General features: G+C 42.7%; 6 protein-coding genes across 15 annotated transcripts in view; 3 read left to right on the top strand and 3 right to left on the bottom strand.

Annotated features, from left to right (window-relative positions):
• The first annotated feature begins 32,140 nt into the window (after positions 1-32,140).
• Positions 32,141-62,457, top strand: UNC93A (unc-93 homolog A). 3 transcript variants are annotated; one of them, XM_081000704.1, is made up of 9 exons: positions 32,141-32,296; positions 39,696-39,897; positions 40,701-40,882; positions 42,071-42,300; positions 44,820-44,948; positions 46,186-46,397; positions 48,400-48,535; positions 50,532-50,663; positions 61,768-62,457. In XM_081000704.1, exons 2-9 carry the CDS (start codon positions 39,811-39,813, stop codon positions 62,043-62,045), a joined length of 1,386 nt encoding a protein of 461 aa, XP_080856830.1. In that variant the 5' UTR covers positions 32,141-32,296; positions 39,696-39,810; the 3' UTR covers positions 62,046-62,457. The 3 variants fall into 3 exon arrangements, with proteins under 3 accessions (XP_080856830.1, XP_080856829.1, XP_080856831.1); XM_081000703.1 differs by lacking the exon at positions 32,141-32,296 and adding an exon at positions 39,457-39,620; XM_081000705.1 differs by lacking the exons at positions 32,141-32,296; positions 40,701-40,882.
• Positions 62,458-64,008: 1,551 nt separating this feature from the next.
• On the top strand, positions 64,009-69,533 carry TTLL2 (tubulin tyrosine ligase like 2). Its single transcript, XM_081000688.1, has 4 exons — positions 64,009-64,245; positions 65,964-66,108; positions 66,525-66,562; positions 67,872-69,533. The coding sequence occupies exons 1-4, from the start codon at positions 64,158-64,160 to the stop codon at positions 69,527-69,529; spliced, it is 1,929 nt and encodes a 642-aa protein (XP_080856814.1). The 5' UTR covers positions 64,009-64,157; the 3' UTR covers positions 69,530-69,533.
• A 352-nt stretch (positions 69,534-69,885) lies between these two features.
• On the bottom strand, positions 69,886-98,625 carry LOC308474425 (uncharacterized protein). Of its 4 annotated transcripts, none has more exons than XM_081000674.1 (20): positions 98,335-98,625; positions 96,199-96,774; positions 94,099-94,195; positions 93,021-93,266; positions 88,966-89,110; positions 87,611-87,710; positions 85,549-86,977; positions 85,228-85,351; positions 84,449-84,599; positions 83,065-83,280; positions 82,296-82,439; positions 81,690-81,839; positions 80,773-80,878; positions 80,345-80,448; positions 79,705-79,860; positions 79,226-79,327; positions 74,159-74,299; positions 73,294-73,378; positions 72,714-72,837; positions 69,886-71,692 (listed from the first exon to the last, which is right to left on the bottom strand). In XM_081000674.1, exons 2-20 carry the CDS (start codon positions 96,622-96,624, stop codon positions 71,503-71,505), a joined length of 4,236 nt encoding a protein of 1,411 aa, XP_080856800.1. In that variant the 5' UTR covers positions 96,625-96,774; positions 98,335-98,625; the 3' UTR covers positions 69,886-71,502. The 4 variants fall into 4 exon arrangements, with proteins under 4 accessions (XP_080856800.1, XP_080856801.1, XP_080856802.1 ...); XM_081000675.1 differs by having other exon boundaries at positions 98,380-98,625; XM_081000676.1 differs by lacking the exons at positions 96,199-96,774; positions 98,335-98,625 and adding an exon at positions 94,791-94,924.
• An 805-nt stretch (positions 98,626-99,430) lies between these two features.
• LOC308474440 (uncharacterized protein) lies at positions 99,431-120,497 on the bottom strand. 3 transcript variants are annotated; one of them, XR_013984721.1, is made up of 6 exons: positions 120,384-120,497; positions 119,774-119,860; positions 115,250-118,443; positions 107,283-107,370; positions 105,131-105,226; positions 102,530-102,634 (listed from the first exon to the last, which is right to left on the bottom strand). XR_013984721.1 is itself a non-coding variant. In XM_081000708.1 (4 exons), exons 1-4 carry the CDS (start codon positions 102,976-102,978, stop codon positions 99,574-99,576), a joined length of 1,137 nt encoding a protein of 378 aa, XP_080856834.1. In that variant the 5' UTR covers positions 102,979-103,534; the 3' UTR covers positions 99,431-99,573. The 3 variants fall into 3 exon arrangements, 1 of the variants encoding a protein (XP_080856834.1); XM_081000708.1 differs by lacking the exons at positions 105,131-105,226; positions 107,283-107,370; positions 115,250-118,443; positions 119,774-119,860; positions 120,384-120,497 and adding exons at positions 99,431-99,636; positions 101,032-101,820; positions 102,897-103,534 and having other exon boundaries at positions 102,432-102,634; XR_013984722.1 differs by lacking the exons at positions 102,530-102,634; positions 105,131-105,226 and having other exon boundaries at positions 106,590-107,370; positions 119,774-119,862; positions 120,384-120,493.
• LOC308474427 (monocarboxylate transporter 8-like) lies at positions 103,750-114,861 on the top strand. 2 transcript variants are annotated; one of them, XM_081000680.1, is made up of 9 exons: positions 103,750-103,897; positions 104,601-104,863; positions 105,318-105,533; positions 106,365-106,574; positions 108,311-108,465; positions 110,587-110,749; positions 112,020-112,223; positions 112,478-112,680; positions 113,284-114,861. In XM_081000680.1, the coding sequence occupies exons 2-9, from the start codon at positions 104,617-104,619 to the stop codon at positions 114,463-114,465; spliced, it is 2,580 nt and encodes an 859-aa protein (XP_080856806.1). In that variant the 5' UTR covers positions 103,750-103,897; positions 104,601-104,616; the 3' UTR covers positions 114,466-114,861. The 2 variants fall into 2 exon arrangements, with proteins under 2 accessions (XP_080856806.1, XP_080856807.1); XM_081000681.1 differs by having other exon boundaries at positions 103,789-103,897; positions 104,559-104,863.
• A 10,882-nt stretch (positions 120,498-131,379) lies between the features above and the next one.
• The window catches only part of CEP43 (centrosomal protein 43), a gene marked incomplete at its 5' end in the record, with an annotated part of 27,237 nt that continues 16,266 nt past the window's right edge, over positions 131,380-142,350 (bottom strand). For both annotated transcript variants that reach the window (XM_081000717.1, XM_081000718.1), the window contains 6 exons: positions 131,380-132,277; positions 133,890-133,983; positions 134,867-134,900; positions 135,192-135,254; positions 137,013-137,119; positions 138,282-138,499. In XM_081000717.1, coding sequence (XP_080856843.1) covers positions 132,203-132,277; positions 133,890-133,983; positions 134,867-134,900; positions 135,192-135,254; positions 137,013-137,119; positions 138,282-138,499 — 591 coding nt within the window. In that variant the 3' untranslated portion in view covers positions 131,380-132,202. The remainder of the gene's footprint in view (positions 132,278-133,889; positions 133,984-134,866; positions 134,901-135,191; positions 135,255-137,012; positions 137,120-138,281; positions 138,500-142,350) is intronic.

Genomic DNA, 142,350 nt, shown 5'->3' with positions numbered 1-142,350 from the left:
TATAAAATGTATGGTTATGGCAGGGATGGTGACAGTCTGTCTTCTGCCTGGCTTGTTTTGTCAGCAACATCAATTAGAGTCTCTTTCTGTCAACAGTGCAAGTCAATAACTGCTCTGTAGAAGTAAGGGCAGGGATGCTCTTCAAAACATTTTTATTACTTTAGTTCTAAGTGCATTGCAGATGATGATATACTTAAGGCTGGGTATAGTGAAGTAATGCCACAAAGAGAGTCAGAGCTGTTTCACATTAGATGTCATGTATATAGATGCCTCCAAGCACCTGTAGTGGGGTCTGGACCAGACTACCACTGCAGGAACCTGTGACTAGAACACTTCCTTCCTCTTTACTTCAGGCAAGGAGGGAATCACTGGTCCCTGCTCACCTTAAAAATATATATATATATTAAAGATTTCTTAGTTTACAAAAATTACCAACAAGACAACAACAAGAATCCACAGCTTATGAATCAATATGGCTAACCTGATCCAAAAATCCAACTCCTCACACTTTCATTCATTCACTCACACAGACAAATCTCACCACAGCCAACCAAAGACATGGGCCAGGATACCGCAAACCTGTGCCTATACAGCATTGTTCAAAAGGTAAGTGTGGGAAAGCCCAAACAGGAAAGGTGAACAGAGAAGTAGGTACTTTTTGTTTGGAGTATTTTCTTAGTGGGTGTCTAAGATTTCTAGCCTTGTTTACTTCATCAGGCTGGATGAGAGAAAGAGAGAGAGACCATGATGAAGTTCATATTTTCCCAAACAACAGTGGTCCAATAAGTTGCGACATTTTCTGCCCTTTGGCAGAGTTAGAAAGAATCCATCTTGCTCTTAAAATAGTAAGTCAAATCTATGTTTGCAGAAGAGAAGAGGGGGGAATAATTTAGTGATTGGCTTCATTAAGGACAGGAACAAAGCTTGATGCCACCTTCTGTTACTTTTCTGCTTACCTCTAGTTTTCAAGCAATATTAAGTGCCTTCCATATTTGTGCCTCAGTGGCCAGATTCTTGCCCTCAGCTGAACATACTTTTCCTTTTCCTTTATGTCTTCATTTTTCTGCTCGAAATAGTATTACTTCCTTCAATCAAGCACAATTACCTTCCCTCCCATCTGCAATTCTTGTCTTTTGTGGAGACTGTTTTTCCCTTGGGGCTTCTCTTTGGATATTTGGGGAGGCTGCTTTATCAGCAGAGTGCATTGGGTCGGGCTATCTTTCATCTGCAGATACCTGTTACTAAACTGACATCTTATTACAGCGACTCGCAGCCAGTTCTGAAATAATATTTTGTATATATAGAATGACTTGGAGTTCTCCAGGGGAAATGCAGACAGCCTGCTTATAGACAAACCACATCTATTTACAATCCAGTTCCATCCATCAGAAATATGTCTGACCCATTCAGATACCATTATTATGACTCAGAGCCTTGTTGGAAACATAGAAATTAGAAGTGCAGACCACTTGAGACCCTTTCATCATGCTCCTTAAGAAACAACACAGTAGCCATGGGGATAAGCCACCTTAATATACTGTATTTTTTGCTCTATAAGACTCACTTTTTCCCTCCTAAAAAGTAAGGGGAAATGCGTGTGTGTCTTATGGAGCGAATGCAGGCTTCTCAGCTATCCCAGAAGCGATCCCAGCTATCCCTGTGCAGTGATCCCTCTTGTTCTGGCTTCTGAGATTCAGAATATTTTTTTTCTTGTTTTCCTCCTCCAAAAACTAGGTGTGTCTTATGGTCTGGTGCATCTTATAGAGCGAAAAATACGGTAACTTTATTGGCCAATGGCATAGTGGTGGTGAAAAGTCCCTGGCATACACAGGATTTGGTTACAGAATGCCACCATGAAACATTCTACCTGTGGGTTGGAAAGCATCCATAGAAGCTGCCTTATACTGAGTCTAGCTCAGTATTGTCTACATTGATTGACAGTCATTATCTGGAGTTTCCAAGAGAGGGGTTCCCAGCCCTACCTAGAGACCCAAGAGGACCTAGAGGACCTGGGATCTTCTACATGCGAGGCAGATGCTTTTCCTACGACACCATGGTCAGATATAACTTGAAATCCACTTAGGTTAGCATCTCCCCAAGCTGCCACGGTGTGAGATGCTAAAGAAGACGGGCTTTCAGATTACTTTCCTCTGCAGAGTTCCCATATACAAAGGGCATTTTGCCTCTCCTCATGTTATTCCTGAGAGGAAGTGCAGCTCAATCACGTATTACCAGAAAAGGCAAAAAAAAAAAAAAAAAAAATGCTTTCTCTTTTTACACTCCCAGTAAAAAAAAGAAAAAAATAGGGGAGGACACCTTTTACTGTTTCCTGTAATATATGAATAAGATTTCCCGCTTTCCCTAGTAAATCTCAGGATTAGCTTTGTTATACTAGGAAAGGAAATTATACCACGAGTCACCCTGTGGATATAAGATGCTATGCCAAAGCCAGCCTCCCGGCAGCTGAGGGTGAAGGAGGAGTAGGATAAGAGGAAATCTAAAAATGTGTATGGGGGATAGTTCAACCCCTTGGCAGCCAAAATCTCACAGAGGCCTAGTAGAGGTAGCCCATATGGAAACCCCAGAGTCCAAGGCCATGGAAATATACGGTAATATGACTCCTTGGTGCCTCCTGCTTGCCGTTACTCTTTTGACACGTATTCTCTCAGAAGGAGGTAAAAGAGGGGGACCTGAAATATATGAGATACATTTCTTTATTGTGCCCATGTTCCTAATGCAGCATCATATAAATGAGGTCATGAAATTATTATCAGATTCCAGGCACTGTATACAATTCTACACAGATTGAGAGGAAGCAAAAGAGCATGAGTTGAGTTTGAAGCATCTTTTTCAAAGCCGGTCTAGAGCTTACAGCACTTTATGGAAATTGTGCACCGATAAAGGCATACCAGAAAGATGAACTGAGTAAAAATAGACTTTTGAAAATAAATTGGCTGGTAGAATTCACTGGCCCCTTAATTTTAAAGGGAAATGGTTCGTTTGATGGCTACACTGGAGCTGGAAGATCCAAACCAGGCTCAAGGGCATCCACACATAGAACACTTTGCAGTAATCCAGCCTCAGGGTTACTGATACATGGACTAGTGTCATCAAGCGTTCCCTGTCCAGAAACAGATATAGCTGGTGAAGCAGACAAAGTTAGTAAAAGGCACTCCTAGCTACAGAAGACACTTGGGCCTCTAGTGACAACTGTATATCCAGTTGTCACTAGAACAGAATAGTTGTCACTAAAATAGAAATAAAAAGTGAATAATTTTTTTAAAAAGAAATTAAAAGGAGGGAAATGTATATTATATCATTGTATATGCAAACACCTACTGTTCCATATATGCTTGTCTGTTGTTGGTGGTGGTGTTGGTGCTGACCTTTAAAGCCCTAAATGGCCTCGGCCAAGTATACCTGAAGGAGCGCCTCCACCCCCATCGTTCAGCCCAGACACTGAGGCCCAGCTCTGAGGGCCTTCTGTCGGTTCCCTCACTGCCAGAAGTGAAGCTACAGGGAACCAGGCAGAGGGCCTTCTCGGTAGTGGCACCCACCCTGTGGAACGCCCTCCCATCAGATGTCAAGGAAATAAACAACTATCTGACTTTTAGAAGACATCTGAAGGCCACTCTGTTTAGGGAAATTTCTAATGTTTGCTGTTTTATCATGTTTTGTTCCCAATATTCTATTGGGAGCTGCACAGAGTGGCTGGGGAAACCCAGCCAGATGGGCGGGGTATAAATAATAAAATGTTGTTGTTGTTGTTGTACATAAATGTTATTATTATCTAAATACATATGTGGTTCTTTTGTAATCTACTTTATCTTTTATAAACGTGTTCCAGATATTGTTATACTTGCCATATAAAGTCTGGCTAGCTTTAATAAGCCAGAAATGACAAGGATCTTATGAGCAGGTGGTCAGGTACATTGCTGCAAGCATCCCATCTATATCATCAGGCTGTATTAACTGGAACTGATCCCACAACACTGGGCTCAATGTAGTTTTGGCCACCCCCGCTTGCAACAAGTTCCATGATACAATTGTATAATCTGAAACGATAGGAATAAATCAGACATGGAAATCATGGCATGCATCAAATCATGTTTGAAACTGACCGTAAAAGCAATATGAAAAAGGTATTCAAGAGTTAATGGACTGGAGAGGGTTGCTGAAGACAATCCCTGCCTGGGTCACCAGTTAGTCTAGGGCTGTGCCTCAACTTATAAAATAGGGTATGGTTACCAGATTTTTTTCCCAATGAATCCGGGGACACTTTTTTTTTTAACTGAGTAGCAACAGGGAGTCAGTAGTGGGGATGGTGGGGCAAAAGACCCTGGGCCCAAGCATACATGCATATTGTATAAAGGTGCAAAGCCCTTCTTTCGCACCCTGTAAAACATAAATGCACAGAAACATAAATGGCCGGCCAGCTGCAACTCCCGAGCCTCCCTCGATCAGTCAAAACGAAGGGGGAAGGAGGAAGGAGATCGCACATGACACATCATATGAGCACAAGACACATCATATGGGGACTTCTGGTGAGGAAAAACGGCGGGCGCCACAGCAGCGAGCAGCTCCTGAAGCCAGCCAGAGCCAACTGTGCTACCAGGCTGGCTCTGGGCTGCTGAGGCTGCCGCTGCCACTTTCCCGGGGACAGATTTCCAAATCCGGGGACTGTCCCTGGGAACCGGGGACGTCTGGTAACCCTAAGATAGGGGGCAAAGGGAAGAATAAAAAAGTGGGATCAGAGAGTGGGAAATGAAAAGCAAGTGAAAGGAGCTTTAAGTAGCACAAAATGGGAGGAATTGATTCTATTCAATTAACCTTGAAATAAGACCTTTTCTCTCCCAGTTTATGTTATGCTAGATTTTTAAGTGTCAGTGCTGTCTATTCTCCTGCAGGATTGATGAAATATGTTGTTTTTACAGGCAATCTTTTCAAAAGACATTTAAATCGGGGATCTTCCATTTTTCCATTAAAAAAACTTTTTATCTCATATGTTGCAACCATACAAATCAGCTGCTCATCAACTCTGAGTAAACTAGCCAAGTGGTGTTGGTAGAAATCCTCTGTGGCCTATTCACATTCTGTCGCAGTTAGATACGGCCAGACGAGTGATGGGGCCAATGACACAAATTTCTTACCACCTGAATCTTGCTCTTCCAGTTGCACCATATTCACTGTGTGCGATTCCTGTTTCCTATCATTACAGGAGCAGAGTTGGAAGAAGCCAGCAGAGAAAAGTTGACGTACCAGCAATCTGGTCCACCCATCACTTCAGCTGCTACCTCATAGTGATTGATGAATCTGTCCATTTCAGTTTCTCTTGGTTTCTCATTTTTCCAATCTTAAATTCAATTTGTGACATTAGTCTGAGGGGTGTTGTTTTTTAAAAATAATTATAATAATATATGTCTTCATTAAAATTCATCAGCATTTTAGTGTACCTTTTTCCTAAAAGGCATCTGTATATGCAATTTCCGCTCATATAATGCATTTGGTATGTTATTCCATGGAAACTACTGCATAATGTTCAACAACTGGTGTGAGTAACCATCAGGAAGTTATCTCATCTGTAGCCCTGGAAGGCTTGTGCAGGAAACTATCAGATGTGCTTTAAGTAAAACATTTTTGGGGTTTAGACAAAGTTAGGGGAAGATTACTGTGTAGCTCCTTGCAAGGCTCATGTTCAACACGTCTTTGATGCCAGAAGGCCAGTAAGGTAGAAAATCCTTGCTACTGTATAATTTCCTTTCCCTCCCATATCTCATATAGTTTCTTTTCACTAGCTGGAAACATCTTTTCTCTCTATCCCTTCCCCACATATTGTGATTTGAATGCTATGCCTCACAGTCTGTTCATGAATGCTGAATTACATGCGTGTGAATTTCCCTAGGCAGCATTGCCTGGTCTGACAGAAAAGCTTTCCCTTGGCAGCTGCAGAGGTGACTCTGGTTCTCTCCTTGAAAGACGGGGAGAGAAAGCTAAGTTAACGAACAAGGAGGGGAATCTAGGCAGCTCCAAACAAAACAGAATCTGAAGAGGGTATAATGAGATACAAATTGAAAACACGAGCAAGCATTGGCATGCTGTCCATCTACGCACAGCGAAAACATCATTCACCTTGCAAAACGCACACTGTGCAGCAAAATGCGTAGAAACCAGAGTCTGCCGCCTCGTGCATAATATTCCTGAGGAAGATGAGCTAAACAGTAGGTTTTTGTTGCAGTGGTGATGGTGAACATGTTTGACAGGTACAGCATAAGGTGATTATTATATCAGGAGGAAATGATATGAGCAACATCTGTGCAGGGGAGAAAGTGAAGAAATCCAATTCTTCTTTCTGTGTACTCAGAAAAATTGTCATTACCTTGAATAATACTGATAAAAACAAGAGAGGGATAATAGAGAGGGATAATTTCAAGAAGGATAAGGCTGTCAGTGGCTACTTGTCACGGCGGCTGTCTTCTACCTTCAATGTCAGAGACAGAAGAACTCTAAGTACCAGTCGCTGGGAATCACAAGTGTTGCAGACACGTCCTGCTTCCAAGCTTCATCTAGGCACCTGGTTGGCCGCTGGGAGAATAAGATGCTGGACAAGATGGGCTATTGACCTGATCCAATAGGGCTCCTCTTATGTTATTAAAAACCTTGGAATTCAGAAATGAAAAGTTATATCTTTGGTTAGCACAACATTATCCAGAAGAAAAGAAGCCCCTGCTAACTGAATTATGTTGCTATTCCATGCTACTTGTGCTTTGTGAATTTGCAGCCTCCTAAACCACTGAGCCTCATGGGCTTGCTGATCGGAAGGTCAGCGGTTCAAATCCCCGCAACGGGGTGAGCTCTCCTTGCTCTGCCCCAGCTCCTGCCAACCTAGCAGTTTGAAAGCACGCCAGTGCAAGTAGATAAATAGGTACCGCTCTGGCAGGAAGGTAAACAGCGTTTCTGTGTGCTGCTCTGGTTTCGCCAGAAGCGGCTTTGTCATGCTGGCCACATGACCCGGAAAAACTGTCTGCAAACAAACACCAGCTCCCTCGGCCTGTAAAGTGAGATGAGCGCCACAACCCCAGAGTCATACGCGACTGGACTAAATTGTTAGGGATCCTTTACCTTTTTACCTTTCATCCAGGAAAGTAAGAATATAAAGGAAAAGAGGGGGGAGAGAGGAAGAACAAGAAGAATGGCAAGAGAGTTGTGTGTTGGTTGGGCAGCCAGTCAGATAATACAGTAGGTCACAATGGCTATTGCAGTGGGGCAATTTAGTTGTCATCAAAGCACTCCAGGAATGCATATAAAGCATCCTTCATATAAATGTCACATGCTTCCAGAATGGCAATACTAGGAGACTGGTTACATAATATTAGGTACCAGTTTCAATCAAATATAATAGGAAATTGAGCCCAGGACTGTCTCCATTAACAGCTATAATTAATTAACTATAACATTGATAAACAACCTAAACAGCTATAATGAAAAAATGCATGACCAAACATTACAAATTTGGAGTAATAATGCTTTAATGTTTAATCTAATTGAGGAAGTTATTTGTGAATGGTATGCTAAAATCTTAGAGACAAATCAGGTATGGTCAACAGGACCCTCCTCTGTTTAAATAATTTTATATGATACACATTGCTATGTGTTTGTTGAAAGGGTGTGGAACCTGGAGAGCACTGTCAAAGGTTGAAATTTTAATGGCCGAATAACAAAAACAGCAATGTTTGAGCAAACTACATTATACTATTATGAACTCAGATTTAATCAAAAATACATATCAAAACAACTGGGATAGAAAGAGACAATATTTCAGACAGAGTACAGAAAAGGCTCTGGCAACATACAGTATAACACGACAGACACTATTTGCAAACTTGAAAGATAGATAATAACAGAAAATTAGATTCTAAAAGCTAACACCTGCATGACTTAATTGAATGAACAGCTGATCAGTTAATATGCAGTACGGCAAATGCTGACATGCTTCCCATTTTCTGGTTTTGTCATAAAACAAAAATATTTTGGATAACCACAATAAATTAGATGAAACTCAGAACATGATAGCAAGTCAGGCAAATGACCCATATTAACAATATTATATGTCCTTCAGACAGTTCTTTTTTAAAATGTTCTGAATTTTGCGAGAGAAAATAAAATTAATTAAAAGTTGTCCACTGAAAAGCCATGCACCATTTTGTTTTTAGACCACTTACAAAGTTTGAATGTATATTAAACAGCTGGTGCAGCTGGCTCTTCCTACAGAAATTCATTTTGTTAGTTTTGGCTAAGTTCTCCAATCTGTTAAGGTCATTGAATCCCGATTCTGTATTTGCAGCCTTGGCTGCCCCTCCCAGTTTGGTGTCATCTGCAAATTGGATGAGCGGATCCCCTCAATTCCTTCTGTTTACAAAGATGTTGAACAACAACGGACAAAACCCTTCAGTTCCCCGCTTGTCACTTTTTCCCATGATGACGAAGAACAATTACTGAGCACTCTTTAGGTTCAGTCAGTCAATCAACTACAAATCCACCTAACAGTTGCCTCAACCAGCCCATATTTTACCAGCCTCTCCACAAGAATATCACGAGGGACTTTGTAAATGCCTTTTGAAATCAAGATGCACTTACATCCACAGCATTCCCCAGATCCCCCAAAATCTCCTGATATCAATTTAAAATTAAGAAAGATTAATGAAATGGCAGAATATATTAATTAAAATGGGACCCCATAATCATATTGCTGAGGAAACTAAATGAAGAATTGCCAAAAAAAGTAAACACAGTAGGAGATATATTAGCAGCAGACACAATGTTGATTGCTAAACACTGTAATACCCAAGAGCTGTCATCTATTGTTGTAGGAACAAACAATTTGGCATAGAATAGTAATGTGTGAAACTTGTGGGTTGAGAAGCAATAAAGGAAAAAAAATCACTAGAATGTTAGAAATTGATCCAATACTATAATAGTAAACCTCAGTATAAAAATATTGCAAAGGCTATGTGGCATGTAATCCATAACTGTTTTGCTTATGAGTAAAGTATAAACTGGCAGCACAACAACAACAAAAAAACACATTTAATTCTAAATCTTTATTCTTTGTCTTTTTGTGGTTAGTTTCCTTTATTTGTATTTTTGCTACCACAGTAAAGACCTTCTGGCGATATATTGTGTGCTGTGATGAAAAGTAAAAATATAATTTATTTCTGATAAATAAACATATATTTAAAAGAAATAAACAAAAATAATGAAAGCGTGCAAATTAAAAATAATCTAAATTAACAGATTTTATTCTAATCTACAAGGAAGTCTGTTATATTAAACAATGGCATTGAAAGTGATGTAGTACAAATTATCTACATTCTGACATGAGAGAAAATGACTTCCTCTCTACATGGAAATTTATTTGAAATAAAGTTCAAAATATACAGGGAGCAAAAGGGGGAAAGACACACAACAACACACAACCTCCATGTCAGTTGTTTAGGACTGGACACTTGTCTCACTTTGGGCAGTGGAATGAAACTGTTTTGAATTCAAAGATTCTGGGGCAGGCAGGTTGTGAACTGATGGCTGACAGACTTGGCCAGGGAGATTAATTACCTCAGGGGCCAGCCAAACTTCAAATAAAGGAAAGGATTAGCACCTCATAACCTGTAATTGCCACAAAATGCTCCAGCAGGCCATGAGAATAAGTCTCTCAGGAACTCTTAGCCTATCGCTGTCATGCCTTTATGTCTCTCCCCACCACCACCGCCATTTTGAGATCTGTTATCAGTGAATTATTTTGGGTTATCAACAGCCTGTTGTGTGAATCATTAGTACATAGCCAGGTCTGAAACAAAAAAGTCTTTCATCAGAGGGCCTCAGAGTTTTCTCCTTTTATATAAATAATCAGTGGCCTGGGGGGGAAATAAACGGAAATAGGCTCTGAGAGTGAACAGCATGTGTTTATTGAGCATTTCCCGTTATCTGCTTCCAGCTGCTTCCTTTCCCAAACTCAGCCCAGCTTTTATGTTGACCCCCTGCTAGTGGCCACTTGCCTGCTGAAACATCCACTTGCCAAGCCTGGGTCGGGGACTCGCCAGCTTCATCCTGCTCTTTTTAATGGAAGTGACATACCCATGTCTAATAGTCTATTTTATTCCACCAAAAACTGTCCATTTTTACCAAATCATTAGAGACTGTAACATACTTATAGAGGTCACCCATTGTTATTCTTCTTTGCAGTGGTCCAACACTGCATCTCACCGAGCTCCCAAAATTAAGATGGCTTCCTTTCACGCACACTCTGGGAAACCATTTTCTAGCCCTGTCGTCTCTCTTCTGAAAGGACTCTTTCACTTTTGGCTCAGTAGATCTCTTTATGGATCTCCTCCCATACAGCATCCATCCTTCTTTGGGTATCATAGCTCAGTAGTGCGACCTGTGCTTTGCATGCAGATGTCCCCAGGTTCAATCTCTGGCATCTCCATTTAAAATGATCAGTGGGAGAGCCTGGAGAAGACAATGCTGGGCTAGGCAGACTGATGGGCTAACTCAAGGCAAGACTACTTCATACAAATGTGCATATGGTCATATGCAAACATTATATACACGCTTTTACAGAGATGTCTGTGCATGTACAAACACAAACACATACACTCAGGTTCTCCACAACCTTCTGCAGCAGGACTTCCAAGTTTTGTGATGGGGAAGTCCAACCAATTATTGCTCTGGCAAAAGTGTTAGAGGGATTACCCAACATGCTGTCCTATTTTGATGGCCAGTTCCTATGGGAAGAACACAGTATTGCTGCTGGAATAGGGGGTCTAGAGAAAAATAATAATGTGTGAAAATAACTAAGTGATTTCCACCTCCTTGTTTTCTTCTCTCCATCTGCTAAAGGGTGAGCCAAGAAAATATTCTCTTACAAAGTGATTTAACAAAACGGCATGAGAAAAACAGCGGAGTAACGAGTCATTCATTTCTATTTTTGCAGTAATGATAACATGTGCGCAAAAATAGCTTGTGTAAGTATAGCTGATGCTGAATAATTCTATTATATAATAAAAAGAGGGACCCGTAAAAATTATATTATAGTTTGTTATTATTCCCATCACTCCTGCCAGATTTGGACAGCGATGAACTGCTATTTCCCTGTGTCCAGGTTGCAGAGAATGATGTAATATCAATTTCCTTTTCTCTGATTACTTGGCAGCAGAATTATATCTATAAATAAGCACAACTGATTATGATGATTCCCACCTTTATTTATTATTTCTGTATACGTTGCAACCATAGCAGATCATTCTTCTCAAACTTTTTTTAATAAAAAATTATATTCTCCAAAGGAAGTACTTTTGCATAAAGTGTTGATTAAAGTTAGTGGGGAAAGGTTCATAAATGACCCAATTGAATAACCCCAGGCAGAAATCCAGACCACCCTAAGTCACTGTGATCAGGTTTTATACTCATCTAAAAAAATCTGGGAGCAGTCTGGGAAGACGAAGACAATGGCCAAGGAGCAAGAGCTTTCCAATTTCCTTAGTGAGACAAAACTTGCCACTTGAGACTTAATTTTGGCTAACAAAACTCAAATGTCATTGCCCAAATTAAATAGTATCTGAGGCCATTTGCTTCCATTGGATTTTCATATAACTATATAGATTTGGAAGGGACTTTCAAGGCCATCGAGCTAAACCCCCTGCTGAGACAGAATTTTATGAGCTCGAGTTGATGAATATTACTAATGGAATGAAGAGGAATCTATAAAATATACAGCAATTGCAAAGGTAAATATAGTGGACAACTTGAAAATGGAGAGTACAGATTGGTGTAGCTAGGCACTGAAGGAACTTGCCTAGTGATGTCATCATAGCTACATACCACCAAGTATGGGCCATGGTTTCATTAGCAAAACCAGCTTTTCTGTAAGAAAGGAACTGCACTAGATGGGAGCAAGAACTGCTTGTTTATGGAATGCTCCCTGCTGATGCCAACACTATCATTGTTTTGGCACCAAGTAAAGATGTTTTTGTTTTCCTGGGCATTTGGGCAGCACCAGTGATATGTTATTGTACTGATAAATCTGCTGTATACAGAGCTTCATTTCCCAGAATGTTTTAACAGGCAATCCCTCTTCCTATGAAACTCTGAGGATTGTAGCTCTGTGGGATCTCCTAAGACAGGGGTCTGCAACCCGTGGCTCCGGAGCCGCATGTGGCTCTTTTACACCTTTGCCGCGGCTCCAGGGCGGATACTAGCGAGGGGAGGAGGCGCATTGTGCGCCCCGACACTCCCCACTGTGGCAGGGGCTGTACTGGCTGTGACGTCGCATGGGGGCAGTGCGTGCGTTAGTCACGCACCGTCCCGACGTCACCTTCCCGCCCGCCCGCTACATTGTAAGGGGCATGTATGGTGGTCACTACTACATTGTAAGGGGCATGTATGCTGGTCACTACATTGTAAGGGGCATGTACGCTGGTCACTGCATTGAAAGGGGGCATGTACGCTGGTTATATTTATATTTATATTTATATTTATATTTATATTTATATTTATATAAATTTATATATTTATATGTACACTGTTATATTTGTTTTAAATGTCGCAATGGTTTTGAGGCTCCCAGTTTTTTTTCTTCGGAAATGGGTCCAAGTAGCTCTTTTTGTCTTAAAGGTTGCAGACCCCTGTCCTAAGACTTATCTGCACCCCTAACAAACTACAGTTCCCGCAATCCTTTAGGGGAAGTCGTGAAAGTGGTATGATACTACTTTAAATGTGTATCACAGATGGGTCCTGAGGCAGCTGTCTATGTTCTTAGAGGTCCCCATTATGCCTGAGCTGTGGAACTATTGGCTTAATACAAGCCAGAATCCTCATGCCAAAGCAAGGGAATGATGGAACAGGGGACAAGCACTTCGCCTCAAAACTCATTCCTAGGTTCATGATAATGGTTTACAATAATCATGTGATTTGGGCCTTTCTGTGTGTGTGCCTGCCTCACCCTCCTCCAACTTGTACATTTGTAAATAAAATAAATCTGGGGTACTCTTATTTTTCTCTCCCTCATAAAGAGAATGGCCAACCTGAAACTTGTGAAAATGTGAAATCCAACACCGGATGCTAATAAGTTGCCCATGGGGCCTGCTGTCTATGCAATCACTTTGACTTCAGGGAAGTCATTTGATTTCAGTTTGATTATGATGCTGCTGCTGTAACAAAGAATGATAGGGAGGGTGGAAATCTCATTAACAGTGGTATAATACTGCCTAATTTGTGCAAAGCGGTGCCTGAGTGGCTGTAAATTAGATTACCATATTCAATTACTTACTGGAAACATTCCCAGCTGAGAATCACCTAGGTCCTAGCCCCTCACCCCCATGCCAAATGCACTTTTTTTGTTTTTTTACAATCCCTGCCTCAGCATGCATAAAAGGAAAGACAGAATGGTCAATGACATGGTGTTTAATATTTTATTTGGGTGGATTCATACAACCAGATATCTTCAAGGTGATTGTTTTTTCCTACCCATGGTGGATAGCCTCAGCTTGACCTACATCACAGGGTTTTTGTGAAGGCAAAACAACACGACTACATGTAATCATGGAAGCAATGCTCTATAAATTACATACAAATAAATTGAATTTACACATTACAATAAACTAATGTGAGTTTACTTTTTGCTGTTGTTGACCTAAAGGTAGGCAGCACTAGGTTTCCAGAACACGCTTTGGCAGAAGGTCACCTGCTGCCAGGTCTCAAATCTCATCAATTTGCACAGGCCTTTCAATCTGTCTGCATTGTTGGGATACCATATTCATTTGATCTGAGCTGTACTGTGTAAGTTAAATTGTTATTTATCTTGTTATTTATTTTATGTTCTCATTTGTTTTTGAATGTTGCTGTAAGCTAGTTTTCTTTAATCTGAAGGATGGGGTGTTGAATAAGCAAATCAATGAATGAATGAGTGAGTGAAATATGGCAAAAAAAAGTATCCAAAATATCCTTAATATCTGTTTTTTTAAAGAAATTATATTTGTAAATATAAGAAAGGGAAGTGAGGGAGGAAATAAAAACATTGCCAGCTGACCCTCACAATGAAAATATTCCGTCAATCCTGATTTAAATGCATAGATGAATATAAGCAGTCCACCTGTCTAAATAAGTAATTAATCAAGATTGATTATTATAAGATTGATTATTATTATTTTTTGCTTTCAAAGGTAGAAAGCACAGTGAGATCTTCAGACCACTGAGTTGTGGATCATGGGTGTTTGACCTTCCAGCTTTGCAGCAAATGTTTCTTAGCCATCACAAGGTCTCACTTTTGTTGTCCATCTGCTAGTTCCCAAGACACGATGATATAAAGTAAGAGTGTATGAACATCCACAAGCATCAAGGATTTCTTCAAGACAAGGTTAACATAAATGTTCTGTGGGAGGGGGGTTATTATTGGTTTGTTCTTCTTATTTTTTACTATGTATTTTTTACTATGTATTTTTACTATGTATTTACTATGTATATATACTATGGCTTTTACAGTGTAATGTCATGTTGTGTATGGGCTTGAGATCTACAGATGTAGGTCAGTATACAAATATAATAAATTATAATAATAAATAGGGTTGCCATATTTCAAAAAGTAAAATTCCTGACACCCTGAACTTTATATATATATAAATCATTTAATGTGTCAACATGAATAGAAGTTATTAATTTTGCAGTTGTTGTATAAGGGATTATTATTATGACCGGAATGTAATTGAAATTAATAAGATTTTGGAACGCAGAAATAAAGAAATAAAGAAAATCATCAAGCCATCAATTCTAGAACGTGGGGTGCCACTTTATATAATCTGGTATTTGAACAATTTGTGAGATGAGCACCGCAAATCCATAGTCGCCTTTGACTGGGCTTAACCGTCCAGGGGTCCTTTAACTTTTTATCTTATTAGTAATTGTATTATAAATTGGTAATGTTATAATGAGGCTATTATTAGATTGTAATTGAAAACTAATAAAAATTATTATAAAAAAACATGTAGTGAAACATAAAGTCTTCAAATGGTTGTTATCCTTTAAAAGTAAGAATTCCCTTAAAGGTTTTCCAGTGAGCAAAAATTAGCAGTTTAAAGGGTTGTTTATATTGACAGAAGCACAGTTCAAGGACCATGGCTGATGAAATCAAGTCTGAAATGAAATCTCTGTTTGGAGGAAGGTGTAATAGTCAATAAATGATCCCGTGACCTTTAAGTATGCACAGGGCTGCTCAAGACTCTCCAGCAACGGTTCAGTAGTTTTGTTTGAATCACTCTGTTTCCACTAAGATTTCCTTTGTCCTTGAAATGACAATCTTCTAGCTAATCCTTTGGAGGCCACATATTCTTTGAATTCATTAGGCCTACATATTTTTTGCTCCAAAAGCAAAAAACCAAAACCATTACATTCTTTTCATTTCCTTGAGACAGGGTATGTTAAGTCTCCATATATTCAATTAGTAATTCTTTGTCGTTCTAGTAATCATCTTGGACCAAATGACTCTCTCATAAGAGAAAGCCCCGAGGCCCACAAATCTGAGCATAATCTTAAAAAACTAGAACAGAACTACCTATTTGAGTCTTCATAGCAATAGAATTTACCTGTTTCAAATCACCTGCATCCCACTTATGAAAGTAACTCTGCCTTCATAAATTTAGTAAAGTGAAACCTTTCTGTGTCTCTTTCATACATGGAAGAAGCGACCAAAGCATGCCAAAATACTAAGACTTAATTATTGATAGATTAATCAACTGAAATTTGATCGGTGAGGTTGAGTCCTAAAGGCATACATTTCTAAGGTTATTAGTTTTTTATGTTCGTTATGATAAATGGGAAATTAAAATATCAAATATTATATTTTTTTCTATCATTTCAGTTTGTTAAATTGTATGCTATATCACAAATCTTTCAATATTTCAAAACGTATACTGCTGGTGTAGCACAGTATCTAATAGTGCAAACCTTTTCACTGTGCAGCGCAAAAGTGATCCCAAATCCCATTATGCTGGCAGAGCAGCACATCACATGAACGTAAAAGAATCAGGCTGGCAAAACGTCACCTGCACAGTAAAAGAAACTTGGTTGTAGTGGGGGCATGTAGAAAAGGAACAGAGATTAGCTGGAATCCAAAATGCAGGGGTGGAGAACTTCTGGCCCACCAGTCTTCCCCATTTGGTTCACCAGTCCATTTTCCCCAAACCATGCCCACCTGACCCACACCTGATGTCGTATAGGTAATGTCACCTGTGGGGCAGGTAGAGATGCAGCTGGACTGGCTGCTCACACAGCTGATTCCTGCAGAAAGCGAGACTGAGTTCCACACACACCTGCAGGTTTTGGGTGTGTGGTTTTGAGGAACTCTTTAACTTACCTGAAGCCTGCAGGATTGAATACCCTGCACATCTGCTGAAGTGCAGGGACTTTAATCTTGCTTGGTATGAGTGTATAAGAGACATCCTCACAGGAAACTCTCTCATGCACCAGAACCCTGCAGAAAGCAGGATTCAAACGTGGGGTGTTTAATCCTACTTGTTCACTATCTCCTACCACATCCATGGGACAATTTTGGCAGGTGGGCAGGACCACCTGCATGTCAGTCACCTGACATAATTATGAAAATCTGGCCTGCTAGGCCTGAAAGAGCCGAACCATTGCTATTCTCCCTCAAGGGTTCATCCCATCTCTTGCCATTATACCTACAAAAGCTGAGGTGTCACTCCAAACAATTGGCACAGTGAAGCACAAAGAAGTTCCTTGACTTCAGTGGGAGATAAACAAGTTCATTTGCTGGAGCTCTTGTTTTTAATTGTCAACTTTTCATTCTGTATGTTTTAATCTGCTGTTTTATACGGAGCTCACCCTCAACTTCCCTAATGTTGTAGGCTATAATTTGGGGGGGGGGGGTGCAAATTATAATTTCGTTATTCCCTCTACCTTTAGCTTTTCTCTCTAAAGCATGATCTCTGCTCCCAATTCCATGGTTATTACGTTGCCCATATGGTTCACTGGTGCAGTTTGTACCATGTTCTCCTTGTAATCCCTGTTGTTTCTCGTGCCTAATTTTAAAGAAAAAATGTATAAACTATATTACAGTATTTATTTATTTCAGAAGGGTTCTATCAGTGTGTATGTGTGTGTGTGAGAGAGAGAGAGAGAGAGGGAGAGAATAGTTTTGCTATGATTTTAGGAAAGTGAAAAATAAAGAGAATCCACATATATGCTTTGTTCTGCGTCGTTATTCATTTCCCTAGGGAGCAGGAGGGGGGTCACGGGGTCTTGGCACGCAAGGTTTACAGGCTGAGCAGAGTTAGCATTTCTCTTCCTGACCAGACCCCCTTAACCCATGCTATTTCATTTTCAGCAAAGTTATCTAAAGCCGACCTTAGATCCTGGTGTAAACAAACCAGTGTAAGCCCCTGTCTCTTATCACAGTCTACGTGTGAGAGCTGCTTTAGCCAGAGGGACACGTAGACTTCTTTGGAGGGAGAAGTTTCTTCAGTTAATCCTTGCTATCATTTGGAATGTTTTAAACATGCCTGATTTCTAATAGGGGGTGGCCATTAGACACCACAAATGGAAGGCCAGAATCACCTCCACCCAAATGCACCACAGACTATTAATAATAATAATAATAATAATAATAATAATAATAATAATAATATTACAGTTTCAACAAAACAAATTATCAATCCAAATAATCCATTACATTATTTCCCCCCCTTTTTGTTCCCCCCATCCCTCCCTCTCCCCCCCACAAAGACTTCCCTCAGCTCCCCTCTCTGGTTTGTTTACACATTCCTCTTCTCTGCATGTTAAAAATTGTACATATCATTACCTTGTTTATCATATATTTTTGCAAATGACTTAAAAAAACAACAAAATGATTTGGACTCCTTGACAGGTTTTGAATAAACATCCACAATTTTATTAGTAGAACAGAATAAATGCACCACAGACTCTTAATCCCTATCAAACCAGATGTACCCAAAGAAAACTGTAGAGCTGGAAAAGGCTCAGAAAAGAGTGACTAGACTGCTCAAGAAAAGTTTTCCCCCTTTCCCTGGGCAACTTAAACTTGCCAGGAGCTTTCCATATGTGCTGCGTCAGGAAGATTTTGGGCATCACATGGCAGGACAGAGTTTCAAACAAAGATGTGCTCTCCCAAGCCTATTTCAGCAACATCTACACTGTCTTTGTCATGTCCACAGAACGGAAGATGGCAGGATCTCCAAGGACTATGAGGAGCTGGCTTCAGGCACCAGACCTGTTGGCAGACCAACTCTGTTGGCAGACCAATGTTACAAAGATGTCTGCAAATGTGGGAATCCCTTGCAAACAACTGCAGTGACTGGAGACAGACAGTCAGGATATATATCCAGAGCAGTGACCAGAGGAGGGATGATTGCTGGGAGGACTGCAGAAAAAGGAAATGCCATGGTGCATCTGCAGCAGCAAAACTAGACATCTCCATCTGCCCCAGCTGTATTAAAACATGTCTCTCCTGTATCGGTCTCTCCAACCACAGCAGGTGCTGTAACTCTCAAACGGTTTGACTTTAACCCTGAAGGTGAACTCTTTCATTGTCTCCAGAGGCAGACAGATGCCAGTCATCTCTAACACCAGAGTTACTTTGCTTCTGAATACTGGTTGATGGGAACCACAACTGGGGGGAGAGTGTGCTGGTACTCAGGTGCTACTTGTGGGCTTCCCATAGGCATCTGGTTGACCAGTGTGAGAACATAATGCTGAACTAGATGAACCTTTAGTCTGCTTTAGCAGGGCTGTTCTTATGAAATTATTCAACAGTGGTGCAAATAATTATTATTTATTTGCATATTTATTTATTTATTTATTTATTTCATTTATGAATTGCTTCCCCTGAGGCATTCCAAAGAAATCTGCAATACAACTTCGACTGTTCGTTCTCCTTGCTCGTAGTGAGCATGTTTACTTAGTATTGCCTGTGACTGATGTACTTACATGGCAGTGAGTAGGACGGTATGGACATTATACATTGAGACAGCATCAACAATAAAAAATAATGTGGCTACTTCTGGCTGCCCTTCTGAATTCTTCTCACCTTCTTTTATGTCTTTGTTTCTCTACCTCAGCCACTCGCTCTAGCCCACATTAGACAAAGTACGTCAAGCAGACCTGTCTCTTTTCCTGCAATGCAGTGACTCCTTGTGGATGTAGATGCAGAAGCTTTGGTGCACATGTGTGAGCTCCACTGCCCACAAGAGCATCATCTCTTACCTCAATGGAAGGAACAGCCCTCCACACAAAGGGAAACCCATGCATGTGTACCTACTGCATAAAAATGAATGAGAAGTCCTATTCTGTGTGCAGCGGTATATAGATGGAATTGTTGCTCAGGTTAACAGTAGCTTTGCATGATTCCCTGGCAAATCCAGGGTGTCTTTTCCCCCCAGTTACCCATCATGTCTAGTAGCAATTGAGGAGAAAGCAGAGCTATGCCCTTGGGGAGACTCAGATCCATTGTGAGGATGCTGAACTAGATGGATCATTGGCCTGATCCAGCAGGGCTCCTCTTTTCTGTCCACTATTCCCAGCCAGAGACCACTCCAGAAAGGTTGATTATGCTGTGTTTTTCTTGGCGTTCTCCTGGATGCTACTCACCCCTTCCTCCTCCAGGTTTTGTTGGTCTCCTTGCCTGGACAATTGTTCAATATGGTCTACACTGACCCGCAACAGCTCTCTAAGGATACCAGACCGGCTTCTCTTCCATTCCTATCTGAAGACCATGGAGATTGAACCCCAAAATTCAACAGCAGATGCTCTGCTATGGAGCTACAGCCCTTCCTCTAACACATTCTTTTAGGTGTCTCCTCCAATTCACTCCCCACTGCTTCCACATAGCCAGACTGACTTCCATTCCTGGCCTTGAAGAACATCTGAGTGGTGTCATTCTTGGGTGACTAGCTGCAGCTGATTCCAGGGATTATTGTTGAACAATCCACAGAGCTTCCAAGGATCTCGTATGTCCTTAATCTAAACAGCGTCCATCTTTATTCAATCACACACTACATCCTGAGTGTACCTCAGCAATGTATTGCTTATCTAAAAGCACACTCTTGACTACTCTGAAATTGCTTTTGGCTGGCTAAACAAGTTTTGAATCATCTCATTACAATGCCTCCCTTCTCCTGATAATCTGAGTAGCTCTTATTTCGCACTTGGCCCAGCTTGAATGAACTGTTCTTGGACACGTTGCAGGGCTCGGAACAGTGCACAAGAGAAGATTAATTTTTGCTTCTCTTTAGCCATTTTTATTTTAGGAAAACAAAATGAAAAATCCCCAAACAGCAAAACAAAAAGTAAACATAGATGTAGTTACCTCTACAAGTGAAAATGAATTTGAGCCACATTGCATCGGGGCCTTAGTTCTGGATCATATACAGCAATAATTGTGCATAATGAATATTATTGTGAATATGCTCGTGGGCCATGCAAAATAACACACACTCTGTTTAGATTTTTGTTCAGCTTGGTACAATGGTACCTCGGGTTACAGACGCTTCAGGTTACAGACTCTGCTAATCCAGAAATAGTACCTCGGGTTAAGAACTTTGCTTCAGGATGAGAACATAAATTGTGCTGTGGCGGCGGGAGGCCCTATTGGCTAAAGTGGTACCTCAGGTTAAGAACAGTTTCAGGTTAAGAACGAACCTCCAGAATGAATTAAGTTCTTAACCCGAGGTACCACTGTACTTGGTGGTGGCAGAGGCACCAATTTGAGCAGAAGATTGCAGGGAAACAATGACATTCACGTGATGTAGGGAGTAGCCAGGGGATGGGGCTGAATGCAGTGGCAGCACATCTTCAGTGGTTCCTTCTCTGTGGCACTTGGCCTCCTCCTCCTCCTGTTGCCACTACTGGCCCAAGCCTGCTGCCCCCACCCTCCTTTTCACAGCAGCAGGAGGAGGATGAGCCACCAGCCACTGAAGCTGCACTGTGCTCGGTTGTGGACTTGGCCTCCTCTGCTCCTAATTGTTCTCAGCATGGGGGGCGGGAGGCTGGAAGGGACCTGGGCCTCTTAAGGTTGGTACCTATGGATGGTGGACAATAGGCTTTCTAAGTATCAGATGGTGCAAACTAGGGAAATTTGTGTTAATGCCAGTCTTTATTTGCCAAAAGGTTCCTGGCTCCCAAAAGTTATCTTGATGGTTGAGGTGATTAAAATCTACACACAAGACTATACTTTGCCCCACAGCGGCAAATAAGGGGCAGTCACAGCTTCAGATAGGACAATTTTAATATGAGGAAACCATGGCTGTGGTTAGCTTTTAAAAAGCGGGAGATCCTGATCATGGATCCCCTGGATCACAGATCCATGCTTTCTACCCAACTGTTCAGCCACTGCATTTATGAATAAGCAATTTATTCAGAACAAACAGCACATCATAAGTCTTCAAGTCCCTCTCCTCCTCACAAAGAAACTGCCCTCATAAAAATTCCACCTGGCCTATAGTTTGGATAAGTAAAAAATACAAAAAAAGGTGTTTTATATGTATATTCAAGGTTGATAATGATGAATAAGGAAGTGAGAGTGCCTTTGAACATGTGCTGTATACTCCTTTTACAGCCCCAAGTGGCCCAAAATTAGCCAAGGATTAAGAGAAAGGGTTGTCAGGTCAAAGGACATGACTTTCTAACAAGCACTAGCCTTGGTGCCCCTTAGACATTCATAAGGCACACAGCATTCCTTGCGAGACCTTATCTCTTAGGCAGATGCCAGGGTTTTTCTCCCATAGGAGTACAGGAATGCAGGACTAATCTCAGGCAGCTTTAATTGGTTTTAGGAGAATGCAACCTGGCAGAGAGGCAACCAACTCTTTGCGGCTCACTCCTACTCTAGACCAATACTCTTTCAAGAGGAAAAGGAATATACCGTACCTAATAAAGGAGAAAAGGGGGAAGAAGGAAAAGTAACTAAACAGAAGATGTGGGTGTAGTCAGTTGGTGTGAAAAATCAAACATTAAAAATCCTCATCTGCAGAGAGATAAAAATAGGTAGCACATAGGAAGCTGCCTTATACGGACTCAGACCATTGCTCCATCTATCTCAGTGTTTTTTGTCTACTCCACACAGATTGTCACTAGCTCTCTGGGGTTTTAGCTAGAGACACTGGGGATTGAACCTGGGACTGTCTGCATGCAAAGCAGATGCTCTACCACTGAGCTAGAGTTGAGAAAGAGAAATTACCTATTTCAGCTTTCAGGTGTATCTCGACTTGGACACAAATGAAAGAGCAAACCAAGCTCTGCAGCCCCTTCAGCAAAGGCTGAACATGTACCTTCTCCAAAGCAGCCAGGTGCTGCTTAGTGTAAGTGTAGGAAAACCAGCCCATATAATAAAGCATTATGATACTACATGTGATGGTATCATTGCACCACATTTCCAGTGTTTGCATTTTGTGGTTTTTTTCCTGCTTGATAATTGGCTCCAAATATCACTCTGCCTTCCTTGGGCCATCTACTTGCATTGGTTGGGGTGTGAAAAACCAGCCAACGCCATTTGCAAATATTGGCCTACGGCCAACAAACACAGTTGCACAATTAGCATCCGTCTGTTCAGCTGCCAAGGCTGCAAAACTCAGATTTGTCTCCATTCCTTTTAATTTTGCAAACAGTGTGTAGTTTGCTGTCAAAGAATAGGAACCTGGCTGGGCCAAATGCTGTCTTGCAGCCTTATGTTTTGATGACATCTGGCGGTCAGCTTGATAGATTATTTCCCAATGCTCTCAAACCACGTTTGCAGGTGGAATTTTGTTTCTCAAAATAACTGCTCACGTAAGGACTTCAGAAGTGTTTGATCAGCAATAGGGCTTTTATTGACTAAAGCTTTCTAACGAGGAGGTCTAACACAAAAATGCACTTGTTGTCAGGGGGGATTGTTCTCTTAAGTGAACACACCACAAAGAGGCATGAGTCAGTGCTTGCACTTCCCCAGTCACCATGGACAACTGTCATGGAAACAGATATAACTCTGTAATCTTGCCAAATCCATTCAGCTTTGTCACCAAGGGAAGTGTGTGTTTGAAGAGCGCAGGCATATGTGCTTTGGCCTCTGCTGAACAATGTCTGCCAGCATGAGTGTGGCTTGGGGAAAATGTGTGGCTGTAGACAAAAATAAAATTATAGACATTCATAGAAATCCAACCTCATACCCAGAACCTGGGCTACCCATGAGAGTGGACCTCTGCCCTACTTTACAGAAGAGAGATCTCTTTTCGAAGGGATGTGCTGTTTGATGGATTGTCTGATTGAAAGATAAAAGAGTCCAAAGAAGGGGCTTGGAGAAGTTGTCCATCAGTTGCATGCAGATTGAGAAGGCACACAGGTCACTTGGTCATAGGGCAGGATTCAACAAATAAGTCCAGTCAGTGGAAGCCCTGCACAAGTGATCTCACTAAAAAAAAAAGAAAAAGCCCAAAGCCTTGGTAAACTTGCAGGTCTGGAGTTCTCACCACTCAGACAATTGGGATGCAAGCTTTTAACACGGCAGAAGTCCTATGTTCATATTTACAAACCATAAGATTGTGGGGAATAGTCATTTTTTGGATAATGCAATATCGGGGGAAATGTAGTGACATATCCCTTAAGACAGTCTTCATTGTTAGATTACTTAAAAATAATGAGAGGCTTCTGGTGAATATAGAAAACTATCTTGAGCATGATTGCATGGATCTGCAAGACTCTGCAGTCAAGAGGTACTCTGACAGATGTTCTGTGTAGAAGCCACACATGAAGAAGTGGCTTCTGATATTTGCTGAAGCAGAGAAAACCAAACTATACAGTGCAAAATGTGGCTTGCAGTACATCATGGTGCCTATTTTATATCCAAGTAATTCCATTTTTCATTTTCACATATATTTAATATGTTGAATATCATTTAAAAGAGAATCTCCCAAAGTTTCATTATCTGGCAACTGTTTTTCAAAACGACATTTTAAACCTGAATAAAACAACCAGAAGCAGGACATGCAAGATGACTCAGAATTTCTTTATCCCCCCCCCCCCATCTTCCATTAAAGGCCTCTCCAAGGAAATAGATAATAGCTTAATGACCTTTTGTTGCATTGATAGTTTTGCTTTATCATTTGATAAACTGAGAATAGGAATAAAATCAGATGAGCTAAAGACCAGAAAACTAGTCTCGGCTTTGTGCTATGTTGGTTACAAAAACACTTACTTTTCCCACCTAACCAAATGACAAGATATATGTGTGTGTCTGTTTGAACTTTATTCTCTTCTTTTAGTTTATTAGTGTTAAGAAAATCTGACAAGATGTTACCTAAAACATTATTTACATGCAACAGTTTTCGTGACTAACACATCAAAATATGCAGCTTACAAAACATATACCGGTATGTGTTGTCATGCACATTTAAACTCCTTTTTAGGAATGTCATAATTTCGTTCCTGATTATTCTTCTTTGTCTTTGGCAATCACTCGTAGCCGAGTAAGATTGTCTTCCATAAACGCGGTTTTAAAGGTGAGTCCGTAAGTGACCGTGGAGGCCAATTCTGGATCCACACATCCTTCCAGTGGGGACATAGTTTTCTGGGTGGGTGTTGATCATAATTATAAGGCCTATTATTTGTACAATACCATCAGTGGAGGGCACCTTACAGAGTTTTACAAAAAGAGACAGGCCCCTGCTTTCAAGAAGCTTACAATCTGAAAGATACTGTATTTTTCCGTGTATAAGACGGTGCTTTTTGCTAAAAAAAAAAGGCAAAAATTGGGTGTCGTCTTATACACAGATAGTGAATGCAGAGGGGGCACATGTGATTAATGGCAGCAGCAAGCAAGAGATTGGCAGCGGCAATTGGGCGGGTGATTGGTGGCTGCAGCAAGGCCTGCTGGCAATTGGCTGTGACTGCGGCAATTGGGCAGGTGATTGGCGGCTGCGGCTAGGTGTGCGATCAGCAGTGGCGGGCAGGCGGGTGAGCAATTGACAGAAGTGACCTCCCCCACCCTCCAAAAAAGCTAAACAACTCAATTTCTTGATTTGGGGTTTAAAAAATTAGGGGTCATCTTATACATGGGGGTGTCTTATACACGGAAAAATATGGTGACTCAAGCAAGAGAATGGTGGACATGTTACTGGCCGTTCTGTAGTTTGCCTGTGTAAAGATTAAAAATAAGACACAGCTGGTTTTTTGTATCATTTAAAGCACCATTCATTGTTTGTTTTGCAATGTTTGGCAGATAGCTGTTCCTAGACATTAAAATTTTAGTTGCATCTTGTGATCCTGTGTCTCCAAACGGAAAAAATGCCATGCCTCCTCATTAGGCCCACTGGGCACTGCCACTCTGGTGCCATGTTGTTCCATCCAGAGCAGGAAATGCCTCTTAACCTCTAGTTAAAAACCTCACATCCAAAAACCCAAAATATCCTCAACCTACCCCCAAGTCTCCTGTTAAAAAAGCATTGATTTGACGCATATGACTAACCACATTGCTCTTTAACACAGCTCCTGACACAACACTTGGCAAATCCATCCCTTTAGGCTCTTCCTAATGCCTTTCACGAGCCTGTTTGGTCTGTCTGCTTAAATGCTTTGGGACACCAAGTAGATGTCCAAAGGCATTTCCCATGCTTTTTGCGCTATTGTGTGCAATACACTTTCAGTGCATATGATCCCTAGTGACTCTGAAAAGAAAAAAGAGAAAATTATGTTTTAAATGAGTGCTTAATTTGCTGTTGGCTAATGAAATATCGGTTAACGTATCGCTTTTTTGAAGCTGAAAAAAAATATTCAGATAAAGTAGGTTAGAAGAAAAGGGAAATCTCGTAAAAGGGGACAGGACACAATCGTAATAAACTTTTCTAGACTGTCGTTTTACTGCACCATAAATACAAGTTTTTGGGGGGAGGGGGACTGAGCAAGATGCCTTTTATGGGCTCCTGCCCCCCTGCCTAGGGGTGTATGCCTTCCTTTACCTCTGCGCTAGTTTCCTGTGTGTTGCTTCCAGGCTGCAGAGGAACTGGCTGTCTTTCCTAGCCCTGCCAATACCTTCTGTGATTGGTGTCCAGGAAGCGCAATGCCCCTTAAAACCTTTGGCTGTATCATCTGATCAAAGTAAATGTGGGCAGTAAATTATCCACACAGCTACTAACTTAAAAGAATGAGAAAGTGGGACAACTTGCCTCCAGCGAGGAGAGACTATCACATGCATTGAATAGGCTTGCATGAGGATGACATTTCTGAAAGATGGCATTGCACAGATGGGCAAGCATCACAAGTATAACCAACTTGTGGTTTGCTAGATTTCCTTTACTGGGTGGTATCACAGACTGATTAAGTTTTTGAAATCTTGAATTGCTTCTCTAGCTTAGTTCTCCTTACAGTGGTAAGGATAAGTGCTTGTGAAATATTAGACACTGTCTTTAGATGCAAACCTGCACGACCCTAGCAAAATTGCCTGACATTAGCCACATTATATGCTAACCTGTTAACTTTGGGATTGATTAGTGCTGGGAATATTGAATAGATCATAGAATCATTAAGTTGTAGAGTTGGAAGGGACCCTGAGGATCATCTAGTGCAATGCAGGCATATGCAGCTGTGCCATATAGGCCTTGCACCTGCAACCTTTTTATTATTGATGGCTGAGTGTATGCCTATAAAAACAAAGCTATGTGGTGGCTGTTGTAAATAGTACAAAGTGCCAGAAGTTCACTGTGTCTTTTGATTCCAAAGGAAACCCAAAGTCAGAAGTGCTAGAAACCCAGAACCTTCACTGCTTGGAGAACTGGGGTATATGCAGTGTTTCCTCAGTCCCTCCTTGCCATCTTGTTCTCAGCTCTTAAAGCTTCCTTCGAACCCTCATCTTTTCCCTGTAGCCTTTGGTAAAACACATTCATCCTCATGTTTTACCCCAGGCTTCCTCAACCTCGGCCCTCCAGATGTTTTTGGCCTACAACTCCCATCATTCCTAGCTAGCAGGACCAGTGGTCAGGGATGATGGGAATTGTAGCCTCAAAACATCTGGAGGGCCGAGTTTGAGGAAGCCTGCTTTACCCAGACTATACCAAAGTACACATGTAACTGAACTGAAAATTCTGAGAGAGCATTCCAAGCAGAGAGCTGTTGCATTAGGTGGGCTGTAAATCAAGGTGGACGTCTCTTAACTCTGGCATCATGCAATAGTATTCCAGTCTATACTTTCTATTTTATTTACATATATACTCAGGTTATGCTTAGGTGGGGAAAGTATTTGACAGGGTTACACTCCCTCTGAAGGAGCAGGTACACAGCCTGGGGGTACTGCTGCTGTCACCTGAGGCTCAGATGGCCTCAGTGGCATGGAGTGCCCTCCATCAGCTTCAGCTGGTGGCCCAGCTGCACCCCTATATGGACAGGGAATAGCCTAACTTCTGCTAGCAATGCTCTGGTAACCTCTAGGTTACATTATTGCACTATGCTGTGCTTGAGGCTGCCTCTGAAAACAATTCGGAAACTTCAACTGATGCAGAATTCAGCACCTAGGTTGCTCACCAGAGCAAGATGGTTTGAGCATATTCCCCTGACCCTGACGGCACTGACTGCCAAGTAGTTTCTGAGCCCAATTCAAAGTGCTGGTTTTGACCTACAAAGCCTTAAACAGCTCATGACTGCAGGTGCACTTGGAAGGTCTAGTCTCATGGGTCAATGTTTGCTGCAATATAAAGGAAAAATAAGTCTCTTGACATCATTGGGATGTCAGTTGATTGACAGGTGGGCAGGCCGCAAACACTTGTCAAAGTCCTTAGAGGAAGAGCAATATATAAATTTAATAAGTCACCCTCTGAGGTTGGGGGACACCAAATCTGGCCAGAAAAAAAAATGTTATGGTTCCTTGACATAAAACTTAAGATTCCAAAGGTTTCTGTCAAGAAACAAGACCATTGTATAATCATTTTGTTCAAAAGGAAAGTGTTTTAGGCAATGCATGTTCTACCCCAGATAAGTGAGCTGATTATCTAAGAGATCGGTAATTAGTTTCCCAGGCCTCTGGCTGAGACATTAGCTGACCTGTCTTGCCTGTAGTTTGTTTATAGAAGAATCAGACAAATGTCGTTTTCTGCTTTGCCTTCAACTGCTTTTTCTTGTCCACACCCTTTGGTATAAGATAAAAGAAGCTGGGAGTCTCTGCAAACTTTGAAGACTAAACTCTTACCATCTTTCATGTTATCCCAGGCAGCCTCCACTTAAGAAAAATGCTGTATTTGAAACACCGCTCTTTGTAATAACAATCTTAAGATGCAGTGTAAGGAACCTTCATGCAAAATTACTGAAATAGCTATTTAGCGACAGTGGTGGGTGGGGTCGGGTGTAAAAGGCAGCGTCAGTCTTTCTCAATTACCCCAGAATACTTTCCCAAAATTGACCTTTACATATTTGAAGCCTTCAAACATTCCTTCCTCCCTTCTTCCAGCAAATTAAATGCTCAAAAGAATGCCAGTCCACACTGACCTGGTTTTATGGCTTCTAGAGAAATTTTTAAAAAACAACCGTCATCTTAGATGTGACATGTGCTCCATGAATAGCAATGTTAGGAGCTGCTTGCAAGTGGGTGTGAGCCTCTTCTATTATTAGGATTTGTTTGGGATTTTTTTCCTTTACTACTTTGGATTATTTAAGCAATTGACTTATTTTATTTTTATTTTTTTTATAAGATATTTATTAAGATTTTCAGAATATTACAAGACAAAAAAAAAGGAAAAAAGAAAAAAGAAAAATACAAAATAAAAACAGTTAAAAACAATTCCTTCCTTCCGTTACTTAGCCTTCATTTGCTTATTTCCAGGACCTCCTCACACCTCCCTTTTTTGTATTCCAATTCAGTTATTCGTTCAACAAATCCCTCCCCTCTTTATGTATCCTAATCGTTAATCATAAAGTATTTGTAATTTTAGATTTTTACCTATTAATAAACCATTTTTTTTTTCATATTCCCTTATAACATTTCGGCTAAAGACCACTTAGTTTCTATCCGACATCGTTCTAACATTCATTAATTTTGCAATATTTCTGTAAATAGTCTTTAAACTTTTTCCAATCTTCTTCCATCGACTCTTCTCCCTGGTCTCAGATTCTTTCCGCCAATTCCATATAGTCCATCACCTTCATCTGCCATTCTTCCAAGGTGGGTAGGTCTTGTGTCTTCCAATACTTTGCAATGAGAATTCTTGCTGCTGTAGTAGCATACATAAAAAAAGTTCTGTCCTTCTTTGGCACCAATTGGCCGACTATGCCCAGGAGAAAGGCCTCTGATTTCTTCAAGAAGGTATATTTAAATACCTTTTTCAATTCGTTATATATCATCTCCCAGAAAGCCTTGATCCTTGGGCACGTCCACCAAAGGTGAAAGAATGTACCTTCAGTTTCTTTACATTTCCAACATTTATTATCGGGCAAATGGTAGATTTTTGCAAGCTTGACTGGTGTCATGTACCACCTGTATATCATTTTCATAATATTCTCTCTTAAGGCATTACATGCCGTAAATTTCATACCTGTGGTCCACAACTGTTCCCAGTCAGCAAACATAATATTATGTCCAAGATCTTGTGCCCATTTAATCATAGCAGATTTCACCATTTCATCCTGAGTATTCCATTTCAACAGCAAGTTATACAGAAAGAGAGGTTTCAGAAGGAGATAGGTTTAACATTGGTTAAGAAAGTAAAATACTTGGGGGTTAACATGACTGCTAAGAATTTAAACCTATTTAAAGACAATTATGAGAAATGTTGGTCAGAAGTGAAAAAGGATTTAGAGATATGGTCAAATCTGAAGCTTTCCTTGTTAGGACGAATTGCTGTTATAAAGATGAATGTATTGCCAAGAATGTTATTTCTGTTTCAATCATTGCAAATCTTGGACAAGGTGGACTGTTTCAAGAAGTGGCAGAGAGACATTTCTAGATTTGTCTGGCAGGGCAAGAAGCCCAGAATAAAATTTAAAATATTAACCGATGCAAAGGATGGAGGTGGATTTGCCCTGCCAGACCTCAAACTTTATTATGAATCAGCAGCATTCTGCTGGTTGAAAGAATGGCTGCTTCTTGAGAACACAGACATTTTGGACTTAGAAGGTTTTAATAATGTTTTTGGGTGGCATGCATATTTGTGGTATGACAAGGTTAAAGCACATAAAGCATTTAAAAACCATATTGTCAGGAAAGCATTGTTGAATGTCTGGATAAGATATAAGGACTTACTTGAAAACAAAACCCCAAGGTGGTTGTCACCGATGGAAGCAAAGGCTCAGAAAAGGCTCAATATGGAGGCCAAATGGCCGAAATATTGGGAAATTTTGGAACAGGAAGGAGACAAACTGAAATTGCAGAGTTTTGAGAAATTAAAAGACAAAGTGCGAGACTGGCTTCATTATTATCAGATAATGGAGGCATACAATTTGGATAAGAAAATTGGTTTCCAGGTGGAAAAATCAAAATTGGAAACAGAACTGTTAGAACCCAAAACTAAGATTTTGCAATTGACTTATTTTAAAATGAGGAATATATTTAGTTCAGCTTTGCATGGGACCCTGACCAGAAAAAAATGTAACAGTATGTTTTTGATAGAACAAGAAAGCTACAGGAATCTTGTCGCTTGGAAAGTGTGGTTATCATTCTGTTTCAGCTGGTCAGAGGACATATTGTTACATGTCTGGGTCCCAGAGTCGTGGGTGCATGGGCATTAGTTAAATTAATAATTTTTAGTAAAAGTTAGAATGAATCAAAGTTTGGTTAAAACTGTGCCAAATACTGAAACCCATTGATTAAGCTCAGTGCTTTTTTTCTGAGGGGACGCATACCCCTAAACATTTTGTGAATCTTTGTACTTTTGTCCAATTACTCTATTTATTTATTCTGATTTGAACTATAAAATGGTGATTTTCTTGAGTCAAAATGAGAGTAGCCCTAAACATTTTTTTAGAAAAAAGCACCGATTAAGCTTATGCTAACAACTTTGACCAGCTTCCTCATGAGGTAATCACCAGTAGTGGTTGAGTGATTTGCCTAACAAAAGGAAAGCAGATTGGGCCACTGAGGGATTCAGTGTGAGACAGCTAAATGGGTGAAGCCTCCCTGGGCCCTGGTCTTAACTAGCAACACAAAAGGCCAGTAGCTTTGGTGTAGGATTACAGTTTGCCTGTGGTAAACAACAGGGGAAAGTGCTATTTTGCATCAGGCTTGGTAAACAGGGGTTGCCAGAGTGACAGTAGGTGATGATGTAAACAAAAGGGGGACTTGCGTTTGGAAGAAGTTCCGGGAAGAAGAAGCAGGAAATGGACAGAACTCCATCTAGGCTAGCTAAGATAAGCTGGGGAAGAGACACAGAGACCCTGGAATCCAGGGCCACACTCCTAAAGGAAGCAAGGCCTTCTTGAGATGTGAATGCTCTGAACTCTCTCCACAGTAGGCTCATGTGTAAATAAACCATATTTCATAAACACACTTCAGTCTCTGCCGTGCCTCATTTTTCCAAAGGAAACATAAACCCTGGTTGAGTGCCAAGACCACTGGAATCTCGCACCACTCAGCAGAGATTGGGGTGGCCTATAACATTATGTTAATTGGGAGGGGAGCGCATCACTACTGTAAAAAATAATAATAAAACCACTGTTTCAAGGGTTGGCTGATGCTCTCGTCTTCTGTTAACAGAGCCATGGGCCAAGGTTATGCACTCCTATAGCAATGATGTGTGGGTTACAGAGCCCACTAAACTTCTCCTGGTTTTTGTGAGGCAGCCTGCATATCATGGCATCTTCACCCTTGTGTTGGCAAACCCTTAGCAAGCTACTAGGTGGAAAAGGAAGAAAAGGTAAGGTGTATTGGATGCATTACCTTTCTCCCAGAACCAAGCCATTTTGTTCCACGGTCCTTCTTTGATCCTGCAGACGTGGGGGAACTGCCCATGACATATATAGGTCATGAAAGAAGGATGTGACGCACTCAGTGTTCTTGCTCTTCTCCTTGTGGGTGTGCACCAGGAACTGAGAGTCTCACAATGTGTTTCCAGCTAAGGAAAAATGCAAAATGAAGTTATGCAATGCAGTTTGCAAGAGACTGGTGGATGTTCCTGAAGTGGCCTTTTGCTTTGGGGTGACCTAGGAGATGGCAGTGCTGAGCCTCGGAAGAACAGGTGCTGCCAAATCTTGAGAAAGGCAGGTTCTTGAGCCACCATCCTGGGAGGCCCACCATCACGACTGTGACTGCAGTTAGCGAGAAGGCTTTTCAAAGGTAACTCATACTGAATTCACTGGAATGGGGGAGAAGGAAAGAAAACCCGAGGGTTCTTCCTGCTGTTTAGTGTGTGCAAGATATTGCAGGTCCTTCAGGCTCTGCCCTAGATGGAAATCAGGCTCCACTTACATGGGGTCTGCCACAAAACTATGTCTCCCCCTCACTAAAGAGACCCATTGGTTGGTGACAGATCACATGGTGGCAAGCAGAAGATCCTGGGTTCAATATCTTGTGCATCCCAAGCTAGAAGGATCAGGAAGTGGAGCTAGATAAGATTCCTGCTTTAAACCCTGGAGAGCCATTGCCAGCTGGAATGGGCACTTGCTAGAGAGCTTTAGGAAGGCTGCTGCTACTGCAGAACAGAATGCTCAAATGGGACATGGGACAGAATAAAGGGAGTGAGGGTTGGATTTCATATGCTGTATGGCTAAACTGGATGGCTTGAAAAGACAAATTCATGGGGGATAAGGCTATCAATGGCTACTAATTGTGTTGGTTGCACTTTACTTGCACTGTCTGAGTCAGGGTGCCTCTGAGGACCAGGTGCTGGAAACTCAGGAGGGGAGAGTCCTGTTGCCCTCAGGTCCTGCTTGTGGACTTCCTACAAGTATCTGACTAGCCCTTCTGAGAAGAGGGTGCTGGAGTAGATGAGACTTTGCCCCGATCCAACAGGACTCATCTTACATTTGGAGGAAGATGAGAGGGAATTTCCAGATGGCTGGTTTTTCTGGATCCATTCCCCCGCCTCCACAGTCCATTTTAGCTTATCTCAAGAGCCATTCCGGTTGGTTTTGCTTTCTGCCACGATGGACTTATCAAGATAATTGATTTTATTTATTTAAATCACTTATATACAGCTTTATACATATATATATTTAAAATCTTCAAAGCAATTTACAACCTAAAGCATGAAATAAAGCATTGTAGATGAAAGCCAGATACACAAACATGTCAGAGAGAAAACTCGTTAGCTTGTAAGATTCCTTGAAGGGTTTGGCTGCACTTATTTTTTAGACACCTCTTTTAACGGTGCTTTTCAAAGGATATAGGTTGGGGGGGAAACCTGACTCCAAAAAGCAGACACAGATCAAACCTAACTGTGCCCAAATCTCCACCTTGCAAACATTTCCATTTTCTCCTGGGGCAGGAAAAACATAGCACCCTTCTTCCTTTTTTCCAAGGCAAGGGAAATTGGCACAGCAGCCTGTATGCATCATGAGTGTGGCACAACTCTGGACAAAGTGTTCCAAGAATAAGCACACCAGTAAGGAAACAACCATTCATAATTAGCTCTTTGAGGGGGCGAGACAAGAGTAAGTATAAAACCACAGCAACATAGAGATGTAGAGGGTGAAGGAGTGAAGAAGACCGGTTGTGCAACTCACCAATGAGAGCAATCTCTTATCCTGTAGTTGAATGAATGCCAGGGTAAGATTATGAATAGAAGATGACATTGTTTTGACACAAGCTTGTGGTTTCTTCTCCTGATACATGAACTGGGGCCACGTGATTGTCTTGAGTCTTGAGCCACGTGATTGTCTTGAGCCCTTTTCAAAGTAGGCGCTTGCTCTGGGAATGATAGACTTTCATATCAGATGGGTCTCTGCCTTTGATCAAAAAGATTGCCCCTTGGAGCTGTGGCCACTCCAAAGTCACACTGAGTCCACCTAATTGTCTACATGCTTCCGCAGTCTTTCTAGAAGGTAAAAAGAAATGAAGGTTGAAGTGAGCACTGCTGAAAAGAAGATTACTAGATCATAGAATTATAGAACTCTGGAGTTGGAAGGAACCCAAGGGCCATCTAGACCAACCCTCTGCAATGCAGGAATGACATTCTGCATGCAGAAATCAGCTGCGCTAGCAAGACGGCAGCATTGGAAACAACCCTAACAGCTGCTGATGCGACCAGTGCGCACACGTAAAGAATGGAAGCGCAACAACAAAATTGTGAAATCTTTCAAATAAGACTATAAAAAGGAAAGGTGGATCTTCGGGGGAATTGGGACACAGTTACATTCCTATAAAACAAAAATCGAAGTGAAGATGAACTTCCTTGATTTGGGGATCATTAATCTCGATGACTTCTCTCTTTTCCTCTCACTTCTACACTCTCTTGGTATGAGAGCTTTTAATGGGACATTTTTTGAATTCCCTATGTATGTAAGACCTGAGACTGAGACAGAACGCCTGTTTGGTTCTTAGGAGGCAACCTAATCTTAGGTGCCCTGACAGAAAGAATGAAAGGGTGTCAGGACTGATAAGTAGCAGGCCTATGGAACATGTTCACAGCTTGGTACAAACTTAAAAAATAAATAAATGCCAGCCCTATCAGATTTCTGTGGTAAAGACGCTGCACATTCCTAAGAAGGAACTGACTCATGGGGAGTTGGAAAATCCATTCCCTGGACAGAGATATGGAGCAAGCCAGACTGATCTCAAATCAGCTGCCAAACAGGGCTGATGGAGGGCGGGGGAGCTTTCATGTCCTGGGAAGCAGCAAAGACTCTAAGACTCTGACTGATCTACACTGTGGAATTTCACTGCCATGGTTTTGTGAGCATTTTGAGAGGATAAACTGATTCACTCCGCCTGTATCAGCCCAAAGGGTCAGAGATGTCACCCACCTGGGGAATCTCTGGGAATTGTCCATCACAGTTTATGCCTCACTTTAATGGAATGTAATACAATACCAGCTCCCTAAAGTCTGTCCTGCCCCAAGCAGGAGCTCCTTTTCACATTCCAGAGGAAGATTCAGGACCCTTCGTGGCCATTTGGTGAACTGTTTTTCAAGCACTTTTGAGTATTTGGACCACTGGTGAAGGAAGGATTTCTTAAGTTGTCTGGCCTTGCCTGGATCGCTGTTTGACCTGGGAGTGTGCTTTCCTCCTATGTTTTACATTCTCTCACCTGTCTACTCTGTGCACAGTAAGAACTGCTCCCATTTTTACACATGACTAAATTATGCACCAGAGAAAGAGATGCCCAGTGGGTGCTTGTGCTTCCTGCAACCAATGTCCGTACCATGGAGGCCCATTCTGACAACAATTAGAACAAGGATGGGGAATCTGTGGCTCTCCATATGTTGCTGGACTGAAACTCTCCCTGAATATTGGCTGGGGCTGCTGAGAGTTGGAGTCCAATGGCATCTGAAGGACCCCAGGATCCTCATCTGTGAATAAGATAATGAATAAAAAATATCAGTGAGAGATCACCTTGTTGCAAAGAGTCTACAAGGTCATTTGCACCTTCCAAGCATTGAAATTGTTTTTTAAACAACAACTGCTGGGTGTCTCCTCCTTCACTGATTTTTCTTGCAATGTGATGTTGCTCAGACCATTGAGCGTTGTGTTCTCCCCTCCACACATGCACACCTTTTATTGCAAATCAAACAGCTGCAGGGTTGCACTTCTGCTGTCTGTATGTAGAGTTAGGTTGCCTGAGTGATGGGGATTAGTTTGAGCCTTCCCATTCTCCAAATGAACCACATTGTGTAAGGGGTTTCAGCCTTTCTTTAATCTGAGGGTCGCATTCCTCAGTGCGCGATCTGCCAGGAGCCACATACCAGCATTGCGTATAGTGGGTGAAAAGATACCAAGGGAAGATAAAAGACAGTTTATGTATGCAACAACAGCGGCAAGAATTCTTTTAGCCCAAAAATGGAAACAACAAGAACTACCAACCAAAGAAGAGTGGCAGATGAAAATGATGGACTTTGTGGAACTGGTGAAGCTGACAGGAAAAATCCAAAACCAGCATTATCAAGTACAGCGGTACCTCGGGTTACATACGCTTCAGGTTATATACGCTTCAGGTTACATACGCTTCAGGTTACAGACTCTGCTAACCCAGAAATAGTGGTTCAGGTTAAGAACTTTGCTTCAGGATGAGAACAGAAATCGTGCTCAAAGGCGGCGCGGCAGCAGCAGGAGGCCCCATTAGCTAAAGTGGTGCTTCAGGTTAAGAACAGTTTCAGGTTAAGAACGGACCTCCGGAACGAATTAAGTATATAACCCGAGGTACCACTGTATTCCAAAATGACTGGAGCAAATTTATATGATATTTGAAAGATAATGTAAGCAATTAACAACACTAGCAGGGTTGTCTGAAGACTAGTAATGAGAAATTTTCTCCCTCTTTATTTTAACTTAAATTTTATTTATTTTTTCGTAATGAGTGAAATTAGAATTGGAAAATGTATAAAATGCAACGCTATAAAGGCTGATTTTGAAAGCCATAAGGCAGGAGGGAAGAAAGTCAGTGGACTCTAAAGAGCCATGGAGGTAAAGTGGATAAGAATGATATGATTGCATATTATTAAATGGAAAACTAATAAAAATTATATACAAAAAAAGAAAAGAAAGTGGTGTAGTCAGACCTACAGCAGACTCCATTCTTCATCCAGGCAAGGAAGAGATATTGCCATGGTTCAAGTACACATGCCAGACAGACCAAATTATGAGAAAAGGGCCAAAGGACAGCCAGTGAGGGGTGAGGCCAGGCTGCTTGGCAGAGTCCCCACAGCTGGGCCAAGAGTTCTGAAGGACTGCATTTGGCTCCCAGGTCTGAAGGTGCCTATCCCTGACAAAGCAGATTTAGGTAGGACCAGAAGCGGCTTAGTCATGCTGTCCACATGACCCGGAAGCTATACGTTGGCTCCGCAACTCCAGAGTCATCCGCAACTGGACCTAATGGTCAGGGGTCCCTTTACCTTTACCTTTAACTTCAGGAGACAAGAGCCCATCAAGCCCAGCATCCTGTTCTCACAGTGGCCAGTGACATGCCTGTGGGAAGCCTACAAGCAGGACCTGAGCACAAAACCACACTCTCTTCCTGCAGCTTCCAGCAACTGGTACCCAGAAGTACAGAATCAGAGCACAGCTGTCATGGCTAGTGGCCATCAATAGTCTTACCCTCCACAAACCTGCCTAATCCTTTTTTTTTTTTTTAAGCCTTCCAACATGTGGCTGCCACCAGCCCGCATCTCCCGCACACATCTCTCAAGTAACATTTGGGCTGTCGTCGTGTCATTGAGTTCATTGCCTACTCTCTCAAAGCAGCAGCTGATGAATGGGAGAAGGCAGCAAGAACATGTCAAGTCACTTTCACGATGTATTAACAGGATATCCTCTGGTTGGAAAGCTGCTTTTTGCCTGTTTGGACAGTGTAGTTGCAACCAAAGGAAACTCCGGAGTCCTGTCTCATCTTGGAATCTCAAATATTGGAGCAAAGGCTGATTTTCTTTACCATTCCGCCTGCATTGCTGAAAAGCAACACCGTGCTGCCCTCTTGTGGCCATTTCATTGGCTGCCCACTTGGTATTCCCCAAGGAGATTCCACCCTATATAGGAAATTCCTGCCAGTCTGTTGCTGCAAAAGCAACCAAAAGTCCTGCGGCACTTTAAACACTTAGGCAATTTACTGCAACATGGTTGTTTATCCATTGCATAAAGTGGGCAGAACTGCTATTCCTTCCATTTCATAGCATTTTTGGTGCCACTGTTTACAAACATTGTTCCTTTAGAACAGGGGTCCACAACCTTTTTCAGCCATGGGCCGGTCCACTGTTCCTCAGACCATGTGGTGGGCCGGACTATATTTTGAAAGGAAAAAAAAAAGAACGAATTCCTATCCCCACAAATAACCCAGAGATGCATTTTAAATAAAAGCACACATTCTACTCATGTAAAAACACCAGGCAGGCCCCACAAATAACCCAGAGATGCATTTTAAATAAAAGGACACATTCTACTCATGGAAAAACATGCTGATTCCCGGACCGACTGTGGGCTGGACAGGGAAAGCGACATGGGCCTTAGGTTGCCTACCCCTGCTTTAGAAGATTGAAAGATACAGTGGAATAGTTAAATCTACAAACAAGTAGAGCCTACAACAAAATGTTGCAGTGTGGGGTACAGCACTTCCTTGTCTGGTTTCCAGCCCCTCCATTCCATTGTCCCTCCCCACCAATCTTTCATCTGCCCTGCTGGACCCCCAACAGTCAGCATTCCAAAGCCAATGAGCATGCAGTCTCTAGTGCAGACATAGGCAAACTCAGCCCTCCAGATGTTTTGGGACCAGAACTCCCATCATCCCTGACCACTGGTCCTCTTAGCTAGGGATGATGGGAGTTGTAGTCCCAAAACATCTGGAGGGCCGAGTTTGCCTATGCCTGCTCTAGTGGGCTGTGGGGGGGGGTTCCCCCAATTTAGGTTGTTTCTCTCTAAATATTTGTTTTGAACTTCTGCAGGCCTCAAAATTTCCCCCCTAGCCTGCAAATACCGTGTGTGTGTGTGTGTGTGTGTGTGTGTGGTGTGTGTGTGTGGTGTGTCATTTTGGCTAAATAAGCAGCAGCAGCTGAAGTCTAAACACCAAAAATGGAGGGCATAGCACTGGAGGAGGTGGGGCTCTTCCCAATGAATAACTTTCGCACACACATGTGCCATACATTGAAAGCACATAGCTTCCCCCCCAAAAAACAGGGAATAATTTTCATCCAGTTCACGTTTAAAGAAAAACTAATCTAATTTGCACTTTTCGAAACAATATGGGAAATAAAACACAGGCATCCTTCAAAAATCACACTTCTCAAAATTTTGCAGTGTCTTTCTCCAGCCAAGTATTATGTACAAAAATGCACATACTAGGGCATAGTGCGTATAAAACACATATATTAGTGATAACAACAACAAACATGCATTGTACATAAAACGTCTTAGCAAAACTGTGCACTAGAAGAAATTTGTACTAAAATGCCGATGGATTTTCATGGGAGTTTTTATTTTAAAAAAATAATAATAATCTCAAACTGATCTGGAAAAGTGGAGAACTTGAATTTAAGATTGGAAAAGTGAGAAACAGTGAGGAATTGAAATTGGCCTGCCCCTAGTTGCAGGAGAAGGAGATAGATTATGATTTCATGGACTATCCTTATTTTTGCATGCAGTGAATCTGCAGCGGTTGTTGCCCAGAAGGAATGACAGTGCCCTGTTACCCTGTCATATTAAGATTCTGGATTATTAATAGAGACGATGCCTCCCTTGCAAGCAATCAAGCAATCAGGTCTTCCAAGTGACCTTTCAGTCTCTTCCCTTTATGGCTAACCTGTAACTGTATCCCACCCACATACTACTCAAAAGGCATTCATTCCTCTGTGCCAGCTCTTCCCACTGTTACGTTGCGAAAGAGCAATATGAAAAACGCTATTGCTATTGAACACACTTTGCAACTGGGTGTTAAAGGGCACAAATTATGCAAATAATCAAGTCATCTTTAAAACCCTTTTCGTCTAACAAAACAAGTGAATAAGTAACAAGTTCCTAAGGTATTTTCAATGCTGGAGAAGGTAAAGTTCATTGGCTTTAGCCCAGATGGTTGACTTGACATTTTTGCATTACAGGAGAAGCAAAGTTGTTGCTTGGCTGTCATTTCTCCCCCTTCCCTGGACTCCTCATCTGGAATGATTCAGTGAACACCTAAAACCTTGCAATAAACAAATCTTGTGGGACCCGAAAATGGAGAAGCATCTGAAGAATATTATTCTGGTTTCAGTTGGATTCTTGTTTCTATTTACTGCTTATGGAGGGCTCCAGAGCTTGCAGGTAGGTGGACCTTGTCGCAGAGTGTACATTTTAAGGGGGTATCTTTGAAGACGATCTGTGGGGATATAATGCAACAGGGATGCTAGCCCAGTGAAAGGTAGCATGGGTCTTCCATAACAGAAGAGAAATCCCTGGAGATCACACAAACTTCTGGATCAGGTTAAGGGTCTGTCTAGTCTAGCACCATAGAGACCTTTGGAAGTCAACAGCCCTCTTCCACCGTTGCTTCTTAATGGCATGTTGTCTTTGAACATGAAAGTTCAACATCATCATGGTTAATAGCTGTTGGGAGACAATGCCTCTATGATTTTGCCTAGTTCTCTTTTAAGCTAGTGGCCATCACTCTTCTAGCAGTGAATTGCATTATCAAATTATGCATTTCTTTTGTCTCCCCTGAACCTCCAACCAATCGGAGCTAGAAGAGTCTGATATAATGAGAGAAGGAGAAACTTTTCTCCCTTCTATCAACTTCTTTGACACCATGCATCAGTTTATAGACTTCTGTCATGTCCCCGTTGGACATTTGTTCTTAAAAATGGTTTTTAACTTATTTTAATATTTTGTGTTGTTGTTGTTGCATTTATTTCTGACCCTTCTTCCTCCAATGAGCTCAAGGTGTCATGCATGTCTCTCTTGCTCTCCATATTATCCTTAGTCCTTTGCAGTGTTTGTGCTTCCAAATGCTCCACTTAAGTCCTTGTCTTAAGGACTTGCTGACTTCTCTCTCTCCCACCCACCCCGGTCAGTCAAAGTCCCCTTATTTATTGCAAAACTTTTGATTCCATTTCATTTTGTCTCTATAGAGCAGCCTCCACTCTCAAGAAGGCCTGGGCGTTGCCTCTCTGAGTGTTGTCTATGCAGCCCTTATCCTCTCCTCCATGTTTCTCCCACCGATCCTCATTAAGAAGCTTGGGTGCAAGTGGACCATTGTGGGCTCCATGTGCTGCTATATCACATACTCTTTGGGGAACTTCTACGCCAGCTGGTAATGCTGCTAGCCTACTTCTGATGAGATCTGTGGGACTGTGGTCTACTTCCATCAGCAGCCAGACTTTTGTCCATAGAATGACTGTGGCATCACTGCAAGGCTGAAAACCAAGTTGGGCGAGGGGGATTATATGAGCAGAAAATCTTCATATCTTAATTCTTTGTGGTGACTGCAATACAGAGGTGGGGGGCCCTCAGCCCTCCAGATGTTGATGGACTCCAATACTTGTCAGTTCCAGCTGACACGGTTGATCATCAAGGATGGCAGGTGCTGTTGTCCGGCAACATCTGGGTGGCCACAGGTCCCCCAACCTGCTGTAATATGTAAAGCAGCTTCTATAATGTGGGTGGTTTCTGGGTCCCTGCCAGCAATATCTCACAGTGGTGTGGAAATATCCCATAACGCAATGTGAGCAAGCCACAGAGTGAGCCACTGTCCACATTATGGCTGCCACTAGGGAGTGGGCCATTGCCACGCAGCCACTGTTTCCATTTGCAGGAGCTTCCCTGTGACCATCCAATACAAACTGGCCTCCAAAATATGCATCCACACAAGGAAGAGAAACAGCTCTTTCCAGTAGGCTTCTTTATGACTGTTTTGTGGTCAGAATTGATACCACCCCTAATCTGGACTAGAGTCCATTATAATGAGACACACAGAGAGAAGGCTGGAGAATGGTGTTCCTCTTGCTCCAAAGAATCCCAAAGCTGACCCAGCCCTTTTAGCAGAGATGTGCTGAATGGTTCCATTGGGTATATGAGCGCAGCTTTAATGTTGTGGTTTTCAAATCACTCTGTTGAGAGCTGCATGAGCTTATTTCAACCCCCCAACCCCACTTAACTTGAAATGAACCTGATACACAATTATGCCCAGCCTCCTAGACCTGGGGAAAAACTTCCTGGTGAAAAGTCCAATGCATATTGAGGTCTCCATCTATCATGTATTAGACAAACATGAATTCTGAATATTGCTTAAAATATGATAAGCAGGGAGTTAACAGCAAACCTTCAATACAATCTAGCTCCTTATGGCTCTTATATCACATGAATACGTCTCCTTATAGTATAGGGGTAAACATTTGAGCAATTCATCTTGAATTTAATGATGTAACAAGCTGTCTTTGGCCTTCCTTTCAAGAATGCTAGCAGCGTAAAAGAGATATCTAAATAACGTGGTTTTTTGCAGGTACACACTGATCCCCACATCGATGATCTTGGGGCTGGGAGGAGCACCACTCTGGTCAGCCAAGTGCACATATCTCACCATCGCTGGAAACTCATATGCTCGGAAAGCAGGGAAAGTTGGGAAAGATATTGTCAACCAGTACTTTGGAATATTCTTTCTGATATTCCAGTCCTCTGGTGTATGGGGAAATCTTATATCATCCCTTGTATTTGAGCAGACTCCCAACCAAGGTAAATATTACATACACACAAACACACCCTAGGGGCTGTGTCCCTGCTTACACCACTTGTCAGCTCCCCTGCCATTCCCCCCCCATACGAACCCCACCTAGAGCTTGCCCACCCCACCCCATGCCACTGCTGAACTCTCACCCTCCCAGCCCCATTTCTGAAGCTGCTTCTCTCTTCTGTTCTACAGTCCTGCTTTGCACCTGCTCTCCCCTTCGCTCCCATGTCCTTGCATCCTACCTCTTCCATTTGTGCACCCTGCCCTTACGCACAAACCACCCTCCTGGTACCCTCTGGCATCTTCCTCCTCTCGCACATTGCAACTACCTTTTCACTCTGACTTCATGAAAATCCAGGATTCTGGATCCTCCAATGAGGGCTACGCGATGACAGCCTTACATTTTTATGATATTACCACAGGGTACCACGTCCTTGCCTATATCTGCCTTTGGAAGTGCTACTGATAAATAAAAATACTTTTTCATCATTTTTTTTAAAAAAAGTGTGATACTGTATCAGATACAGTAGTATAGATGCAATTTTAAGGATAATGGATCAAGTTACCCAACAACAACAAATTTATTAAATTTGTGAGGTCCATGCCTTTACACAAAATACCATAAAACATTATTAAAAGATAAACAATAAGATTATAAAAGTAAGCTAAAATTCATGCCATGCTGTCCCAGCAAGGAAACTACCCAATAGACCCCACCATTCAGGGAAGAAGATACAACAACAGGTTAGGAGAGCAATGGGAGGGACCTCACCGTTTCATCCAGGAACCATACCCTAGTTTTCATAGCCTTCACCACAAAGACCGCTACCACGTGAGAAATCCGTGGATCAGCGTCCACCAGTAAAAACTTTACTTGGTCCTCAGAGTTGACTATTGATTTGGGAATAGTTTGTAACATCGCATCCCTGAAGGCCGAATAGATGGGACAATGCAACATGTAATGTATGAGATCCTCTTTGGTTCTCATATAACAAGGACATATACGCTGCTCTACTGGGATTTTTGCATATCTGCCTGACAGATAGGTCGTAGGAATGGTTTGAAAACGGGCCATAGTAAAGGCTCTCCGAAGAGTGGGATTGGTGATATTCGCCAAGTAATTGGCGCAGATTTTGACTGCTTTCAGTCGGGGAAACCAGTGGGAGGACCCTGAGATCTGTATTTTTGTGATAATGGAATAACCAAAGCCTAGCGTGATTCTCCCCTCTTCCAGCAGCCCGCATAACCTAGCTACATTACTCTGGAGGGCATTTTGATACCACCACCACCCCTCAGTGTGGCTGCAGGGGAGGGAGGGCAGGAAAATACCTCCTGTTCAACTATCTGAGGATGTAAACTATTAAACCCAGTTAAAGGATTGTTTTCTTATTGGCATGGGTGCCCAGTTTGCAGTTCCTGTGGACAACTTCCTAGAGCATTGGGAAGAGGTCTAGTGGAATGGACTCCTTCGGATGGTGGTGGACTCTCCTTCCTTGGAAGTTTTTAAGCAGAGGTTGGATGGCCATCTGTCATGGATGCTTTAGATGAGATTCCTGCATTGCAGGAGGTTTGGGTCCCTTCCAACTTGATATTCTAGGTCTTCTAATGATTCAGTCTATGGCTTTGTCTTCTATTTGTGTGTGTGTGTGTGTGTGTGTGTGTGTGTGTGTGTGTTCAGCACAGGAGTTAAAGGATTAATTGGGCAGTGGTTGTTAACTCAGGCCAGGTGGAGTAGACCAGTTAAAAGCAAATCCAGGGATAACAATAAAAGCAGGCTGCCTCAAGGGACAGATTAGGGCTAAATGCCACCGGAACTATATAGGGGGGGAAAGCCTGTCCCACAACTGCAGTCTTAAGCTAGTTTAAGGGGATAAAACTCCACTGGCTGACCAAACCAAAAAGTTACTGCTAGGAGATTAGAAAATGCTGGTAACGTCCTTGAAGACTGGCAAGGGATCAAAACATTTGATCATGGCTCAAAGGCACGGTTACTTTGAAACTGCGAAATACCAATACTATATGAAATAGCAAAGCTTAATGAACAGAAGTAGCATTCTCTGAAGCTGTATCCGGCTTTTACACTGTTGTTCATGCCAGTCCAAGTGAGCTCCCTACGGCACTGTCAGAACTTATAGGACCAGAAAGGGCAATTTAGATGGTCCTAATCTTTGAAGTGCAGAGGGCACAACGGTGACCAGTTATGCATTGATGGAGCACATCAAATGCCCTGCTGCTCAAGCAGCTGCTTCCACATGGATTTGTCCACTAAAGGAACCCTGTCAATTGGCTATGGCATTTCTGTGTGTTGCAAAGGATTCCTGGACATGTTCCACTATTGCCTCTCAAGCAGCCTGTCCACCATTATTGATTTCATTGGTGATGAGAACCTTGATCATATTTTGAAGTACCTACCTCAGGGTTTTTTGGAACACAGCTTGAAATCCATTGCGGATGTATGCTTGAATTTATGGTCTTGATTTTGACCACTAACAACCACTGCTCTTTTCTTTTTCCTATGGCCTAGTGGAACACTCAGACGCAGATCTGTGCTGTGGTGCAGAACATTGCACGGGGGTAAATGCTACAAACAGCACTGTGGCTCAAAAAAAACCACACGATACCTTAATCTACACTCTGCTGGGAATCTACACAGGTAGGTGCTTCCAGACACCATTTGTTTGTTTGCTGTTTGCTTGCTATTTCAGTTGATATCACCTAAGAACAGTTATCTCAGGTGTGCCAGGAACAATGTCTTTTTGCCATCAAATGCCTAGGTAAACAGAAGTGAACTACATGTCCCAGGATTCTTTGTGGAAAGCCACAACTGTTAAAGTGTTAGCTGTTAAAGCTTTAACATATAGCATAGAAGGTGTGCACCAGATCATCTCCAACATTTCACTTTGGATGGTCATTGCAGAGGAAGAAAAGGAGTGGTGGGCAAAGTGTATTTCATGGACCTTTGTCTGCCATTATTGATTTTATCATCTAAGAACCCCTTGATGTGCTTTTTTTCCTGGAAAGCCATTTGTAATATATCATATTTGACAGTATTTTATGGTATGCAATATAATTTAACTGTTTTTGATCGCTGTCTTGTAACTCACTTAAAAAATCTTACAGCATTTGATAAACAACATTCAGTGATTTTTAGTATTTGACAGCTTTCAATCTGCAAAATCTAGGACTGGTTATGATAGAGGCCCCCAGGCAAAATTATAACTGTCAGAAAATACTAACAGTTCCAAAGCCTTCAAATTTTAATTTTTCGGGTCAAGATTTCATCTTCCAAATTGTTGATTCAGATTTTGAATATGAATTTTCCCACTCAGAACTTAACAGGAAAGTTCAGCAAATTTGGCGTATTCATGAATATTCATTTCAGCTGTAAATTGTAAATTGTATGGCCTATGAGTGATTCAGGCCTCAGTTAATGAAATAAAGTCTAACATTCCAGTTCCATAGTATAATTTCCCTCTTCACATGTGCTTTGGAAAAGACTGTCACTAATTCTGAAGCCAGAGGCTCAGGAAACAAATTCATCTAGAGGCAATGTTGACAGATGCAATCATGGTGCCCCCATGCTGATCTCTCTTTAACCTCTGACCTAACCTGGAAGGGTAAGAAATCTGTCTTATGCAACAGCACAGTTGGTTTTTCCAGCTGCCATAGCACAAATGACACAGCAGAGCAGTTTGCTGTGCATGGTGGATGCCCTGATATTGAAGACAGAGACTTCAAAACAGTTAATTTTATTTAAACTCTCTTGGCCTCTAGAGCTGAATTTAAAAACACTTATTGACTGAGTATTCTAAACCCATAACTGAGCTCTGAGAATAAATCTGTGAATTGCTTGTCACTTTGGGACTTGGTTCTTATTCCAATGCATCCAGGCAGTGGGGTGCTAGCTGTGTTGCTAGTTGCTGTTTTTCTGGATCGGATCACAGACGACCAAGCAGAGGGTGAGAAAAAGGAGACACCTTCCTTGTGCTTCACTTTCATGGCAACATTTCGGCATCTTAAAGATAAACGCCAGTGTCTCCTGATTCCCCTGACCATGTACAGCGGGTTTGAACAAGGATTCCTTGCTGGCGACTACACCAAGGTAGGAACGTGAGCGAAATGTGGTTGTTACATCACCTACCCTGAGTTCTTCAATGAATACATGGGGAAATGTTCATGGGACACTCAGGACTCTTGAGTCCCAACTCCCACTACAGATGGATGCCCTACTGAGAATACCTGAAACCTGCCCAAGAAGCCTCTGGAGTCAGTGAAGAAAGTGTTTTAGATGCCATTAGCCAGAAAGAGCAGGAATCAAACAAAACACACCAGTAGGTCCACCAAGGGACCAGAGAGACCTGATGAAAATCATGTGCCATCAGAAGTCAAATAAATCCCATGTGGCTCCAATACTTTCTAAAGGTCCTGTTGTCACTCAGGTCCTGTTTGTGGGCTTCTCATAGGCATCTGGTTGGCCAGGGTGAGAACAGGGTGCTGGATTAAATGGGCCTTTGGCTCTTATGATGCTCTTGTTATGTACTTATGTGACCTGCTGAGGGAAAGAGGGAGCGGACAACCACTCGGTGCTGCAGGGATCAGAGGGAGTTGGATCTGAATGGGGAAACATTGATACAAGGAGCAATTGCCATGGGTTAGAAGTCAAGTGTCAGGTCACTTCTCTCACACAAGACACAACACGCTGGCAGTTTAACTAGTTGGGGTTTATTAGCAATAACAGGCTTCCAGCAATCCAAGCTTCCCACAGCTCACTCCTCACTGTCGGAGTCAGTTGACTCGACTGGCTTCCTGCCCTTCCCAAGGCCAGCTATACCCCAGGCCCGCCCTCGCTTCCTGCTGGTCCTCCTTGGTTCTAATTGCTTGCTCCGCCTCCTACTTCTTGGAGACTCAGGTGCAGCCAATTTCTCTTCGGGAGTTGAATGCAACTACCTCATACCGCCTGCATCCTGCTCCTTCATCTCTGTGCTGCTGCAAAAACTCACAGGCAGCATTCCAGAGGGAGAAGGGCTTACCTCACTTTCGTTGTGTGAAAGAATCAAGTTTCTATTTCCCTCTGCCTCTTCGTCCCCCTCTGCAGATTCCTCTCTGCCGGCCATGTCTCTGGCATCAAGCCTAGAGGAGAAAGGTATCTTTCTGCCTGCCATATTGATGGATTTGCTTTATTAATTTATTGTCCATATTGTCCTCCAACCCAGAGTGCCTTGCAAATCACAAAGGTATTTCTTATTTGGGTAGCCCTTGCATTGCCTCCTAAACGGCCCTATAGTCACACAAATCTAGCTGGCTGACAGTTTGCATACCCTGAATGGGCATGCACAGGTACAATATCAAAAAGATACGAGGTTAATGTGAGCTTAGTGGTAACTATAAGTGAGCATACAAGCAGATCTTATGGTGCTTTTTTTGTTTTAATGATGCAAGTCTTAGCCATATTTTTAGTATTGGCATATTGCGTCTGTGGTCTCCATCTAATTAAATGCATCATACTCTGATGTCCAGGAAGCCAAAGAGTTACTCATATGGTTGGCAATCATCTACCTTGTGGACACTTCCAGGCAGCCTGTTTATGATGTTACTGGCAAGTGTTATCCTAGATCCACACTTCCCAGTGCATTTCCCCATCACTTTCCTTACTGCAAAAAATCCCATCTTTGGGGGAAGCAGGCATGTTATGCAAGACCTTCCAAATCAATTATTGTTGCCCAACCTGAACTTACTGGTGGTATGTGATTGAATCCCACCCCAAAAGAGTGACAGCCTGGAAGCGCTGTGTGTCAACTCCTCTCCCTACACATCCCCAGTTCTTCTGCTGCTTTAGCATTTGATAACATGAACGGCACATGAGCAAATTATCCCCCCCCCCCCGTCTCTCAGCTCCATCACTGCACAGCAGGCACACACATTAAATCTGGAGGCCCTACGGCAAGGCACAGAGCTGTGCTTTATTGATCGCATCTTCTCTGTATGAATATTCACCCAGCACTCAGAAAGAGACACGAAGTCCTAAGCCTCAGATGACAGAAACAACGTTGCTGCGTTGAATAATATTGCCATGTGCGCCTGTGTGTCTTTCTCTTTTTCTCTAGTCCTATGTGACCTGTGCCCTTGGGATAAATTTTGTCGGCTATGTGATGATCTGCTTCTCGGCTGCAAATTCACTCTGCTCCCTGCTCTTTGGGAAGATTTCCCAATTTACTGGCAGAAAAATTCTATTTGCAATGGGTATGTAAAGGCTAACGGAGGACCGGGGGGCTCATCTAGTGTGAAAAATTGGGTGTGCTCATACTAAGAGGCAGGGGGTATAATTTAATGAAGAACTGGCTAAAAACATGATCAGTCCAGATGAGGATTCTCCCCTCATTACTGGGAATGAAACAGTCTTGGCCAATTTGAATTTCAAATATGTCTGTTTGCTCAGTCACTTCAGAGAAAGTCTCAGCATTTCTAACACAGCAGAAGGTGGTTCTCAACTCATGAATCACATATACTAATAGCAATCTCAATTCTCTGGGTGCCAGTTCTGAAGCAGTCAAAGCAGCACTAGTCTCACACAAGAGAGTGGTATCAGCAGAGCTGGTTTGCAGGGGGATAAAAAATAATATTGAGGGTGAGGACCCCAAAACAGTCCATTGAGGACTGAGGGTTGTATCCAATGTAATACTAACAAACACATTCTGTCAGGAAAAGATTTATTCTTGTGCAACAAAATGTCCCCCCCCCTCCTCCCCCTGTGCACCCCCTAAATGTGTTCTGGGGGTTCTCCGAACCCTCCAGGGCAGATTTGGAGAGAGCACAGAGTGTGCATGAGGGAAGGAGAAAGAGTTCCATTGCATAAGTGAAAATCCTTGCGCCAACAGAACACAATAATCAATGTCACCCTGAGCATGCTCACTGACGGCTAAGAGGGGGAACAGGGAATGGAAAATGGAGATGGAATAGAGGATCCTAGAAAATAACATGGCTGGTTGGTTGGAAATCCACAAAGCAACATTTTGCTGCAGGTCCCCTTTGTATTTCCTACATTTGAAACTTTACTTTTGTGTGTCCACATGGGGTTCTTGGAGTGGTTGCATACTGATTTATACCACGTAATCCTGAATGAAATGACCCACAAACAAATCCCATCCCAGCGTCTTGGACAGGGGAGAAGAAGGTTCCCTTCCTTTCATCTAATGACTGGCATTCCCTGAACAGGGAGGTGTCATGGCTTCTGCAGTCATGAAGCAATAAGCTACATATTTGCCTGTCCCTTTTGGAGGTGCTGATCTGACAATAATATAATTTATAGGGCCAACTGGCAGCACTTGCTAAGGCACTGATCTGACCAACATCAGGGAGGGAGGGCAGACTATGAAGAAACGTTTGGAGAACTTGGCACTCCTGGCAAATTATGTCTCTTGGGGTTCTCTTTCTCATGTTTCACTGGAGTTTTTTTTAATGAGCTAGCTCTGCACATTCTCCAAACTGAATGTACTTCACATCTAATATGACTTAAGAGAAATGTTCCCAACTACACATCCTGGATAAAATTTCACTCTTGAGAAAATCAGCTGACATTTTGCTGCCTACTTCACCCATATCATTAGGCTGACAGGTGCCCATTATATGCCAGGACTAAATTACTTGCCTTGACAATGGGCTGGCTGGCTTGTTAGGCTAAGCCAAGCCAAGCAAGAATGGGTGGGCATGAGAGACCCCAAAGAAGAGATTGTGGCTCCTGCCTGCAATCCTCCTGCTGCAACACCACGGTGAGCTAAGCTGTGGTTTGGCTTAGCCAACATGTCATCTGAACCAGGACTCAAGGTTTGTTTCCTCCAGGCAACCAGCAGAAGAGATAGCAGGTCCTTCCCTCTGTGACCTTGGGGGCCAATGGAAATGAGAAGACTCTTGATTTGTTTCCTGAACGGCAGGGTACATTGCCCAGCCAATGTGCTCCTAAGCAGCCTCATTGCCCCTCTGTGCACTCTGGTGGATCTCCAAAACATTTATGTAGCTGGAATTTTGACATCCCAGGTGGTTGCTTACTTCATCTTTATACCATAGCCAGCCTTGCTGATACTGCTTCTTTGCTTCCAATGTCACCTGGGCGGCTGCCACTGTTGGAAACTAATGCACAGTGTGGACCTTGGCCTGGTGCAGCTATATAATTATCACTATCTGAAATGGCCTACTTCTGAAACTCTTTATTGTTTTCTCTCAATCTTTCATCATCTTCCAGGTGGAGTTCTCAACCTTGCCTGTATAATAGGACTATTGCTCTGGAAACCTCGCCCAAGCCACCTTGCCCTGTTCTTCGTATTCCCTGCCCTGTGGGGTGTGGCTGATGCTATCTGGCAGACGCAGACCAATGGTAAGCCTTTTCTATCATGGAAGACTGGCAGCACAAGCACAACTCTATGCAAGTCAGTTCCACTGGGATCAATGGGGTTTACTCTGAGGAAAGTGTGCATGGGACTCTGTGGCCTTAGTCTCACTGAAAGCAGATTCTCTAGACTCCAGTAACTATCAGTGCTTCCAGATGGGGGCATAATATTGCAAGCTGACTGTTGCAAATGGGAGTTGGTAATAGCTATTAAAATAAAATTTAAAAACTGATTAGATTTTCCCTAGAAAGGGTAACTTGAATTAAGTGGTGGGGTGGGCACTTTTATGCTGGCTGGCATTCTATGCTGACATCACATGGATGCTGTGAAACATTTCTGTGCATGAGGATCACCCGTCTGGAAGCTCCTGAGATATGTCTGAGTAGAATGCACCTTGGCAGAAAGAGTTGGAAGACTGGGGCTAGATCTACACAGCTATTAAAAAAAAAAAAAACCACCGTTGTAAAGCTCACAGTGGAAAATATCACTGAGTTGTGATTTCAGCTCTACAGCACCATCTGATGTCACAGTGTTATAATACATTTTTAATGTTGTAATTTGATTAATGTAGCTGAGTCCTGGGTCCAAAACAGGTATGCTGTAACATCACGGGGGGGGGGGGGTTAAAACTTAAATAGCATTTTATGTTTTTGGCAAACTTTTCTATAAATCTTTGAATGCTGCAGAATCAAATCTGGCTTATTTTGCTTCAAATGAAACATAGTTTTGGTTTGTTGATGCATTTCCTCCTGACATGTTAAGTGCTTTTTTCTAAAAAAAAATGGAAATGAGTGCTTTTTTCTTAAAAAAAAAAAATGTTTAGGGGTACTCTCATTTTGACTCAAAAAAACCACCATTTTATAGTTCAAATCGGGAAAAATAAATACAGTAAATGGACAAATGATCTTCCATATACAACAGGAAGGAGAACCATCACAGCTTTCCAAGTAGTGATAGTTGGGCATGTAGCGACTCCTGACAGAAGCTCACAGCACTGGCATTAAGCCACAGGTGTTATGCATAACCCAATTCAACACTTGTAATTCAATACCTATGTGTCAGGAAATTAAGCCCCTTCCTTTATTCATCTGAGATTGCATTCATAACCAATGAAGAAATACTCTCTCATTATTACCACTTACCACATTTGGTATTCGTTTGTATACAGAGAGAGAAAGAGAGCACAGCCATGCCACACATTTCAAGCACATGACTTTCCCCAAAGAATCCCAGGAACTGTATGTGATGGGACGATGAGCTGCTTGTGTGTAAAATCCTAGTCCCTCAGAGTTTGGTCAAGTTTGCAAACCTCTGTCTGTAACGGAGCCCCTTAAACATGGCTCCGTCAGTCGCTGGCAGATTCCGACAGTGGTTGCTTTCGGAATCGCTTCCAACATAAAAGCTCCTTAACGGAAACACGTCTTCTGGACTCTCTGCGTGACAGTTTCCGGCGAGGAGTGGGTGTCCCTACAGGAGGTCCTGAAACCTCCCCACTGTTTTCGCTGGAAGTGTCTCTGAGCCATCCCTCCAGCTCCCTTTCCCTCAGCTCAGCTCCTCTCCCCCTACTGGTTCCCTCTTCAGCTGCTGAGTCTCTCCCAACCTGTGTGAGCCCTTTCACTTCCCTTCCTTCCGATGGCAGTTCCCTGACATCCACCTCCCCTCCAGGGCCCCCTTCATCCCCTCTCGCCCCCTCCTCTACGGGCGGTGAGGAGGCAAAACCCCGGAATGAACTTCCTTCATCTTCCGATGTCCCGAACACTTCTCTCCACCTGTTGCGGTTCCTGGTCTCGAAGTACTCCTCCTCCTCAGAGTCCATCTCCCCTTCCCCTTCCGATTCCGAGAATCCTTCCAACTCCTCCTCCTCATCGGTGGTCCCAAAGTATTCCCTCCGGAACCTCTCCACAGGCTGAGGTTTCCTTGGGAACCTTTGATGGAACGTTTCTATCAATACCTCGTCATTGATATCTTCTGCCATTACCCAAGTGTTTTCTGACTCCGGTTCTCCTTCCCACGCTACCAAATACTCCACCTGATCCCCCTTCCATCTGGCGTCGAGGATTTCTGCCACATGGCTGCTGCATTCCCTTTCTTCTATGACCGGTCCCCGAGTGGCCATCCCTTCTCGTCCCCCCTCATACGGTGACAGTAACGACCTGTGAAATACTGGGTGCAGTTTCATGTGGTTGGGTAACCGGAGCCTGAAAGCCACTGGGTTGACCTGTTGAATGACCTCAAAGGGACCCAATCTCCTGGGTCTTAATTTCTTACAACCTCCTTTGAACGGCAACCCTTGGGTTGACAGCCACACCCTATCTCCCACCCTTATGGTTTCACCTTCCCTTCGGTTCTTGTCTGCCTGCCTCTTGTATTCTTCCTTCGCCCTTTCTAAGTTGAGTTGGAGCTGACGATGGATTGCTTCCATTTCTTCTACAAAATGCTCGGCTGCCGGGACACCCCATCTCTCCCCTTCTCCCCCTGGGAAAGCCCTGGGATGACACCCATAATTAGCCAAGAAGGGGCTCATCCCTGTGGACACATTCTCGGCATTGTTGTAGGCAAATTCCGCCAGCGCCAACTTTTCTACCCAGTCATTCTCTCTGTCATTGACATAACACCTCAGGTATTGCTGGAGGACCCCGTTTGCTCTTTCCGCCTGCCCGTTGGTTTCAGGGTGCCGGGCAGTCGAAAAGTTGCCCTCCACCTGCAGTAAGCTCATGAGCTTCCTCCAGAACCTGGAAGTAAATTGTTTTCCTCGGTCTGAGACCACCCTCAATGGCACCCCGTGCAACCTAAAAATGTGTTCTACAAATAACTTCGCTGTCTCTTCCGCCGTGACTGCATGCGAGCAGGCTACAAAGTGGCACATCTTTGTTAGTAGGTCTACCACCACCATGATGGCTGTTTTCCCCTTGGACTTCGGCAGATCAGTCATAAAATCTATCGACACTGCCTCCCAAGGTCGTTCTGGGGTTGGTAAGGGTTCTAATAGCCCCGCCGGTGCCCGCCTCTCCCCTTTGGCTCGCTGGCATTGCTCACACCCTCTTACATACTCCCGTACATCTTCCCTCACCTTAGGCCACCAAAATTCCCTGGTGACCAACCACATGGTTTTGTGTTGTCCAAAATGCCCCGCCGTGGGGCTGTCGTGCAACTGCTTGAGTACCCTCCCCCTTAAGTCTCCTTCAGGGATATACAGTGCCCCTTTGTAATACAAAGCTCCATTTCTTTCCTCGAAACCCCCTGGTTCCTCTCCCTCACCCCTAAGACCTCTGAGCTTATTCTGGGCGTATTCATCATTCTCTGTTTCCTCTACCAGTTCTCTTTGTCCCACCAATGCCGCCCCACACACCCAGCGGTCCTCTGGAATGACATGTCTCTCTTCGGGTGCTCCCTCCCCCTCCAAATATTCAGGTTTGCGTGAGAGAGCGTCCGCCCTAATGTTCTCTGGGCCTGGCACGTAACAAATCTCAAAGTTAAATTTGGAGAACTCCTGGGCCCATCTCACTTGCCGTTGGTTGAGCACTCGTGCCGTCCTCCAATACTCTAGGTTCTTGTGGTCAGTGCACACTTGCACCTTATGTTGTGCGCCAATTAGCAGGTGCCTCCATCTCCGGAACGCCTCATGAATGGCTAGTAGTTCTCGGTCATACACCGTGTAGTTCCTCTCGGATTTGTTCAGCTTTCGCGAAAAAAAGGCACACGGTCTCCACTCTGACTCCTCCTTCCCTGGCTGCAGAAGCACCGCCCCAATAGCTCTGTCTGATGCGTCAGTTTCCACTCTCATCGGTTTTTGTAAATCCACATGCAGGAGTTGTTGTTCCGAGGCGAAGGCCCTTTTTAGTTCCTCAAATGCTCGCTCCGCCTCCTCAGTCCAAACGAACTTCTTCTTACTGCTGAGACAGTCCGTAATGGGCGCCGTCAGGTGGGCAAAGTTTCGGATGAACTTACGATAGAAGTTCCCAAATCCTAGGAACCTCTGCACATCCTTCCTTGTTTTGGGTGTTTTCCATTCCAGCACCGCCTGGACCTTGCCGGGATCCATGGCCAATCCCTTGTCTGACAGGCGATACCCCAGGAATTCCACCTCCTTGGTATGAAACTGACACTTCTCCAGTTTCACCCACAGCTGGTTGGCTTGCAGCCTGCTCAACACTTCTCTGACGTCTCTCACATGCTGCTCCTCATTCTCAGAATACACCAACACGTCGTCTAAGAAGGCCACACAATTCTTGTAAAGCAAAGGCCCCAGGACATGGTTCATAAACGATTGAAAGCACGCGGAGCCTCCTTGTAGGCCGAAGGGCATAACTAAATATTCAAATGCCCCCAAAGGGGTGAACATGGTGGTTTTCCATTCATCCCCCTTCCTTATTCGTATCAGGTTGTACGCCCCCCTTAGGTCCAGTTTAGTAAAAATCTTTCCCTTCCTGACCCTTGTCAAAATGTCGTCAATCCTGGGCATAGGGAAAGCCACTGGTTCTGACACTGCATTTAAGGCCCTGAAGTCACACACAAGCCTCGGCTTGTTCGTGTTTTTTTTATCCACAAAAAACACTGGGCTGCCCCCCACCGCCCTGGACTCTCTGATGAACCCTCTCTTCAGGTTCTTGTCAATGAACTCTCTTAGCTCCTGCATCTCTCTGTCTGACATGGCGTACAGCTTGCCTACAGGGAGCTGTGCCCCAGGGAGTAAATTGATTTGACAGTCAAAGGGTCTATGCGGGGGTAGTTGGTCAGCTTCCCTTTCGCTGAAGACGTCGCGGAGATCTGCGTATTGTCGTGGTACCTTCACGTTCTCCGTTACTTCAGTCCCTGCTAGGGTGGCTTGGGCCCCTGCCAAACCCTTTCCCTCTTTGCAGTGTTCTAAGCAATGTGCTGAACCAAAAGAAACCACTCTCTGATGCCAGCCCACCAGCGGATCATGTAACGCTAGCCAGCTCATCCCCAATATAATGGGAGCTCCTCCCAAGGTGGCCACATTAAACGCTATCAGTTCGGTGTGCCTTGCCACCTTCATTATCATTGGGACGGTCTGCAAGCTGACTTCTCCTCCCAACAGCTCCCTGCCATCGATCGTGGTCACCTGCAGGGGGTTGCTTAAAGGGATCGTCTGTATCTGGTGTTCAGCTGCAAACTCTTTGCTCATGAAATTGCAGGAGCTGCCTGAGTCCAACAGCGCCTTTATCTTTAGAGGGTGTCCGTTTGGCAGCTCTAGCGCCACTTCTATCACTAGGGCGGGTTTAGGAGGTTCTGGCGTGGGCACTTTCACTGCTCTTTGGCCTGGCTGCTGTGCCCCGACGGTGGCAGCCAGGCGTTGGCTTTTACTTGCTTCGGTATTTCTTCCTCTCTTCCCTCCACAGCTCCTACCATCCCTTGCCATTCCTTCCTCTGGGGGCAGACTCTGGCAAAGTGACCTGGCTGTTGGCAGAGATAGCATTTCCGGGCGCCTTTTCCCTCCTTCTTTCCCCCCTCACTGGGCTTTGAAACTGCGCGCGCGCGCGCTGTTCCGATTTCCATCGGCTCTGCCGGCGGGAAAGTTGGCTCTGGAATGTCTGGAATGCGGAACTCCTTCCAACGTTCCCCCTTCCCTTCCCGCCTCTCCAATGCTCTCGCCTCCTGGCGCGCTCCTATGGTCAGCGCTGATTTGGTCAGCTGGTCCATAGACTCCGCCCTGGGCGCCCGGGAAAGTTCGTCTTTCACAGCCGAAGAAAGCCCTTCTTCAAAGAGCATTTGAATGGGTTCTGCCGATAGATCCCACCCCAATTTATGGATCAACATGGTGAACTCAGTCCAGTACTCACGGACAGATCGGCTCCCCTGTTTGCAAGCCATTAACTGTCTGCGGACCACTCCCTGTTCAATATCGCTGGAAAACATCAGATCCATGGCGCGAAAGAACTTCATCGTGTCCTTTAGGACGTCACTATTCGCTGCCATCAGGGGTCTAACCCAGTCTCTCGCCCCCTTTTCAAGATGCCCAATCACGAAAGCCACTCGTGATTCCTCGTCAGGGAATTCATCAAACTGCAGATTGAGGGCATATTGCATCTCTGTCCGAAAGCCATGATAGTCTTTGGGCTCCCCCCCAAACTTCTGCACCAATCCTGGTACCTTTCTGACGAGCTGGGTGTCTTTCCCCTTTTTGTCTGCATCCTGAGCCCTCCTCTCCTCAAGCCTCGCCGTCTGCAGCGCTAGCTGGACCTCCAACACCCGGTACCTTTCTTCCAGGCTTGGACCCGCTCCAGCTCCTGCTTCTCCGGTTCCGGCTGGGTTGCTCATGATGCCTTCTCCTGCACAAGCTGCTCACGAAGACTGTCGGAATGCTGTGATGGGACGATGAGCTGCTTGTGTGTAAAATCCTAGTCCCTCAGAGTTTGGTCAAGTTTGCAAACCTCTGTCTGTAACGGAGCCCCTTAAACATGGCTCCGTCAGTCGCTGGCAGATTCCGACAGTGGTTGCTTTCGGAATCGCTTCCAACATAAAAGCTCCTTAACGGAAACACGTCTTCTGGACTCTCTGCGTGACAGTTTCCGGCGAGGAGTGGGTGTCCCTACAGGAGGTCCTGAAACCTCCCCACTGTTTTCGCTGGAAGTGTCTCTGAGCCATCCCTCCAGCTCCCTTTCCCTCAGCTCAGCTCCTCTCCCCCTACTGGTTCCCTCTTCAGCTGCTGAGTCTCTCCCAACCTGTGTGAGCCCTTTCACTTCCCTTCCTTCCGATGGCAGTTCCCTGACACTGTAGTTTAAGGGTACTGGAAATTGTAGCTCTGTGAGTTGTAAATGACAGTTCCCAGGATTCTTTGCTGGAAACCATTTGATTTAAATGTGTGCTGTGGATGTGACCAGAGAGCAAAGGTTTGAAAGGAATCCTCAAATGCAGGCTGTGTGCTAAGTCAAAAGGAATGCAGTGGAACCTTGGTTCTCAAACGGCTTAGTTGACCAATAAATCGACTCCCATTCCAATTTTCAAATGTTTTTCGGAAGCCAAATGTCCGATGCGGCTTTCGCTTGAGCGCAAGAAGCTCCTGCAGCCAATCAGAAGCCGTGCCTCAGTTTTCAAACAGTTTCAGGAATTGAACAGATTTCTGGAATGGATTAAGTTCAAGAATCCACTGTATCTGATAACCAGGAGCTAATTGAAATGTTTATTATCCCTGCTGCGTGTGAGGGGAGGGGCACGGAGATTAAAATAACATTGCATAAGAAAAAATAAGGATTAAAGGCTAGAAAGACCTTTTGTAATATGTTGAAATATTTACACTGTCATCCAAGGAATAAATCCTAAACTAATTAGCTATGGAGATTAAATATGTCACCACGTTGCTTACACAGGCGAAATACAAGCACTTGCACACCTCACCAACAGATCTCGCTCCGTTACAAAGTGCCACCTTACATACATTCTCTCTCATTTCCTGGGAATGTCAGGGCAAGAGAGTCTTTTGACAACAGCAAAGCTGAACCAAGCAAGGATTACATACAGGTTAGATGAGGTCATGCCAAGGGCTTAACTACACTTCCGGGTGCCTCCGGTCCAGACCGCAAATATTTTGCAGGAGGGGTTCAAGGCTTCGAGCACATAACAGGACTTCAGACTTACACATTTAAAGTGGGTTAAAGCTCAAGCAGTTTGGAAAGTGATGAGGAAATGCACTGAAAAGTGTGGAATGAACACATGCTGAATTGTAAGAAGCATAAGCACCTTGTAAGCAAATCAGGATGAATGTTCAACAAACCAGGAAGCATAAAGCAAGCCTTCCCTCCAGATGTTGCTAGACTACTGGCCCTGACTATTGGCCAAGTACCTGCATCTGATGGAGGTTGCAGTCTAACAATGCCTGGAGGCTAGCAGGCTAGGGAAGGTCCTGGCCTTACATGGAGATATGGTGGCTGTGATCTATTTCTTCTTTTTGCACATTACAGAACTGTGTGATATGTAGAAGCATATGTTCTGGACTTGGAGAAGTTCTACTGTATGTTGAGGATATGACTAAGCTTATGAAGTTATTGGGGAAAGGGACACCCTTTACAGACCCTCCAAGTGTCCCTATTTTCCAGGGACAGTCCCAGATTTACAGTAGCTGTCCTAGTTTCTGATTTAATCCCAGGATGTCCCACTTTCCCCAGAGAAACATATGGTGGGGCATCTCTATTTTCATTGGAGAAATGTTGGAGGGTATAGAATAAGACACCCCCAGGTTTTTTTTCAGCTGGAACTCACCAGAACTCAGTTCCAGCACCTCTCAGGTAGGCACTATTGCCATTCTATGAGGGATGTGTTTATGGTGAGTTCCAGCACCTCTTTTTCTAGCAAAAATAGCACTGGACATCCCTATTTTTGTCAGAGAAATGTTGGAGGATATGCCTTTACAAACTTGTATCTGTATTCTTCTGAACAGGAGGCAGCACTTTGCTTAAAGGAAATCCTCTGTTAAAAAGTACCATATTTTTTGCTCTATAAGACTCACTTTTTCCCTCCTAAAAAGTAAGAGGAAATGGGTGTGCGTCTTATGGAGCGAATGCAGGCTGTGCAGCTATCCCAGAAGCCAGAACAGCAAGAGGGATCTCTGCTTTCACTGCGCAGCAGTCCCTCTTGCTGTTCTGGCTTCTGAGATTCAGAATATTTTTTTCTTGTTTTCTTCCTCCAAAAGCTAGGTGCGTCTTATGGTCTGGTGCATCTTATAGAGCGAAAAATACAGTACATTGTTAAGGGATATGCAGGCCTTCTTTTGAGCCAAGGTCTGCTCCCAGAACATGGGAGCAGAACCCCAGAACTCGATATAGGTACTAGTTCTTGGATCTGGGAAATGCGAAGAAATAATAAGAAGCTCAGCTCAAGTCAGCTGAAGTTGAAACTCCATGCAGTAAATATAAAATGATAACTCTTGAGATAGGACTAGCCCTGAATAATCAACAGAAGATTTGTGAACATGTGCAGAGTGCCTTGCAATTATCAACCGCTGCTTCTTCTACCATTCAAAAAAAAATAACACCAAAAACAGTAGCCTGTGGTACTTGATCCATTGTGGAAGCTGTATCTTATCTTTGCTGCTTCTAAGAAAGAAACACTCCACACGTGTTCAGAGCTCCACTCTTCCTAATTATTACTTCACACTGGAGGGCACAGGTCTGCCATTGAAAACAGGTTCCACAGCAGAATTCAAATTAAACCCTGTGCTTTTGAATTACACACAAAGTGAGGTAGGCATGAGCTGCTCAGTTTAATTATCAGTTACATGACTCAGCTCTTACTTTAACAGAGTTTCATTACAAAGTTCCAAAGAGAATTCTAGAGACTGAAAATTTAACTCCTATCAGGGTTTAAGCAAGTAGCTGTTCCAGGAGATCTCTGGAATATTGACCAAGGGCTCCCCCTAAAGGATTTTAATGGAAAATGCCTGAATCCTTGCCCTACTCCACATTTTCAGATTCATCTATCCAAAAGCATGTGTCATATTTTGGCACCTCACTGTATTGTAAGTTAAATCTGTTTTATTTCATTTGTTCTTCTATAAGAGCTGCTTCATGTGTAATAATATGCATACTATTATGCACACACAAGCATCTTCCATGCTGGAGTTTTGCAGTAGTTGTGTTGTGGGTTCGAACCCCATGTTGGGCAAAAGATTCCTGCATTGCAGGGGGTTGGACTAGATGACCCTTGCGGTCAGAGCCATCTTTCCCATAGGGCTTAGTGGTGCGCCACGCCAGAGCGCTGGCCTCTCAGGGGCGCCCCAGCAAGTGTGGGAGCTGCGCGGCTTTGCTGACGGTCTCCCCTTTCCCTGCACACCATATGGATGGCGGGCATGCAGCTTCCCTCCCAAGCCTCTGCGGGGATCGCTCTCCCGCAGCAGCATGGGGGAGAGTTGCGCCCCCCCCCAATGGCTGGCAGTGCACAGCTATGGCCATCACAACACTATCCGTGGTAATTTGGGGGCACTGGGTGGATATTTGCACCCCGGCATCGCATCTGCTAAAGACGGCCCTGCTTGCGGTCCCTTCAAACTCTACAATTCTATGAGTCTATGCTGTTTAAAAAGTTGCATGGGCCTGAAAAACGCCATTATTATCCTCTTCAGCAGGATGTAAAAAGAGCCCTGGACATGTTAGAGCCTGAGCATGTTCTGCCTTCGCTCTTAGAGGGTATCAGTTGCTGGGAATCATAAGCAGAGGCTGTTGCATTCAGGTCCTGCTTAATGGCTTCTCACGGGTATCTGGCTGGCTACTATGAGAACAGTAGTGCTAGATTAGATGGGCCTTTGGCCTGATCCAGCAGCTCTTGCATTCTTAAAAGTAGAACAGATGTTCTAGCCAGCAGCCTCCCCAATGTAGCATTTCTAACAGGTTAATTATAAACACAGGCATTTCCATTTGACATGTGGATCATCCCGGGAAGTTATTCAGCCTCTGTATATTACATACCAGAACTGAAACCAGATCTTACCATACCCCTATCCTTTTTTTAGACATGAACTGCCTGATGTCATCATGGGTTAGTTCATATATTCATTCCTGCAGCAACAGAGCCCATAGTTTGCATGCGTAAGGATTCCAAGTAGCACTGTTTTAAAGATACTGCTAGGAGCATGGATAACATTGGCCATATTCACACCATACGTTTAAAGAATTGTGATACCATTTGTCAGGGTGCCCCTGCTTTCCTCCACTCAGAGCTACAATTCTGAGTGGTTTAACAAGCCTTCACAAGGAACTCTTCAGCATTGCAGCTCTTGTGTCTCTGCCCCTTACACCAGCTGAAGGTGTCGCCCTCCAAAAGCAGGGGAGAGAGATTTCCCACACCAAGGAACAAAGATCGTTTTTTAATGTCCCTGGACCACTGTTGCCTGGCGATGGACCTGTTCACAGTAAACTCAAAACCCAGCAGTATATGGTTTAAGCTACAACATTGTGTGATCCTAAGCAGCTTCCTGGTACAAAAGAGAAGACATCCATCATGTATTTTCTTGCAGCATGACCTTTTCCAGGGAGAAAGAGGGTTAGCTACTGCTGCTACAGTTACAGACCTGGATGGGTGTCAGATTTAGGCTTCAAACATAAAGTTTTGCCTAATTTTTCTCTTTCCATTTGTTTACAGCTCTCTATGGAGTGTTATTTGAAAAGCACAAGGAGGCTGCCTTTGCTAATTATCGCCTGTGGGAGTCCTTGGGGTTTGTCATCGCCTTTGGTTACAGCACATTCTTAAGTGTCAGCGTCAAACTTTATATTGTGCTGGCTGTACTGGTGGTGGCCATGGTATGCTATGCAGAAGTCGAGCACCTGGAATCACAGTCCTCTCCTGGTCCTGAACTACCCAGTATCTCAAAGCAGGAGCCAAACGAACTAGGCGAGAAAGATCCGCAAACCCATTTGTAGCCCAGCAAAGCAAACCTCTGTAAGGCCAAGCAAATGGCCCAGTCCAAAAGTGCCTAATTTTGCTCATTTTCATTTTGTATGGGCTACCAGAGAGTAGTGCTGATACTGAAAGAGGCAGAGCATCACAGCAATGGTGCCACAGATGGCTTCTCAAAAGGCTCAACACCAAAGAAGGCTACCAAGGAACAGATAACATGATCTGTGCAATATGTAAATGGAAACTTCAATTCTTTCGAACTGGTGAAAAATGTAAATAGGATTTTTTTTCCTGCCAATACAATAATGACTTCAATTAAGACAGTACAATACTAGGGACCTTCTCTTCTTGCTACTAGTGACAAAAAATGTTTTTAATGGGTCTTTGATTTTTTTTAATGGGGGGGAGAATAAATGTACATTGATAATTCAAAAATGTTCTGTTTCTTACTAAATCACTCATATGCACATAGAAAATATAAATTGACTCTCATCTGGAATACAAGCTTACCACTCCCCTCAAGGAAATAAACATGAAACTGTAATTTCTCCATCCAAGTCTCCTAAGGAAATTGTTGGAGAACGCCCTGGGGGTGCCTGCAGTCCCCCAGAACTCTGAGCACCCTCCGGTACGCGCAGCTCTGGAAAAGGCATCTCCCTTCTCTTCCAATGTGCTCCTAGTGACATACATCATAATGATATATGCACACTAAGCTTCTGGCAGAACACAGCAAGAAGCGTGAGACATCGTAGAGCTAATCTACTATTTATTTACACACTATGTAAATCTGATGAAATGGGGTGAAGGATGTGGCATGGCATTTGGATGAGGCCAATGAGCCGCACCGAGCCCATGTGGAAGCAGTCATGTGGTGCAATGAATGTCCCTCCCATCAATGGGAGGAATGTCATGGGGCAGCCAAAGAAAACTTCAGGAAAGGACAGGAGAGTGCAAGAACCAGGGGTGCCAACTTTACTAAAATATTGGGGGGATAAGCCCCATCCTGCATAATTGATCACATGATGCGGTGCATGGACACCTTTTGAATGGCTATAAAGGTAAAGGGACCCCTGACCATTAGGTCCAGTCGTGACCGACTCTGGGGTTGCGGCGCTCATCTCGCTTTATTGGCCGAGGGAGCCGGCATACAGCTTCCAGGTCATGTGACCAGCATGACTAAGCCGCTTCTGGCGAACCAGAGCAGCTCATGGAAACGCCGTTTACCTTCCCGCCGGAGTGGTACCTACTCCGGCAGGAGCTGGGACCGAGCAACAGGAGCTCACCCCCGTCACGGGGATTCAAACCGCCGACCTTCTGATCGGCAAGTCCTAGGCTCTGTGGTTTAACCCACAGCGCCACCCGTGTCCCTTGAATGGCTATGCTCATCAATTTTTTTAGGAGGGAGGCCTCCTAAAATATTTTATTGGGGGCTAAGACCCCACAGCCCCTAGGAGTTGGCTGCTCCCAGCAGCCCACCAGCACAAGCCCAGCACAATGCTCAAAACTACAGTTCAGCAGCCGCCACTTCCCTTTTGGATTGCAGCTTTAGTTTTGTATTAATTATCCACTGCTTTGGCACATCGTGCTGTCATTATACAGACTGGATTCCCACACTTCTCGTGTGATACAGCAGCCACATGAATACCCAGAGAGAACCGCGTTCTTCTCCGCCCTCTACGGCTTCATTCTTTGATGAAAAGTTATGCTGGAATGGGACACAAATTCTATGCCATGATTATACCCATGACTGGGCTTTAACATTGCAACCCATCCTTGGACCTTAGCATGAAGGTAGGTCAATAATAAATAATTAGGGTGAAGGCAAGTAAATAATAATATTAATAAGAGCATAGCAGCAGGGCCTGTAAAATAGCTGGCTCAGTTTGAGAAGAGGCCTAGAGTTCAAGGAAGGGGGAAGTGGAAAAAGCTCCTGTGACCATGAGAGCATTCGCTTTTGTTCCCAGGATCTGTTTTGCATTGCTAAGCAACCAAGCTTTAACCCTCCTGGCTGGCTGGCCATCCAGGTGAAAGCAGGAAACAGGTGACAATTCAGGCAGCCCACAAATTCCTCTTCGGGTCTCAAAAAGAGACCGAAAGAAAAAATCCTTAACTGATGCCCTCAGCAATGGAGCTAAATGTGTTGCACTGATGACTCTGGGGATAATTTTTATGCTGAAGGAGAGGAGTGCCATTGCCCCAGTGCAGGTGTTCCCAAGGGGAAAGGTATGTGCATATTCTTGCAATAAAAAAGTAACAGGAATTAATTTTAACTATGTGACCATGAATGAATGAATTGGGCCACAGGCAAGCCGCACACTCTGGGTTGTATCCAATGGGAGTAGGGTTCCAGTGGTGCAACAGGACTTCTGTTTCTCCTCCTCCCTTCACGCACCCCCCCAAACTCTGCTGTGGGATCCCCCAACCCTCCAGAGCTGATTTTGAAGTTGGCGGGGGGGGGGGACTGGTGGGAACAGGAGAGCAAATTCAGTTGCACAGATGGGGCACTTGTTCAAGTGGTTAGGGCCCCCAGTCCCAACCCCAGATTGGGATGTAATAAAGGTACACTGGCCTACCTTGGAGTCATGTTGTAAGAATTTCTGAGGTACGGTATGAAAAGCAACATGAATGCTCTGGGATCAGCAACTGGGCATGTGTCCAAATGTAGGATACCCATTTTACTAATGGGATCGTGATTATGATGTCGCTGCCTATCAACAGGATTATTCTTAAGTGCCATAAAGGGAAACAAATTGTTAGTACTTAATTTATGGTTATAGCATTCCTGTTCCCAGTCAGGGAAAGACATAGGTGGGATTCTCTGTCTCAAGCGTCAAAATAACTTAGCCAGCCATAGATACTTACAACGCTATGCACATTGCTGTTCTCTCTTGGACTGGCCTTGCTATAAGGATGCAATCTTATGCACACTTATATTGAAGTAAGCACCACTACATGGTGGGATTTATATCTAAGTAAATATTATAGGGGGACGCGGGTGGCGCTGTGGGTAAAACCTCAGCGCCTAGGACTTGCCGATCACATGGTCGGCGGTTTGAATCCCCGCGGTGGGGTGCGCTCCCGTCGTTCGGTCCCAGCGCCTGCCAACCTAGCAGTTCGAAAGCACCTCCGGGTGCAAGTAGATAAATAGGGACCGCTTACCAGCGGGATGGTAAACAGCGTTCCGTGTGCTGCGCTGGCTCGCCAGATGCAACTTGTCACGCTGACCACGTGACCCGGAAGTGTCTGCGGACAGCGCTGGCTCCCGGCCTATAGAGTGAGATGAGCGCACAACCCTAGAGTCTGTCAAGACTGGCCCGTACGGGCAGGGGTACCTTTACCTTTACCTTAAATATTATAGGACTGCTCCATAAGTAAATCAACGTTCTTTTAAATCTGTGGCCTGGTCTAAAAGCTGATATGTTTAATATAAAGGTTACAATCTAATTTTTAAAAAGTTAACATGAAAAACATATCAAAATATAACATATAGAGTGATATTCAGCCATTTTTAGTCCGTGTAGGCCAACTGGAATTAATGAGCATGACTGAGTTAGGTTCATTAATTCCCACTGGGTATACTCTGAGTAAATTGATTACCAGCCATGGCTTGGGAAGCAATTTCCTTATCGAATACAAGAGTTTAATGCAGACGGAACTCCACTGAGAGCTTTCCTCCTGGAAGCCCATTTCAATAAAAGTGAATTGTGGGGATTCTGCAAAGATAGATTCGAAGTAACCGCTAGGCCAAGCTGGCACAATCTGAAAAGCTGTTCTAGCTGTGATTGACCGGGTAGTAGAACAATATGTGAGATGAGGGTGTCCCTGAATATTCTACAGAAAGGGCGGGAGGGAACAAGGAAACAGAATGCTGAAGTGTGTGACATGCTGGCGCAGTGCAAGTTTCTATGGTGATTTAGAACTTGAGAAATATACATTATCAGTTTCGCTTCGAAAGCTGGAATTCCAGAAAGGAAGAAAAAAGGATTCTCCAACCCAGCATGAGATGGTAAAAATGTCACTTTGGCAAAAGGCGAGCCGCAACTCTGAAAAAGAAGAACAGATTTGCACAGCTACAAGAGAACTAAGGTTTGCACATTTTCCTTTTGAAGTAAATGTGGGTCTTCAGGGATAAGGGATCTTCTGTATTACAGATGTATAACAGGGAAGGGGAATCATAGCAGTACAAGAGGACAGAATAGCTAAGGACTGCCACTGAAATAGGAAAAGAGCTTGCAGCTCTGATTCATAAATATTATCTAATTTTATATGGTGCCATCACCACAGCTGGTAGTATACATAGAACCAAAATAAAAGTACTTGCCCCAAATAACTTACGATCTAAATTTAGATGGGTTGAGACAAGAAAACAACACAGGATAGGTAAGAGAGACAAGGGGCAACATGGGGACTAATACAAATGGAAGCATTTGAGATGGAGATGCATGCTGGTATGTAATAAACTTTTATTTGACAGTTTCTCATTTACTCTTGCATATTCACAGTACTGAACAGCTGGTGGGATTGAGGAGTCCGAGAAAAGGTATTTGGTTTTTTGAAAAATTCTCTTTAAACCTTCCATAAACTCAGCTGCCTGAGTTTTCCCAAGCTGGTATAAAATTATATTCATCACTGAAGCCTGTTTGGCTTCCTAATGCAAAGCCTACAAAACAACTTAATTTCTCTTGGGACCTGAATATGAATAATATTGTACTTTCTCTTGTGCTGGCTTGAGCACCTGACATAGTTCAAATCAGAACCTCTCTCTGCTCCCCACCACATACTTGCTGTTTACAATCAAGCAAAAAATAAATGGGAGCTTCCCTCTCATTGTAAACAGCAGGTATGGAGTCCCATGATTTGGATCGTTTCTGCCACAGCACCAATCTGGCTTACATGCACTCCGATGTCATTTTTTTAAGTAAGTATGGCATTAGCAACATCACATCAAGCTTGGCCAACCCAATAACCCACCATGCTAAGGTGGTCACAAACATCACAACCAAGAAAGAAGCTCATCACTCAAGGAGAATACAAGAGATGGGAAAGATCTGCAAGAAATTTCCAGACACATAATTTATAAGTGTTTATACAAATTTAGAAATACAGTGGTACCTCAGGTTAAATACTTAATTCGTTCCGGAGGTCCGTACTTAACCTGAAACTGTTCTTAACCTGAAGCACCACTTTAGCTAATGGGGCCTCCTGCTGCCCCCGGGCCGCCAGAGCACGATTTCTGTTCTCATCCTGAAGCAAAGTTCTTAACCTGAAGCACTATTTCTGGGTTAGCGGAGTCCGTAACCTGAAGCGTATGTAACCTGAAGTGTATGTAACCTGAGGTACCACTGTAATTACTAGAATCTAAGCAGAACTACAATGCAGCCATTTCCTCATGATGGGGAAGACTGCAACCCAGTGACCCAGTGATTAAGTGTCAGCTTAATTTGTTGTCTAGTAGTTAATTGTTGATAGGCATCTTCAAGCTCTGCTTTCCTTTCTTAGGGTTATCTTTAAACTGACCTTGGGCCAGGCAGCCCTACAAACAGAAGACTTCCCTGTGTACAGTAGGACGCACAACCACCTTAAGGAACCCAGGGTTGGAGAACACATGCTAGAGGTCCCTGTTACTCATGATTCTTCCCTGGGGATCAGATCTATGAACATCAGTGTGAGTCACTGGACTCACATGCTGAAAATGAATGTTGTGTTTTATTACCACGCATCAATCAATGTGTTTGTACCCTGCATATAACTGTATGAACGGGGCAACTCAGGTTCCAATCAAAGGAACGCATTCCTGTTGCTATTAAATTACCCAAACCGATAGAGTCAATTGTTTGCTTCCCCCACAGAAAATACCGATTTTCCAGAAAATCAAAGCTCCACCACAGCAAAAGGGGTTGATTCAGGAGGCTCCATCAAGCCACTAGTCTTCCGGCTACATGACAGCGTTCCTGAATTAGTCCGTGAGGTTCTACTGGAGCGTGGCTGGATCGAGTATGATGAGCACAAGCAAGATAACGAGGACTGGAACCTGTGCTGGCAGAACCAGCCTTTCCGGATGACAGACCACCGAAGCATTAAACCATGGCAGAGGCTCAATCACCATCCAGAAACCGTCCGGATCACCAGGAAGGACTATTTGGCAAGACATTTGAAGCGCATGAAGGGAATCTATGGAACAACCCTCTACGAGTTCAGTCCAGCAGCCTTCATCATGCCCAACGACTACATTAAATTTATAACAGAATACACCAAGGAGAGGCAAATACCCGGCAGGAAGCTGAGCTACTGGATCTGCAAGCCTGTCGCCAGGTCTCGTGGGAGGGGCATCCTCATTTTCAAGGACATTAAAGACTTTGTTTATGACTGCATGGTGATTGTGCAGAAGTACATCAGCAACCCCTTGCTTATTTCCGGGTACAAGTGGGACCTCCGCTTTTACGTATGTGTCGCTAGCTTTTGCCCCCTCACTGTTTACGTGTACGAAGAAGGGCTGGTGAGGTTTGCGACGGAGAAGTTTGACCTCGAGGCCCTGGACAATGTTTACGCCCACTTGACAAACACAAGCATCAATAAGTTTGGGCCCTCGTACAGGAAGGACAAAGACGTCATCGGCTCCGGCTGCAAATGGACGTTCAGCCGTTTCCGGGCCTACCTACGTAGCCGCCATGTGAACGACGTGCGCCTCTGGCAAAGGATCAACCACATCATCACCCTTACCTTGCTTGCCATCACCCCCTCGGTGCCGTTTACCTCTAACTGCTTTGAGCTCTTTGGGTTTGACATTCTCGTGGATGACAAGATGAAGCCCTGGCTCCTGGAAGTGAACCACAGCCCGGGTCTGCACCTCGACTGTGCCACAGATGCAGCTGTGAAAAGAAGGTTGCTCCATGACATCGTCGACTTGCTGAACTACAAGGAGGCCGACGCGCTGAGAACAAGCAAAGGGGTGATCCGGAAAGTGTCGTCCTTTGGCCGAACGCAGTCTTTGCTGACTACCAAAACTGACGTCTCTCTAGATTTCATGGCTTGTGGGAAAAGAACCAAGTCTGCAGTTACTTCCCCATCTCCATCACTCTTGCAGGTTAATAAGAGGAGCCCAATGTCTGGCAGGACAGGCAGCGCATACCCCAAGAAAACCTTAACCTCACAGCTGCGTGAACGAATGAACACGCCCAAAACATCCCTGCTGCCATCTAAAAGCAAACAGTTATTTAGAACTAGTAGTTCCCTATATGAGCCTGTTCAGTCTACCCGGTGGCTTAATTCAACTGAGCTCTGTACACACAAGCCATCTATCCCTCCCTTTTTCCTCTCAGATAAAGACAAAAAGCCATTCCCTCGGGTGGGTGACTTTGTCCTTATATTTCCTTTCAGTGATGCAGTCCTTGAAGCATCTAGGAATGGGATCCATGTCAAAAGTGTAATAAAAGAAATACACAAATTAATGAGCAAAGAATTGCAGCCAGAGCACCAGAAATCAAATAAAAGCTTATTTAACCAGTAGATGAGCGGGATGAGCAATCCTGTATGTCATTTACACCAGAGGGTGCATGTGCTGCAGTTACGCTGGCACACTTTATGCCACATTCTATAAGACTCCCACAAAAGTTGGAGGAAGGATGCCACTATGAGGACACATCTGCACCACAGAGCAATGGCTACACCACTTTAACAGTCAGGGCTTCACTGCTATGGATCCCTCTGACCTGAACAAACATTAGTTAGCGTCCCTTTTTTCGGGGGGGGGGGGAGTGGTGACTTCACCTCCAGGTGGTTCTGGATGAGACAAATTGTATAGACTTATTTCAGTTAGGATTATAGCTTAGATCTGGGACAGAAACTGTTTTTTGGTGGCCTTGGTAGATTGATTTTGTTTGTTTATTTATATAAACTGCCAGATCATAATAAAATATTACAGCAATGCACACACACAAAAGTACAATACAAGTTCATTAGCTCAACAGCTTATGATATTATTCTGAACCCACCCTACTGCGTTAGGGCCGAGTGGCAAGAGTTTTGTACTGGCATTGGTCCTCCCCGAATGGTAGACCCCAGAAGATATTGCTGGGGAATTAAACATTACACTCATTGGCCTTTGACACACAGCATCTCACAGGGATCTTATCCTCTCACCATGAATCTCCATGAAACTGTGGGATCATCTGTAGCGTCTGAGTGCAGTCCAATCAATATGTCAATGATACCCAGTTCTCCCTTCCTTTTCCATCAAACCTGAGGCTATGGAAATTTAGCACTGTAGTTTCTCAAAACTGAGGCACCCATTTTAGCTGCTTCATTTACAGGACACATTAGAGCTCCTTTATAATCTTGGTGAGTGCAGGGCTGAGCTTGCCACACCTTTGCAAGGTGGCCAAAGTTGTGTATGTTTCTTTAATTTTGTCCAGCACTCTGCAGTCTCCCTAGCTGCCACATGCTGCCATTCCCAGCCTTTTACGTGAAGTGTGGGAAGCCAAGCAGGATGATTACTAGGAGCCTGAGATTGGGGCACTTGGTGGTTTTGTTTTTAAGGGAAGTCGCTGGTTATAAAACAACAGCAACATTTATTTCATTAAAAATAAAAATACTTTCAGTTGGAAGCGGTCAAACTCACATTAGGCAGCCTCCCCAGCTTCTGGTGCTTCCAGGAAAGCCCAGCCAGGAATGTTATAAGGCTTTCAGTAAGCACAGGCACTTGGGAAGGCTGCAGGTTGCAGACTCCTGGAGAGTTGATTTGTAGAACAAACAGAAAGGACACTGTAAAGCTTTTAGCCATCACAAAAGTAAGGTAAGTGCACCACAAACCCCACACCCTGGACAAGGTGACTCTTGGGCTGATCCAGCAGGGCTCTTCTTAGGTTATTATTGTTTGAGGCTAAGCTGATATTTGGTCATCTCCATGGTGGCTCCCAGGCTTTTGACCTCCAGGTGGGGTCCATACTCCTTTCTTTACTTCATTCTTATGACAGAAGTAAAAAATTAAAAGCTATTTGGATGCAGCAAATCTGTCTGGTTGTTTAGAAGACATTACTGATATGTTACTGTTTTCAGCAGCAGTAATTGTCAGTTATATTTTACTGTATTGCTCAAATGGTGTACAGTCATACCTTGGTTCTCAAACATAATCCATTCCGGAAGTCCGTTTGACTTCCAAAAACTTTTGAAAACCAAGGCACGGCTTCCGATTGGCTGCAGGAGCTTCCTGCACTTAATTGGAAGCCACGTCGGATGTTCAGCTTCCAAAAAAGTTCACAAACGGGAACACTAACTTCCGGGTTTGTGGCGTCCGGGACCCAAAACATACAAGTACCAAGGCGTTCAAGAACCAAGGTACAACTGTATTTGTATTTTTGTGAGACACTTCATAGACCTTTCTGGACAAAAGATGGAATAAAAAATAAACTATAACATAACATCATGAAACACGACATAAGAGAACATAATGAAATGCTAAGACCACCATCCAGGGAACACAAGTTACTCCTTATCCAGGATGACGATCTCCTTCTCATCTTTGATTCGAACCCGTCCTGAAGAATACTTGGTTTCCTGCTGGCCATTTGCATAGACAGTCTTGACAGTCCCATCAGGGTATTCCCTTCTCGTAGACTGTGCCATATGAATCTCCTTTTGCCCATTATGGAACTGGATGGTTTTAACTCCACTTCTGTAAAGCAATAAAACAAAACAGTCCACTTCAGAGCATGTATACCCATGGGAACCCTGTTCATGCTAACAGACTTTACATTTTACACATAAGAACAAACCTAGCAAATCAGCCCAGTTGCCCATCAAGCGTAGTATGCTGTCTCTGGGAATGGCTAGAGTTGGATGCTTGGGGCAGGGGAAAACACACAACAGCACAAGTGCCCTATAAACCTGCAGATCTAGAGTAATTTAGAGCTTGGAGTAACATGTCTTATTGTAATGAGGACCAGGGCAGACAACTGCCTGGCTTTATTGGTTTCTGGCATAGGTGCCAATATGATTTTGCTGGCCAAAAGTTTCCTTGTAATACGGCATTGCAAATTCTGAGATCAAATATGTTAATATCCTTTGTACCTCAGCACCGACAATCAACACAAGGAGTTGGGGCAGACAGACTAATGGATTCCATTGATAGGGCCCATTTGGGTTAGCACTGGCTCTATGTTCCCTGGCCCCATTGGGAGACATAGTTATGGGGGTACCAAATACAAATGTTTCTTTTAAAGATTATGACAAACATTCCCTGTTGCATTCAACCTCAACTTTGATTGTAATTCTCAAAAGGGTAACCATGCTATTCCACTGCAGCAAAACAAAAAAGAGTCTTGGGGCAGCTTAAAGACAAAGAAATGTATTACAGCACAAACTTTCATGGACCACAATTCATTGGATACACAAAGTGTATCCAGATATTTTAAGCAATGAGGTCAGAGGGAAATGAATGCAGAAAACACAGAGGCAATGTTGATTATGTAACTGACAGTGGTTATTCTCGTTTAAAAAAACCACCTTTGGTTTTGCTTGTATTTATGTAAATGGGAGGACAGAATCCTAGCAAAACACAATCCCTTGCAACAATTTTGCCTTGCAGAGCTCTACAAAATTATCCAATGTGAACAGCAGAGTGTTGAGACAGTGCTGAAATGGCACTTCTATTGAATGGTTCCCCCTTTCCAGTTCCTGAGCACTTTATTACTTACTTGTCCACTTTTACAACTGTACCGTCTGGGAAAACAGTTTCTTCCACCATACCTCCATCATAGCGGCGTTTCACAGTCTGGTCTGGAAACACGATTTCTTCAGTACCGTCAGGGTGGTACTTTTCTGTGGAACAGGACATTGTTAAGAAGTCTCATTTGAAACATGTGTGAGCTTACCTTCCCAGTGTGGGTACATCATGCCTGATACATTGACGCACGTGCATACACTGCATATTATGACCTACACACAGATTGCATGTTATTTCTTATGTGGATGTGCCTCAAATGCAGATATCTGGCATGTCTGAAGCAACCTGAAATCTGCCACTGGGGATGCTTCACAACTCTGCAGGGATTTCTGCACAGGCTTGTTGGGTCCCACCTCAGTGTGCAAACTGAATTTCTGAATGATATGCAATATGGAAGTTCATTTATTTATTATATATAAGTTCTGACATCATTTTTAAATTTATCGCCCTTAAAGGAGAAAAAGATAGAAAACTTATTATCTGATACGCATATCTGTTTGGTAAACATTGCCTTTAAAATCAGTTTTAAATTCATAGTAAATTGACGTTACCAATCTGATTATTAGGAAACTGCAAGACTTCCAATCCATTTGGGAAAACGGTTCTGGTTGTCTGTGTCTCTGCATAGTAATAAATCTGCATAATGATACACAAGGGAAATGATAGGAAAATGCATTGGAAAGTGTGGAATAACAATTGTCAATGCAAATTCACAAACAAATCAGAATGAATGTTCAGTAAACAGCTAACATCATCTAACCTCCCCACAAACATTCTGCAAATAAATCAAGATGAATGCTCAATAAACTGGTTGTGTGGAATAGATCATAGTTCCCTGTCCAATGCTGATTTAATCTTCACTTTTGCCCCTCTCTCTCATCTCTGGTGAGTCGTCTAGCTTTGTATTGCTTCAAGTATATACATCAACACCTTCAAAGGTTTGTTGACTTATTTTGAGGTGAAAAACTGCTCAAGAGGGGGGGGGGGAATATGGGTGCCACCACAGTGACTTTGTTACTGTTTTTAAACAAACTGTTAAACACTCTCAGAAGCCAGGAGGGTGGAACTGCTGTACAGGATTTCCAGAAGGAAGAGATTCAGTGGCGTGAACAACTCTTCCCAAGACTGGCAGAAGTGAAATAAATTATGCAAAGTTAGGATTTGCAAAGTAAGCATTTGCATAATTTATACATCGCAGAATTCAACCATTGAGTTGCTCTGGCACAGATTTCTTTCAGCACAACAAATGTGGAGACTTGCTAACTTGCGTATAAAAGATTGTTTAAGCTCAGGTCAGAGCTCAGCTAAATATTTATTTCCCCCTACTTGGAAATTAAGACATTTAGAACTGAGGTCCATCTTTGTAATCACAGTTTAAAGTCCTCCTTCAAAGCAAAATAAAATAAATATACACACCACTCTCTGATCTGGCAAGATCTTCTTAATATCTCCATTGTAAAAAGTAACAACAGTTGTTCTTTTATCTGTGCTAATCTCCATTTTTGTCCCGTTTGGATATTTAGTAATCCTGCGCCCATCAGTAAACAGTTGTTTCACCTTTAAAACAAAGACCAGATGTGCAGGGTTGGTGTGTATTCACATTCTCTTTCTTCCCTCTCTTCCCCCCACAACCCTGTAGTTAAACTGGAATACTTGAATTGAAGAAGACTCTGATTCATCTAAATGGATCTCTGTGCTTTATTACATTAGATATTTAAACATCTGTGACTTTTACTAAGCTTCAGCCCAGAACACCAATTTTAACATGTTTCACCAGGTTAATTCAGAAGGGCAGAGCTGCATGAGAGGTGAGCGAGCAGACCAGGGGTCATCCAGTGTTCCACCTGAATGCTCAGAAACCCTCAAGGGCCTGTGTGCCGGCATTTGAAAGAAAGCTAAAAGGAGCCAATTGATTTCTTTTGTCCAGAGCGAACTTTCCCCCTCTACTTATTCCCAAGTGGGAAAGTTCACAATGGGAGTCAGAAAAGAATAGCAGGCAGCAGAGACAGTTCCCATCCAAGATGAAACAGTCCTCTCTTCTTTCCTCTTGATTCTTTGTAAAATGAAAACACGCTGCCAGCACCACTCATGATTCCTGGGGGTGGGGGGGGGGAGAGGCTGACAGTGGCACTGTGTTGGCAGTGGCTTCACTGGGAGAAATATGAGAGGCCCATCTTCCAGGGAGGCCTTTTCACAAGAATTTGAGAAGGGGTGTTAGCCTATGCAAGCAGCCCTGGTCAAATTCCCATGGCACCACCCATAAACTGCACCTGTCTTAAACTAGTTTAATACAGTGGTACCTCGGGTTACAGACGCTTCAGGTTACAGACTCCGCTAGCTCAGAAATAGTACCTCGGGTTAAGAACTTTGCTTCAGGATGAGAACAGAAATTGTGTGGTTGGGCACAGAGGCAGCGGGAGGCCCCATTAGCTAAAGTGGTACCTCAGGTTAAGAACAGTTTCAGATTAAGAACGGACCTCCAGAACTAATTAACCTGAGGTACCACTGTAGTCATTCCCTACTCACAGTGAAATCTGAAAACTACTTTGTGTCAAGAGCATGGGATCTCAAACAGAGAATTTGTAAAGGGGGGGGGGGGGTTGGAGGAAACAGTTATGTTTGTGGTGTAGCTATGCCCTAAGACCATAATTCCACAGAAGATGGAGCAAACTTGTATTCTGCTGCTGCAGAGGGTAGGACCTGAACCAATGGCTGCTAAATAGAATAAAGGAGATTCTGACTAAACTTTAGGAAGAACTTGCTGATGGTAAGAGCTGTTCAACAGTGGAACAGAGTCCCTCATGAGGACTCTCCTTCATGGGCGGTTTTTAAACAGTGGTTGGTTGGTCGTCTGTCAGGGATTCTTTAGATATGATTCCTGAAATGCGGGGGTTGGACTAGATGACCCTCAGTGTCCTTTCCAACTCTATGATTCCATCTAAGGTGGCCACTGTTCTTGTCATGTTTGAGTTTCGCTTCTGCTTCCCCTACAACATTGCTCTCCTGTCCTGCTTCGTTCCTGTATGGCTCTTTGCACATATGCAAATAAGCATGTGCAAATATCAGCACAAGCACAAGGTTGAGTTTACCAGCAGTTTACGTGTCATTTGAAGTGAGAGGCTGGAATGTCTCTACTCGCAAACAGGCACTCTGGCTCCTTCCTGTACAGTGGTACCTCGGGTTACAGACGCTTCGGGTTACAGACTCTGCTAACCCAAAAATAGTACCTCTGGTTAAGAACTCTGCTTCAGGATAAGAACAGAAATCGCAGTGGCAGCAGCAGTGGGAGGCCCCATTAGCTAAAGTGGTACCTCAGGTTAAGAACAGCTGCAGGTTAAGAACGGACCTCCAGAACGAATTAAGTTCTTAACCCGAGGTACCACTGTACTGTTATAAATGGGGAGTGCAAAGCAAGGACACTGGGGAAGTTGTTAGAATTTTGTTCTGTTGTTGTTGGGTTTTTTGGGGGAGGGGGGACAAGGATCAAAAGAAAAGGTGAGTTGTCCCGAAAGTGTCCTAGGCCTTTCAGAAGAAGTGCCAAAAACAGCCACCTGGTTTCTTTAGAAAGCTTCAGGTTATGGGAGACACACGCCTGCCATTCAGCTAGGCTGATTTGAGATCTATGACCGGCACAAATGGCATTAAAAATTCTATCCAGCAACTCAGCATAATCTGCATTCCCCTGGAGACCTCCGGTGCTGCAGAGGGTGCTCCAAATTGTGCTTTAATGAATTACCATATGGCCAGAGACATATGCTTGCAGCACTTTTATTTTCATTTAACGTGACCCCCATCGCATGCATGCCAGCTCTGCAGGAAGTTAGCTTCGTTTCATGCAAAGAGCTCCTGGGAAATCAGCCAAGACCCCTCGATGAGCAGATGGGGAACGCAGCCCTGGTGATGTGTGTGCCACACGGAACCAGCTGCCTTGCACTCCAACACAACCTCCAGTTAAGACTAAATAAAAAAAATCCTTCCAGTAGCACCTTTAAGACCAACTAAGTTAGTTCTTGGTATGAGCTTTCGTGTGCAAGCACACTTCTTCAGATACACTGAAACAGAAGTTGCCAGATCCTTCTATATAGTGAGAAGGTGGGGAGGGGTATTACTCAGAAGGGTGGTGGGAATGGGAGATTGGCAGATAGCTGGGATGAGCCTGCTGACGACTCTTAACGACTGTAATAGGTCTTACAGGAAAAGGCAAGGGGTGAGAAGGTGAGAAATGGCTTAGTCATGTATAATGGGATAAGAATCCAATGTCTTTGTTCAAACCAGGTCTCTCCATGGTTTTAAGTTTGGTAATGAGTTGCAATTCAGCAGCTTCTCTTTCCAGTCTATTTCTGAAATTCCTTTGTAGTAAAACAGCTACTTTGAGATCTTGTATAGAATGTCCTGGGAGATTGAAGTGTTCTCCTACTGGTTTCTCTGTTTTGTGATTCTTGATGTCAGATTTATGTCCATTTATTCTTTGGCGTAAGGTTTGGCCTGTTTGTCCAATATAGAGAGCTGAAGGACACTGTTGGCATTTGATGCCATACACAATGTTAGATGATGAGCAATTGAATAGTCCCGAGATGGTATGTGTGATGTTGTTGGGGCCAGTAATGGTGTTGTCCGGGTGTATGTGGCAGCAAAGTTGGCATCTGGGTTTATTGCAGGCTCTGGTGCCAGTGTCCGTGTTAAGTCTGGTTGTAGTATTATTGTGGGTTAGGAGTTGTTTAAGATTGGGTGGCTGTCTGTAGGCAATGAAAGGTCTTCCTCCCAGAGCTTGAGAAAGAGAACTGACAATGACAGAGACATTGGATTCTTATCCCATTATACATGACTAAGCCATTTCTCACCTTCTCACCCCTTGCCTTTTCCTGTAAGACCTATTACAGTCGTTAAGAGTCGTCAGCAGGCTCATCCCAGCTATCTGCCAATCTCCCATTCCCACCACCCTTCTGAGTAATACCCCTCCCCACCTTCTCACTATATAGAAGGATCTGGCAACTTCTGTTTCAGTGTATCTGAAGAAGTGTGCTTGCACACGAAAGCTCATACCAAGAACTAACTTAGTTGGTCTTAAAGGTGCTACTGGAAGGATTTTTTTTATTTTGACTATGGCAGACCAACACGGCTACCTATCTGTAACTGGATCCAGTTAAGACTGTGTACAAAAGGAAGCTTCCCTGGGTGGTTTGCAGGTGAAAGGCATATTAAATCAATGGAGCCAACTGTGGGGAGAGGCATTTGGAGCAAGGAAGGGTTTATATGCACACACATCAAAAAGCAGTTCAACACTACATTGGCACCAATGTAGATTTGCCTTGGGGGTAGGGTTTGCAAGTCAGCTTCAAACCCTGGTTGCAGATACTAGCCGAAGGAGTTCTCAACAATATCAAATCTGCTTAATGTCAGTGATTGAGGACAAGAGAGGAGAGGATGGGAAGAATGGGATCCTATAGTCCACTCCCGATCTCTTAACCATGGTTAAGAGATCCCTCCACCAGTCCAGTGAGAGAACATACACTGCCTTCCAAATCCGCTGTCCATTTTGTAATTCTGTAAAGCATCTGCCAACATAAAGGTGCAGAAATCTGGGGCGCAAGGTTGGAAGAATATTCAGATGCCCTCCCCAGTGGCATGGGGCCATCCCACAAAGAAGCAGCTCCCATCATTGTACAAAATGAAGCTAAGTGTGAGGATATGAAGGCCAGAAGACCCTTGTACAGTGGTACCTCGGGTTACATACGCTTCAGGTTACATACGCTTCAGGTTAGACTCCACTAACCCAGAAATAGTACCTCGGGTTAAGAACTTTGCTTCAGGATGAGAACAGAAATTGTGTGGCGGTGGCGCAGCAGCAGCAGGAGGCCCCATTAGCTAAAGTGGTGCTTCAGGTTAAGAACAGTTTCAGGTTAAGAACGGACCTCCGGAACGAATTAAGTTCTTAACCCGAGGTACCACTGTAACTGAATGAATTGCTCTGTATTTCACAGGTTCATTGTATTACTGAATGTGGACATGAATGTGGCTTTGACTTGTTTTACATTTTCACATACACTGGGTTTAGTTCCATTGGTTGCTCTGATGTTCTGTGTTAATTAAGTTGCTCATGGTGATTCGCTTTGGTCTTCCTTTTGGAAGGAAAAATGCGACAGAAGCAATAAATGACGTTTTCACATATTATGCTACCTCTGTAGTAGCAGCATGTGGGGTGGGGTGGAGCCACCCTCCTAACACTGGAGTCACTGCTGCCTAAGCAGCAAAGTCAGGGCTGTGCAGGTACACCAGTGCAATTTCTGGATTGGCAGCAGGGGTCCTGGCAGTGCACCGCATAGCCCCCACCTTGCTTCTGCCCTGCCCCAGCTCTGTCCAGGTAAGTCGCAGTGCTACCAATGTGGGGAGAGTTGCTCTAGGGCCATGCTCCAGGGCTACACACCCCACTACTTCTGTCACTTAATATTTCTACTGCTTTTATACTTAGCTAATATTTCTTACCTTTCCATCGGGGTACTCTATTATTTCTTTCACTTCCCCATCCTCCTTTATTTCAGTATATAGTGATGCTCTTCTGGACAGTATTGATTTGAGAGGAGAAGCCTATCAACAATCAAACATGATTTTTAATTGCATGTATTTTTCTGCACAGAGTGGCATGATCTATAAAATCCCACATAAGAGGGGGAGTGGCACAGTATTTTATTCAAGAAGAGGGTGTTAGGGATCCCCCCCCCCCAATATATATCATTTCCAACTGTGATGCCCAAGCTAGCTAATGAAAACAAATAATGAAAAACAATATAAAAACCATAAAACAACACATAGATAAACCTGGTGTAAGTCTAACAGAGCTATCTCCGGCCAACAGAATCAAATATTATCTTAGCACTTGGTTGCATGACAGAACAAAAAAGAAACGCTACTGATACAGAAACATAGACATACAAAGAGAAATTCAGACACCCAGAAGACCAAACCTTATTTTTAGTCTCCACAAAAATAGGAAGATTTTCCACAGGTGTATTCCTGCCATTTGAGGCAATGCTATTTTTCCTGGAGGTGGACATAGAAACCACTTGCTCAGAAGATTTATTGGATCTCTGAACCCTTTTATGGCTAGGATTCTCTTTCACCTGTAAAAATTGTTACCTGTCAGTAATCATCTGAAACCACCTAAGCCATATGTTTAAAGGAATCTGTTATATTTAATGCCATATGGTTTGACTGATCAATGAAAGAACCCTCTTTTCCCCACCCCTTTCCCCCAGAGCAGCGGCGTAGCGTAGGTTACCAGAACCCGGGGTGGTGTGGAGGGCATGGGTGGGTGGGAGGGAAATGGGCAGAGTGGGCATGCACATTCAACTGCCTAAGGGCGTTTGTGTCGCCTAGGAGATCGCAGCCACAGAGATAAGAAAAGAAGAGTTGTTCCTTTGTCTGGCGAGGTCACTTCTTGGTTCGTATGGAGAAGCCATTTTTAATCAGAGCCCAGTGACAGAAACAACTGGGGCAACTGCCCCTGTGCCCCATCCCAAGCTACGCCACTGCCCCAGAGACTCTTATCAGAGTAGGTTTTTAGGCCTGCTGTAAAATATGCTCAAGGCTTATACATAAACATACCTGTATTCCCACATTACTCAAGGATGTGGTGCTTAAACTGTCATTGCTTTGACTATTTAAAAATGCTGTGTCTTCTGAACTACCTGAAGTGGAAGAGAACGTGCCTAGAGGGATTAAAATATTTACATATTAAAAACTGTCAACAGCCACATATGAAAGCACCGATATTTCAAGTCCTGTATTCGGACTCCAAAGCATTGATACCGATGTTGTTCTTGGCCAGCAAAAGGGACATGTTTGAACAACACAGATTCATAGAATTGGAAGGGACCACAAGAGGGTCATCTAGTCCAACCCCCTGCAGTTCAGGAATATTTGCCCACCATGGGGCTTGAACCCATAACCCTGAGATTAAGAGTCTCATGCTCTACGGACTGAGCTGTCCCAATAGGAACTAGGAAGTACGCAACCATTTGAACATACTTTACCTTTCACACGCAGAGCTGGGCTGGTAAGTACGCTTGGTTCCGATTCAGACACAGGTGTCTTCCTTCCATAACTGTGCTGCTGACTGTGAGCCAACTGAGGCAAAGCCTATAAATGAAGAAGAAGAGGAAGAGGAAGCCTTTAAATGAAGGCACACAGTGCTCCTAAGCACTTGAAGTGATTGAACAGGCAGGCTTTCCTCACTGTAGTGATGTGGAGCTGAGCCAAAAGCATCAGGAAATGCCATGGCTCTTGGAGAAAAAGGGTATTGTGTGGTTTATAAAGACACCAGCTTGAAGATACGTTCCAAAAGGTTTAGATTTGGATGTCACTGGGCCACACGTTGTAGATCTTGTGAAGATTTATTTACTTAGAGCATTTGAACCCTTCAGCCAAAGAGGCTCCCAAAGTCCTTTGGCAGAACAAATTCACTGGAAAAGGAGACAGGCTTAGCCAAGATTAGAATAAATGCATTCAAATAATGCCTAACTAATTTATCTTTTATGTAAATGGGTCGACTATAGGTTTATATATATGTAGCAGGCTAGTTTAATTATATGCCAATAAAGAAAAAACCTTTTGTAAGAGAAAGAGGCAGTAGGCAATAATCTTCATAGCACCCTGCTTTGCAATTTGCAGGGTTTTTCCAGAAATAATAATAACAAATCAACGCTGCCAGTCTCTGTAGACAACACTAAAGTAGATGAACCAATGGTCTAACTCAGTACAAGGCAGCTTGTACTCAGACATTCCTGGATTGTTAATATCAGCAACTGTTGTGACATGGTTACTGTGTAATCTGTTGCACTGCATTTCATGCTATTTTAAAACTTTATTTATTGTACACTGCTCAGAGGTTTCTTTTTTAACATAAGCATTTTTATAAATTTCCTAAATAAATTCAAAGAATGTGCATTACTTTCTGTAGTCCAAACGGTGTTTGATGAGGGGTCCTCTGGCTTATGGGTGTCACACTTCTGTTATGAACTGCTTTACACGGGCTCTTCACTCTTTGTTCTCCTGCTGCAGATTTCAGTGACTCAGACCTTTGCAGAACCCTCCTTGTTGCCTAGATGAGATTAAATGCTTTTTTAAAAATCATTGCATGGTGTTGGCCTTTGCTGTCTTATTTGTGAGCATGCCACTAGGAATACTTAAAAACTGAAGATTTAACATGTTTCCCCAGTATTTAATAATACCAATAATCGTTAACATTTCCATAATACTTTCAAATGTGCTTCATTATCTGGATGTAATTTTTACAGCAATTAGGGATGCTCAAGGAATTCTCCATTGATGGACTAATCTGATTTATTGAAGCATGACTGCATCCTGTTTTTGTTTTATAGATATAATTTTGTTTTTGTTTTATAGATATAATTTTGTTTTTGTTTTATAGATATAATTTTATTGCAGATGTTATATTGTTATGTTCATTACAACACACCAGCTGTACACTGACTGTATGTATGCTAGAAGCAGTATAAGGCTATATGGGGACTGGGGAAGGATCAATATATCTTACCTGTGAATCTCTGGAGGCCAATTCATCTGGCGGTACTATTTTCCTTCCCATAAGCTTATCGTCAGGGCTCTTGTGGCTATTTTGCGACAGTTTCTCTACCAGGGTTCCTTCAGGTGGTGTCCCTCTCAAAACAGCTGCTGAGACCTGAAAAAGAAATTATAATGTAGTAGCAGTTAAGAATGTCTCATGTGCCCAGTAGGTTCAGCAGCCATTCTCTATAAACAGAGCCAGCGCACCTATGAGGCAAGGTGAGTCAACAGCCTCAGGCGGCAAGAGCCACAGGGGCAGCAGATGTGTCCTTCAAGGAATGCATTTAGGTGCCAAAATGTTCTGGGCCAGACTTGTCTATATGTCTAATTTAAAGAGCAGACAAAATTAAGGCTTCTTGCAGGCCAGCCACATTCTTCCTGGAAAAAGGATGGCAACTCTCACGAGACTGCTCCTCCCTGTAGTTTCCTACTCAAAACAGATGTGCTAGTTGAGGATGGACTCCAACTCTAGCCTGTCGCTTCTCAGAGGACCCATTGCCTACCTGTGAGAAGATCTGCTAGTGGGGAAAGGAAGAGGGAAGGTGTCAGCTTTTCCCCATCCATTCGGGAAGAGTTCTGAAGCCTGCTCTAGAATAAGAAGCAACATCCAAGGAGCCGTAATCCTTTCCCCATCAGTGGATCTTTTAAAAATGAGCATGGCTACATCAAAACAGCCACAGCCCATTCCCAACAAAGCAAGCCAAGAAGCCAAACACAAACAGGAGGTCTGCCTATCCTACCGGCGTTTCTCTTTTTCTGCCAATCAAATCCACAGCTCCATGTTTCCTTTCGCTTTCCATCTTCTGATGCTCAGAGACCCTGAGCTCGTCTTGAAGCTCCAGGTTCTGTTTGGTCAGTGCTTCGACCTGACTTCTCAGCTCGCCATGAGCAGCGTGCCAACGGGTCTCATTCCTTCTGAACTCCTCCTGCAGCCCTGCTATTTGCTGCTTTAACATCTGTCATTAGGAAAACAGGGTTGTTGATTTTCCAGGGAAAGGTGTGTTGCCATTTCTGTGTTGCAACATGGCTGAGTGACATCAGGCCCTCTCCTTATTTCACTAAACCCCACACGAGTACTACTGCTAGGAAGCTAACCTACATGTGGTTAATACCCAATTGCACCACTGTGGGCAATTGTCAGCCAAGGCTGGGTCTTCTGACTCAACTCAAGCAGGGTTTCTAGGAGGAGAGCCACGTTCACTTTAGGGACAGGAATAGATCACAGAAGGCACAATGAGGGTAATCTTGTCCAACCCCCTGCAATGCAGGAATCTTGAACCCCCAACCCTAAGAGTCTCATGTTTTACTGAGCTAGCCCAACAGGTAATATGAAACTGTTCTGTTGCATATGATTAGCTGCATTCTGAATTTAAGCTCCTGAAAGTGCAGCTTAGGGAGAATAAGTCTATTCTCATGTAATTTGGGGGTATGGTGGAGATGTGTGCCAAAGCAAGGCAGGGTGTAAGCACCATTTGTAACCTAAGGACTTGGGAGGTAAATCTTGAAAGGACCAAGTCCAGGGTAGTGATAAAACAGGTTCATGTACGAGAGGAACTGACAAGCCAGGAAACAGAAATGTAGGGACTGGCAGTGGTCTGAAAGAGACTGCTCCTGAATGCTAAAGGCCGTCTTTCCCTGTGTAGGAGGTAGAGATGAAAAGAGTCGATGAAGGACAAGACAAAGAGCAGGACAGAGAGAGGGGAAGTCATTAGTCAACTTAACGGCAATAGGAAAATCTCCTAGGTACAAGAACAAGTCCTCCTTTCCCCTGCCCTTGCAAGTAAGCTCCCCTGTTAAATTGCAATGCAGCCCTCACCATTTTTCCAGCTCCAGTAAGAGGAAGTGTTCTGATACACTAAACTAAAGGAGGCCAGGCTTACAGACAGCTGCTCTAAATGCTCGTTTAAAAGAGGAAATTAGATTCAATTATGGGGAAGTAGCTCAGTAGTAGAGCATCTCCTTTGTGTACAAAACAGAACAGGTTCACTTCCTAGCATTTACAGGTAGGGCTTGGGGGAAGCCCTGTCTGAAATCCTGGAAAGCCACTGCCAGTGTAGACAATACTGCACTTAATTTTGAGGTTTCTATGATGCAAAAAGCATCATTGTGCAATATACAACTTACTTGTATTTCCCCTGATTCTCCTTTACCTACTGTCGTATGCTTCTCAAATTCTGCCTTTTCTTTCTGCAATTTCAGGGCTTCCTCAGTCTTGCACTGTTCCAGGGAATGCAACTTCTGCGACCTCTTGGCCTCAAATTGATTTATTTGTCTTCTGTTGAAAAAGAAACAAAGGGGTGATGTAAAAGACCAGGGTATCACATGTACAGGAACTCAAGGGTTTGTTTTCACAGATCTGAGCCTTGGGCATTTTTTTTAAAATAGGGGGAATGTGCTTAATACTACCTGTATTAAAATCAGGTATGTCATAGTCTTGAAGAAATCTATCTGTACTGGACCACAAGGCTGGAATGGAGTGCTGTTACCCTCATGTCCTTCTCAAATTTTGTGGTGTCTTCCAAATAAAGCTCAATAACTTTGCGGGCGTCAGGATTTTTTGAAATCTGGCAAGCCTAGTTTAGTAGAACTTGGAACTTTTGCACTATTCTATGACATTTTGTTTGGCTTGTGAAAGGTCTTTCCCTGATTTGGCTTGATAACGCCATCTGCGCACTCAGTTGCAGGCTGGTTTATAGCAGTGTACAGGTGACACTGAAACAACTTATAATTTCAGAAGCTTCTAAGACTAGACGGCAAAGTTTGGAAACCTAAATAGCAATGCTTTAAATAAAGATAATGATGTTGTTCTTTGCCTCAGATACAAAGGGATTGCACAAGAGCTACCCACGGGAAGGATGGCATATGAATTCCTATAGGAAAATAACCACAAACAATTTCCTCACCTAAGAAAGTCCATGGCTTTTGCTTGTTCTTCTTTCATCTGAGCTAGGAGAGAAGTTTCTCTCTGATGCACCTGAACTTCCGGTTCACATTCTAACTTATCAGTGTGCCTTTTCTGCACTTGCTCTACAAAGAGATTTATGTTAACATGTGTTAAAGCACAAGTCAGTCAAGTCAGTCTGTGTAACCATTTTGGTTGAATTTGATAACGGAGGTGTCTTCAACAAAGCTTTTCTACTGTACCATTTATCTGAGCTTGCTGAATGCAAGCTGAATTTTCTGGATATTAAATAAAAATCACTTGTCATTTTAAAATGTCTTACCTGGAGTAGCACTTTTATCATCCACTTTTGCTTTGCTTTTGAAAGCAGGGAAAAGGTTGGCCACAAGATCACTTGTCAAGGAAGGAGGTTGCAAATTGTACTCTGCACTGTAATTGCTGGCAACACCGTTGCTCTGTGTTTTAGACTTCCTTCCTCCTCTTCTAGTTTTTGAGGGGTGACAGGAAGATCTTCTAAGGGGGGAGAGAGTCTTTCCAAATTTCAGGCTGCCATCATCAACACTAGATTCACTGCTGCTGCTGCTACTACTACTTGTGATAAGAGTGGCCTCCTGTTGACCTGCTGGCTCCTGAACACCAAACTTACTGGCAGGCAATTTTCCATGGTTTTTCAATGAGTAATCATCAGCTCCACTGGGTTCATCAGTGGCATAGTCAGCATCGGAAAGATCCATGTTCTTGCCAATGTTATCTGGTCTATGGTTACTAGGCCTTATTGCGTACTGAGAGCAATGAGATTTAGGTTCATCTTCACTATCAGTAGATGTGCAGAGTGAATCACTAGAGAGGGGTTTTCCTTCCCATGCATTAGCAGCACCTGCATTGCTGTTCTTTTGGAAATTAGCCATTGTGGTGACACATTTTCTATCTGATTTAGGTGTAACTTTTATTATTTGATCATTGACTTTCTTAAACCCAGGGTTGACTTCCACTTGGCCCTCTGGGCTTTTCCCCTCAGCAATACAATGCTCATTTTCACATTGTCTAATCTGAGTCACACTTTGAGCAACCTGAACTCCAGAGCTCTGCTCCTCTTGATTGTCTTGGTTGCTTTCTAAGTTATGAAGCTCAGGGACATCTGGTGAAGCATCAATGGACATTCCTACCACCTGTGATACACTGTCTTCTAAGTTCTCCATAAGCCACATTGGAACCTTAAAATCCAGGGATCTCTTGTCAACCCTAACCAAATGATCTTGAGACCCAAGACTTGAGGTTTCATTTTTTTCAGTCACCTTTGCTTTAATGTCAATTATTTGTTCATGACATTCCTGTGAACATTTGGACCTGTCAAACTGAGGTGGTACACCAGATACTTCTCGATTTACCATCCCTTTGCTATCACAACCACCAGATTCGCTGCTGTCTTTTATTTCATCTGACCTTCGCTCGCAATTATGAAGCTGGCCTTTTACATCCCCCTTGAAGGTGATACAATGTGTGTTTTCATCATCCATGATCAGCACAGTGGGGCTAGTGACCTGCCTTTTCAGTTGTGGGTGTTTCCCCAATAGATCTTCTGCATCCCATTGAGAAGGCCATGAGAAATTATTTTGACAATCAAAGCTAATGCGTCTAGGAAATCTGGCTGGTTCCTTGCCAACACTGTTTCTCTTTTTTTCAAGCCTTGCAGTCCCTTCCCCACGTTTCAGAAATGACTTCTGAGCAGTGACTTTAGCCTCATGGGAGTTCTGTAAGGAAGGCAGTGACATTGAAATGTGGTGAGATAGCTCATCATTTCTAATAAATAATGAATCCCATTAAAAACAAGCAATCTCAAAGAGCTTGGGTGTGAATTTCCAAAGTTTCTGAAGAGAGGAATTCTGGCTCCAAAGACAATGGTTAGCCTCCTCTTGATTTTATTGGGGATTTATCATAGGCTGCAGCATTAGGGGTCCTCCACCTCAAGATGGTGTTGGTTTCCCACAAGTAAGTATGTATGCCAGGCCACTGCCAGCAACCTGGTGTTCTCCTGACCTCATGGCCAGCTCACTTGATGCCTGTCCCAAGGAATGACTCTGACACACACAGAGAGACACCTGCTGATCCTATGTGTCTCAAACCTTACATCTACACACCAGAGTGTATAATCCGAAGCCCTGCAAACATAGGAGCTTCCAATTTTCTTCTATGGGCCCAAAGGTGTTGTTTATATATGAGAAGTCCTCAATAAAGAATGCCAGGCATGTTCCTGCTCACAGAAGAGAGCAATGAAACCCCTGTTCAAAGAATGAATCATGCCAAATGGGTTTCAAAATCATGCAGAACCATAGGGTTTTAGAAGCATAACAAACATTATATTAACACAACTTATGCTCTCGTACCTGTTGCTGCTTCTCTGCTTGTTGAGAATCGACTTTAAGTTGCTCCTCAACAAATTCCTCAAACGTCTTCCGCCTCACTCCAATTCCAGGTCGGATTGGTCTAGGGAAATAATAAAGCAGATTTGAACATAAATATTCTGCAGCCATTTTCCATGATGACGAATGGCGGCTGAGGCATGTTACGCTGCTTCAAACTTGGAAGGGGAAATGGCAGAATATTAATAAGAGAAGGGGCAATGGATATCCTACCATAGCGTTTCCCCCCCCCCCCCAAGAGGTTCAGAATTTCCTCACTGTGTCAAGTCTAATTAGCTCACATTTATCAACACCCTCATGGGGAAAGGGCCACAGCTCAGCAATAAAATATCTGCTTTACATGCAGAAGGAGAACCTGCCAAAAATCATAGAAAGCCACTGCTACTCTCTGTAGACCATACTGAGCTAGATGGACCAAGAGTCTGAAGAAGTATACGGCAGCTGTCTATGTCCGTGGACTGATTTTATGCTAGTTTCTTAATTTTAAGCTTGAAATAATGCTGTTCCTGTAAAAATGCTTCCATCTCTAGACAGTATTGAATATGGATGTTGTAAAGATTATCAAAGGATCCCTCCTATATGAGGGGTGAGGAACCTATGGTCCATGGGCTGGATCTCACCCAGTACTGAATTTCATCTGGACTGCTTTTAAAGTGTGGGTCTTTAAAGGTTTAGAGAGCTTTGAAAGTGCAAACCAGATTGGGAGACAGCTGGGCCAATCTGCACATTCAAACCTCTCCCTTCTCAGGTGGGAAAGTACAGATCAGCACCAGTTGTCTGCTGATGTGATACAGCAGTACCTCAGGTTACAGACACTTCAGGTTGCAGACTCTGCTAACCCAGAAATAGTACCTTGGGTTAAGAACTTTGCTTCAGGATGAGAACAGAAATCGTGTGGTGGCAGCGGGAGGCCCCATTAGCTAAAGTGGTACCTCAGGTTAAGAACAGTTTCAGGTAAAGAACAGACCTCCAGAACGAATTAAGTTCTTAACCCAAGGTACCACTGTACATGCTTTCAGTGGTGGAAACCTGGACTGGGTCAGCAATCAGCCACTCAATACACATTTTCAAAACTCTCTTCAGGAACTTTTTACTTTTGTGTGGCCCCTGATTGACTCCTCGCCCCTCCACCCCATGGAACTTTGGCTCCTGAGAGAAAAGTTTCCCCATCCCTATCCTATACAAAAAGGGGATAAATAAAATGTGCTCCTTTCCCCACTTAACATTTGCACCAAACCTTCCACCAGTTCTAAATGTTTTAACAGTTTTAGAATTGTTTAATGTTTTAAGAGTTTTATAATATTAGATTTTCCCCTCACCTGTCATCTACATTCCGTGTCTTCATGTTCATTCTTAATCCAAAGGGGGAAAGAGAAGCATTTTCCTCTAACTGTTGCTCCCCTCTTTGTTCTGTAACAGGTGGCGAAGTTTCAAGCCAAGGTTCTCCACCTGGCAGACTTGCTTCTAAATATCAGGAAAGAACGAAAAGAATAAAGGCTTTTACTACATTAATTAGGTCTCTTGAAAAGGGAAGGGGAGAAGGAGGGGAAACTGGTAACAATGTCCCAGGGAACCTTTTCCTGTATTAAAGGGTGGAAATATACCCCCAAAATAGAAGCTGTCTGTGGACAAATGGTGGCTCCCTCGGCCTGATAGTGAGATGAGCGCCACAACCCCATGTTGTTGTTTAGTCGTTTAGTCGTGTCCACCTCTTCGTGACCCCAAGGACCAGAGCATGCCAGGCACTCCTGTCTTCCACTGCCTCCCGCAGTTTGGTCAGACTCATGTTTGTAGCTTCGAGAACACTGTCCAACCATCTCGTCCTCTGTCGTCCCCTTCTCCTTGTGCCCTCCATCTTTCCCAACATCAGGGTCTTTTCCAGGGAGTCTTCTCTTCTCATGAGGTGGCCAAAGTATTGGAGCCTCAGCTTCAGGATCTGTCCTTCCAGTGAGCACTCAGGGCTAATTTCCTTAAGAATGGATGTGTTTGATCTGCTTGCAGTCCATGGGACTCTCAAGAGTCTCCTCCAGCACCATAATTCAAAAGCATCAATTCTTCAGCGATCAGCCTTCTTTATGGTCCAGCTCTCACTTCCATACATCACTACTGGGAAAACTATGGCTTTAACTATACGGAACTTTGTTGGCAAGGTGATGTCTCTGCTTTTTAAGATGCTGTCTAGGTTTGCCATCGCCTTTCTCCCAAGGAGCAGGCGTCTTTTAATTTCGTGACTGCTGTCACCATCTGCAGTGATCATGGAGCCCAAGAAAGTAAAATCTCTCACTGCCTCCATTTCCTCCCCTTCTATTTGCTAGGAGGTGATGGGCCCAGTGGCCATGATCTTCGTTTTTTTGATGTTGAGCTTCAGACCATATTTTGCGCTCTCCTCTTTCACCCTCATTAAAAGGTTCTTTAATTCCTCCTCACTTTCTGCCATCAAGGTTGTGTCATCTGCATATCTGAGGTTGTTGATATTTCTTCCGGCAATCATAATTCCGGCTTGGATTCATCCAGCCTTTCGCATGATGAATTCTGCATATAAGTTAAATAAGCAGGGAGACAATATACAGCCTTGCCGTACTCCTTTCCCAATTTTGAACCAATCAGTTGTTCCATATCCAGTTCTAACTGTAGCTTCTTGTCCCACATAGAGATTTCTCAGGAGACAGATGAGGTGATCAGGCACTCCCATTTCTTTAAGAACTTGCCATAGTTTGCTGTGGTTAACACAGTCAAAGGCTTTTGCATAGTCAATGAAGCAAAAATAGATGTCTTTCTGGAACTCTCTAGCTTTCTCCATAATCCAGCGCATGTTTGCAATTTGGTCTCTGGTTCCTCTGCCTCTTCTAAATCCAGCTTGCACTTCTGGGAGTTCTCAGTCCATATACTGCTTGAGCCTTCCTTGTAGAATTTTAAGCATAACCTTGCTAGCGTGTGAAATGAGTGCAATTGTCCGGTAGTTGGAGCATTCTTTGGCACTGCCCTTCTTTGGGATTGGGATGTAGACTGATCTTCTCCAATCCTCTGGCCACTGCTGAGTTTTCCAAACTTGCTGGCATATTGAGTGTAGCACCTTAACAGCATCATCTTTTAAAATTTTAAGTAGTTCAGCTGGAATATCATCACTTCCACTGGCCTTGTTATTTGCAGTGCTTTCTAAGGCCCATTTGACTTCACTCTCCAGGATGTCTGGCTCAAGGTCAGCAACCACACTACCTGGGGTATACGAGACATCCATTTCTTTCTGGTATAGTTCCTCTGTGTATTCTTGCCACCTCTTCTTGATGCCTTCTGCTTCTGTTACGTCCTTACCACTTTTGTCCTTTATTATGGTAATCTTTGTACGAAATGTTCCTTTCATATCTCCAATTTTCTTGAACAGATCTCTGGTTCTTCCCATTCTGTTGTTTTCCTCTATTTCTTTGCTTTGCTCGTTTAAGAAGGCCTTCTTGTCTCTCCTTGCTATTTTTTGGAAATCTGCATTCAATTTCCTGTATCTTTCACTATCTCCCTCGCATTTTGCTTGCCTTCGCTCCCCTGCTATTTGTAAGGCCTCGTTGGACAGCCACTTTGCTTTCTTGCATTTCCTTTTAACTGGGATGGTTTTAGTTGCTGCCTCCTGTATAATGTTACGAGCCTCCATCCATAGTTCTTCAGGCACTCTGTCCACCAAATCTAAATCCTTAAACCTGTTCCTCACTTCCACTGCGTATTCATAAGGGATTTGACTTAGATTGTATCTTACCGGCCCAGTGGTTTTTCCTACTTTCTTCAGTTTAAGCTTGAATTTTGCTATAAGAAGCTGATGATCTGAGCCACAGTCTGCTCCAGGTCTTGTTTTTGCTGACTGTATAGAGCTTCTCCATCTTTGGATGCATAGAATAGAATCAATCTGATTTCGATGCTGCCCATCTGGTGATGTCCATGTGTAGAGTCGTCTCTTGTGCTGTTGGAAGAGTGTTTGTGATGACCAGCTTGTTCTCTTGGCAGAACTCTATTAGCCTTTGCCCTGCTTCGTTTTGAACTCCAAGGCCAAACTTGCCAGTTGTTCCTTTTATCTCTTGACTCCCTACTTTAGCATTCCAATCCCCTGCTTGGCAGGGGGGTTGGACTCGATGGCCCTTGTGGTCTCTTCCAACTCTATGATTCTATGATTCTAAGAACATCCTTCTTTGGTGTCAATTCTATAAGGTGTTGTAAGTCTTCAGAGAATTGGTCAATTTCAGTTTCTTCAGCACCAGTGGTTGGTGCATAAACTTGGATTACTGTGATGTTAAAAGGTCTGCCTTGGATTCGTATCGAGATCATTCTATCATTTTTGAGATTGCATCCCAATACAGCTTTTGCCACTCTTTTGTTGGCTATGAGGGCCACTCCATTTCTTTTACAGGATTCTAGCCCACAGTAGTAGGTATGATGGTCATCCGAACTGAATTCGCCCATTCCCGTCCATTTTAGTTCACTGATGCCCAGGATGTCAATATTTATTCTTGCCATCTCATTTTTGACCACATCCAACTTAACAAGGTTCATGGTTCTTACATTCCAGGTTCCTATGCAATATTTTTCTTGACAGCATTGGACTTTCCTTTCACTTCCAGGCATATCCGCAACTGAGCGTCCTTTCGGCTTTGGCCCAGCCGCTTCATCAGCTCTTGATCTACTTGTACTTGTCCTCCGCTCTTCCTCAGTAGCATGTTGGACGCCTTCCGACCTGAGGGGCTCATCTTCCAGCGTCATAACTTTTATATGCCTGTTGTCTTTGTCCATGGAGTTTTCTTGGCAGGGATACTGGAGTGGCTTGCCGATTCCTGCTCCAGGTGGATCACGTTTGGTCAAAACTCTCCACTATGACCTGTCCATCTTGGGTGGCCCTGCACGGCATAGCTCATAGCTTCTCCGAGTTATTCAAGCCCCTTCGCCACGGCAAGGCAGTGATCCATGAAGGGGCGCAACCCCATAGTCGCCTTTGAATGGACTTAACCATCCAGGGGTCCTTTACTTTTACCTTTTACTCCCAACTAGGATTGGTGGACAATTTTGGTTCACTCTGTAATTTGGAGGGAACCTCTCTGGTCCACATTCAATGGTTCATGCTCAAATTAGAACTTAGACACATAGGTTCAATTGCATGTCTACAAACCCTTCCAAATCTGATTCACTCCAACTTATGTTTTATGGGCGTGTGTGTGAGAGAGAGAGAGAGAGAGAGAGAGAAAGAGAGAAAGAGAGAGAGAGAGAGAGAGAGAGAGAGAGAGAGACGGAATGAGAATATTTTTTTAAAAAAATCATTCATTCTGTGTTTCTTTCTTCTGTTCAAACCACTGCTAGGTGCTTGCAGCTTTACTTTGGTTATTTTACTTTAGCTCATCACCTTTTTCGTGAGGTTCAGGGTGCTCCCTTGAAACTTCTAAGAAGTTGCTGTTTGCTGAGGTTTCTGTGGCAAGTTGCTGCAACGTAGGCTTTATTATTAAGGGACTGGTTTGTGAGCTTCCATTTTTCTGAGCTTGCAAAGAATTATCCAAAGGGAATTGGACAGGGAATAAAGCAGCTGGGACTCTTGGAAGGGATGGGATCATAGCAAGAAGGTGAGGAGGAATACCAGCAGAAGCTGAAAAGCCTGGATAAAGAAACAAAGCAAGGAGCAAAAATTAGTGTGGTCCTTGATGTCTATTTCCCATTTATCCAGAAAGTATCTACTAAACAGACTCCACACTAAAAACAAATGATTTATCTACCTCAGTGCCAAACTAGTTGCCCAACCTTTCTGAAGGCTATTGATTGTTTGCTTCTGAATGCACATATGGTGAAACTACAGGCAACTCCAGATGAGATCTTAAAATCTGTATGTAGATTATTGATATTATCACAAATGGGTTGCCAGCATCAGCTTTTTCTTCAACTTTTGATAAACTCTAGGTGCTTCCAGATGGGGGCTGAATTTTCAAATAGGTCACTGATATATCTCAAACAGGCTGTTGACTAGAGGCTATTTCTACTTACTGGATTTTCCCTGGGTATGGAGAATAAAAGGGTATGGAGACAAGCTGGAATTTTGATGCCAATGATGTGTGGGTACTACCAAAAAAAAATGCATCCATGAGGGGACCTATCATCCTACAATAAACACCTGTCTAGACGCCCCCTATTTCATCTATGTCTATCATTTATCAACAGAAAATGATGTTTTGTTTGTGATGCTTTAATAGGCACTAGAATTGTTTTTGTGGAGAAAGCCAAGCATCATTAGAATGTCCCACTTACCCAATCCTCCTGAAATCCCCTGTAATTTCTTGCATCCACCCTGCTCTTTTGAAATGTGTTTATAAAAACCAGAACCTTGGGTCAAGATGACCCAAAGACCTGTGGTTATTTTTATAGCCTCCTCAAAATATGCTGGAAGATATAACACACTGATGAAAAAGGCAGGAATCTGACATTCCTTGTAGTACCTGAATTAAAGAACGAAATTATTTTCTGCTGTTCAGCTACTAGCTGTTGAAGGTGCTCCATTTGGTGCATTATGAGCTGTTCCTGCTGCCCTGGACACTGAAAGAAGAAAATAAAATGAAAAATTGTCTAATTTACCCCTTAAAAGCAGTAGGACAAGGATGGGGAACTTGTGGCCCTCCAGATTGTTGGGCTCCAACTCCCATCTGCCCCAGCACGGCCAATGGTTAGGGATTATGGGAGTTGTAGGTCAACAACCAATGGAGGTCCACAGCTTCCTCATCTCTCCACTGGGCTTAAATTAGTCATGGAACTACAATCCTATGCACATCTGAGAGTAAATTGCACTGAGTACAGTGGAACTTGCTTCCAAGTAATGTATAGTCAAGTAATATATGGTCAAGACAGATAAAAGAAAGTATTTCTTCACACAGCACAGTTAAAACTACAAGATTCACTCCCACAGTGATGGCCACCAATTTGGAGAATTAAATAAATTCATGGAGGATGCAGCTATAAGACTCTCTCAAGGCAAATCTAAAAAAAATGTAATATAAACACTGACAATTGGGAAACACTGGCCTGCGAGTGTTCCAGTTAGAGAACAGCTTTTACCAGGGACTTTGAAGATGATTAAACTCAGGACAAAAAGGAGAAACGTGCTAAGAGGAAGGCATGTTTGGCAAACCCTCACCGTGATCATCTCCCGTCTGGAAACCTATTTCCCCGCTGTGGAAGGACATGTGGATCCAGAAATGGCCTTCACAGTCACCTACAGACTCACTGTTAAGACTGTGTTCATGGAAGACAATCTTACTCAGCTGCGAGTGATCACCAAAGAAGAAGGAGTTCTAGTTTCACTGCCGGGAGGCAGTATGCCTCTGAATATCAGTTACTGGGAATCACAAGGGGGGAGAATGCAGTTTCATTCAGGTAAGGCTAGCCTATTTCCCATAGGCATCTCACTGGCCACTGTGGGAACAGGATCCTGGACCCAGCAGGCTTGCGGCCTGATACAGTAGGGCTCTTTGTTGTTAAATGCAGATTATATCTTTAAGGGAGTGTGGCATTTGCCCATTCATTTAGAAAATGTTTGAACAGGTGGGAAAGATAGACCAATAGGAAAGCCAGAGGCGGAGCCTCCCTGTGTATAAAAAGGCTTAGCCCGAGATTTGAGTTAGTTGTTGTTGGGAGTTGTTGGTGGGTAGTTGGTTGGTTTCAGTGGGTTGGCTGGTTGGGAAAGGCAGTTGGAGAAGCAGTTGGTAGGCAGTTGGTAACAGAGTGACAGTTAGGGCAGTGGGTTCTTGAGTGAGGGGAGGTAGAAGGGATAGAGAGAGGAAAATAAGACTAAGAAAGTAAAGAGTAACAACGTTTGGAATGCCGTAAAAGTTTGTTTGTGACTGAAATAAAATACACTCTTCTCTATTAATTGAGAACCTGACTGAGGCTGAAGTGATTTTACCGGGGAGGACCTGGTTGGTGGCAGCGATTAGTGGTGTACGGGTCAATAGTCCGTGAGACGACCGGGGGCTCCGTACGAACGCCACAGGGAGGAATAAACAACTACCTCTCACGTTATCCTTAGTCATTAGCCATTACTGGGTGGGGCTGATGGTAGTTGAAGTCCAGGTAATCCATTTATTTAGCATTCATCATAATTTGCCTGCACAAAACTTACATGGTTGTTAGAATATGTCCTTATATAGGGCATTCATTCTGATTTGTTTACAGGGCAGTTGGACAGCAACATACTTTCATCCTCATTTGCTTGTGAGGTGTTTACATGCTGCCCCATTAATCATTCAATCATCTCACATTTTTCAGTCCATTTCCCCATCACTTTCTTAACCACAAAATGTCCATTTTAAAATTATTTTTAAAAGTGGATTTGTTGTACTAGAACAACAGAGTGCTTTAATACACTTTAACTGTGGAAATCCTAAAGTTCCAGTGTGCGTTTAAATTCCTCCTGTAAAATAGTGACAGTCTGGAGACACCTTTTGTTTTGAATAGACACTAGTGCAGTATTCAGCAGGGTGCACAGAATTAGAGGGTTTGGATTGTAATAATGTTAACTTAGCTTAAATGGAACGCAACCTCACCTGTTTCTCGTTTTGACAGCATATAGCATCTTGAGTTATCAGAGGAGGAGGAGAAGTAGCAGCGGCAGCATTTGGGATTCCCAGGGTTTCACTGGTTTTACCAGCAGGTACTGTTCCTGCCTGAGTTGGTGGTAATAAGTGAGGAAAAAGAATAGAGCTGGCTGTGTAACTGAATGGCTTGGCATCCTGAAAGGTTTGAAGGTGGCCTAGGTCACCAGGTAGGCCAACGTCTCTTTCCAGTGTGCTGGACGTATTCAAGGATGTAAACTGTGCAGGAAAGGGGCTGTTTGTGCTGCTTACCCAACCCAGACTTAAGGAAGATCCCGTTGTTTCATCAGTTGTGCTATGACATGATGCTTGGGCTGGTGAATCTTTTACAACCTGCTCAGATAAACAGTCTTTCCTCTTGAAAATATCTGATTCCATTTTCCACCTTTTGAAACTCTTCTTATGGAACTGTGAATGTAGCTGAAAATGAGTAAAGTTTGTGGAAACTAATCCTAATGTCCTTCATTTTGATTTAACAGAATAGGGGTTTTTTGCACTGAAGGGTAAAGTTCTTTTTTTCAATAAAACCTGGAAAAAATATGCAGTAGTCAGGTTTTAAGTAGCTAAACAGTAAACATTAAGTAAGCTGTTGCTGTTGTTGTTGTTTATTTATTCTAAACACCACCTTTCCTCCAAAGAGCTCAAGGCAAAATAGATAATTCTCTCCTTCCTCCCCTCTCCATATTATCATTTTCTCAAAAGCACTGGGGTCTTCTTGTTGACAGAATGATGGACTCACACTAATGCAGATCTTAGTTTGTTCTACCTGTCCCGCTTTATTGAACTTTCTATAGAACGTAGCATGTTTTAGTGATGAAGAGTTTGTGGTGGAAATGTGAGGATGAGAAGGGATTGGCGTGAACCCACAAATATCAGTTGTATCCAGATGCCAGGATTTCTCTTAGCCCCTGCCAATACTGTATGCTTAGCCACATAAAGACAGCAGTGGTTTTGTACAGAATCCCTCAGTAGCTGCCTTGGTAAAAACTAATCATGTTGCTAAATGCCTTTATACAGGCTCTGTGCCGCTACACTTGCCTCATATGGATTGAACCCTTCCTCACATCTACACACTTGGTAGTTTTGGTCAAGGGCACAGACACTCTCTGTCATTGGCCAGCCACTACCTAATGATGGAAGTCAAAAGTGGACACACCATCACCCTGGCCATGGCTGAAAGAACCTCCACGTGGAAGAACAACAGAGAATACTTTAACAATTAAAGACTAACACGGGGATAATGGCATAATAAGCTTTGAAAGACTAGAGTTGGTCAACAACCTCTCTGATTTTGCTGCAATGGATTAACCTGGAAGCCATCTAATGAGGCCCTCTTGTCCAATGCCCTGGCCTGTTTCAAAATATCCTACTGCATTAAAAACAGCTCTGCATGGTGCTTGTGTTAGCTTTTGAAAACAAAACAAAACACCCAAAAACTAAGATTTCACAGCTGTTCTGAGCAGTTTCAGTCCAGAACTATATAGCAATTCAGCAAAAATTTTCTTAAGGTTTAACTAACGTCATTTCTGAACACTTTTTTCTTATTATAGTTTTTGTGACACACACACTTTAAAAAATGCAGCAAGTGCAAGAATAGTCAATGTTATAACAGCAGCCATTTGCGCGTTTGAGAGGTTTAAGATGAAATACTCAAAATCAGATTACGAAACTGCAAAAGGCACCTGCTTAATGCAATCCTATGCACCTCCATGGGAACACCGTGAAATTTACTCTTGAGTGAAGCTGGCTCTTAGGTACTATTTGGTACAAGGTTCATGCATTATTGTCCAGGCATGAAACATAACGACTGAGACTAGTGGGAATTGCTCCCAGGGAACTGTGAGCAGGATTGTAGCCTTGGGATAGCAAAGAACTTGAACCATACACTTCAGTCACACAGCCATCAGAAATGCTGTAAGGAAATAGCATTAAAACGCCATGAGTGTGCTATGTATCCCCAGCAAAATGTGCCAAGGAGCCAGTGTGGTTCTAGACTAGGGCCAGGACATCCCAGGGTTCCAATCCCCACTCAGCCACGAAGCTCACTGGGTACGCTTGGTCCAATCACTGTCTCACAGCCGAACCTACCTCACAGGGTTGTTGTGAGGAGAAAATGAAAATCAAGAACACCACCTTGAGCAACTCTGCGGAAAGGTGGGCTGGGTTTGTGACAGACGAAAGAGTCCCCCTCTGGCGCTCATCCAGACGCGTCTTCTCCACTCTGACCGTCTCAGTCGCTGCTGTGTCTGCATAGGAAGCCTCCCGGGGCTTGAAGGAAAAGACCTAATCCTTCGAGGAGGGACAGCGAGGCGTCGAGGGCTGCCGGCGTAGCTACAGCAACCGTAAACAGGAAGGGCTGAAGCCTCGGCTCGCCGAAGGGGCGGGGAGGGGCGGCAGCGCTGGAACCCCGCTTTATTCCCACCCCCCCGTCGGAAGAGAGCTGCTGTGCTCCTCGCCTCGCCGAGACAGCCCTGGTGGGAAGCTTCTCCGAGGGGCGCGGAGGGCATTGCAGAGAACAGAGCAGATCCTGGACGTGCACAACCGGCAGGTCCTTCCCCCTCGTAGGCTCAGCCTCTCAAGCCTCCCAAGCCGCGTCCCTAGGCCCCACCACGTGGCTCCGGGATCGGCAAGGAGCACTGGAGAAGGAAGTGTTGCCACTGCCCCGTCCCGGCCGAGACCCACCTCGGGCTGAGGGGGCAGACCCCACACATCCCTGGGAGGCGAGAGGGGCGCGCGCGCAAGGCCAGCTCCCTGCAGGATTTCGCGCGCTTCCCGTGGTTCCATAACTGCAAGCCCAGCTCAGCTACAAAGAAGTGCATGCATGTCTACATTCTGCAGGGTCGCCTCCATTTCTCTGCTGGGACTTTTGTCTTCTGCTTCTGCACTTTCCTAGCTTCCAGTACGACACCATCAAGTTCAGCTACTGCCTTGCACGGGATTGTCAAGTCCTTCGTTGGAAGCATTGCCGTCCTCATCTCCTCGCTTTCTTCTTTTATTGGGGCCCGAGCTATAAACTTTGATTGCAGTTAGAGGTGTGGGAGAAAGGAGGGGGAAGCCCTGTGGCAAGAGCGCAATTTGACTCATGCAGGCAGGGCAAGATACAACCCACGGTATTGTGATACGTTTGTGGGGTGCCTGGACCCCTTTTCTAATTTCTAGATGCCAGGCATAGTAAAATTGTTGTTGTTTCAGTTATATACTGCCCTTTATCAAAATATCTCATGGCAGTGCAGAACAATAAAAACACATTGGAAACATTAATGATAATCTCATAATAAAAGCACGGAGAAAGGCATCCTGAGCGACAGCCTATTAGTAAAATAGCCATCATAATAACAGTCTTCTCCACACTTTCACAGAACAAACCAGTCTTCCTGAGTCCAAGCCAACCTGAATAGCCAAGAAAGAAAGACAGGGTCAAGATCCATTCAGGGAGCCATCAACAAGGCAAAGAATCTTTGCCCAGCCCAGAACATCTCCCAAGGCACAGAGTTCACCATTCCACCTGCCCAAAGTGCAGGTAGAACTACTGCCAGCAGGCTCTCTTGTCAGCAGCAACCCACTCAGAGTCCCCCAATAGAGTTTCACATGGGGGGACTGTGCCTGCCCAGGTTCCTCTGGCTCCTGAAGCAGCCCCAGTGCCATCACTTGATGACACTGGGCCGGATTGCCACACCATCTCCAGGCTAGCACAACCCACAAGCGTGCCCGGGCCAGCATGAGCGATGGGGTAGCGGGTGTAGCAGTGGCTCTGCTGCTGTGTCTTGCCCTGCCTCCACCTGGCCAGTGTATAGATTTCTCAGTCAGACTCATCTTCATGCTGTTCTGTCACTGTATTGGTAATAGAACTAGTGAAACACTATGCCATCTTAGGAAAATAATTTAATCTGCAACACAAAAATCTTTTCATGTTGGGGGGGGGGGTCAGTCTGGATAATGCCCTGAGTCCCTTCCCATTCTTGGGGCCCTGTATCCAGTGAGGGCTAAAATCTAATAAAGGAGGTTGCTGAGCTGGTCAGCCATGTTTCTTTGGCCGCTAAGTGTCCCCATCAGCATCCCAAAACAATGAGCTGGGTTGCAGGAACTACAAGGAAGTAATGCTGCCCTCCAGGCTAATGGGTGGGCCTTTCCTCCAGACCCACTCACCAAGCTACTAATTATGAGGACAGTAGCCAGAAGCGTTATGTGTGAAGAAGCTGGAAGCAGGAGACACAGAGACATGCTTGCTCTCTGCTTGATCCAAACCTGCAACTAATAGAGAAGCAAGATCTTCTGGGGTGTTCATGGTGAAAGGTTATGCTCAGGTTGTATATATGCAGGAATAAAAACATAGTTTCAAGCCAATCCAGCTAAATATAAAGAATTGAGCTTTATTTTTTAAAAAGCAATTGTCAAAAACTTTTCAACCACACTAGAAATCCAGTCAGTTACAAATTGTTTCTACTCTAAGTTACAAAAATAATATACAGCTAAGAGAAGTGCTTTTTAGTAAATAGTATTTTGTGAATACTACTCAGACATATAATGAATACTACTCAGACATACAGTGGTACCTCTAGATACGAACGGGATCCGTTCTGGAGCCCTCTTCGCATCTAGAGGTAAATGTAACTAGCGACGGCACGTCTGCGCACGCACGCATCACTTTTCACCGTTCTGCTCATGCATGTGACGTCATTTTGAGCATCTGCGCATGCGCAAGTGGCAAAACCCGGAAGTAACAGAGCAACTTGAACACGCTCAATTCGAAGCATATTTAACCCAAGGTATGACTGTATAATGTACCAGCTGCACTGGCCTCCCATCAGCTCTGCTCTCAGGATGCTCTCCTTTATCCTCAGGTTGGTCATCTGCAAAAGATACTCTGAGCTCTGTCGGTCTGAAAGATCCCAAGGTTTCTGCATCCAATATGGATAGCACTTGCCTTGGCCTCAAGTCAGCTAAGCTCCCAGTATGTGCACCTTCAGCATCATCATAGTCATCTGCAAAAGCCACTCTGCGCTCTGCTTGTTTGAATGATCCCAAAGTTTCTGCATCTGATACTGGTATCTCCTGCCCTGGCCTCGTATCAGCTCTGCCCTCAAGGTGCTCTCCTTTGTCTTCAGGTTGGTCATCTGCGAAAGCCACTCTGCGCTCAGCTGGTTTTGTAGATTCTGGAGTTTCTGCATCTAACATGGTTAGTTCCTTTTTTGGCCTCAAATCAATTTCACTTACAAATTTCTCTTCATCATCAGCCTCATATGTGTTTAGAAAAGCCAACACATCTTCTTTTTTGTAGGAAATGTATTCTGGATGTTTTATCAATCCACTTTCACTTTTAAATGATGTTTCTGGTGTGCTAAGCTCTTGCATTGGCATTAAATCTGTTTTTCTTTCAACCTGTTCTTGTGAGTCAATCTCCAATGTCCCAGCAGAAGATTTTGGTTCTGCTTTTGTCAAAGGCCCTGTTGCATCTGACTTCATTATGCTTTTTAATGATTTCACACTGAATGATTTAATACTAAATCTTTTTGAATGACAAGATTGAGTCTCATCACCAGCATAAATGGTTTTTGTGTAGGAGGAAGTTAGATCCTGAAAAAAAAGAAATACAGTAAAATTATTATAGGGACTTTAAAAAAAATGTATTAATTTTCTTTTTTTCTAATGAGAAATTGCTATAGGGACTTGATAGGATGAAGAATCTGATGCAAACAATATATAATCTTAAGAACGGTCTCTGTCTTCATATACCCTGCCCCAAGGATCATCACTGTTCTTAGAAATTAAGAAAGCTTCATCAAATTATATTGAAATCTAAACATTTGCCTATTAAATAACAAAATCCACAGAATCTTAATGATGACTCAAAGCTCTTCCCACAAGAAATCGATAACCAAAACTATTTCAGGAGCATATTCTCTGGGTCAAAACTGAATCCCAACAAATTGAGTCACATTGGGTTGGTGGGGTCATAGTCATAGTCACGCAGTGCTTGGTGTGCTTGTGTTGTTTGTTGGTGTTGAATAATATTAATTTCTGTAGCACTTTTAAATTAGTGCTAAAAAAAATATATCATACCTACACTAAGGGAAACTGCACAGCCAGGATCACCCACACTTTTGCCCTGTACAGATGGTTACAAAATTCTGTGGCAAAGCCAGATTCTACTTGCTTAGAACAGAGTGTAGAATAATGGTATTTACCCCTAACGAAGGAGTGGGTGATTGCCAAGGAACTATGGTGTTTGTTATCACACATACAGAAGCATTAAGATAGTTTTTCGATGACTGTGTTGTTTCTCTTTGCAGCCATGGAATGAAAGCAAGGATGCTAGCTGCAGCAATATTGCAAATTCCCGTTACTACAAAGCCAATATTGTAGTTGCCGAGCAAGTCATACATTGCACCTGCAATAAAAATAGGCAGGTTAATTTTCCAAACTTAATTTCTCAAAGAATAACTTTATTTCAACTGTTCCTGTAAAACCTTGCATTATAATGACAAACCAAAAGAGATTTTAAAAATAGTAAAGAGACTGCTAAATAACTGTAAGGTGGGGGGTGGAGGTGGTAGGAACTTGTGCTGTTGGAGTTGTTTCCTTAGGAAACAACTCCAACAGCACAGAACTAACTGCCTAATAAAAGAACAGATTTGCATTGGTTGATTTACCTGCAAAGGGTGCACCAAAACAACTGCTTGCATTGACAACCATGAGAAATCCCCATGCAACTGGCATTTTCTCGGGCCCCATCAAATCAAATGTAAGGACAGGTAAGAGAACATAGTTTCCTGCATCAACAAATCCCAAAACAGAGCAAGCTGCTATTAGGGAGGGAAAGAGAATTGCACTGTATACACGTAGACTACGTCTCCATCCAAGTGTCTAAATTAAGTACTCGTGAAGTTTATTCTGCACAAAAGTTCCTGCGCACCCTCCTTTTATAAGGTTCTGGTTTGTCTTTCTTATTTTCTTTCTTTCTGCGGGAACTTCAACACAGTCCTGGCAGAAAGTAACGAGTGCTGTATGTACTGTATATTCAAGGCTGGGCGGGGGATTTGTGCTCCTTCGGGTGTTGCTGCCATAATTTAACAGCAGTAAACGCAAATCATAGGAATAGGAAGAACCCATTAGACCAAACATGACCACCATTGCTCCAGTTACTGCAAAAAGAAAGAGAAACCGGAACCTTATAAAACGCTCAAGTTGCGCCAAGCGTAATAATACCAGTTACAGTAAGTGGTCTCAAAACATTCCCACAAGAAGTAGCGCTGCATTGAAGGAAGGCGCACTTTATATACTTCCCTTGACGACGCACTTGCCTTCTTATTTCGCAAGATTTAGGTGCCACTTGATGGCAATAAAACTTCAACGCGGTTGACAAAAGCCTCGAATGTTGGAACCTTGAAGTGGAAGTGCGCTTCTCATCTTTCTGTCTCTGTGGCAACCTAGAAAGCAGCCCCGCCCCGTGTGTGTGTTCGACCATATTCCCATTGTCCCCGCCCCCGCTTTGGAATGGAGGCGGGGCCTAGGCTCCCTTCGGCTGCTGGGATGCTAACAGTGGACTAGACAGGAAAGGGACGAATGTTGGATGAGACATCAGCTAACTTTCCCCCACCTTTCGCGAAATTGCGGTGCGGTATCCGCTCCCGTTTAGCTCCGTCCATAGAAGGTATTGGTCAGGAGAGTATAAATAGGAACATCCGTGGTTGATAGCGGGAAGAACAACTTGAGGAATCGAATGTGTAACCTGTGGCCCTCCAGACATTACTGGATTGTAGCCCGCACCAGCATGGCCAAATGGCCTGGGATGACTGAAGTTATAGTCTAGCAGTGTTAATTGGGAACAGTATGGTGAACATAAAACCTTAAGTTTCCTCATATTATTTAAACAGTTGAGGGATTATTATTATTATTATTATTATTTTGCTTATAAGAGGAAAAGGCAATACAGAAATTAAACAGGGAATAATACTTATAGGCTCAATAAAAACCCCACCTCATTGTTTACCTCCCCACAACCCAAAAAGCCCCAGAGGTGGATTTTATCATGTTAAAAAACAGTGCATGCACCAAATTAAGTGGAAAGATGGATCTTACAGCAAATCAGAAGTGTGTACTCAAAGATTCCCTTAATGCTCTGTATTTAAAGAAAAATCAACATGAGCAACAGAGTTACTTGCAGGTTTTGATAAAATTAATCATCAATAAGTGAGTTCTTCTGTGGATTACAACCAGTTCAACTTTGTTTGCAAATCAGGTCTTTGTGCATCAATAATGAGATTTTTAGATTATATAGTCTATATATTAAGAACCCTTTTCATGTTTTGCAGGCTAACAGACATCCATTTACTCCCCCCCCCCCCCAATTACAGGTCTCTGTTTTCCATCATGAGCATATTGCAGAGATTTCAGTCTGTGGTACTGTTTGTTAGACATGGTTTGAGGCGACAGAGAACTCTGGCTGAGATCAATGCAGATGCTTCTTTTGTACACCCCCCTCCTGATGGGGCCTGGGGCTGGGTTGTGGTGTTGGCAGCAGCGATCCATTCCTTGTTTATCAGTGGCTTCCACAGTGCTTTTGGCGTTTATATGATGCCCCTTCTTACAACCTTCAAGGCAAGCAACTCACAGATAGGTAGGTCATCGTCACATGTTATATACGGTTGGATTAAGTATGATATAATGGGTGGTGTTCAACTAAGTTTTACACAGAGTAGACCCACTGAAATAAGCAAACATTAACCAACTGTGGATTTCAAAAGGTCTACTCTAGTGGGTGTTCGGGAGGGAGTGTTATCTTGCGCAAGGAGAAATCTTTGTGCTGACAGAACATTCACCTTAGTGCTACATTGACTACAACCTTAAGGGTTAATACAAAAAATAAAGAGGGAGTTAATATTACCTGTTGCATCTTGTTGATGTGTTGAAATAACAAAACAATGTGGCTTGTATATGTTGCCGCATTTTCATAGACCTCAAGGGTTATAGTATTTCATACCTGTGAAGCATATGGCAATCAGTTTTACTATATCGTTCGTGGCATGTGTGCATTTTCCTTCATTTAATTACAGCTGTTTGTCCTTTTTTAGCCTGGATCGGATCCATCAGCTATGCTTTCATTATGATATTTGGTCCTGTATCTGGAAAACTTCTGGTGAAATATGGAGCCATCAAAGTGGCAATAATTGGAGCAATGGTTGTCATGATTGGTCTAATGTGTTCTTCCTATACCTATGATTTGCGTTTACTATTTTTCACTCACGGAATCATTGTTGGCGTGGGATCAAGCCTGGGCACCACTCCAGGTAACACTTTAAAAAAAAAAATCAGTCAAGCAACCTGAATCACAATAAAATAGCCAGTTGCATTCTTTGTTCTGAAAAGTTTGCTGTGTGTCCGTGAAGAAAAAAGTCACTCCATAATACAGGCCTCATATTTTTCATTATAACCACTAAATTTATCTGGTCATTTTGACAGGCTGGGTACTTCAAAATAACACATACTGTACCTAGTATAGACTACCATTTATTTATTTGAAGCATATATATCTGTTCAGGTGTGCAATGTCCTGTGTGTAGAGGGTGTGTGTTTCAGCTTAGGACAGTGTGTTGTGAGGTAAAATTTCAGTGTTGGGCACTGTGATGTGGAAGTCACAGCAGGGTGGAGTGTTATGGGGTTGAGGTGTGAAGAGTGTGAGGGGTTTGCAGTGGGTGGGGGTGTCCTCCATGACAGTTCTTCAGGTTTCTGAAGGTGCCCATAGACCCAAAATGCTTGTGAGTTGTGACCCTTCATCTACCCACTGCACCACACTGTCATATGGGGTGTAGGTGTTGTGTGGATATGGGGAATGGCCTCCTATGGCATTTCCTCAAGTTTCTAAATATGCTCATGGGCCCCAGAGAGTTGATGGCCTCTTGTTCAACCACTGTTCCACACTGATATTTCTTAACTAAAAGAAAAGGCATGACACATCGCATCCACTAGGTGGCTCCCCCTGCAGACATGGCAGTCCTGACAAAATTGTAGCTGCACTTGTACTTTCAGTCATACATGACACTGTTTTACCAAACCTAGTTTTGCATAGACTTTGATGGGGCAGGAAAACCTTAGTAACTTTTGCCATTTGTTTTTTGTAGGCCTGATAATGGTCAGCCTTTACTTTACTAAAAAGCGCTCATTTGCAACTGGAATAGTGATGGCAGGAGGGTGCGCAGGAACTTTTGTGCAGAATAAACTTCACGAGTACTTAATTCAGACACTTGGATGGAGACGTAGCCTACGTGTATACAGTGGAATTCTAATAATATGCATCATTGCAGGATTTGCATATCAGCCTCTTCAAAAACGTATGTAATGTTTTGGTCTTCTTAGTTAGTTTTCCTTCTTCTTGCCTTTGTTATATTCTGGTTGCAGATATGTTTTCATTTGCAACAGGCCAACTAGATGTGTCAGGAAGACAGGAACAAGGAGTCTATGGCCTTCCAGATGTTGCTGGACTACAACTCCCATAATCACTAACCATTAGCTGTGCTGGCTGGGGCTGATGGTAATCGGAGTCCAGCTGGAGAGCCAAAGCTTCCCCAGCCCTGCTTTGAAGGGTGGCCATCATTAAGAAAAGGTGGTCCTAAATAAATAAGTTTTGAAACCCTGCTTAAAAATTGGAAGTCAGGGTCATCCATACCTCTGTGAGGGAGTTATAATTTGGCAGTCATCACAGAAAATATTTTGTCTCTTTTGCCCGGCAGCTGAATCAGTCTCACTGGTGGGCTTGCAAGCAAGGCCTTCCAAGGCAGATCTTAATGTCCAGACAGACTCGAACCGTTTAAAGCAGGTGCAGGGAAGCTTTGCCTCTCTAGATGTTTCTGCACTACGACTCCCAAGAGCCTCTGCAAACATGGCAACTGGTCAGGGGTGATGGGAGTTCAGCCAAAGGTTCCCCACAGAAGAAAATGAGATTTTGGAACGTATGGTTTGCCACTCCTGAATGAAGAGTAAGGAAAGCTGCACATGCTGAAATTGCTTCTTGCATTTCACTGTTCAGTCTTGTATCCTACCTGATCACCCCACCTGGCAAATGACTTTCCATGGCTCCTTTCTCATTTTCATGTTAAGAATGCATAACTTGCATTGACTCAGAATCATCTGTAAGATGCAGAAGTAATTACTGAGTTAGAACCAGAGTTTAGGACTGCAGCTGAAAAGGATGTTCATATGTCCCCCTTCCCCCACCAACAATATCTCATTTATTCCATTAGATATATATGAAATTCTAATTTCTCCCACATCCTGATACCATTATAACGTGTGATTCCTTGCCAGCCATCAGTAATGTGAAATAGAGCAGGGAATGCACATTATAACGACATTAGGTCATGGAGTCAGTTGAACTAGACATTACAGAGTGGGGAACAGGAACTTGAAAAATACATGAGAAATTTGTCTTCAGTTAACTTCAAGGACAGGGCTATTATTCTAGAAAAAGAGGTGCCGGAACTCACCGTGAACACCTCCCTCATTCTCTTAGAATGCCAATGGCACCCACCTGAGAGGTGTCAGAACTGAATTCTGGCTGAAAGAAAGCTGTACTCAAGGGGCTGACTCCCAGGTCATGCAGTGGCTGAAACTAGGCCAGTATCCCACAACTGAAGCCCTCTTTCCCCAGGATTCAGTTGATAAAGGGTTTGGTGCCAGTGGGGGAAGTAGAAGATTTCCATCTTGTTTTGTGAAATTTTAGTGAGATATGAGCATTTTAGTTCTATTGTAGCAAGCTTCCTAAATTTAAGGGCGAGGTCAGAGTACCACTTATGCAGACATAGCAGACTAGTTAGGAATATCTTTTACCTTTTGTTTATTAAGCAAAAGGCATTTTCCTATGTCTCCATGTACTTAAAGCAGAAGTACAAATTAGATTTTTGTGCATTGGCTGTATGTGTTTGAAACCTCATATATGTGCTTAGGGTTTAAAACACATCTTCTCATCTTTACTGCTTCTTGATGGTGGGCCCTCATCCTTATTAGCCGTGGTATTTTGTAAATATTATTATGCAAATAATAGTTTGTTTCAATTGTGTGTTTTTTAAAGATAGAGCTCATCCAAGTGTAGTCGAAAAGTTTAAAACCTCCCCACTAAGAGGTTTTATTGTTGATTTAAGTTTGTGGAAAGATCGTATCTTTGAAGTTTGGGTCTGTTCTCTTGGATTAGCCAAGTTTGGATTCTTCATACCATTTGTGCATATGGTAAGAACTAGTTTGTACACTTGTTTTCATGCGAAATCCTCAGTATGCTTCTTTTCTGCTGTATTTTATATGTAATTTTATATATGATTACGATGCAACAGCATTCAATATAGAATCAAATGTTTCATAATAAAATTCTTCTAAATAAGTATCTTCCTTGGGAACAAAACCCAGTAAGTGTTTGGACAATTTTAAAAGTGTTAGCAAGTACAGGTTGTACTTCGGTTCTCAAATGCCCCGGAACTCATACGTTTCAGCTTCTGAACAATCGAAAACCAGAAATGAATCTTCCCGTTTTTGAACATTCTTTGGGAAGCTGAACATGCAAAGGGGCTTTTGCAGCTTCTCATTGGCTACCGGAGCGTCCTGCAGCCAATCAGAAGCTGTGCTTTGGAAGTTGAACGTTTCGTAAGTCGAATTGACTTCTGGAACGGATTCCATTCGACTTCCAAGGTACAGCTGTATTGTGGTAATATGTAACCTTATTTATATGCCAGATATGCAATTTCTTGTCATTATAATTTGTGCTTTTACAATTGTGCTCTCTATCCACATTTTACAGATGGTCAGTGGTGGCTGAGAAAAAGTGACTTACACAAAGCTGGTACAGAAAAGCGAAGTCCTTGGTTGTCTTCATTTTGAGAATAGGAGATATTTGTGATCTTAGATCAGTGCACCAAAAAGGATAATTTTTTATTGCTTTCATCTTAAATAACCCCGGGGAAGGCTGGCAAAGGTTGATCTGCTATAATTACCAAGGGACCGTATAGATCTGATGACACTTTGTAGGCACAGATTTTGTTGTTGCTTACTTATTTTTACATTCAACTTTTATGCTGGCCTGGGAACACTACAGTGCTGAAGGTGTAGGTGTAAATAGACTTCAAATAAATCATTGGTGGGGGTGGGCAGGGCAGACTCACCTAGCAAGAACAGTGTGGTGTAGCGATCAGGGTGTCAGACTAACAGCTAGGAGACCAGGTGTCAGGATGCTGTCAGCAGCTCCCGGCTGGTTGCCCAGGAAAGTATAAAGACAAGAAAACGTTTCTTAGTCTTTTTTTATTTACAGAGAGAGGCTGTAGAACCCAGTCTCTTGGATAACGGTGTTGTCCTGAGTGAATCTCCACACACACACCCCACCTCTCCCACTTCCTCATTCATCATTCTCACCGTTTCTTCTGTGGGTGCTGCTACATGCCGTCTGTCTTCAAACTCTTTGTTCTCCTACTTTTAAGGCTTGATGGGTTCTGGAAGATGGAGGGTCTGGAATGCTTTCTAATGAGAACATGTCAGCCAGGTGTTGCTCCGGCTCTTCCATGATTTCCCAGCTTTTCCCTTCTTCTGCCTCTGAGATGCAACCTCCCACAACCCCCTGTTGTAAATCTATACTGTCTTCCACTTCCTCCTCCCTGGAAGGGTCAGGAGGGGGAGGCGGTCTCCACCACTCCTCCTCCTCCTCCTCCTCCTCCTCGGCCCAGTCCCTTACACTAGGGTACAAATCCCCACTTGGCCATGAAGCACGCTGGGTGACCTTGGGGCAGCGGTCACTGCCTCTCATAGGTAGGGGAATAAATAAGGAAGAGGAGAGCCATGTACTCCACCTTTGGTTCCTTGAGAAGAAGGGATATAGATGCAATAGATAAATAAGCTTGAGAAAGGGACCTTTAGCTGTTCCTTTTGAGACCATTTGCACTTTCCTTCGTTGTTTACTCTGCAGAAAGGCTTAAAGATGGCTACCAAATTATTTTATATGAAGAACCTGTCAGATGCAAATTATCACATCCCTTTATTATGGCAAATCAATGATGTCATTGCCTCAGTTCTATACTTTGCAGCTGTCCACAGATTCTACTGAAGAGGGAGAGGGCAAGAAGAAGAAAGAAGAAGAAGAAGTAGGAGGTTTGATGCTTCATGGCAGATTCTCAATTAATTACATTAATGTATGTTTTGCCGACTCCCGGCAGTGTGCGTTCAAACACTCCGACTTACACAAGGAACCGCTGTAACACTGAAAGACCTGGATTGCTCAGTTGTAATCAGCGCTCAGTTGCCTAAATATACATTGTATTTTTGACAAATGCATAGAGAGGTGAATATAAACTCAGTGGCCTCATTTTGCAGATTAAACTTGCTGGTGACCTGGGCATTCCGCTGGAGAAAGCATCCTACATTATGGTAGCAATTGGAGTGAGCAGCATGGTTAGCTCTCTTCTATTTGGAAAACTCTGTGATATTGAACGAATCGATCGGCTGTATCTTAACCAAGTGTCCATATTGTCCGTTGGCAAGTATTCCGCATAAGCATTCATTTGATTTTGTTTGAATAGTGTGAAGCTTTTAAGAGACTAGTCAGGATTAGAAAAACTACTCCCATGGTGAGCACAATTGCCGATTAGGACTGTGACTGAAATAAATGAAGTTCGGCTACTTGATCCAGCCAGGCGTGTGTAATCAGAACTCTGCCTCTGTCTCCATAGCTGGATGGTGTGTTGCATATGTGTTTTCTCTCTCTGGTCAGGGTGTGCAAAGCCTTATTGTAAAAAGTTGAAAATGTGATCAAAAATGGACCCACTCCTTTCTCTTATCCCTGCCAAGTGTCTTATGGGGGGGGGCGGGCGGAGGTCAGCTAGTTAGGGGTGGGCTCAGTGGAATGGATATTCCATTTCTTCGTAATTATCGGCATGTATGGAATTTGGTAGATGGAAAAGTCATCCCAAACAATACACTAGGCCGATCATAAGAATTATAGGGCCTCTATATACCTAGGACAAGCACCAGACTGATCATTTTTCATTGGATACTTGCCTTTTAATGGCTCAATAAATAAAGAATTATCAGCAACAACTAACTAGTATTTGTTTTTAAGATTAGTGCTGAAGTATACATACCTTGTGTATGCAAATGTAGTCTCCCCCCAACTATTTAAGAAGATTTGTGACCAGTTAAAAGAGTCAAATGGGTTCCACCATCATTTGAAATATGCCCATTAACGAGTCAACCAATGATATTGTTTATGTATCCCACCCAAAAAAACACTGGCCCAGTAAAGAGAGTAAAAAGCCCTCGAGAGGATTCATTTATTTTGGAAGTGTTCTGAAAAAAGCCTAGGAATAACAATGCAGTTGTTGAGGTAATCTGAGATTCAAATGTGTAGTTTAGAAAATGGTTAGTGTTAACCCAATAGACTTTTGATTCCCTGCCCATCTGCTTATGAAATTCTCCTGAGTTTAAGCAATCATAGAATCATAGATATTCTAGTCCAACCTCTTGCAATGCTGGAATCTCAACTAAAGAATCCACGACAGAAGACCATCCAACCTCTGCTAAAAAACCTGCAGTGTATCAACAGTGATTTACTACGTAGCACCTTCAGAGATGGGAAGCTGTTTAAGAAACAGAAATTTGTTGAGTATGGAGCACTGAGCTTTCATAATGGCTGGATAGTGGACTTTTAAGGCTGTAACATTACTGTATTGTCATGTTTTAATGAATCGGTAAACATGTTTGTCTGTAATAAAATATCCTTCAATGTAGTTTTTTGTTTTGTTTTCCAGGTGTGGTATATTTTATCATTCCTCACTGTACAAACTTTCCCTCCCTAATAGCAGCTTGCTCTGTTTTGGGATTTGTTGATGCTGGAAACTATGTTCTCTTACCTGTCCTTACATTTGATTTGATGGGGCCCGAGAAAATGCCAGTTGCATGGGGATTTCTCATGGTTGTCAATGCAAGCAGTTGTTTTGGTGCACCCTTTGCAGGTAAATCAACCAATGCAAATCTGTTCTTTTATTAGGCAGCTAGTTCCTACCACCCCCACCCCCCACCTTACAGTTATTTAGCAGTCTCTTTACTATGCTGCCTGTGTTTGGGATGTGGCCCCGGAAAGTAGGAAGAATTTTTAAAATCTCTTTTGGTTTGTCATTATAATGCAAGGTTTTACAGGAACAGTTGAAATAAAGTTATTCTTTGAGAAATTAAGTTTGGAAAATTAACCTGCCTATTTTTATTGCAGGTGCAATGTATGACTTGCTCGGCAACTACAATATTGGCTTTGTAGTAACGGGAATTTGCAATATTGCTGCAGCTAGCATCCTTGCTTTCATTCCATGGCTGCAAAGAGAAACAACACAGTCATCGAAAAACTATCTTAATGCTTCTGTATGTGTGATAACAAACACCATAGTTCCTTGGCAATCACCCACTCCTTCGTTAGGGGTAAATACCATTATTCTACACTCTGTTCTAAGCAAGTAGAATCTGGCTTTGCCACAGAATTTTGTAACCATCTGGGCAAAAGTGTGGGTGATCCTGGCTGTGCAGTTTCCCTTAGTGTAGGTATGATATATATATTTTTAGCACTAATTTAAAATGCTACAGAAATTAATATTATTCAACACCAACAAACAACACAAGCACACCAAACACTGCGTGACTATGACTATGACCCCACCAACCCAATGTGACTCAATTTGTTGGGATTCAGTTTTGACCCAGAGAATATGCTCCTGAAATAGTTTTGGTTATCGATTTCTTGTGGGAAGAGCTTTGAGTCATCATTAAGATTCTGTGGATTTTGTTATTTAATAGGCAGATATTTAGATTTCAATATAATTTGATGAAGCTTTCTTAATTTCTAAGAACAGTGATGATCCTTGGGGCAGGGTATATGAAGACAGAGACAGTTCTTAAGATCATATATTGTTTGCATTAGATTCTTCATCCTATCAAGTCCCTATAACAATTTCTCATTAGAAAAAAGAAAATAATATTATTTTTTTAAGTCCTTATAATAATTTTACTGTATTTCTTTTCTTTCAGAGTCTAACTTCCTCCTACACAAAAACACTTTATGCTGGTGATGAAACTCAATCTTATCATTCAAAAAGATTTACCGGTAGTATTAAATCATTCAGTGTGAAATCGTTAAAAAGCATAATGAAGTCAGATGCAACAGGGCCTTTGACAAAAGCAGAACCAAAATCTTCCGCTGGGACATTGGAGATTGACTCACAAGAACAGGTTGAAAGAAAAACAGATTTGATGCCAATGCAAGAGCTTAGCACACCAGAAACATCATTTAAAAGTGAAAGTGGATTGATAAAACATCCAGAATACATTTCCTACAAAAAAGAAGATGTGTTGGCTTTTCTAAACACATATGAGGCTGATGATGAAGAGAAATTTGTAAGTGAAATTGATTTGAGGCCAAAAAAGGAACTAACCATGTCAGATGCAGAAACTTTTGAATCTACAAAACAGTCGGAACACATTCCCCATAAAAGAGAAGATGTAGTGGCTTTCGTCAATGAATATGATGGTGAAGAAGAAGAAGAGAAACTTGATACCACAAAAGAGTTGAAGCCGAAACTGGTATGGGTGCTGCCCACATCAGATGAAGAAATGTCAGGAGAGCGCAAAGTGGCTTTTGCAGATGACCATTATGATGACGAAGATGTGCACTTTGGTAGTGTAACTAACTTGAGGCCAGTACAGGTGCTAACCATATCAGATGCAGAAACTCCAGAATCTACAAAACCAGCTGAGCGCAGAGTGGCTTTCGCAGATGACCAACCTGAAGACAAAGGAGAGCACCTTGAGGGCAGAGCTGATACAAGGCCAGGGCAGGAGATACCAGTATCAGATGCAGAAACTTTGGGATCATTCAAACAAGCAGAGCGCAGAGTGGCTTTTGCAGATGACTATGATGATGCTGAAGGTGCACATACTGGGAGCTTAGCTGACTTGAGGCCAAGGCAAGTGCTATCCATATCGGATGCAGAAACTTTGGGATCTTTCAGACCAACAGAGCGCAGAGTGTCTTTTGCAGATGACCATCCTGAGGATAAAGGAGAGCATCCTGAGAGCAGAGCTGATGCCAGGAGTTCAGGATCTACACATCCGACAGGATACCCTCCCCTAATAAGAGGAATGGCTTTCCTAGAGAACTCTGAAGGTGATGAAGAGCCCAGCCAATTCGAGACCAATAAAAACCCCCTTTAGAAGTGAAACTTCAACACATGTAATACAGGCACAGCAAATGCCTTCGACTTCCCATGGAAAAGGGTATGGCATTTGCCAGTGATGATGATGATGGTGAACAAGCACCACAACAGAAATGATCAGAGTGCAGCAGCAATGTTAATGATACTGGATCAGTTACAAATCTGTCTGTCTGGCCCATCAAGGGTACATTACATAGTACCCTTGCTTGATGTCTGAGTAGTATTCACAAAATACTATTTACTAAAAAGCACTTCTCTTAGCTGTATATTATTTTTGTAACTTAGATGTAGAAACAATTTGTAATTGACTGGATTTCTAGTGTGGTTGAAAAGTTTTTGACAATTGCTTTTTAAAAATAAAATAAAGCTCCTCAATTGTTTTTCTTTAGCTGGATTGGCTTGAAACTATGTCTTTATTTCTGCATATATACAACCTGAGCATAACCTTGCAGCATGAACACCCCAGAAGATCTTGCTTCTCTATTAGTTGCAGCTTTGGATCAAGCAGAGAGCAAGCATGTCTCTGTGTCCACCCATTAGCCTGGAGGGCACCATTACTTACTTGTAGTTCCTGCAACCTAGCTCATTGTTTTGGGATGCTGCTGCTGAATGATTAATGGGACAGCATGTAAACACCCCACAAGCAAATGAGGATGAAAGTTTGTTGCTGTCCAACTGCCCTGTAAACATATCAGAATGAATGCCCTATATAAGGACATATTCTAACAACCATGTAAGTTTTGTGCAGGCAAATTATGATGAATGCTAAATAAATGGATTACCTGGACTTCAACTACCATCAGCCCCACCCAGTAATGGCTAATGATTAAGGATAACGTGAGAGATAGTTGTTTATTCCTCCCTGTGGCGTTCATACGGAGCCCCCGGTCGTCTCACGGACTATTGACCCGTACACCACTAATCCGCTGCCACCAACCAGGTCCTCCCTGGTAAAATCACTTCAGCCTCAGTCAGGTTCTCAATTAATAGAGAAGAGTGTATTTTATTTCAGTCACAAACAAACGTTTACGGCATTCCAAATGTTGTTACTCTTTACTTTCTTAGTCTTATTTTCCTCTCTCTATCCCTTCTACCTCCCCTCACTCAAGAACCCACTGCCCTAACTGTCACTCTGTTACCAACTGCCTACCAACTGCTTCTCCAACTGCCTTTCCCAACCAGCCAACCCACTGAAACCAACCAACTACCCACCAACAACTCCCAACAACAACTAACTCAAATCTCGGGCTAAGCCTTTTTATACACAGGGAGGCTCCGCCGCCGGCTTTCCTATTGGTCTATCTTTCCCACCTGTTCAAACATTTTCTAACTGAATGGGCAAATGCCACACTCCCTTAAAGATATAATCTGCATTTAACAACAAAGAGCCCTACTGTATCAGGCCGCAAGCCTGCTGGGTCCAGGATCCTGTTCCCACAGTGGCCAATGAGATGCCTATGGGAAATAGGCTAGCCTTACCTGAATGAAACTGCATTCTCCCCCCTTGTGATGCCCAGTAACTGATATTCAGAGGCATACTGCCTCCCTGCAGTGAAACTAGAACTCCTTCTTCTTTGGTGATCACTCGCAGCTGAGTAAGATTGTCTTCCATGAACACAGTCTTAACAGTGAGTCTGTAAGTGACTGTGGGTGTGCAGCTTCCTTCCCAAGCCTCTCCATCTGCTAAAGATGGGGTCCTTGTCGTCCTCCTGCTTCCTGGCAAAAGGCAGTGCGCAGCCTTCTCGGGTGCCCCAACGCTGGAGACCATGCCTGTCAGCACATTTTCCTGCTTGATCGCCGCCACCACAGCTGGGATCAGGGCGGTGGGGGAGGCAGAGGACATTTTCCACCGCCCCCTCCCTTGTTTTGGAGTTGCGGGGGGGGGGGGTGCACCAGAGGGATCTTTGCACCACAGCACCAGATATGCTTAAGACGGCCCTGATGTGAAGGTATCAATTCATCAGATAAAACTTTAAAAATGATGTACCTTCACCTTGTTTTTATCATTTATTTATTTATTCAACTTTTTTGAAAATACAAATTGAAAATCAAGCATAACAAAACAGGCGCAAAGGAACAGTATTAACAGGTCTAAGGCCCCTCAGTGACTATATATACTGATAATCTTAAACATTTTCTCCTTTAAAGTTCATTTACAGCGTTTTTCTTTACAGGGTTTCAAGACAAAGAGAGAAAATAACTCCCAATGTCTATAGTCTGGTATATCAGGGATGGAGGGCAGTCATTATCCTTTACACTTGACTAATCAATAAAAAAAACTTCCTATATCTTCTCAAATGGGTCCTTTATCTTTTGTCCCCTCATTACCCTTAGTTTTTGCACTTTTGACTACATATGATCAAATTAATTAAAATGATAATTCTAAATCCCTTTTACGGGCCAGAGAGGGGAACCACGCCTATTTCAATCAGCAAAAGAAAAGCCTATTCCCAGTGGTCAACAGGTGCCATTGCGACAACTTAGCCAATTCAAGAAAGCAGTGGAGCAAACCATAACAGTACACTTTCAATAATTCTTATAATATCAATAGCTGAAGTGGAACTATAACAAAACAAACACAGGAGCCAGCTGCACCCATTAAAGGAAGAAAGAGTCCCTGCATTTCCAGAAGATGGCAATCTTGTGTTTTTCTGGTATGTCTGAAGAGAAGAGGTATGCATGCAAACACCCGGAAACCTGGTCCCGCTATCAGAACAGAGAGACTGGCTTTATTTGAAATGTGTAAAGAGCTATTAGCTACCTTTGAAACTGACCAGTTTTCTGTGGCAGAAGCTTATACAGGCATGATGTATTAAGTGAACTGATTTGAACAGTATAAAGAAGCCAGCATATCTGTGTGAGGCCTGAATAATGATTCTACCCCAGGATAACCATGTTGTATACACAATAATCCATTATGTCATTCACAAACTTCACTTGTCTGTCTGGAGTGGACAGTATCGGAACTTATCTTTGAACCAAGGGTAGTTCCACAGTTCATATGTCTCACACAGCACAGGCTTGTAATTATTTTCACAAAGTAGTTCCTGAACTTCACACCAATGAATGCATAGAGCACAGGGTTCATACCACAGTGCAGGAAAGCCAGAGTTTCCGTTACGTATTTTGCGTAAGCCAATTGCTTTTCACTCTGGCAAGCTTTGTCCAGTTTCCCCATAGATTCTGCCGTCACCAGGAGAACCATATTGTAGGGAACTTGGCACAGCAGAAAAACAACTACGATAGAGATAACCACACGTATAGCTTTGCTTCTTTTGGAATTCTGAGCCTGCACTAAGGTTCTGACAATGAAGGTGTAGCAAAAAACCATGAACAACAGAGGGACAAAAAACCCAAATAAAAGCTGGAAACTTAATATCAGCAATTTCAATTGTACATTGGAATTTGCACTGGATTTGTGATCACAAATGTATGTGGTTGCATTATTGCCTGGAAGTGCGTAGCTTTCACTGAACATGAAAGTAGCACTTGAGATTAACATAGAGGAGACCCAGACAGCCAAACAGATCACTTTACTGTGGGCTAGACACCTTGCCCGAAGCTTAAATGACTTTATGGCCTGCACAATGGCCACATACCTGTCTATGCTTATGCAGGCCAAGAGCAACATGCCACAGTTGAAGTTAATGGCATAGATACCTTTGGTGAGCTTGCAGAGGAAATCCCCAAAAATCCAGTTGTCCAGAGCGTAGTTTACTGCCCAGAAAGGAAGAGTGAGAACAAACAATATGTCCACAATAGCCATATTGCAGAGGCAGACATCAGTTATAGAATCAGACCTCTTATATAAAACAAATGTCATCACTACAAACATATTTCCCACGAACCCCAGGACACAGATCAGGGAGTAAGTAATGGGAAGAAAGGCTTTTGTAAAGTTTCTGACTTCATCCTTGTCACATGGCATTGCAATCTCAGCATACAAATCAGAATAATCTGCGATGGTTGATTCTTCCTGAAAGGACAATGGATTCCGTTAAACACACATTTTGGCAAGCTCTGGTTTAGGTAAGGAAAACTTTTGGTAAAAACATTTGGTCTTCATTTGTTTGGTTCTTAAATGTAGATTCTGAGGCAGGGGGAAATCCATGCTAAATAGGAAAGGCCTGGAATATAGCAGGGGGGGAGGATGTGCTGTAGTGGGAATGGAGAATCACCAAAATTAGGGCAGGGACAGAATTTCTTTGTTCTGGAGAGAGCAAGGTACATAGAAAGGCACACACGTCTGTCTCAAACTATGACCCAAAAAAACTTCCTGTATGACGCTCAACACGCTCCCTCACTCCATCTATTCTAGCAGAGAACCTGGGCTGGCAAGCTTGTCGTTTGGAATGTTGTCAATTCTGTTATAACACTGCTTAACTTCTGATTGGCTTCAGCAAATCTCATAAAATCACGATATCCCACATAGCCACAGCAAAATAAGTTACCACAAACATGGTTAAATGTGATCACACAGTTTGGTCTCAAAACTTTCCCGCACAGTAACGGTCTTACAGCCCTTCCCCCACCCTAAAAAACCCATCAAGACACAGTTAAAGTGCATCTCCCCACATACCCTATTCATGTAGCTTTATATTCACACATTATAGGATGTGTGCATGTAGAGGAAGGAGGGAGAAATACATTTCATAAACTCACACAAAGTCATAAATTAATCAGCAGTTAGATTAGCACACTTAGGGGTGCCATACATCCAGGAACTCCTGGACATGACCTCTTTTGGGGGTCCTACATGACCATCCAGGGGGAATTTTCAATTTGTCCTGGATTTTGGTTTAAAAAAGAAATTGTGCATGGGCAGCTCTGGTTCAGGCTCTGGCACAGAATCTTGGGGTCAGCGGCAGTGGAGGGGCTATTGGGTGATTGCCCTAAAAAAGCTCAACAACTTTTTGTGTCTGGATTTTTACCTCTTAAAATATGGCAACCCTAACACTGAACACAGGCAAATTCGGGTTGCACAGATCAGACTTTTTGCATTAGGGAAAGTGAGGGGAAATGCAATGGAAAGTGTCAGATGCCACTGGTTTTGACACAACAACCTCTAGCCAATGCTCTCTTATCTTCCTGCAAACAAATCAGGATGAATGTGCACAATCTAGAATTCCCCCAAGTCTCACGCTAAGTATGCACAGGTTGCAGCCACAGAGGAAGAAACAGAATTGGCTTTGAAGTTCAAGGCAGCTCTGCTTGATCTCCCTCACCGGTTTCAGTACACATAACATAGTATTGCTTCCTCTTTTACCCTCTGTGGTGAAGAGAACTCAGTTCAGAAAAAGACATACCCCACTCATTATGGTGCTCTGCCTTTCTTTTGACCAGAGGAGACTTGTAGCAATAGCAGTGACAGTTCAGTTGGATTTACAGAAAGTCTCTGCAAAGAAAGGAAGTGGATTAGGAAAATGAAGCAGGAAAAGTATGCGTCTAATAAGCCCTATGGAGAAACTGGTCGAAGTCTAGATCAGTGTCTCCTTGAACTTTTTGAAGTACACTTATTAGCTATTGTGCTGTCTTTGATTTCACAGGACTCTGTGAATTCTCCCAGAATTTCAATATGTGGAATATCATGGAGGACTGAATCCAAGTAGGTCAGACTTAGAGCTATTGAAATCAATGGCTGTGATTACATGTCCATTGATTTCAATCAGTCTGAATATGATTTGGTTGAATTCAATCCGGACTTTTTACTGTTTAATGAATGTGAACAGCTTAGCACAAATCCCTTTCTGAATAATGGGGCATATTTTAATGAAATAAATAAATAAATAAGGGTTTTATTTTTTTATATTGGTTTGTTTTCTGCGGCTTTATTATGAGATAGTTGCATTTTAGTTGTTGAAAGCAAATCTGAGCAAAGGGAAAGTAGATGGGTGGGGCACACGTTTCTAAACCAACCTTTTTCCTCCAGTGCAGCCAAGGTGATCTACATACAGAAGCAGCTTTCACTTCTTCCTCCTCCTCCTCCTCCTCTTCTTCTTCTTCTTCTTCTTCTTGTTATCTATTTCCCGCCCTTCACCTTAAGGTTCCAAGGAAAGTCACAACATTAAAGTACAACATTAAAAACACAATCCTCAAATATGGTCCTTCAGCCCTGTTTAGGGAAGTTTTAAATGTGTGACATTTTAATGTATTTTTAATCTTTGTTGGAAGCCTCCCAGAGTGGTTGGGGAAACCCAGCCAGATGGGTGGGGTACAAATAAATTATTATTATTATTATTATTATTATTATTATTATTATTATTACTACAGGTCAAGTGTCAAAAGCCAAGGTAAAGGGGTGCCTTCAGCATTCACCGGAAGCTGTATAATGAAGGTGCCAAATGCACCTCTGTGGGGAAGGAGTTCCACAGCTTAGGGGCTGGAGAATGTAGCCCCATTGCATCCTTCAATAGTGCAATGGGTTAGTGCATCTGGCTAACCCGAAGGTTGGGGGTTCAAGTCCACCCAGTGACATCCGTGGGCAAGATTCCTGTATTGCAGGGGGTTGGACTAGATGACCCCTGGGGTCCCTTCCAACTCTACAATTCTGCTTCTACGAATCTATGACACTGCAACATTCATCCAGGTCCCATGGAACTGACCGCATGCATCTTCCCATACAGCTGTGGAACGCACATCCCCATGCATGGCAATCAGCTATTATGCACAACTAGTGTCCTGTGTCAAGAGCTGGACCAGGGTAAATTTGACATAGAATAAGTGCAGGTGCAGATTTGGGCTTTTTAATGACTTGCTGTTTTTTTAAGTCACTGCACATGGGGGGAAAATAAAGTGTAAACAGTACATGGAACTGAATGAAAAACTCAGCATAAACCAAAGGCTGCAACACAAGAAAGCTTACTGTGAAAAGTGAAAAGTATTGGCCGAGTGGTGCCGATGAAGACGAATCTCCTTGTCGAACAAAATAAGTGTATCCAGTGAATGGTTGCATGCGTGCGTTGTGGCTTCCTGTGCACACAACACCAAGTCCTAAACACAGCACATTTCAACCTTAAAAGATGTTTCAACCCATTTACCTGGGACCAAAGTTAAAGTGCCTGGACTGTTGATCTTATTTATTTTATTCCGTTTATGAATAGCTTCCTGTAAAACAAAATCTTTTTTAAAAAATATGGTAAAGAATTAGTTCATTACTTTTATATTCTGCCTTCCCATCAGAGAACTCAAGATGTTATATGTGAGGATAGAAAGGGTCACAGGGCTGAAGGTTCATCCAGTGATTTTCATAGCCGAGTGAGGATTTAAGTCTGGCTTCCCAAGACGTATAGACCAGCCATTACACCACAGTTCCTTTCAATTTACTGTGGACTACGTTTGGTCCAAATAAATCTAGTAAGGAAGGATGATACCTTCTGCAGTGAAGGCAGCTTAAAATACTTAATTTTGCTTCTCTGCTTCTTTGTTTGAGTATTTCATTTGCATGTTTATCCTCTAACAACTCCATTGCCTCTCAGGTTAGTTCACTGCTTTGTTGCATTTACAGCACAATCCTATACAGATTTACCTGAAAGTAAACCTCGCTGTGTTCAGAAGAATTAGATTTACAGTCTAAAAGAGGTTTTAATTAAGAGTTTGTGGAACAAGCAAATGCTAGCAAATCATATTATTAAATCTGATTATTTCTTCATCTGAATTACTGTCATGGTACCCATTAAGCAGACATGTATACAGTGCTTTTTTCTGGGGGGACGCAGGGGGACGCATACCCCTAAACATTTTATGAATCTTTGTACTTTTGTCCATTTACTGTATTTATTTTTCCCGATTTGAATTATAAAATGGTGATTTTCTTGCGTCAAAAAGAGAGTACCCCTAAACATTTTTTTTAGAAAAAAGCACTGCATATGTATATCAGTGCATTATATTCAGCAACAAGAAAATACCTGAAGAACTTTAGTTTCTATCGTGCCTATTGCAATTAGCTGGACTTACCTGCTCAGTGTGATACGTTTTGCCGTAGTTATTAAAATCTGCAGAAAAAGAGAGATGCTTTCCAAGTGCTGAAAACACATATAAGGTATTTTCTAAAGCACCTTGCCTGGAAGTCTGTTACACATGCAAATAAAACCTACACATTGAAGTCTTTGTTCTTCTGTCTCAGTTTGAAAAAGAACATTGACTTTGCTAGTGTGGTTACTGCGGTTTTCCAAATCTCACCATGTGTCAGCTCTTGGCTACCACAAACCAAAGCAAATTAACAGATAAGCTGAGAGAAAACAGGCACATGAAACTCAGCATGCTCCAAATAGGTTCCCAGGTGCAAGCAGCTTTTCCTGTCCCCTGCTTCTAACCTTCATCACAAACACACAACTTATTTTAACAATCTGCATAATTGCAAACAGTTTTATACATACAAATTAGTCTGGCATTTCTGCACAAAGGATACACAGCGTGATACGTGACAAGTATTCTACGCATCTTATTTCATGGCTTACTTAGGTAAGTTTGTGCCTACAAACAGTGCTGAGTGTGGCTCTTTTTTCCACTGCAGAAGTGAGTCTGGCTTCTCAGCAACTTTCCACTTCAAATGAGGGCAGATACCTGTTCTGAATCAACACTGATTTCCTTTTCAACGTGAATGTCTGTATTTTAAAGAGAGTTTTCATGTCTTCAGCCATGATGGGATCAAATGTTGGCTTGGCACAGGGATTTGAACCTGTGCCCCATGCACCAATGTTTTTGGGACTCCAATTCCCAATGATCATGGGTGATGGGAGTTGCAGCCCAGCAACCTCTGGAGGGCCACAGATCCCCCACCCTTGGTTCAATTCCTGTTTTCAAACGTGAAAAAACTCCTGAAAGATGGGATGCATGTGGCCCTACGGAGAGGGACTCTGATTCTTATGCTGTGTGTGAAGCATCTAGACCACACTTAGCTTGCTCAAAATATTATTATGAGTTGGGGGGTGGGGGTTAGGTTGTATGCCAGAGCCCCTCTTCTAATTTCTGGATCCAGCACAGATTCCATTGCTGCAAGCGCCAGGCCAGCCTGGTAATCGCCCTCTGAGTCGCTAAGGGGACAAAGGGAGTGGCTCTGTGCAAAAGGGCAAACAGGTGGGCCTCCCTCCCCAGTCAGTTAGAAAGACAAGAGGCCCGAGTTTAGAGTGGAATTGTGATGTGACTTTGAAGCAAAGCAGCAGGATGGAGAGAGAGAGAGAGAGAGAGAGAGAGAGAGAGAGAGAGAGAGAGAGAGAGAGAAAGCTACGTTTGAGAGCAATGATTGATTTCTGTGGGTATCCAAGGCTGTGGCTATGAGAGAAGCAAGACTCTTTTGTGAGCCCTCAATCATAGAGTCAGCAGGGGCATAGGAAGGGGGTGTGAGGGTGCAGATCACCCTGGGTGACATCATGATGGGGGTGACAAAATGCCGGCTGAACTTGACGTTGCCTGTGTAGTGTAACCGAGCGGGGTTGAGTTGCATCGCGATGCCGACATGTCCCCTTCCCACCTCTGTGGCCGGGCGCATGCGTGGTCGGCCAGACCCTGCTCTCCCTGCCTGTCCATGTGCCGCCCTCGCTCAGGTGCTGTGTGTGTGTGTCTGTGTGGCCAGAGTCAAAGCTGTGCTGCTCACAGGGCAAGGCAGGGTCCTTCTAGGGCTGACGCGGACTCCCAAGAAGGGCATGGAAGTGGGAGAGGCTGCGGTCGCCTGCTTTTGCCTTTCATTTAAGGGCCAAGGTGCGCTGGTTTGGGGGTGGGGGGGTAGGAGAAGCGGCGCATAGGAGAGCTCCGCAGCCCAGCTGGTTTGAGGGGAGAGAGAGAGATCACACACTGGTTTAGGGGTGGAGAGGAGAGGAGGGGAGGCGAGAAGGAGCCATGTCTCTGATGAGGCAAGGTGGGATCAAGACCAGCAACAGCACCGCCTGCGTGGCTTTCTTTGATGGGGGGTGGAAGGAGGGAGGGGGAGAAGGTGGGATCTGCATTGCGATTGCCTGCGCTGCTCTCTTTGACAGATTTCAATTTCAATGGGGGGGACACAAAAAATTATGCACCGGGTACCACCTGACCTTGCTACGCCACTGAGACTCAGGTTGTATATATGTGTAAATAAACTACTGTATCATAATGACACCACAGCCCCTGCTATCCCTCATTTCAGGAAACCAAACCCTGGGTAAGCACCTGTAACCCCTGGAGTCTTGCACTGCTTGGAGACTGGGGTGGCATACAACTATATACATCCCCTGAGCAAAAGGGAACTTACTCCTAAGTAACATGCATGAGATCACAACTTTAAGCTGTAATCTTGTGCCCACCTTTTTAAGAGTGAAAATCATCCTGAAGTAGGACATGCCAGAATAAATAGGCACAGGAATGGTTTTTATTATTTCTCTAGATAATTTTAGATATTATCAAAATTCACTTCTTAAAATTTATTATGTATTCGCACAGCAGTTCATTTCTCCTTCCTAGAATATGTATCCCCCCCCCCCTTTACGACTCTTTCTTGGAATATATTCAGTGAAATAAATGAAAGTTGTTACCAAGAAATGCTCACAGGAAATACACATTTACTTTGGTGTACATTGTTAGACATACTTAGAATCACAGAACAGTAGAGTTGGAGGGACTCAAAGGATCATTTAGTCCAACCCCCTGCAATGCAGAAACCCTGACAAACCCAACCTGTTTTTAAACATCCAATGAAGGAGAGGCCACTACCTTCTGAGGGAGTCTGCTCCATTGTCAAGCAGCTCTTACCCTCACCTCTGAGTCAGTCAACAGGCACTGGAGTAGGTAGTGTGTGCTGAATTTGGGTGCTAGGCACTGGCCACCTCACTCCTTCGTCTGATTTTCCAAGCAGTTCATGCTTGCTGGGTTTTACTTCTTTTGCACTCTCCTGTTTCAATTACCTCATCACCCCAAATAGTTCAACCATGTACTTGAGGTAGCTGCTTTTTTCATGGGTGTCCACCACCTCAGACCCGTTTCGACTATTCACAACAGCAGCCCACACAGTATTCTTTTTATAGGTTAATTAGAGCTTGAGTTCAACCATGAAATACATAAATAATAATGAACACATATAGAGCGCTGGTCCCACTGCCTCTAGTAATACACAGCCGTCATGACTCATAGTCATTGATAACCTTCACCTCCACGAATTTTTCTACCACAGCCATAACTTGTGGCAGCGAACTCCATAGTTTAAGAATGCACCATGTGAAACAAAGGCAAATGGATGTGGTTTCCATTACACAGGATCTCCCTGTTTAAAAAATAACTTTTAATTATTACTTCCATTTCTGCTGTGTAGGCTTTATGAGCTTTTATAGTATGTCACTGGAACAAAACCAATGATACGAGAGAGATTTGGGGGAACCTTGAGGTTGCAGAAGTCCCCCAAAAATGGTTTTAGAAAAAACCTTTAGAAGCAGGAGTCTCCCCCAAAACAGCCCAACGGGGACTGAGCATGCTCAGAAGCCATGGACTGCTGATAGAGCATTGTGGAGGAAGGCATGGCTGGCTGATTAGAGCAGTGATCAGGAGCACCGCATGTGCCAACCTTTTGTTGCTGGTCTCATGAGCAGTTCTAGAATTACCATAATACCTTTCAATTCTAGAAGTCTTTCTGGATCTGGCTTAAGTGTTTTGAGCTTTGTTTCACAAAGAAACTCATCTTTCACAGTGTCCCAGGTAGAACAGGAAAAGGCGACACCTGGCACAATCTCCCCATCATTGTTAAATGCAAATGAGCTAATATTTCCTGAAAGACAGGAAATTGCCTTTCACATCAACTCGCTACAAGTCATAACTTCAGTTTCTTATTTGAAAAACCAGAAATCACATTAGCAACTCTTTCCAAGACCATTTCTTAAGTCTGAAGCACTTCCAAGAGGTGGGAACATTTAATGTGATTTCATGAACGCATTAAAAAAGTAGGGACATGATTATATCTTAAAGACCTTGGGTGAAATTCAGCATTGTGCTCTTCTTGCCATTCTATCTACAGTGGTACCTCGGGTTAAGAACTTAATTCTTTCTCGAGGTCTGTTCTTAACCTGAAACTGTTCTTAACCTGAGGTACCACTTTAGCTAATGGGGCCTCCTGCTGCCGCCGCGCGATTTCTGTTCTCATCCTGAAGCAAACTTCTTAACCCGGGGTACTATTCCTGGGTTAGCGGGGTCTGTAACCTGAAGCGTCTGTAACCTGAAGCATCTGTAACCCGTGGTACCACTGTACACAAGCATTGCAGCTTGCCAGGTGGAACGATTGCCCCTTCTCCTTCCCCCACAAACTGTTATGGGGGTTATCCCATCACCCCCCTGAACCAATCTTAGATAGTGCAGGGGGAGATGGAGGAAGCCCCATTGTGCTAGTAGAGGTCCTCACACAGAGCTTCTGCTGATGGGGCTAGTTAGGTGAATCCTACCCCCCTTTTTCCCTGGACTAGTTTCGATTGAGGGACCTAAATCCATGATTTTTTTTAAAAAAGAAAAACAGCTTTGCTTTCCAAGACTGTTCCAGATGCACACTTGCCTTCCAGATGCACACCCATGCCAGAAGATTCTGTTGTGCAGCACACTACACAGAAAAACAGACACAGCCCCTAATTGCAAGAGATAAGAACGTCTGGCTTAACATCCATCTGAGCTTTTGCACTCATCTGCTCAGTTCCTTGTTTTACATAATTTGGTTAATGTGGTTAATTATCAGTCATACGATTTCAGAAATTTTCTATCTATCTCATCTTGCAGTTAGTATATGCGGAAGGAAAATAGTAGAGATGAGAAAATAGGTCATCTGCCATCTGATAATGCTGAAGAACTGCAGAGAGAAATTTCTTCCAAATCCAATATGGTAAACATCATCCTGGATGATGATACTCAGTCTGGGGAAGAGGGATTTATCTCTGTCTGGAAAAGTAGGATCACAGCTGCTAAGCCTTGTGTTATGGGTTCAGGTTTTGGTTCTTCTGTGTAAACAGGCGATAAGGCAAAAAATGATGTTGTATTTCTAGCTTCTCTCTGAAAAATCATTAAGGAGCTGATGACGGGGGTCATTTTGGAAGGGAAGTATGCATAAAGCACTAAACAGCATGTTTAAAAGAAAGAAACATATAACCATTCCCCAGTCTTTTAAGCAAAGAGAGTAATCCTAAAAAGTTATAAGGCATCATTATTCTGGGCCCCCTTTGTGGATTTTCTTTCTGCCCTGATTTTTTTTTTTAAGCGATTCATAGAGGTGTGTGTTAAAAATGTCCCTGAAGACTACCAAATTAGTGAATGTCTTATTTTAGATGGCGGAAATCCCTCCATTTTCACATTTCAAAAAATGCACATTAGCTCCTCTCCAAGCAGCTGGCAAGGCTTTTTAAAAATGTACAAATAGGGGGAGGGGTCTCTGTTAGATCTGTAATGAAATCTTAAGAAATCCACTCAACCCAAGAAGAGCCTTCTTTAAAATAAATAAATAAACCCTCTTTGCTCAACCTCCTTAGACTTCTTGGTATCAAATACATAGTATGGTGAGGACACATTTGGCTTGGAAATTCTATCAGTGGCACAGACTTCCTTTGTCTCTGGGATCAATGTCCCCGATTATTATGGCACATTGAACCCTCTCACCAGGTACCCCACCCTACGGCTTATGATTAAGGAAATCTGGTACTAGTGATTCTTGAAAGGGCACGTTACATAGGAAAGCACTACTCTCTCTTGATCCTAGCTTAACTGCACCAGAATGCTGTTCAAGCAAAGGGCCTTAACTAGCAATTTGCTGTTCAGAATGCTGCTTGCTCTGACCCAACACTACTTCTCTGATTAGCTCCAGCAAATCTCACAAGACCTCAGTTCTAGGTACATAGCTCAAGGAAAGCAAGTTCCCGTAAATATCTCCAAACATGCAAAGTAGTCACCATTGTTTTCCTCTAGGACTATACTCTCCTCTGGGCCTTGGCCCTGCTCCTAGCAGTTATGGCTGCTTAAGACAGGAAGTAGTTATTCCTGATTAATTAACCCGGTATGAAATTATTGACATCTGCCATCTTTAAAAATTAAACAGCCCTTTTTAAAAAATCTACTTACTATAGATGTAGCTCATTCTAACAAACTTAAGCGCTCATGAAAAGTTCTGCTAGCTGCTTAACCATTTTCTAGTTTCCTGTTTGCTATTTATGTAACTGACATGTATTTGTAAAACACATTACATTGGTCTAAGACTCTCTCAGTTAAGGAGGCAGGGAAACTGATAAATTATGGTTATGTGTACACATATGAAGGGAACATTGTGTTTGTTAGTTTCTCTCCTCTAGTATAAGGGGGATCAAGTACCTAGGTTATCTGAACAGAAGTATTAATCCCCATTATCAATACAAATGGCCCAATTACAGATAAATCTCTAGCTAGAATAGTATTTTGTTGTTGGCAGCATTTGGGCAGTGGGGGGTATAGTTAAGGACAGCAGTCAGTGCTTTCCTCCATGTTTCCTTGCTGACAGAAGTAAGATGGGTGGTGAGCAGGAGAAGCTATGTTTTAGTGCTGGCACCTCCTCTGTGGAAGGACCACCCGAGATGCTCTTGTAGGCAGCGGGCAAAAGTTTTTTCAGTGAGTCTGCCATTTTAGGTATACCGTTTTTAATTTTTTTAAAAAAATATATTATACATAGAAAGATCTACAATACTAAGAAAAAACAAGCATTAAACAATAATAATAACCATTTACAAAAGGACCTTACATGATGCAACAAGTGTTTGATTTCTATAAAGGAGCATACTTGCAGAATTAGTACAGTGCAAGTAACTGACGCTACAATACACCTCATAAGACAACATGATTGTCTTGAACCTTGAACCTTGTTATTCCAGAATAGAATGAACAGATACCATTTTTCAACAGCTTGCCTGCCTTCTCTGTCTTTTAGCTTTGCTAAAATTGTTCATTGTTTTCTATGGGCTGCTCTCATTTCTGTCACAGGTAAATGGAAAATGACCTCTAAGAAAAATGGAAAGCTGACCTAAAGTATGCAAATCTAGCAATGAAGTCCATGGCTGGAGGTTGTTGAAGCTGCAAATTGAGCATTTAATGCTGCCAAAATTATGTATCAAAGGTCTAGTTTCTCAAATATAGTAAGCCCATGAAGTAATTCATCTGGAAGTAGTCTTTAACTAGTATTTTCCCCATTTGTTTTCCTCATCCGTGGCTGACCTTGTCTATTTTCCCCCTACTCTTTTCCGTACAATTAATACTAATGCCATTGCATTAAAATAAATAAATGTAAAATCTGATGTGTATTTTTTTGTCTTTTCTTTCTTTTTAAAAGATGTAAACCCACTCAATTAAAAATAAAGTTTAAAAAAGGGGAGATGGAGAGAGGAAATTGAAGGAGGGGCTCAAGCAGGTTAAACCGTTTTTGTTATCATGTATATGAATGTTAGGATCAAGGGGCGGCGCACTGTAACATCAAAAAAGAATCCTTGCCATATTGCCTCCTTCCCCCAGCTATGGAGAAATAAAGTATTATTCAAGTCAGTGCTGGTAGTCTTTTAGTACTAAATAAATGAGAATTAAAGCTTCTGCTAGATCATACCGAGGCTCACCTACAGAAGACTGCAACTGAAATCTCCCCACTTGCAATTCCCAGCAACCAACCTACACCAGCATTCTGCCCCTGACATGGGTAGAATGCAGCCACTGCAGTTAATGAATACCACAGCAGTGTATGGTTCAGAAGGATAGGCAAGGGAGGGGGGGAGTAGTACACTGCTAGTCTCAAGCACAAGGTTTTTGTTCCAGCCTTTAGCCCTTGTGTCAGGGCTGTAGATATACTACTGCATTTTGTTCTGAGGATGGTAAAAATACATATATTCATGGCACACAACTGTTATCAAGCTGTAGAGACTTTATCACATCAATTACAGTTGAACCCCTACTTACCACAGCCTCTTCTTACGGCAAACCTGGAAGTAACCGGTGGGTTTGCAGCCGTTTGCACAGGCACAGAAGCGGGCAATCACCGCCCGTGCCTGCACACAACGGCGCCTCTCTCAGAGACCCATTTCGACCTCCGGATGGACCTCCAGAACGGATTATGGTCACAAATAGAGGTTCCACTGTAATTGTGAAATTTAGGTCTTCAACTATAATGGACAAATCACATCAGTCCTGATTACCAGAACTACTACTAAGAAAGTAGTTTGTAGACTTAAACCTTAAAGCATACTGCCAAATACAGTAAATAAATGCTTACTGGCATTTGTTACGATAACTGTTATATCAAGAAGCAAACTGCTCAAACAGAAGCTATCTTTTTTTTTTTTTTACTTAATGTTTCTGAAAAGTTATTTTTTACAGTACCCAAAGAATTACATTTTTAATTTCAGTTTCACAAAATGACCAGGACTTAATTTAACATATCATGCAGCAGGTATTGCTGAAGTTGTATCAACTTTTGCATCACTGACTCTATTTCACAAAGCTTACGGTTAAAACCTGTTTCCACATACATTTGCTCACAAACAAGTCCCACTGTGGTAGGGCATGATTTGAGATTAATGCAGTCCACCAGAGCAGTCCACCAACCACTACACAGCCTCCCTATGTGCTTTATTTGGAAGCTCTTGTATTGTCATTCTTTGGTGAACTACAGCCTAAAGCTGCAATTCTGCAATTACATACATCCAGGTCCCTTTGAAATAAATGAGGCAAATATACACACTTTTAGGACTGAAAGCTAATTTGCATAGGGGGCTTCAATGAACTTACAAAGGGATGCTTTAGATGTTTGCCATTTTTACATATTTAGGTTCAAATTGATGCAGGAGGTGTGATCCACAACTTCAGAGAGGCCCAGATTAAATGCTCTTCAAATCCACACATAAAAAACAAAAGACCACACACGCAATCATTTTAAGTGAAGGATTCTCATCACATAACATTCCCAAACTTTAAAACAGTCCTTCTTGGAATAGTTTTATTCAGTATTAAGCTGTGTTTCAAAGAAAAAACCCTCATGCTAATAACCATTTATAGCTTTCATTAAATTAACAAAAAAAAAAAGGCTATCTTAGAATAACAAATGTTTAAACATATAAAAATAAGTTTAGAGTTAAGGCTCATATTCCAGCTGCAATTTTCAGAAGTACCTAGTGATCTTGGCCATGCAAAACTAAGCACCTAAGTTGCAACAAGGGACCAACTTACTAGAAACCACAGGGATTCATGATTCAGCCACTAAAGTATTTTAATATGCCTCATGTTAGGCAATCTAACGAGTCAGTTTTGAAGATCTCGGTTTATATCTCCTGGCCACTAAAGTAATTTCAACAGCTAAGAGAGAAAAACTGTAATTTTAATTAGGTCAACAGAAGAGCAAGTTCAAATACTGTTTGTTCTTCAGCAAAAAGCCAAATGGTTGCCATGACATTAAGCCATGTTTGCCACTGTTTATCTGTTTTGTAGATCTCTTCCCTTATGAATTCTTGTAGATCAATCATCTTGATGTGTCTGTCGCCTGCAACGGACATCTTTCTGGGAAATATTTGACATATTACACATACGAATTAGCTTAACGAGACCGCAATACCACGCTCCAAAATTACTTCTTCTTTCAGTTCTTACAAGTTTAAAAACTCTTTTCCCAACTCCAGTTTGTTGGGGGAGTTTCTGTTGAAACACAAGGCACAATTTGGGAGGGGATATTTCAGCAGAGTGATTGTCTTAAAATATAGTCTACAAAGTTCTTCAAGTCAACAAATTAAGATCTTTGCTTGTTCTACTCATGCAACATCCTCTAAGTAATCTGCTTCACCACTTAACTGAGAAATGGTGAAATCTTGTGTGAAGTCTTCAAGCTAGGAGAAAAGAAAATATTAAAATGTTAACTGATGTTTAAAATCCAGTGTATTTTATAGCTAAGCTGTTCTTTAAAACATTATCTTCTATTAAAAACTCCTATCAAGAAGATCTCAAGTACTTTCCTATGAGCAAGAGGCAACACACTACTATCTATCTATATGGGTTGCCATATTTTAAAGAACAAAGAAGAGGACACATTTGCTATGATGACTCTACCTGTGAAAAAGAGGACATGTCCTGGAAAAAGTGGACATATGGCAACCCTATGTAAGTCTCAGTGAGTTCAATGAAACATATTCCTAGGAAAGATTGTATAGGATAGCAGCTTTAGTACATTAAATTTTCAGTAAAATAAGGAAGGAGAGCATATTTTAAAAATCAATATTTAGAAGCTTTGTGCCACTGCTGATGCTTGTGTTCATTTTATTATTGTAATGCTACCAACAGGGCTTCCCCTTCTCTTCTTCCCTACAGCATGCCCCTAAAATCTGCTCCAGAAGATTGGGAGACTCTCTGCAGCAGATTGTGGTGCAGGATGGAGCAGATGCAGGCATAAGGAGAAGAAGGGGAAGTTCCACTGTGTTTGCTGGCATGATGATGGATTTCATCCATAGTTGGGGAAATATATTAGCAATTTCATATACTCAAACACTTTATTAATTTCTTTTCAGTGAAGATTAAAAAATGAACTTTTACAATATATACTTGCTACTGAAGCAAAATGAAGAGCAAAATGGCATTTGTTAATGTACAGAGATACAGAATACTCCTAAGGTAAGAGAACAGTGATTCAGATCATACAGATAATTCTGTTGCCTGAACTGGAGACTTAAAAGTATTAATCTTTATTAAGTGCACATGAGACTGTTAGTTACTTGGGAAAATCTCAATATGTTTCAGGTGTCACCCCTCCCTCCCTTATTTTGGCCATATGGAAAAAGCATGTGTGAGCTATGCTGTGCTATGCTTCTTGAAATATGTGGTATCCCTGAAACCATAACCTCCACCTCTCATCCTCCTTCAAACAGAGAATATACTGCAATTATTAAGGAGATCTTACAATCAAATAAATTAAGCAGAGCTCAGTTCACACATTACTCATTCTGCACAGGAAGGAGAAAGGGCAGGGGTTGCCAATGTGGTACCATCCAGATGTTGTGAACTAGAACTCCCATTCTCCTTTGCCTGCCCTTCAATCCCATCCCCCTGCCTGGTGTTCCAATCAAGGAAGGCTGCAAGGCTAGGTCTGAGAGCCATCAGTTAAATTTCCTACAGTATCTCTGATGTAGTGTTGTTCTGGGGCATTGTGGGATTGAAATGCTGATTCCCAGCCTCAACCACCAGGCGCTGTTTGGAGTACCCCTGCTGCAATCAAGTAAACCGCCTGGGGAGTGAGGATCCTACTAATAGTAGGTGTCCCACTAGGTGGCACTTGGCAAGGGTCCCTTAAACACAGTTGCAAACAGGTACAGGTACTGTTTGGCTTAACTGTTTCTCACAATAACGATATGTTTGCAAGCAACCTTCAGAATACAAAAATGGGATTCTATTCTACTGAGAATAAAAATGGATACATGCCCATCCCGATGTAAAGTATAATATACATACTTTATCACTAGGATTGAAGTCGTCTAATTCTACGGAAATATCATCTATTTCTTCACCAATGCTGGCTTCACTTTTCTCTGACCGATGACTAGTACTGACATGAGGAAAAGTTAAAAGATGGAAACAATAAAGCTCTATTCTTTAATGTTAAAGAACACCTTATAAATTAAAATATCTATGAGAAACATTTCTAAATACCTAATAAATAAAATGTTGAATTTCAAAGTGTGGGCTAAACTGCTTAAAAGATCCTACATTAAAGTAAATTCATCAAATACCAGGAGTTGTTACTTCGAAGTGCCAGTGACTTACATGGAGCTCCCCGCATCCCACAAAGTGATTCTATAGAGAATTGCTGGTGCCATGTGATCACTTAAGGAAGCGTATATTTACTTGACTTCAAGAACCAACCAAGACAGCTCATTAAAAAAATATATTTTCACACATCAAAATTGGAAGCACATAATTGGCTGCGTTCATGTCACAGTAATCAATGGCTAATAGTTTATGTTGAACATGTAGATAGCTTTTACTCTACTCCTTTCTACTAGCAAGCCGGAGAAAAACACCATGATCCTTGGTTTAGTGTTACATCTGAACCAGGGATCAGGGTCTTGTTTCACTCCAAACAAATCACTACCTGAAGCAAAGGTTTGTGCAGAGTGAAACAAACATGATCCCCAGCTCAGACACAACACTAAGCCAAGGATCATGGTTTGTTAACAAAAAGGAGCAAACTGGAAATTATCAGCATGTTCACTAGCCATGACTTTCCATAATGTGTGAACATGCCCAGAGTATTAGAACGTCAAGAAATTAATAAAAGAGCAGTAAATAGTTTGAAAATGCTTGTGTGGTGTATAGCTATATGGAAACACAACTTTTTAAACCCTTTTTGAAAAATAATGGGCATTCTTTTTAACTTATATCAAATGCAAATAAATGCTTGAAGTATACCACTCTGAATTTTCTCTTACCTATTGAAATCATCAGCATATTCCTCTTCATCCCCTGCTTATAAATAATTAAAATGGAGGATTAGAAAACTTGAAATTACATACAGTATTTAATTAGAAAGATGTGTTTGCTATCAACCTAGTTTAACAATGAAAATAGGACCATGAGGTTTCCCCCCCTGAAAAATAGTAACTTTAGAACAGCTTTTAACATGCTGCAAAGCATTTCATCAAACTTATTAATCTATGCATAGAAATAATTTTTATCTTTTGTCTGAACAATTACCAAACAAGATGTGGCAATAAAAAGTTCTTAATGGTGTCCTTCTGAAGAAGAGCTACTTGCCTAGTTCAAGTGATCCAAATTTAGAATTCATCATCTTTACATCTTTCAAAATTGAGTTTGCATCTGTAAAACAGAGGTTAGGAAGATCAAAAGTGTGTAACTGCTTCCTACAGAACCTACTTAAAATGCATGTTAACCAGATAGATGACAGAGTGAAAATGTGAAGTTGCTATGTTGGTATTAAGAGCAGCCATGCTGATTTTCTATGCTCATGTTCTCATGTCAAGATAAGACAAAAACCATGGCTTACTATGTATGAACAACAACAGCAACAGTTTATTATTTATACCCCGCCAATAAATAAAATAAATAATAATTTATTTATACCCTGCCCATCTGGGCGGCTTCCAACAAATATTAAAATACAGTAATCCATCAAACATTAAAAGCTTCCCTAAACAGGGCTGCCTTCAGATGTCTTCTAAAAGTGTGGTAGTTGTTGTTCTATTTGACATCTGGTCGGAGGGTATTCCACAGGGTGGGTGCCACTATTGAGAAGGCCCTCTGCCTGGTTCCCTGTAACTTGGCTTCTCACAGTGAGGGAACTGCCAGAAGGTCCTCGGCACTGGACCTCAGTGTCCGGGTAGAACGATGGGGGTGGAGATACTCCTTCAGGTGTACTGGACCGAGGCCACTTCACTACTCCTTTCCTGCTTGTACTGGAAGCAGTTGCAGTTGGTGTGAAGGCTGAACTGCGCACCAGGCTACTGAATAGCAAGCACCGGTACTGCTTTCTGAGCAGAAAAGGGGCAAGATATGGGGAGCTCAACACTGTGTGGGTCCAGTGGTGGAGCCAATCTGACTCTCCTGTTCCTCCTCCCCATGAGCTCCCTGTGCCTCTTGGCTCCTAGTAAGTGGGAGAGGTGTCTGCCAGGTGGAAGCCAGGTGCCCCACTTACATGCCAGTGAGTGGGAGGAAACAAAATATGATCAGTAAGCAAAAAAAAAAACCTTGGCTACAGACTGTGTTTGTTTGTACTGAAATAAACTATGATCCCTGGTTTAATGCCAAGCCAATAATATTGGTTTCTTTCATCCTAGCAATGATTAGGGGGAAGAAAAAGCAGGTGAGATTTGTTTATGCACAGTAAGTCATGATTTATAGCTTACTGTGACATGTGAATGCAATCTTCATATAATACTGGAGAACATACTTGCCAGTTCATTCTCCTACTTCATAAAAGGTGACTGTTGCAGTTGAAAACTGATAGCTATCCAAGAAATATAGAATGACAGTGTGCCTAAGATGTTATTTGATTGTTTTGCTGATTGAATAGATTCTTTTTAAAAATTGTAATCTGCTTTGGGTCCATTATAATAGTCAGCAGATCATATAAAAGAAAGATGCATGCTATATAAATTAGAATCTATGTACAAGAACAGTGGGGGACACAGAAATTTGAATGGATTCTATACAGAATGGGTGACTAGCCTGTGGCCTTCCAGGCGTTACTGCACCGCATTTCCCATCATTCTTGACCACTGGCTATGCTAGTTGATGGGAAGTGGAATTCAACAATTTCTGCAAGTCCACAGGTTAGCTTTATAGCATCTGAACTGGTTGTCGGGAGTAACGTGCTGCAACCCAGCAATGCACAAGAACACTACATCACTATTTGCCAACTAGCCCTGGTTGCACAGCATTTATCACAGCTAGGTACCTATCCTCTTTTTCTGGTGCAAAATAATAACTTTAAACTGTTTACAACAACACCAGAATGGTAATGATCTAGCACAAAGCTAAGTGAAGGTATGCTCTTGTAATGCAAGATTATTATAATATTTAGAGCAAGGGAGTGTAATTTCTCATTCAACAACTTACTGTCAGACTTTTTTAGAGGAGGTGCTCCAGACAAAGAGCTCAGACCAGTCTTTATAGGTGGTACATCAGAAAGAGAAGCATTTCCTTCCTTGATAGAGTCATTCTTCCTTTAAAAAGGAGGGAAGGGGGAGAGATACATCATTTTTTAACTGCTTCAAACTGAGTCATGAATGATGGCTCTCAATGCCAGTTATGGCAAGAAAAGCTCTGCACACATTCTCACCTATTCCAAAGCCTCTTCAGTGTAACTGTTTATGTCATGTGATGTTTTATCAACATAACCCAGAGGAAGAGATTCAGATGTAAATATAAATATAAACTGTATCAACCATGTTATGATTTTGAATTCAAGTAAAATTTTCTTCAGAAGCAGACATGGCATCAGAGCTGATTATTCCTTGAACCTGTATGAAGTAGTATGCAATAACAACCATTTGGTTGTTACAATTTTTCCACTTGCCTCAAGGAAAATATTCTGTGCACAACATACCATTTGCACGTGTGCAGAGCAATCCACCCCCCCCCCTCAATACATCAGCTTGTTGTTCACTTTTAGACAGGGTTGAAGTGTCTTCTGCTTTCCTCTCCCAGCTAAGCTGGACTCTGCAGGCTGCCAAAAGTGCAGGCTGCCTGCTGGTGGGATGCCTGGAGGCAGCAGTTAGCAGAAAGCCCTGAAACAGAGCATTCCAAGACTAGGGAGGGGCTGAGCTAGTCCAAGATCTGCTTGATCAAGTCTCACTTCTGTCATGCAGTGACACTGAGTTTGATCAGTGTTGGCTTGTGTTGGAGGCGGGTTTCGGAGTGCCATTTAGTTTCTGGGACAGCTTAGGTGATGCACAAAGCTACTTTTAGACAGAATATTCTGAAGCTCTGCTGCATGCAGGGCTTCATCCATCATTCTCTAAGTTGAAGCACTGGTGTCCCGACACTGCCAGCCTTTCCAAACACACCGAAGCCATTATGGTGTCATCATCACAAAATACATCTGCATATATAAAGACATGAATATAAATATTTCTGAATTACAGGGTTCTATTGTCAAGCAGGAAATATATTTTCTTATTTTTGAAAAAGCGATTTCTGTAAATGGGGGAAACACAAAGGCAATCTATGGGCACTGCAACAAACTATTCTTCTACAATTTGTGCAAAACATGTACCCTCTCTTTTATTTATTCTAAGGTAGAAAAGTGCAGCATCCTCCAGCCAAAACGTCTAACTATTTTATTGTCTAAAGGAAACATTTATAGTTGTAGTTCATTCAATTTACCAGTCATAACTTTGTTCTGGTTTTGGTATGGGATCATCAAAGAAGGAATCTCCCTCTGCATCATCTTCTCCTACTGCTAGATTATTCTTTTCTTTGGTATCTACATCATTGTTTGGTTGAGAAATTAGTTTTGTTTCATTGGGTAAGGAGTGAATGCTGCCTTTGCTCTTTGCTTCTCCAGACAAGATGCTTGTATCACTATGACTTGTTCCAGTAACCTGAAAAACAAACAAACCACTTCCTTAAACAAGTCATATAATTTGCTACCCTTGAGCTATAATCCATTTTTGTATACAAAAAAAGAACATACAGTAGTACATCAATAGTCATGTAGGCACAATGTCACTTCAACAGTTTTTCAATTATCTGTTAAATTAATTGCAATGTGTAGACAGAAATGCCAGTTTCACAAACTTGTAAAGAAAGAAGTTTAAAAGATAAAGGTTTCCCATTTATTTATTTTTTAAATATGTATATTCCACTGTAGCATTAAAAAAAAATCAAAGTATGGGAAATGATATATAATGAATTAAAAAAGGTATTTAAGTATACCTTCCCTAAGAAACCAGAGGCCTTTCTTCTGGGCATAGTCGGCCAAATGGTGTTAAAAAAGGATAGAACTTTCTTTATGTATGCAACAACAGCAGCAAGAATACTCATCGCAAAGTATTGGAAGACACAAGAACTTCCCACGCTGGAGGAATGGCAGATGAAACTTATGGACTATATGGAATTGGCAGAAATGACTGGTAGAATCCGTGACCAGGGAGAAGAGTCGATGGAGGAAGATTGGAAGAAATTCAAAGACTATCTTCAGAAACATTGCAAAATTAAAGAATGTTAGAGTGATGTTGGACTGAAAATAAGCGGTTTCCAGCTGTACAGGTTAAAGTTAATGATAGACTAAGATTAAAGATTAGGATTAAAGATGTTTAAAGAAACGGAAATTTGACATTAAGAGGGAAAATTTTAACGTTATATGATATTAAGACCAAAGATCAGGTTTAAAGAAGTTGAAGTTATTTATTTCAATATCGTATTAAAGCTAAAGATTGGGATTAAAAAAGTGGAAAAGAAATTGCTGGACAAACAATTTGGATTGGAATACAAAAGAAGGAGGTATGAGGAAGTCCAGAAAATAAGTAACTAAAAAACGGAAATGGAAAAGAGATATTGTTTTTAATTGTTATGTTTTTTTGTTCTTTTATTGTTGAATTTTGGTTTTTTTGTGTGTTTTTGTTATATGTATTGTGTATGTTTTTCTTTTCTTTCTTTGTTGTTCAAAACTTTAATAAAAATTATTTAAAAAAAATCAAAAAAAAAAATCAAAGTATGTTTACAGCAATAATGCCATATAATAAAACCATAAAAAGTTAATGAGTTATTATAGTTATTAACCTGTAACAGTTATAGTTATTAAAGTTTTGAGATGTTTGCTACTCACTTGAGCCCCAAATGAATTTTACAATATAATCCTAAAACACACTTACTTGGCAGCTTCATTTTATATGGGATATATAACCCTTACACTCCATGAGCATCCAAGGCAACATAAAAACGTTATCTAGAAGAAGTATTAAATACCACCCTAAAGCCCAACGACTTCAATAGAATTAAATCCCAGGTTAAATAGATGTAGGACTTCAACCTAAAATTACCAGATTAATAGAAACAACATGAATAAAATGCAGTACTCAATAAAACAGCAGTATTGTTTTTCATTCATAAGAGTGGTAAATTTATTTCCACATCTGCACCAACCATTTTGCCCAAGCCTGCATGGAGTTCCACCTCATTATCAGCCTGATGGGTCAGGACATCGCCAGCATTCCAAGCCAGCACTCCACACATCAGCATAGGCAGCAACATGCTTGAGGTGGTAGACTGGGCTTCACCATAACCAGCAACCTTTCAATCGATGTTGAGCTGGACAGTCGTATTGGCAAGGCAGCTACAGCAATGGCTCACCTCTCCAAAAGGGTATGGGAAAATGTGATGCTAACAACCAATACCAAGATGAAGGTCTACCAGGCTTCTGCACTGAGTACACTGTTTTATGGAAGTGAGTCACGGGCAACTTTCACCCGCCAGGAGCAATGCCTCAATGCCTTTCATTTGTGCTGCGTCAGGCAGATTTCCAGCATCACATGGCAAAACAAAATGCCAAAGAAAGATGTGCTCTCCCAAGCCCACATTCCCAGCATGTTTGCAACCCTGTCTCTGTAACATCAACACTGGTTTGGTCATGTACACAGAATGGAAGATAGCAGGGAGCACTAGGCCTGCTGGCAGACCAATTCTGTGTTAAAAAGATGTCTGCAAATGTGACATGAAGGCTGGTATGGGAATCCCTTGCAGATGATTGTAGTGCCTGGAGACAGTCAAGTCATGTAGCCATAGTAGTGACCAGAGGAGGAATGACCACTTTGAGAAGCAGAGGGAAGAAATGCCATGGCACACCTATAGCACCAAAACCAGATGACTTCATCCGCCCCACCTGTAATAAAATATGTCTCTACTGTATTGTTCTCTACAGCCACAGCAGGTAACTCTCCAACGGTTTGACTTTACTCCCAAAGGCACACTCTTCCCAAGACAGACAGATGCCAACAATATCTGCATAAGGAGTGTCAGCGATTACTTTTAAATTCAGGTCCCTTACCCCAATATAAAACATATACAGTATTAGAGTTAAAAATTTAAAAGGTGTGGTATCAAAAACTCTTCTTCAGGCTCTCACAATTCAACAAAGCTCCAATTTTCTTAGAATAGAATTTTTGTATTAGTAATCTGATACAATTTTATAGTTAAGAATTTATGTCAGTTTCATTGTAACCAGTTCTGAAACCAATTTAGTAGTTCTAGCAGGTAAATTGCCATTAACCGCTCATCGAGAAATTTCATCTAGATTTTGAAGGCTGACTAATGCAAATTTCCATATAATCAAACAAATCACAACTTTGGATGAATGATTTAAAAACTATTCTGAACACTTAAAATGTGGTATACAAATACTAAGCATTACTATTTCCACTTCTCAGTAGCAGCATCCTAGAAGGATGATACCCAAACCCTTGTCCTTTCATAAAGATTTACAGGCTGAAAAAACCTATGCAATGCAAACAGGTAGGCACATCATTCCCCAAACACCTGCTATATAGTTAATAGCAATATTGGGGAGGGGGGTTAAGGTGGATTTTAGTGCAGTTATCAGAGGGTAGGAGTGCTTAACCTTTACCTTCCCCCCACCTATCATTCCTTCCCAATTCTTCAGCTGGGGGCCTATTTTTTATCTTTGATCTGGCAATAAGGGGAAAATGGCCACTGAAAAAGGTTGCAAATGAGAAGGCAGTGGCCACAGCTCAGTGCTAGAGCATGTGTTTTGCATGCAAAATGTTCCAGGTTCCATCCCCGGCATATTCAGGTAGGGTTTAGAAAAAACCCCGATTGAAATTCTGAACAGCCACTGCTACACAGTGTAAGCTGTACTCTGCTGGGAGTACCAATTGTCAGCCTCAGTATAAAGCAGTTTCCTCTGCTTATCTGTCCAACTGATATATTTATTAAAATATTTCTATCTTGCCTTTTCATTAAAAACTGCTCAAGGCAGCTTATAGAATAGTGGAGGTGACATAATGCATCCAGGAAAATATAATCTTAAGAACAAATTAGAAACTAATAAAAAATAGAAAAGCATCACAGCGTGGAAGAAAGGTTAAGCATCGCTGCACACATGCAAATGTCCCCCGCCACCCCACCAGCATTCACACAATAGGAGGCAAAGACAAAGCTGGGGACTGTCTAGTTTCATCCTGAATACACACCAGTGAAGCTGGTTCAGAGTTAGGTCACATCCACCCCATGCATTTAAAGCACATGGCTTTCCTCAAAGAATCTTGGGAACTGTAGTTTGTTAAGGGTTTTCTGTGTATGAGTGTGTCTGCATGTGGGTAAACTTCAGTTCCCACAATTCTTTGGAGGAAGCCATGTGCTTTATATTACAGTGCAGATGTGACCAGTTGAAAGTAAAAGCTGCTTTCAGAATAGAAAAAATGCTGAAACACTTTTA

This window comes from Podarcis pityusensis (genome assembly GCF_964106645.2).
Source record: "Podarcis pityusensis genome assembly, chromosome: 3".
NCBI lineage: Eukaryota > Metazoa > Chordata > Lepidosauria > Squamata > Lacertidae > Podarcis > Podarcis pityusensis.
This window is presented reverse-complemented; position numbering and strand designations above follow the sequence as displayed.

Bases quoted from the DNA above. Each gene is read 5' to 3' on its own strand.
- UNC93A (XM_081000704.1), top strand. From the start codon at position 39,811: ATGGAGAAGCATCTGAAGAATATTATTCTGGTTTCAGTTGGATTCTTG. The intron at 39,898-40,700 runs GTAGGTGGACCT...TTGTCTCTATAG, and splicing joins GAGGGCTCCAGAGCTTGCAG to AGCAGCCTCCACTCTCAAGA. The intron at 40,883-42,070 runs GTAATGCTGCTA...GGTTTTTTGCAG, and splicing joins GGGAACTTCTACGCCAGCTG to GTACACACTGATCCCCACAT.
- TTLL2 (XM_081000688.1), top strand. From the start codon at position 64,158: ATGTGTTGCACTGATGACTCTGGGGATAATTTTTATGCTGAAGGAGAG. The intron at 66,109-66,524 runs GTTTGCACATTT...GCATATTCACAG, and splicing joins ACAGCTACAAGAGAACTAAG to TACTGAACAGCTGGTGGGAT. The intron at 66,563-67,871 runs GTATTTGGTTTT...CTTCCCCCACAG, and splicing joins ATTGAGGAGTCCGAGAAAAG to AAAATACCGATTTTCCAGAA.
- LOC308474425 (XM_081000674.1), bottom strand. From the start codon at position 96,624: ATGGAATCAGATATTTTCAAGAGGAAAGACTGTTTATCTGAGCAGGTT. The intron at 94,196-96,198 runs GTGAGGTTGCGT...TTCTTCTTTCAG, and splicing joins GCTGTCAAAACGAGAAACAG to TGTCCAGGGCAGCAGGAACA. The intron at 73,379-74,158 runs GTGTGTATATTT...ATCATTATGCAG, and splicing joins TCTTGCCAGATCAGAGAGTG to ATTTATTACTATGCAGAGAC.
- LOC308474440 (XM_081000708.1), bottom strand. From the start codon at position 102,978: ATGGGGCCCGAGAAAATGCCAGTTGCATGGGGATTTCTCATGGTTGTC. The intron at 102,635-102,896 runs GTAAATCAACCA...TTTTTATTGCAG, and splicing joins TTTTGGTGCACCCTTTGCAG to GTGCAATGTATGACTTGCTC. The intron at 99,637-101,031 runs GTACATTATACA...TTGGCTATTCAG, and splicing joins ATGGGAGGCCAGTGCAGCTG to GTTGGCTTGGACTCAGGAAG.
- LOC308474427 (XM_081000680.1), top strand. From the start codon at position 104,617: ATGAGCATATTGCAGAGATTTCAGTCTGTGGTACTGTTTGTTAGACAT. The intron at 104,864-105,317 runs GTAGGTCATCGT...GTCCTTTTTTAG, and splicing joins GGCAAGCAACTCACAGATAG to CCTGGATCGGATCCATCAGC. The intron at 112,681-113,283 runs GTAAATACCATT...CTTTTCTTTCAG, and splicing joins CACCCACTCCTTCGTTAGGG to AGTCTAACTTCCTCCTACAC.